Source organism: Lepus europaeus, chromosome 22, assembly GCF_033115175.1.
Source record: "Lepus europaeus isolate LE1 chromosome 22, mLepTim1.pri, whole genome shotgun sequence".
Taxonomy (NCBI): domain Eukaryota; kingdom Metazoa; phylum Chordata; class Mammalia; order Lagomorpha; family Leporidae; genus Lepus; species Lepus europaeus.
The window spans coordinates 11691077-11812972 of record NC_084848.1 but is presented as its reverse complement, the minus strand read 5'-3'; the positions used below and the strand labels follow the sequence as shown (position 1 = coordinate 11812972).

The 121896-nt window shown below is 49.9% G+C and overlaps 2 protein-coding genes and 1 long non-coding RNA gene across 11 annotated transcripts; 1 reads left to right on the top strand and 2 right to left on the bottom strand.

The window, feature by feature from the left end:
* Positions 1 to 955: 955 nt before the first annotated feature.
* Positions 956 to 15568, top strand: PSMC1 (proteasome 26S subunit, ATPase 1). The gene is made up of 11 exons (XM_062181157.1): positions 956 to 1017; positions 3857 to 3910; positions 7603 to 7699; positions 9389 to 9513; positions 9684 to 9869; positions 10110 to 10238; positions 10934 to 11030; positions 12699 to 12888; positions 13540 to 13691; positions 14082 to 14236; positions 15249 to 15568. The coding sequence occupies exons 1-11, from the start codon at positions 1015 to 1017 to the stop codon at positions 15381 to 15383; spliced, it is 1323 nt and encodes a 440-aa protein (XP_062037141.1). The 5' UTR covers positions 956 to 1014; the 3' UTR covers positions 15384 to 15568.
* On the bottom strand, positions 10221 to 71720 carry NRDE2 (NRDE-2, necessary for RNA interference, domain containing). 9 transcript variants are annotated; one of them, XM_062181152.1, is made up of 17 exons: positions 71580 to 71720; positions 55556 to 55664; positions 53323 to 53547; positions 49840 to 49989; positions 43753 to 44203; positions 42560 to 42965; positions 40849 to 40982; positions 37819 to 37939; positions 32728 to 32903; positions 30467 to 30853; positions 28862 to 29796; positions 27366 to 27504; positions 20472 to 20543; positions 20028 to 20148; positions 17276 to 17348; positions 16911 to 16968; positions 10221 to 10686 (listed from the first exon to the last, which is right to left on the bottom strand). In XM_062181152.1, exons 1-17 carry the CDS (start codon positions 71641 to 71643, stop codon positions 10519 to 10521), a joined length of 3789 nt encoding a protein of 1262 aa, XP_062037136.1. In that variant the 5' UTR covers positions 71644 to 71720; the 3' UTR covers positions 10221 to 10518. The 9 variants fall into 9 exon arrangements, 5 of the variants coding, with proteins under 5 accessions (XP_062037136.1, XP_062037137.1, XP_062037140.1 ...); XM_062181153.1 differs by lacking the exon at positions 10221 to 10686 and adding an exon at positions 16040 to 16189; XR_009864794.1 differs by lacking the exon at positions 10221 to 10686 and adding an exon at positions 16150 to 16189 and having other exon boundaries at positions 16911 to 17191.
* An 8117-nt stretch (positions 71721 to 79837) lies between these two features.
* On the bottom strand, positions 79838 to 106480 carry LOC133751414 (uncharacterized). Its single transcript, XR_009864816.1, has 3 exons — positions 106443 to 106480; positions 103835 to 103947; positions 79838 to 79933 (listed from the first exon to the last, which is right to left on the bottom strand). It is a non-coding gene; the product is annotated as an uncharacterized LOC133751414 (long non-coding RNA).
* Positions 106481 to 121896: the final 15416 nt, after the last annotated feature.

The following is a 121896-nucleotide window of genomic DNA, read 5'->3' as shown; positions in this document are numbered from 1 at the left end:
AAATCTACCTGCAACTATGCACACCCATGGGTATTTGCATCCGATGCTGTATTTGAGTCCCTGCATAAAGGAAGCCTAGGCAAATCACCAAAATAAATATACAAGAATAACTGATGTGCCTACTGACCATTTCTGTCCCCGCCCCGCCCCGGCCCGCCCCTCCCTAAGGCGGAAGGCTTCCTGACGATCAGTCCCTGAGCCCCCCCCCCCCCAGGGGAACCCAGGAAACTGGCGAAGCGTGGATAGCACTGAGTGGAGTTTGTCTGCGCGGTAAACCGGCCGGGGCGCAGGCAGGGCCGGGGGCTGCAGAGTGCTGAGCGGGCTCGCCCCCCGCGCCCGCCCCGGTCACAGCCGCAGCCCTGGGTCGTGTAGGGGTCGCGGTCCTGGCCCCGTCCCCCCGCGGAGCTCGCCAGAGCCCAGACCTTCCCCCACGCCGCTGCGGGACGACAGCAGGAGGGGTGTGCGCAGCGGAGCGCCGGTTCATCCCCGGCTGCAGGGCGGCGGGACGGGCGTTCGGGGCCCGCGCCCGGCGGTTCGCCCACCCTGCTGCTGTCCCGGGGGCTGTAAGACGACAGACTTCCCCAGCGAGGGCTCAAGAGGCAGACTCCTACCACGACCATGGTAAGAAACAGGCCGACAAAGAAATCATCGCAGACGCGCGGCTCAATTCGGAGCCCACACGGCGAAGCCCCGCGTCGGTGTCAGCCTCGCGAGGCCAAACGCCATTCCGGCTTCGGAGCAACACTCTTCCCGGTCACCATGTGTGCCTAATTTAAATACGTTATGTTTCCCCCAGTGTAAAATTTTTTTTTTCAAGTAAAATATTTATGAGGTTCACATCAGGATTAAAAATTACTCCGCCCCAATCCGCTCGCACAAGCCCGCCGAGCGCAATGTCGTCCGCGCGGCTTTTGGCTCCTCCCGGCTCCCGTAGCGCTCCTCACAACTTCCGCTTCCGGCGGCCCCGGAGCTGGATGCACTTCCGGCAGCCGTGGCTGGAGCGGCCGAGTCAAGATGGTGAGTGACTAAGGGTTTCGGTTGGTGGTCGTGGTGCGTTGGGGTTGGAGCGGCCAGACGGGCGCGACTGAGACGTCCGCCGAGGCGCTCGCGCCGGCTCCTCCCGGCTCCTGCCGTCCGGGCAGCTCGGCCAGCGGAGGCTTCCGAGAACGGCGCCCAGGTCCCCCGCGGGCTGGGGCCGACCAGGGCGTCTGGCTCGAGGCCCGGAGCCGGAGCTCTGCGCGGAGGGTGCCCCGGCGCCTGCGGGGCGGGAGCGGGCTCTGCCGCGCGGCTCAGCGGGACAGGTGCCCGGAGTGAGGGGCCGTGCGCCGAGGGAGGGCGCTGGGGCCGCGCTTTTGTGACAGGCGGAGCTCCGAGAGCCAGGGCTCGTGGTGCGAGCTGGCACGGCGCCTTACCTCGCCGAGCACTCGCCGAGCGCCGGCCCACTGCCCACCCTTCCCCGCCCGCGGCCGGCCCCTGGTCCGGGCGCCGATTGTCCAGGGGCTGACGGGCCGGATGAGGCTCTGCCCTCGAGGAGCCTGCGTCCTCGGGGAGAAGGCAGGGGTGGGTTACGCCGGGCAGCGGGACAGGGCCGGGCGGCCGTTGCCGTGTGACAATTTCACAGGCGCCGAGACAGGGTGGGCGGTGTCTCCGCGAAGGTTCCATTGCCCAGGCACCCGTGGAAACCCTGGGGGCCTGGCAGCGGGCCAGACAAGAGGAAGCCTTCCTGGGGGCTTGGCCATCTATTCCTCACGGCGGTGCCTGGACCTGGTGGTTTGCTGAGCAGGAAACGGGGACAGGAGGTGGCCGTGAGGCTGCTCTGCGGCCCTGGAGAGACCCCCGGGGCCGGGGTTCCTTGTCTGTTAATGAGGGGTCCTGCCAGCCGGTCTCGGAGCGCTTGTAAGAAATACACGGGTGGCTGAGGTCGGCCCCCTGCTGGGCGTGTATTTAGGCCTCCGTAATCGGTCCGCTGCTTGTATGCACGGATCCCCACAGTGGCCCAGACACGCGGGACCGTGGGCCCCTCAGGGAAACCTCCTCGCCCGGGATGGCCTTGCAGGAGCTTGAGAAAGGAAGCGACCCTGGGAGGCGTGGCTGCTGCCGCCGGCGGCCCGACTAAGGGGCTTGGACCCAGCCGGCAAGTGCTAGGGGGCAAGGGAGAGTTCTGGAGGAGAGGTAAAGGGACAGGTGTTTGTTGTGGAAGTAGCAGCTGCTGATGGGAGAATCCAAACCAGGATCTCCACGAGGCGGCTGCCGCCCAGTTAAGAGATGAGGGCGCAGACAAACAGGTGGAGGTGCTGGGTAGAGGTGGCGCAGAGAGGCTGTGAGGGCCGGCAGGGCCTCTCTCCCCACACCGCCCTCTGAGGCCCTGGCTCTGCCTGTCTCACGGCAGTCCTGTACCACCAGCTGGTGTAGGGGCACACAGGCGCTGGTGGCGCACCCACTTTGCAGTTAGACACCAGCGCCTCGGAGGGGACCTGCCCCGGCTCCCAAGTCTGAATTCAAACCCGATTCCTAGAATTCGCTGCCCGGCTCTCCAGCTTGTTGCAATGCCTCATCTCTGAAGTGGGGGTCAGGAACCCTCCCTGGGAGCAGTGTATGGGATTAGCGAGCCAGCGAAGGGAAAATGGGAGAGTCGGGCAGTGGGCACCCCACCATTAGGAGCCGCTGGCCACGAGCACGTTTCCCTGGGTAAGCAGGTGTAAAAGGCCTGAGCATAATGAATTCTGCCCAGGATCTGAGCCCTTAATCACCTTCTTCAGAATAAAGCACAGTTTTACGCGTCTCGAGTATCAGGAACTGTATTCAGTGGTCAGCTGTGGTAGGGAACCAGGCTACAGACTTGTTTTCTGTAGTAAGGAAACTGCCAGTGATGTGTTGAGAGGTGCCCATGTGGAACTGATTTACGGGGCTGAGTGGGCCCCTTAGTGTGTTAAGTGTTATTAACTCACGCTTACAGTGCCACCACACCTCAGACACACTGTGTTCCGCACTGACCTGTAACTGAAGAGTCTGTTTTAAACCAGAAATCTCTCGGCTTAAATGAGCTTAAGTTCTTTAAATATTTATTTATTTATTTATTTTTATTTATTTGAAAGGCAGAGTTACAGAGAGGCAGAGGCGGGGCAGGGGGCGGGCCACAACCGCTGGAGCTGAGCCGATCCAAAGCCAGGAGCCAGGAGCTTCTTCCGGGTCTCCCATGTGGGTACAGGGGCCCAAGGACTTGGGACATCTTCTACTGTTTTCCCAGGCCATAGCAGAGAGCTAGATCAGAAGTGGAGCAGCTGGGACTCGAACCAGTGTCCATTTGGGATGCTGGCATTGCAGATGGCAGCTTTACCTGCTATGCCACAGTGCCAGCCCCAAGCTTAAATGCTTAACAGTTAAAGTGATTCAACAGAAAACTTCTAGACTGGGGAGCCTGACCTGCCCAAGAGCCCCAGGCTCTAGGGCTGTGGGGGCAGATAAGTTGCTGGATCTTGATGTGACCTCAGTAAGGAATAAAGGACTGTTGAATGTGTAAACTGATTTAGCTTTCATAGCTTGATTTCCTGAAACACTCTTGTGGGCTCAGTCTCATTCTTTAGAGAACATTGAGCTCTAAGCTTCCCTCGGAGAGGGGTGACCTCGGAGCGTGGCCTCATGACTTGTGTCTGCTTGGAGCAGAGCTGTCCTTGAGTGCGAGATGCAGGGAGCTGCAGGTGTGCCCGCGGTCTACACAGCCTGTCCGTGCACACGCTGCCTGCCGGTTACACCCTGGGTTCAGCAGTACTGAGGGGGCGTGTCCATGCGTTAGATCACAGGTTTTGAGGTAACCGTATTTTGAGTTACATCTGTGGTTTATCCCTTTTCCTGCCAGGGTCAGAGTCAGAGCGGCGGTCACGGGCCTGGAGGTGGCAAGAAGGATGACAAGGTAAGCGAGCAGCCGGACGCGCACTGTGATATGGGCAACCTGTGGGGCATGACGCGAGGCCCAGCTGAGCTTCTGTAGGGCTCGTGGGTTTGGGGTTTGTTTTGTTTTGTTTTTGTTTTTTGTTTTTTGTTTTGTTTGACAGGCAGAATTAGACAGTGAGAGAGAGAGAGACAGAGAAAGGTCTTCCTTCCATTGGTTCACCCCCCAAGTGGCCGCTACGGCCAGCGCCGTGCTGATCCAAAGCCAGGAGCCAGGTCCCTCCTCCTGGTCTCCCAGGCGGGTGCAGGGCCCAAGCACTTGGGCCATCCTCCACTGCCCTCCCGGGCCACAGCAGAGAGCTGGCCTGGAAGAGGAGCAACCGGGACAGAATCCAGGGCCCCAGCTGGGACTAGAACCTGGGGTGCCGGTGCCACAGGCGGAGGATTAGCCTAGTGAGCCACGGCGCCAGCCAGGGCTGTGGATTTGAAAAGCAGGATGATCCAGCAGTTCTCGAACTGGCCTGGCCTGTGGGTGCAACACCGCCATGGTTTTGGAAAAGTTCTCATCTGTCAAACAGTGGTGGCTTTTAGACGTGTGAAAGTGACCTCTTGGAAGGTCAGTGCCCTGTGAGTGAGTTCAGGGCTTAATATCCCGAGGTGAAAAATTCTTCCGATTACTCACCTCCGACTTCACCAGGCCCCCGGAGTACTCTGTCATTTATGTAAAAGGTTTCAGTTACCTACTACAGCAGCTTGGGTTTGAACACTGCAGCGATGGGGGCGGGTGTTCAGAGTGGTGGTCAAGAGGTCACTTGGGATGCCCAGAGCCCATATGGAAGCACCTGGGTTAGAAACCTGGCTCCACTTTTTTTTTTTTTTTTTAATATTTATTTTATTTGAAAGGCAGAGTTGGAGAGACAAGATCTTCCATCTCGTTAATTGTTGCTCCCCCAAAAATGGCCTCGACAGCCAGAGCTGGGCCAGACCAAAGCCAGGAGCCAGGAACTTCTTCCAGGTCACCTGCATAGGTATGAGGGCCCAAGCACTTGGACCATTTTCTGCTGCTTTCCCAGGCACATTAGCAGGGAGCTCGGTGGGAAGTGGAGCAACTGGGACTCGAACCTGTGCCCATATGGGATAGCAGCAGTGTTACCTGCTACGCCACTGCATCAGCCCCTTGGCTCCACTTCTGATCCAGCTTTCTGCCGATGGCACACCCTGGGAGCCAACAGCTGATGGCTCAAGTCCTTGGGTCCCTGCCACCCTCACCAGAAACCTGGATTGAGTTTCAGACTACCGGCTTTGGCCTGGAGCAGCTCCGGCTGTTGCAGGCTTTTTTTTTTTTTTTGGACAGGCAGAGTGGACAGTGAGAGAGACAGAGAGAAAGGTCTCCCTTTGCCATTGGTTCACCCCTCAATGGCCACCAAGGCCAGCGCACCGCGCTGATCCGAAGGCAGGAGCCAGGTGCTTCTCCTGGTCTCCCATGGGGTGCAGGGCCCAAGCACTTGGGCTATCCTCCACTGCCCTCTGGGCCACAGCGCCTGTGGCGCCAGCACCCTGGGTTCTAGTCCCGGTTGGGGTGCCGGATTCTCTCCCGGTTGCTCCTCTTCCAGTCCAACTCTCTGCTGTGGCCCAGGAGGGCAGTAGAGGATGGCCCAAGTGCTTGGGCCCTGCACCCACATGGGAGACCAGGAGGAAGCACCTGGCTCCTGGCTTCGGATCGGCTCCAGCGCCGGCCGTAGCGGCCACTTGGGAGGTGAACCAATGGAAGGAAGACCTTTCTCTCTCTCTCTCTCTAACTCTGCCTGTCAAAAAAAAATTTTTTTTTTTTGAAATTTGCAAATAAAATTGCAAGGGCAGTTTTTAAAAGTTGACACATAGTAATTGTGATATTTACAGGATATAGTGTGACATTTCAGTACAGTGTGTAACAGTCACAGCAGGATAATTGATGTATCACCTCAGACTTTTTGTTTAGGAAACATTCACAGTCCTTCCTCGAAATTATGAAATACACTATTAATAGTTGCCAGCGGTACTGTAGACACTAGACGTTACTCTCTGGGGCAGGCACTGGGTGCAGTGTTAGTCCTGCTCCATTTCCAAGTCCAGTGCTCGGGCACACCCTGGGGCAGTACTATAGACACTAGACGTTACTCTCTGGGGCAGGCACTGGGTGCAGTGTTAGTCCTGCTCCATTTCCAAGTCCAGTGCTCGGGCACACCCTGGGGCAGTACTATAGACACTAGACGTTACTCTCTGGGGCAGGCACTGGGTGCAATGTTAGTCCTGCTCCATTTCCAAGTCCAGTGCTCGGGCACACCCTGGGGCAGTACTATAGACACTAGACGTTACTCTCTGGGGCAGGCACTGGGTGCAGTGTTAGTCCTGCTCCATTTCCAAGTCCAGTGCTCGGGCACACCCTGGGGCAGTACTATAGACACTAGACGTTACTCTCTGGGGCAGGCACTGGGTGCAGTGTTAGTCCTGCTCCATTTCCAAGTCCAGTGCTCGGGCACACCCTGGGAGGCAGCGGGGAAAGCTCCAGCGCCAGGGGCCTGCCACCCCTGTGGGAAGCTCAGATTGAGCTCTAGACCCCTGACTTCTGGGCCTGTCCCTGGCTATGGTGGGCCTCTGGCGAGTGAACCAGCTAATGGAATCTCCTTTCATATAAACAAAAAACAAGAATTTTTTTTAGAGGTACTCCTGTCCGCCTGCACCCCTGTACCAGTTAACTTCCTCTCCTCCCACCTGTCCCAGGTTCTGGTAGCCACTGCTCTACACTCTATGAGATCACCTGTTTTAGCTTTCCCATATAAATAAGATATTTGTCTTTCTTTGCCTGGCTGATTTCTTTTTTAAAGATATGTTTTATTTATTTGAAAATCAGAGTTACACAGATAGAGAAGGAGAAGCAGAGAGAGAGAGAGAGGTCTTCCATCTGCTGGTTCACTCCCCAATTGGCTGCAACAGCTAAAGCTGCGCCAGTCCGAAGCCAGGAGCCAGGAGCCAGGAACCTCATCCAGGTCTCCCATGCAGGTGCAGAGGCCCAAGGACTTGGGCCATCTGCTGCTGCTTTTCCAGGCCACAGCAGAGAGCTGGATCGGAAGTGGAGCAGCCGGGACTAGAACCAGTGCCCATATGGGACGCCTGCTAATATTCCAGTGTGTATATATACCACATTTTCTTTATCCGTCCATCAGCAGACAGCTAGATTGATGCCATGCCTTGGCTATCGTGAATAACTCCACAGGAACATGCTGGGTGTGGATGTTTCTGTAACAGATGATTTCGTTCCTTTGGTTAGATTTTTTGAGGAACCTCCATACTGTTTTCCACAGAGGCTGCACTAATGGATGTTCTTTCCCCTCTCTCCACATCTTTGCCATCACTGTTTTGTGTCTTTTTAGATAATATCCGTCATAGCTAGGAAGAGATGATAGCTCATGGTGGTTCTGATTGCACTCCGTGATGATTAGTGATGGTGAACGTGTTTCCCTAACCTGCTGGCCATTTGTGTATTGCCTTTGAGAAATGTCTGTTCAGGTTATTTGCTCATTTTCAGGTCAGATTGTTTGTTTTGAAGACAGTTTTTAAATATCATCCTAAAAGATAAGGAAAACCATACACCTGGAAATAGATGGTGGTGGTCAGAACATTGTGTTGTTAACATGATTTCTGTGTGATGTTTTTCCTGATGCCTGAAAACTCAAGGACAAGAAGAAGAAATATGAACCTCCTGTACCAACCAGAGTGGGGAAAAAGAAGAAGAAAACAAAGGGACCAGATGCTGCCAGCAAACTGCCACTGGGTAACAGACTGACCCGTCTTTCCAATTCCTTGGGCAACCATCTCTGCATGTAGCATCCAGTCTGAACAGAGAGACAGGGAATGAGGGGGAGGGGTGGAGGCCCTGCTGGGATTCCATTCTGCCTAACTGCTGTATGTGGCATTCCTCTGGCTATGACATGAAAATGATGCTTTATTTTAAAATACAGTATCATGTGTCTTAAATAGCCAGCTCGCTAGTGTATTAACAGTGGAGCTTTAGATTACAAAACCCAGATTAAACAGAAGCAACTCAGAAACACGCATTATTGCACAAAATGAAGTGCCTCCGTATTGGGTTCAGATCATGTGGTGCCTGCCTTCCTGTGAACACAGACCAAGTCTCCGCCCAGGGGACCTGACCTAGCCCTGCCGCACCGCCCCATCGGCCAGTCGGCCCCACCCCACGCCTTAGCACAGAGGGGCCCTTGCCCTTACTCTTCCCTCTGTGGGCCACCTTCTCATTCCTTCAGGCTTCAGCATGAAGGGTCCCCCCCCAAGGAGAAACTAACTTGCTCAGTCGAGCATGGAGGGGTCAGGGCTGGGCATTGTGGCCCCTGGTTAACGTGCTGCTTGGGACGACGCATCCCAGACTGGAGTGCCTGGTGGGAGTCCAGTGCCAGCTTCCTGCTAGTGTGCACCCTGGGAGGCAGCAGTGTTCAAGTCCTGGGGTCCCTGGCACCCACGAGGAAGACCTGGATGGGGTTCTGTGGCCTTGCCCAGACACGGTTGTTGCAGACAGTAAACTAAAAAATATTTGAAAACATGGAGTCACATGGTGATGGTGCCATTTCAGTTTGTGCAGATTAAGACAGATTCATACAAATGCTTATTTTCTGTCCAGGGAAAATGAAGTCAGACCCCATCTCTTGCCAGGTGGCCGCCCCGTTCTGCCTGACTCGGGTTTGACATTCCTCGAGGTTGGCACGAGTTACTTTTTGCTTTTATGACTTATTTTATTTGAAAGGCAGCATTACAGAGCAGGAGCGGGGAGTGAGATGAATCCTCCATCCACTGGTTCATTCCCCAAGTGGCTAGGCCTCCGCCTTTCAGTAAATCTCAGAGTGTTTCACTTTAAGAAATCCCATTAATTTTCTAAATAGCCAACTCCTCTGAAACCCCCCCCATATATATATATATACACACACACACACACACACGCATACATATATATATGAAATATACATGTATAAATAAAAATAATAAATGAAAATTCAGAACTATATTTAACCTTACAGCAGAAGAAGCTATTGAAGTCAAGTCAGGAAACTCAGAAACCATTAAAAAAAAAAGAGTGGTTGTAAATGTTAAATCCCTGTGGCGTGAAGTTTGAAAGAAGGGAACTATGGGAAATATCTGCCATCTGTGGGACAGAGAGGGTTAATGCCCCGCTACTTCAAGACTACAAAGGGAGGTGATGTACACGGCTGGCCCGTGGGCTCAGAAGTTCCTGCATCAGCCGTCCAGTGGCATCCTAGAGCTCGGCTTGTCTCGCCCCAGTTTTAAACGATGACTGCCCTAGCTCCATTCCATCCAGGCGCCTACTTCCTCAGAGGGTTACCAAGTCTTAAATTTTCCAGAAACTAAAATGAGCTTATTTTAAAAATTATAATATTTTTCTCCTTAATTACAAACTTCTGGCTCCAAGTATAATCAAACTTTGTAATTACAGTGACACCTCACACTCAGTGCCGGCTGAAACTACTGAAGTTAGAGAGGATTAAAGACTATCTTCTCATGGAAGAAGAATTCATCAGAAATCAGGAACAAATGAAACCATTGGAAGAAAAGCAGGAGGTAAGCTGGAAAGTGACCACTGGTTTGTTTTACAAATGCAGCTGTGGGGCCCTGGTGACACATCACCACCTGCCCTTTCAAAGCATCGCCTGCACTGCAGATTGTCAGCTGTCAGAACCATGTACTTTTTGGCTATGATCTGCTTTTTCTTCTGGGTCTTTCCTCCATAGGAGGAGAGATCAAAGGTGGATGACCTGAGAGGGACCCCGATGTCGGTGGGAACCCTGGAAGAGATCATCGATGACAACCACGCCATCGTGTCGACATCTGTGGGGTCGGAGCACTACGTCAGCATCCTTTCCTTCGTGGACAAAGATCTGCTGGAACCAGGCTGCTCCGTCCTGCTCAACCACAAGGTGCGCAGATGGTCTCTGGCAGGGCTTTCTCCTCCCACTGAAGCGCGACCGCCTGTGCCACACGGGCGCTGTCCACCCCGAATCCTCATGTTGCTGTGGTTAACACGTGTTCCCTGCTAGGTGCGCAGATGGTCTCTGGCAGGGCTTTCTCCTCCCACTGAAGCGCGACCGCCTGTGCCACACGGGCGCTGTCCACCCTGAACCCTCGTGTTGCTGTGGTTAACACGTCTTTCCTGCTAGGTGCATGCTGTGATCGGGGTGCTGATGGATGACACGGATCCCCTGGTCACAGTGATGAAGGTGGAAAAGGCCCCTCAGGAGACCTATGCTGATATTGGGGGGCTGGACAACCAGATCCAGGAGATTAAGGTAGGCCTGGGGTTCGGCCTCGTTCTCCGAGTGCTGTCCTCCTCTGGGTGCCTGGGAGTTGTGTTGCATGCTTCTTTACTGATCTGACCAATAACTGACTCAGAGCTTGGCAGCTGTGGCTATTTGATATTGAGTTAGGGAATGGAGGTAACAATAAATTGATAGTTCCTGTAGCATTAAGCTGCAGCCGATGCAGGAGCTGTCTCTGTGAGCAGTTTCCAGTGCTGGTGACTTCGAGTTTGATGGAACCGTAGTGTCTGGTGGCAGTGGCTGCACACCCTCACCTGGAGGCCCGGTCTGGAATGCCCCTGCAGATCCTGGGGGCCAGTGGGCAGTCATTCAGGATGGCTGTGGGGAAGTCACTGAGCTCCCCTGGGGACCCTTCGCGCAGCCGGGAAACAGCCATGTTGTCTCTAGGTGAGAACAGCAGTCCTGTGTATGGTTTTACCTGAAGAGGGTGAATTTTAGCTTTCAGTCTGAAGGGAAACTGAGTGAGCTCATGAAGAGGGGATGGGGCTGGGAGCTCAAGGAGGACCAGTGTCAGCACGCCCTTCCTGCTGATGGCCATCAAGTGTAGCATCTGTAAGAGCCAATGACTTTTTGGCTTATTTTTATTGAAATCAAGACACTCATGATGCTAATTAATGCTAATAATTTCAGCAAGGCATTTTTACCTGAGTGTGTGTTTTCTCTAGGAATCTGTGGAGCTTCCTCTGACCCACCCGGAATATTATGAAGAAATGGGAATCAAGCCCCCTAAGGGGGTCATTCTCTATGGTCCACCTGGCACAGGTATGCTGTTCGATCTTAGCAGTTACAGCTCCACACAGGGTACCTGCAGACCTGTCAAGTGAGGACACTACAGTCTGTTTCTGAACACTCCTGAGCACCCATTTTAAACACGTGGAGTGTGGCCAAACCTGGCAGCCAACTACTACTTAGAAACTGTTCCATGGTGTTCATTTTCCTGGCCCAGTGATACTGAATAAATATGTTGGGTGAATTAATATATGAACACATATGGGGTGCTTCAAAAAAGTACCTGGAAATTTTGCATTTTTTAAAGATTGATTTAGGTGAAAGGCAGTTACAAAGAGAGAGAGAGGTCTTCCATCTGCTGGTTCACACCCCAGATGGCCGCAGCTGCACCAATCTGAAGCCAGGAGCCTCCCCCAGGTCTCCCACATGGGTGCAGGGGCCTAAGGACTTGGGCCATCTTCACTGCTTTCCCAGGGCATAGCAGAGAGCCAGATCGGAAGTGGAGCAGCCAGGACTCGAGCCGGCGCCCACATGGGATGAAGGTACCACAGGCAGCAACCTTTCCTGCCACACCACAGCAATGGCCCCAGCATCATCTTTTAGTTCTGTTTTTTCTATGTACTTTTTGGAGCCCCTTCTCATTGCATTTGCTATGCAGTAAGTTGTCCTGAATGATTTGTGGAGTCCAGGAATTAGCGGTTCATCGCTATGCAAGCTCTAAAGGAAGAGCGCTGCTTGCTCAGAAGGATCTGTGCTGAGGATTGCCCACGCTGGAGGGACTGGGAGACAGCGTCCCCGGAGGGCTGGAGCTGGAAGAGCGCTCTCTAGTGGGCCCTCATCTTCCAGCTCGGGAAATGACATGTGGGGGCAGTGACTAACGCAAGGCCCAGGGGCTCTGAGAAGTGGGCTGATGACAGGGCTGGAACTGGAACGCAGGGCTCCTGACACGAGGTCAGGTGGCTTCTGCAGGGCACTGTCGGAGCAGCACCTTCGTGCCCTGGCCTTCTGGCTGTAGCAGCAGCTGGAGCTGCCTGCTTCCAGGCCGTAAGGTCCCACCCTTGTAGTCTACCGCCATCCTCAATAGAAGACTGGCCTGCACCTGAGAACATCACTCTTTGCACCTGCCACTCTGCCTGGCCCACCAAGGGACCATCCCTGCCACATGTTGACAAGCTTAGCTCCTGTCCTTGCCATTCTGTGAATCCTTCCACGCCACTCCCTAGCCAACCTCCTCCTCCTCCTCCTGTGGATCTGTGGTGGGCGGTTCTGCCCTCACTGCCTCTGTCCGAGGCAACTGCCCAGCCACTGCCCACGCTCTCACCGTCAGAGGCCAGACCACAGTTCTCAAAGTGGGTGCTGTCTGCTCTTGCTGGACCTGGAAACGGGAGGTCTTCCGTGAGACTGATGCGAGGAACTGCCGCCGCCTCAGGCGTGAGAGGAGTGTCCCAAATTTCTACAGTGCTCACTGTGCACTTCGTCAGGAGCTAGGCTGGCAACAGCTCACCTGGAAGTTAACTTCTGTGCCGGCACTGAAGCCCTGCAGCCTGGTACTCAGTTACAGGGACTAAGGGGCCCCACACCTTTTTCTCCATCACTGAGCCATGTGTGGTGCTCACTGGAGGTGGTGAGGACAGTTTCCCAGGTAACAAGTCACTTGAGATTGTTTTGTTTCATTGGTCTTTTACTTTGTATCTAAAACAGGTAAAACCTTATTGGCCAAAGCAGTGGCAAACCAAACCTCGGCCACTTTCCTGAGAGTGGTTGGCTCTGAGCTTATTCAGAAGTACCTAGGAGACGGGCCCAAGCTCGTCCGGGAACTGTTCCGCGTTGCTGAAGAACACGCACCGTCCATTGTGTTTATTGATGAAATTGATGCTATTGGGACAAAAAGGTAGATTTTCTTGTACCAGCTTTGTGTTTAGAGGCAAAAATCACAGCGCAGTCACTGGGCTTGCCTGTGTGGCCACGGTTCTGGCTGTGCCAGCCTCCTTGGATGCTCTAGGCGCCACTCTCCAAGGGGCCGAATAACAACTACCCAGGAGCTGTGGCTAGCTGGAGACTGGCCCACATGCAGTCAGGTTGGGGGATCAGCCAGCAAACATGGAGACAGAATGAATGACACAATTTCAGTGCAGAAACTGCTGGGAAGAGGTGTGGTTCTAACTTGGTTCCTTCCAGCCCTGGGCCATCTGCGTCACTAGAAGAAAATACCACAGACTGGGTAATTTCTTCAAGAACAGAAACTTCTCACGATTCTGGGGGAGGGAAGTCCCAGGTCAGGCACTGCTTCAGGGGCTGTAGGAACTGTTCCCGCTTCCAGAGGGAAGAGGCCCCGTGTCCTCTCTCAGTAGCGGAGTAAAGGACCAGGCAGTTCCCGGCACATTCCCCCCGTGAGATCCCCACGGCAAGGTTAAGGCCATGAACGGTCCCCCAGAGTGAGGACGGAGTAACACCTGGGCTGAGAACAGAACGCTGAGGTCTTTGCTGTACTTACCCTCCAGCAGGTCAGCTGGGTCTTCATTCTTTCTCTTATTTTCCAAAGATACGACTCAAATTCTGGCGGCGAGCGAGAAATTCAGAGAACGATGCTGGAACTGTTGAACCAGCTGGATGGATTTGATTCCAGAGGAGACGTGAAAGTTATTATGGCCACAAACCGAATAGAAACTTTGGATCCAGCACTTATCAGACCAGGTGAAATCTGGTTTTCTCTCATGTGTGTTAAGTGTGCTCTGTAAAATGAGCATTGAGCCAATACTATAATTTACCAAAAACAGGTCCCCCCTGAGGTCTGCGCAGTGTGGGCCTTTGAATTCCAGCCTTACATGTCCATCTTTCCTTTCCCATAATACTCCCTCTTTCAGGTTCAGGAATTGCTGCTTTTGCCTGAAAATATAAAACTCCTTTTTCCTGAAATGTGTCATTCAGGAAGTGCTAACTTCTCTTAAACATGGTGTGAAGTCCAGTGTACGAGTGCACAGACTATGCAATCAGTGTTCACTTTGCGAGGGGTGGCCATGGCCTCGCAGTGGTGGGCGGGGCCTGGGGCCTGGCCCAAGTGGGACCGCAGTTTTGTTCCCGCAGGCCGCATTGACAGGAAGATCGAGTTCCCGCTGCCTGATGAAAAGACCAAGAAGCGCATCTTCCAGATTCACACGAGCAGGATGACGCTGGCCGACGACGTAACTCTGGACGACTTGATCATGGCTAAGGACGACCTCTCGGGTGCTGACATCAAGGTGAGGGCCCAGAGACTGTAGGTGTTCAGGGCGGGGGAGGAGTCACACAGGTTTGCTGTTACATCCAGACAGTAGATAGCTCTGTGGGAGGCCATTTAATGCAAGTGAGTGGCTCTCTACCCTCTATGGCCACAAAGATGAGTCACTGGCGCTGAGCTTGCGGCGTCCTCCACTCAGCCTGAGGGACTCTGGGGTCCAGCTGCCCAGTCCCGGGTCAGGGTTAGAGGGTCTGCTGGAGGAGCACACCGCGGAGCTGCCATGGATTTGTCAGGCCTTCAGGATGGCACACGCAGTGCATTTCCAGGCTGAGCCCACAGCGTGCTGGCCTGGGTCCTAGAAAGCTGAATCCGTGTCTTGGTGAGTAAAATCTCAATCTTCCAAGTTCCAACAGTAGTGCAGTGAACACTCATAAGCCATGCCCGCCCCCCCCCCCCCAAGCATTTGAAGTACAAAACCGGATTCCAGGATCAGACACACCTCAGTGCCAGCACTGCACTCTTATCTGCATGGCCGTGGTTCTTGTTTTACAGGTAATTGAGAAACGCACCACTGGAGATATATGTAGGTTCTTAGGGTTAAATGAAATGGACATGCAAGGAAGTTCCAAAAGTTGGTAGAAAATGGAATTGAAATGTTTATTTTGTGCACAAAAATTTTCAAATGCAGTTTTTACATAATATGCATTTTCATGAACTTTTTGAAGACCCTTCACTTCAAACAATTTCCCATCAGTTGCCTTAAATTTCAGGCTGTCATTCCCTGTTTCCTAAGGATATCATTTCCGTTAACAAAGGTGGAGCTGTAAGAATCTACCAGCCAGCGAGGTCACCGCAGTTTAATAAGCCAAATTGAGAGCCCAGAGCTGGGATTCCTGAGCAGTCCATTTTCCTAGTCACATTTACTTCTGGCTTACTGCCTGAAGTGGCTTCATTAGAAACACCTTTTTCACATGCAAGTTCAAGTTTGAGTGTCTTGAACCATTCTGAGTTGCTTCACTTTCTGAACCCTGCAGGCAATCTGCACAGAAGCTGGTCTCATGGCCTTGAGAGAACGCAGAATGAAAGTAACAAATGAAGACTTCAAGAAATCGAAAGAGAATGTCCTTTATAAAAAACAAGAAGGCACCCCCGAGGGGCTCTACCTCTAGTGGACCACAGCTGCCTGGAGAACGGCTGGAGTTTCCCTACCCTCGGGAGGTACGGAGGGGGAGCTGCCCAGAGGAACCCACAGTCTAGCTGATTTCTATTAGCAAACAGCCTGTGTATCTGCGTGTGAGGTGGCCTTTGGTCACTGCTCACTCTGCATCCCAATAAAGTGTGCTCTTCCCACACAGTCCTGCCTCCGTGGCGTCTCCATATCCACCAGTGACCAGCAGCAAGGGGTGGGCAGAGCGGGGGAGGGTCAGCCTGGGGGAGCCTTGAAGTTATTTCCCAGCTCCCGCACTGGTGGGTGTGTAGACAGTATTGCAAAAAAAAAAAAAAAGTGCCAACTACCATCTGGGCCTTCAGCAAGCCACGGCAATGAAGACAACAGAGGAGTTAGGACCTCGGTCTGGATTAGGCTCTGGCTTAAGGGAATGCTGGGGCTGGTTTGATCTATCCAGATCACTGAAACTTTTTCCATGTCAGCAATAAGGCTGTTATGCTTTCTTAGTCATATAGTCACTGTCATTCCATTTTGAATTTCCTTCAAGAACGTTTCCTTTCTGTTTGTCACTGCTGTAATACTCCTGCTAAGCCTGAACTCAATTACGAGGCAAGATCAGGCAACAGAAGCAGAAACATCCGACAGATTCAGGACACCTCAGAAGTTTCCAGACTGAAGGAGACCAGAGACACAGCAGACCGTGTGCAACCTGTGATCCTGAGCCAGATCCTCTTCCTGCAGAGAACGTGACAGACAACCGGTGCTGGGCCTGGTGGCGGCACTGTATCCCTGCCGACTTCCTGTCATCTGTGTTGTGGTGATGTAGGAAACTGTCACCAGCTTGCTCTCAAATGATTCTGGAAACAGGTTCTCTGTAACATGCAACTGGCCATAGGCATAGATTCCCCTCTGTGTAGTCACAGGTCAGAATAGTCAAAGGAAAACTGCCATGTACTGAACATGCAGACTGTTTTTCCTTGTTATTATTCCTCAAACAGTAACAGTAATAACTAGTTACACTACTGAATACAGTGTGCATGGTGTATAGAGAGGACTGAGTACCCACAAGAGGCTGTGCATAGATTATATGCAAACAGTACTTGAGCATTTGGGGCCAGTGTTGTGGTGCAGTGGGTTAAACCGCCGCCTGTGACACCAGCATCCCATGGGGGTGCTGGTTCCAGTCTCAGCTGCTCTGCTTCCAATCCAGCTCTCTGCTGATGTGCTGAGAAAGCAGTGAAGGATGGCCTAAGTGCTTGGGCCCCTGCACCCACTTGGGAGACCTGGACGGAGTTCCTGGTTCCTAGCTCCTGGCCTGGCCTAGCCCAGCCCCGATTGTTACAACCATTTGGGGAATGAACTAACAGATGGATGATCTCTTGTTTCTCCTCACTTTCAAATAAATGAATCTTTAAAGGGAAAAAAAAAAGACTTGAGCAATCAAAAGTTGGAACCAGTCCCCGATGGAGAGTGAGGGACAACTGTTCTTGCAACTCTGAGATGGTTTTACAAAATGGAAATGCCATACCTGGCACATCAGGGTGTCCTTTGCCTCTGTCCACAGAGATCGCCTCCCCGTGTCGGTTCTACGAAAACAACCAAAGCCAGCGCCAGGATGGGGGAGGCAGCAAGGTCACAGGCTGCACTCGCCCCGCCCCAATGCTGACATGACCATTCCTACAGATGCACCAAGGCCAAGTGCTGGGCACGCAGGGGTGAAGCACCTGGGAAACAATCGGCCATCTCAGCAGAACTGCCTGGGAGCATACGCTCGTCTCCCCCTGCAGTGAGCACCTCCATCTTCAGTGTCTAAGAGCAAAGCAATGAGTATATGTGTGGTACAAGTAGCAGCTAGCGAGTGGGACTGCAACCCACACAGCTGCCTCCTCTTACCTGGGACACGGCACAGAAGGTGGTGGCAGCTCCTCCCCCAGGCACAGCCATCCTTGTCCCAGAGGTGCCAACACTGCTTGGTTCAGAAGAGAGAAGGCTGTAATAGACCCAAGCTGGGACAAACCCCTGGGGTCTGATGTGATGAGAACCTGTCCTGGGGGTCATTAGCATCCCTGCTGAAACTGTCTCTGTCCAAGTGCCTCGAATGAGCCCTTTACCCGCCTGGATGGCTGTTAGTCTCAGCAAGAGTCTGATCATCTGGCAGGTGTTCAAACGGTCTCCAACAACCTTTTAAAACCTCAACATCGGGGCTGGCACTGTGGTGTAGCAGGTAAAGCCGCCATCTGCATTGCCATCATCCCATATGGGTGCTGGTTCGAGTCCTGGTTGTTCCACTTGGATCCAGCTCTCTCCTATGGCCTGAGAAAGTAATGGCCCAAGTCCTTGGGCCCCTGCACCCACGTGGGGGACTTCAAAGAAGCTCCTGGCTCCTGGCTTTGGATTGGCACAGCTCCAGCCGTTTTGGCCATCTGGGGAGTGAACCAGAAGATGGAAGACCTCTCCGCCTCTGCCTCTCTGCCTTTCAAATAAATAAATAAATCTTAAAAAAAAAAAAAAAAAAAAAAATCCAGCCAGCATCACAGCTCAATAGGCTAATCCTCCGCCTGTGGCACCAGTACACCGGGTTCTAGTCCCAGTCGGGGCGCCAGATTCTGTCCCGGTTGCCCCTCTTCCAGTCCAGCTCTCTGCTGTGGCCCGGCAGTGCAGTAGAGGATGGCCCAAGTGCTTGGGCCCTGCACCCGCATGGGAGACCAGGAGAAGCTCCTGGCTTCAGATCAGCATGGTGCACCCGCTGCAGTGGCCATTGAGGGGTGAACCAATGGAAAAGGAAGACCTTTCTCTCTGTCGCTCTCTCACTGTCCACTCTGCCTGTCAAAAAAAAAAAAAAAAAAAAAAATCCACAGTACATGGCGCTGGTGTTGGGCCATAGCAGGTAAAACCACAGCCTGCCACGCCAGCAACCCTCAACCCTTATGTGTGCCGTTCATGTCCCAGCTACTCCACTTCCGATCCAGCTCCCTGCCAATGCTCCCGGGAAAGCAGCGGAAGATGGCCCAAGTGCTTGGACCCCTGCCACCCAAACAGCAGACCCGGATGAAGCTCCTGGCTTCAGCCCAGCCCAGCATTAGCTGTTGCAGCCATCTGAAGAGTGAACCAGTGGATGGAAGATCTCTGTCTCTCTGCAACTCCCTTTTTCTCTGTAACTCTGACTTCCAAAGTAAAATCACTAAAAATAAAAATAGTACCTCACCATCCTTTTCTCTAGGACAGCTCCACCCCCAGAGAAGCCTTCATTTTTAAAAAAAAGCCTCTTCCCAGGCAGCAGCAAGTACATGCTAGTAGGGCTGCAGAAGCTGCTTCGTCATATCTCTGGGGGCTCAGCGCCCGACCGTATAACCCACTGCACAGGTTGCCACGAGGGTCTGAGTGGACCAGTTACCCACAGGCCACTCCTGCTAAATTCAGAGCCAAACAAGAACTGACAAGTCGGATGGGGCCTGGTTCCCTCCCTCTGCCCCCATTGGGTCTGTGAGGGCCTGTGTGCTGGCCACCCTACACAGAAGGAGAGGACACTGGGAAGTCAACGCAAGAGGCCAGCCCTCCCCCTAGCTTCTCATTACAGCCCCCAGCCCCTGTGCCTCTCGGAAGGAGAATCCACCTCCGGGCCAAGGTCTCAACTGCCTCAAGTCCTCGTACCTCAAAAGGTACTGGAGAGCCCACAACCCAGCAGCTTCAGCCCCCAGCGCCTCCCTGGGTGCCGTCCATCAGTTTCCAGCTAAACACAACACTGGCTTTTCTGCAGGAGGTACCAAACAACTGGCAGTTCTCCAGAGAATTTGTTAAAAAGCCAGCGAGACGCTCTCACTTCAGGGCAGGAGCGCAGGGAGACAGAGGAGCAGTTCCTCCCAGCCATGGCAAATGACAAGGCACTGAGAGAAAACACACCTCTTCAGAAGCAGAAACTGGTCCAGTGTGGGTGTTTACACAGCCTTCCACTCGCAGCCCCTGGGGTACCCCGTAGCACGTCCCGCCGGCCACGAAGGCACTGACCACAGACCACACTCTGCTGTGGGACTGTGGCCACCAGCAGGCTTCCCGCAGAGCGACGTGGACTGCCCGGGCCTGCCTCCCACACCACTGTGCACGCAAGTCACCGGACACACCTGTCGGGGCGGATCCTGATTGAGCACAGCTGGGGCGGGCAGACAGCATGCACTGCTCCTCCCGGCGGCACTGCTGGTCCCCAGAGGTCAGCGTCACCAAGTGCGGCTCAGGGATCAATGAGAACTGTTCCACGCACCTGCCACAGGCCAGGACCCTCCAGTGCGCTGTTCTGAAGACAGAGGTAACACCTGCTCCTCTACACACAGCCTGGGGGAGAAGGGCCTCAGGCTGAGTGACTGGACCTGAAGTCCACGCACTTCAGAGAGGGCTTGCATGTCCACGCATGCTGGCCGAGGGGCCAGGCTGGCTGGGCAGAGGGCGAGCAGAAGGAACAGGCGTTCACACTCCTCGGCCAGGACAGGTTTAATGGTCACAGGCCTGGTTCTTCCACACGCACATACGTAGTCACATATATAATATGTAAACATAGGCTGTGCATCGCTTACACATCCCAAAACCTGAGGCCCTGCCACCCCAGGCGCACAGGACTGAGGCTGGCCCCGGCCCCGCCCACCGTGGGCCTAACCCTCCAGCAGCAGCTCGAGCTCCTCCAGCGGCAGGCGCACACGCAGCTCCTTCTCGGTCATCAGGTCCAGCACCTCCTGCATGGCATTGGGGAAGTGCTCCACAGCGTCCAGGTACAAGGCCTACCAGAGACAGACACGCTGTCAGCCGGCCTCGCCCGCCAGTGGGGAGAGGCCCACCCAGGAAGGCAGCAGGCCCCAGGGGAGCCTGCCCTCCAGCCCCTCGGCAGCCCAGGCTCCCCCCTTCACCCAGGCTCTGGCCTCGGGCGGGGCACATTCGGGAAGGACACCGTGACAGGCCTCCTCTTCCAACAGCAGACTCCCCGCGCACTGCCCCGCCAGCCTGCACGGTGCCAAGGTGGGAAAGCAGCCACATGCAGTGCCCCGGAAGCACCCGTGCAGGCAGGGGGCCCTCGGGGACCTGACGGTGCCGTGGTCGTCCTTACCTTTGCCCACGGGCACTTCTGAAGTGCTCTGTAGAACACACCTTTACTTCTGTCTGTATTTCCTAAGGAGACCTGAGGGGAGGAGGGGCACAATGTGAGCAGCACAGAGAGGGGCGGGCGACACAGCCAGCCTGACACGGACAGACAAGTCACGCCCAGCACTGCGCCGCCGCTGCAGGGACCGGGGACCCCGCAGGGCCGCCGCTGGGACCCTCCACGTCCTCTATTTCCTCCTCTCCTGCAAGCCACCTCGCCGCGGCCTCAGTCAGGAGCTTGGAGCGGGGCTGTGTGCAGGAGCTGAGCTCCCAACCCCACACGCGAGGCTTCACCAAGTTCATGGAAAAGAGGAATTAAAAGATACGGGTGTTTCAGTGCGAAAAAACAGGAGCCCACGCCTACTGCTTTTCAAAATGAATGTGCACTTCTGTGAACTCGGAAGATCTGCTTAAATGACTGGCATTTTCTGAAACAATCTCAGAGAAAGGGGGTCACCAGGGCCGTGAGCTAAAGTCCGAGTTCCCACGGGAAGCCTCAGGCTGAGGGTGCACAGAGGGCTCAGTTCAGCAGGTTCTCTCTAAACATGAAGCCCTTAGTGGCGACAGCTGGGACATCGCTCCCAGACTGAGAGAAGGGGACACGATCGGGGCCTCCCGCAAGCCCCTCCAGGGAGCTCCATGCAGGCTGCGTGCGGCTGCGTTCCATCTCTGTGCCGTCTCGCCCACTGCCCACACCTGCCATGCCCTTAGCACAGAGTTCCATGGACGCAGGCTCTTCTCAGACACGCGGCCGGGGCCACAGAAGGCAAAGGCGCCAGTCTACTGCCACGGGACTCCTCTACCTGCCAAGGATGGCCTCACTCCCTTTCAGTTTTTCCAGGTTTACTCACACAGCCACAGGAGCCACCACGGGCTGTCACCAACACCTGTGACAACCTTGCTTCAAGCAAAGCACGGTCTTCCCCAGCCGCTCGACTGCCCCCCCCCCCCCCCGACAGACTAGCTCTCTGCTGTGGCCCGGGAAGGCAGTGGAGGATGGCCCAAGTGCTTGGGCCCTGCACCCGCAAAGGAGACCAGGAGAAGCACCTGGCTCCTGGCTTCAGATCGGCACAGCACCAGCCATAATGGCCACTTGGGGAGTGAACCAACGGAAGGAAGACCTCTCTCTCTGTCTCCCTCTCCGTCTATAACTCTACCTGTCAAGTAAATAAAATAAAAAAAAAAAAAAAAAAAAAAAACTGTTAAAAAAGAACCAGGAAGCCAGTGTGGCAGCCCTCCCTTCCCACACCAACACCCTTCAGCGTCCTCTCCTAAAACACTCGCCCCACCCCCGAAGTCTCACTTTCCTTTTGGAAAGGAGGAAAAACTGCCACTGTGCCTTCTCCACCCGCACAGCTAATCCTGGACCCAACACAGCAGGTACACAGCGCCCACACTCCTGCCATCAGCCACCAGACAGGTTCACAATCAGGTGTGGGGCTCAACCCCAGGTGGCCACTCGCTTTCCCAAGCCTGATTCTGTGCTCTGAGCGTGGCCTTGTAGAGACCTCGGCCCTCTGACTACAGCAGAGCCTGGGCGGGAGAGGAGTCACTGGCTCTCCACCTGGCTCTCCTGCTCCCTCTTCCTCGTCTTCCACACGTCCTCATCTTGCCAACCCAGGCTTCTGCTAACACTCCTGTCAGGCATAACAACCTGCGGGGCCTCCTCCTCTCCTGGAGTCTCCGTGGCACTCCCTGGCCCCCAGCTCCACTTCCAGTAAACGACTCCTCGGCCAAGACGGGGGCATCTCAGGGCTCTGCCCAGGTCTGCACTCAGCCCATGAGGGAGCAGAGCTGGCCAAGGATGGTCTCGGTGAGGGGGCAGGGACTGTGATAGCCCAGAGGCCCAGGAGCCAAGTCCCACACGCGGCATTTCCAGAGTTCAGCCAACAAGCCGCTCGGGAACGCAGGCCCTGAGTCACCGGAGTCTCACTAGCAATTCTCTCCTACAGGAGTGGGGGGCAGCAGCAAATTCCTCTCTGGCCGGGGTCCCAACAGCCCAGCAAGTGTGCAAGCCCCGTCTAGACACGCATGCAAGCCGCATCTAGACACATGTGTGAGCAACATCTAGACATGCGTGTGACAAATCCCATCCAGGCACGCGTGCGAGCCCCCTGTGCAGTGCCCCTCACTGGCCAGCATTTCTGTGCCTTACTGTCTGACGTGCGCTGCCTCCACATGAGGGAAGCAACCACTCTGGGAAAATAAGGGAGACGGCGGAGTTTTCAGGCTTTCGCAAAATCTGATTTTTTTAAACCAATCTGAGCACTCTTAGCTTATACCAATTTAAATGATTTGACACAACTGATATGCAACCCTAACCAAAGAAAAATAAACCCACCTCTCTGACACTTCATGGGGGTGTTCCTGAGGCTGGCCTTTTGCTGCGGTGGCCCCAGGGCTGGGAGCTGACCAAGGGTCTTCCCCTTCCCACCCACTCTGGTAAAGTGACCCTAACTCTGCCACCTGTCAACAAGAAGGAAATTCACAACTTAAAATGCCACTGTTCCCTTTTTATTAAGACTTTCACCAGCCCCAGGAAGTCAACTGACTTCTCTATTAAAACTCCCTTCTCTGATGTAGGTGGATGACCAAATTAAAGAACTTAAGTATTCTGGTAATAGCTGCAATTCTGGTCAGAACAAGCTGTTTTGCCAAAAGTGTTAAGGTGCACACACAACAGCGTCTCTCCTAAAACAGGTTTAACCTGCAAAGTGCCAGCCTCAGTGGAAATGTTAACACTCTGTCCAACTCCTTCCTCCCTTCCCCGTACTCCCTACAGCCAATAGTCATGGGTGCAGGGGAAAGGCAAGCAAGCAAAGCAAGTGTGCCCGACGCATGTGTGTGCGACCACGGAAGGCACGAACACACAGTAAGCCAACGACCCTCCTCCAGGGACCTGAGTGCTCACGACGCCCCCAGCTCTTCCCCTGCCTCCGCCTGGCACGTGGGCCCCAATTTGATGTTTTCACTGTGTTCAACAAGGCATTCAGAGCCCACACAGATGCCTCAGGACAGCTCGTGAGTCACTGCTCTAATTAATCTGAGTTCCGACACCACTTTACAGAAATTCCTCCACCCAGATGTTTCTCCAAGTCAACAGGCTTTGTCGTCTATAACCCAACCAAACACGGGTCACGGAAGCTTCTGAGTGAAAACACTGGCACATCTGTGCCTTACCCTTAGTCCAACCGGGGAGGCCAGCAGATGTCAAGCTTGACCTTGACACACGCAAAGGCCTTTCCTCTGTGTAGAAAGGCTAGCAGGGACCGGTGCTGTGATGTAGTAGGCTAAGCCTCTGCCTGTGTTGCTGGCATCCCCCATGGGTGCTGGTTCAAGTCCTGGCTGCTCCTCTTCCCATCCAGCTCTCTGCTATGGCCTGGGAAAGCAGTGGAAGATGACCCAAGTGCTTGGGCCCCTGAATCCGCGTGGGAGACATGGAAGAAGCTCCTGGCTTCAGACAGGCACAGCTCCAGCTGTCATCGCCATTTGGGGAGTGAACCAGCAGAGGGAAGACCTTTCTCTCTGTCTCTCCCTAACTTTACCTCTCAAATAAATAAATTAAACAAACAAAAAAAGACTGGCAGAATATTTGTGCTGTCCATGCCAGGGAGGTTTCACTAAAACCCAGGTCTCCCAGCCCTGTGCCCCAAGCTGCCAACTCTGAAGAACAGGCTGTGGCGTCAGGGTGCCATGAGCACCGTACCAACCTAGGAACTTCTGTGGCATTGGAGTGCCACGAGCACCATACCGACTTAGGAACTTCTGTGGCGTCGGGGTGCCACAAGCGCTGTACCAACCTAGGAACTTCTGAGGGCCTCCATCTCACACCAGGAGCCAACAGAAATCTAAGCTCTGGTCTGAAGAATAAACGGTAGGGAGAGGCACATGTCTGTGGCAATTCATTTCTGATGCCGCGTCTGCCCCAGCACTGTGTCTGTACGGATCAACAGCTGTGCCCAGGGAACACGTCCGCGGTGACCGGGGCCTTCAGCACACTGCCCCAGAGTCCAAGGAAGCAACCAGATAAATTCTGGGATCTAAGACAGGAGTCCAGAGGAGGCCCACACCTCTCCTAGCTCTTAAATGTATTCTTTCTTTTCTTTTCTTTTCTTTTTTTTTAATATATAGCCACAGAAAACAAATACTTATTAGATAAGACTTGAAAATCAACACTAATCAGTTTTATGTACTTCTTGAGTACAGACTGAAATTTTCTTCTTTTTTTTTCTTTTTCTTTTTTTTTTTGACAGGCAGAGTGGACAGTGAGAGAGAGAGACAGAGAGAAAGGCCTTCCTTTTGCCGTTGGTTCACCCTCCAACGGCCACCACGCTGGGGCCGGCACACACGCACCGCGCCGATCCGAAGCCAGGAGCCAGGTGCTTCTCCTGGTCTCCCATGGGGTGCAGAGCCCAAGAACTTGGGCCATCCTGCACTGCACTCCGGGCCACAGTAGAGAGCTGGACTGGAAGGGGAGCAACCAGGACAGAATCTGGCGCCCTGACTGGAACTAGAACCCAAGGTGCCGGCACTGCAGGCAGAGGATGAGCCTAGTGAGCCGTGGCACCGGCCTCTTCTTTTTTTAACTAAAGAACAGATACCTAGCAGGTAATACCATACAGCTTTAAAGTTTAGTTTTTAGAATACACAAGGGCTAAACAAGTGATTAAAAAATATTATGTAACTAATCCAACTGTATTCTGTTACATTCCGTCAGGGTGTTCTGTGGGTTAAACAGAAGAATAGAAAGTTCTGAGTCCTGGCTGTCTTTCCTTTACTGCACCACCAAGGTCTTATCTACCACACACTCTTCAGGGGTCTCGCCATCTTTTTACACCCCAGCTTCGCCTCATCTCAAATGGAAATGCTCAAATACTCTGGGTGAGAATTTACCCTACAGAAATAATCAAATACATAGACCAGACTTAGAAACAACAGCCATTCTTGGCTTCTGAAAAGTTTGACATTCACTAGAGGTCACCTAGAAGTGACTCAGCTGTCTCAAGCAAGCGAGAGTCCTCGAAGACTGTTTCTAGAACACTGGGCCGGCACTGTGGTGGGCTAAGCTGAACCTGCAACACTGGCATCCCACATGAGTGCTATTTCAAGTGCCAGCTACTCCACTTCCCATCCAGCTCCCTGCTAACGTGCCCGGGAAAAGCACTGGAAGATGACTCAAGTGACTGGGCCCCTGCCACCTGTGTGGGAGACCAGATGGAATTCCAGTCTCCAGCTGTCTCAAACATTTGACAGTGAACTAATGGAGAGAAGCTGTCTCTCTTCCTCCTCACCTTGTGAATAAATGAATAAATCTTATTAAAATTTTTAAAAAGAGTAACACCACACCACTTGGCAACAGATGTCATCACAGTAAATGAGGCCCAACCCACTTCCAGGTTTCTAATGCAAGGCCAAGACAACTCAGGCTTCACAAGACTCATCTGCACACTCAGATTAAATGTCGGCTCCCTGATCTGTCACCAAGGAGCTTCTAAGTGCTGATGCTGCTTTGGAAACGCCCACTTTTTTTTTTTGGACAGGCAGAGTGGATAGTGAGAGAGAGAGAGACAGAGAGAAAGGTCTTCCTTTTTGCCGTTGGTTCACCCTCCAATGGCCGCTGCGGCCAGCACATCCCATTGATCCGAAGCCAGGAGCCAGGTACTTCTCCTGGTCTCCCATGCGGGTGCAGGGCCCAAGCACTTGGGCCATCCTCCACTGCCTTCCCAGGCCATAGCAGAGAGCTGGCCTGGAAGAGGGGCAACCGGGATAGAATCCGGCGCTCCAACCGGGACTAGAACCCGGTGTGCCGGTGCTGCAAGGCGGAGGATTAGCCTGTTGAGCCACGGCACCGGCCGGAAACGCCCACTTTTAAAACCACATTCTAGACTGAATCCTGTTTTTTAATAAGGACCTGGAAATTCTTATGAGCAGAATGGCAAAGACTTTTGTCTCTTTCAAATGAAAGCTCTTAGACCATTTTCCAAGACGCTAACTCAATGAAGTCAACCCAGAGAACCCACATTAAGTTCTATTCCTTCTAGCAAGTATCTGGAGTAAACATGCAACTCACGACCCTCTCAAGACCTGGGAGACCTGACTTCAGTCCACCAGAGTCCCCGTAAGGGTGACCTAGGAGACCTGACTTCAGTCCACCAGAGTCCCCGTAAGGGTGACCTAGGAGACCTGACTTCAGTCCACCAGAGTCCCCATAAGGGTGACCCGGGAGACCTGATTCAGTCCACCAGAGTCCCCGTAAGGGTGACCTAGGAGACCTGATTCAGTCCACCAGAGTCCCCGTAAGGGTGACCTGGGAGACCTGATTCAGTCCACCAGAGTCCCCGTAAGGGTGACCTAGGAGACCTGATTCAGTCCACCAGAGTCCCCGTAAGGGCGAGCCAGCACCAGTAAGTGTGAGAGTCAAAATGAGTCCCTCCCAACACTGCCACGCGTGCCTACTGAGTGCGTGCATCTTATCACAGATGAGGAGTTCAGCACAGAAACACAAAGTCGCGGGGCTGGCATTATGGCGTACAGGTGGAGCTGCCACCTGCAACACCAGCATCCCACATGGGCACTGGTTCAAGTCCCGGCTGCTCCAGCTTCCAATCCAGCTCCCTGCTAGTGTGCCTGGGATGACAATGGAAGATGGTCTAAGTGCATGGGCCCCAGCACCCATGTGGGAGACTGGGAGGAAACTCCTGGCTCCTTGCTTCTGTGTGGTCCAGCCCTGGCCACTGTGGCCATTTGGGGAGCGAATGCGCAGATGGGAGGTTCTTTCCCTCTTTCCCCACAACTCTACCTTTCAAATAAATCTTAAAAAAAAAAAAAAAAAAAACACAAAATCTAAATATTTTCTTACCAAAAAGTTCAAATACATCCTCCACAGTAGGGGGCACTGGCTGCCATCATCACGCCGCAGCGCATTCTCGAACAGGGCCGTGATCCGGTGCGTCAGGCCAGTCTCGGGGATCGTGGAGTGGACCTCTCCACCACCTACCCTGCAAGGCAAAGGCTCGCGTCACCGGAGACGGCCTCTCCCCTGCACCACAGCAGCTAGGGCCGCTCTAGTGATGGCGGGCACCAGCACCAGCACCAGCTGGAGCAGACAGTGCGGGGCAGTGTCCGTGGGCAGTGGTGGGAAGCCAGTGCGCAGGGCGGGCGTGACGTGCCCTCGCCGGGGCCGGGGAAGGCAGCACCCAGCGTTCTGCAGCTGACACCACGCTGCATCCGTCTGAAGAGATCCCACACGCACCGCGCGCTCCTGCTGTCTAAGGAAGCCTTCCCGTTAGTCCGCAGAGCACAAATTCTGCTTCACAGGAAGGGAAGCACGGAGGGTCACACAGGGTGACTCAAATCCCAGTGGAGGAGAGCGAGCAAGCACATCAGGTGGAATACCACTGGCAGGGCGATTCTGCCTCATTTAGAAGGCCAGGGGAAGCAGCAGAAAGATTCTGGGAGGAACGATGCCCAAGCTAGCTGCTTCTCAAGACCGTCACTTAACAATCAGGTTAAGAAAAAATAACTATACCAAAAGGTGGCAATTAAAACATGACACCTGGGAAGGGCACTGTGGCACACGGCAGAGGAAGCTGCCACTTCAGATGCCCGCGCCCCATATCAGAGGGCCTGTTGGGAGACCGGGCACCTCCACTTCTGAGCCAGCCTCCAGCTAATGCATCCTGGAACACAGCTGCAGATGGCTCAAGTGCTGGGGCCCTGCTGCTCATGTTTTGGGTTCCTAGCTTCAGCCTGGCCTCGTTCTGACTATTGCCAGACATCTGGGGACTGAACCAGTGTATGGAAGTCATATCTTTCTCTCTCTCTCAGTGCCTTCCAAGTAGATGAAAATAAAGACATTAAACCATGATGTTGTTACCAGCAGCAACACTGACAGAAGCCAGCCTGGGATATGCAGTCTCTGTGCTAAGCGCTTTCCCCATGACCTTTCAGAGTGCCCAATGCGGCAGGCTCCGTATTCCCATTGGACAGAAGAGACTCTTTCAGAGGTGAGGGCTTGCTCACGGTCCCCCAGCCAGCAGGTGGCACGGCTGGCACTGCCTCCAGAGCCCCTGCTCTCAGCCAGTGTGCTTTCACCGCAGCCTCTTGGGTCACACACACACACACACCAGAAGCAACCCCCAGGATTCCCAAGAGTATGGCCGAAGCAGACAGCCGGAGGCACCTAAGGAGAGATGGTGCTACCTTGTACCCATCTGTTTCATCTTTCATAATGGTACTGCACAACACCTGGAGCACCCCAGCCAAAGCTCCAGCCCTGTGCAGCCTAGAGCTCTCTGTTCCTGAGGCCGTGCAAAGTGCTCAGGGACCCCCAGGTCTGTGGGACTCTGTAATTACCTCTGGACCGTCTCTACCAGCCTTCGCCTCGTCTTCTCAGCTTCAATTGCAAACAGCCAAGGCTCCAAGGGTTTGGCAGACCTGGTGATTGCAGCGAAGAACCTTCTAGTCTTGCTGGCACTGTGGGACTTATTTTGCACCTGCACATATGACCTCCAAAGAACCTGGTTGCCAGGATACAGCTGTAAAGCCTCTGAGAGTGCCTCTCGCAGAGGAGCCAGAGGGTAAACGCTGACTCGCATGTGGAACTGCAGCAGACTCGTGTGCATCAGGGTGACCGCTTCCAGGGCTCCGCTCAGACTCGGGGAGCCCGCTCTGTCCTCCAGGCCAGAGCCTTCCGGGAAAACACACTCTTTCAGTTTGGCAAACACCTGCTCGTATACCCGCACGGCAGCGTCAATCCCTACAGTCAAATACTGGAAGAGCATAAAGCACCTGACCAAGCTGATCAGGCAACTGACAGAAGGGACAGGCGCTGGAGTGGGGCCACAGCTCTCACTCAGGCTGTCCTGCAGCGCGTGCTCATAAGCCTTCCGGGCCTTCAGAATGTGCACAGCCAACACCTGCCCCGTGTAGGGCGCGTAGGGACTGCTCTCGGTCAGTCGGGTTAATACGTGGACAGCTCGGGCCGTGGCGGACCCCGTGGAGTCTGGTGACAGCTCCGTCTCCACCTCCAGTTGGGCATAGAGCAGGCTAAGCTCACAGAGTTCATGGTCCTTCAGGTCTCTGCTTCCCACCAAGCTGAGCGCCGTATCGAAAACTTTCCTGGAGTCCTCGGTGTTGCCAAGCAACCACTCCAGATGCGCATACTGCTTCCAGAGGCAAAAGTTGTTGCGGTTTTCTGGCTCCTTAAGGAGATTCTTGGCTAGTTTTTTGCAGTTTTTCCCCTGTGATTTTAATCTCTTCTTATTTTTAGTGTGAAGACACCAAATGACCTATTGGAAGAAAGAAAAAAAGGACAACTCCAGGGGCTGTGGAGCTCTAAAGCTGCCAGTTAGAAAGCGCTGAGGACAGAAAAGGCAACTGCACTTCCTCATCACACACCTGCTGAACACCAGCGCTCTGAGAAGGATCAGGGCCCAAGAGCAATACACCCGGACTTCTATCTGGAATCTCCCTAAACGACGTTCTTCTCCGACCAGACTTTATAAAAGACACTATTCTGATTCAACCTGGTGTGTGTAAGCTACAGTTCAAGCTTGGGAACATTGGGCATTAAGAGTCAATACTGACGGCGACCAGCAGAGGGCAGAACAGTCGATGCAGACTAATTTCCAGCAGAGAGACAGTGAGGGAAGTAAGTAGCTTATTTTATCTATGTTAATAAGCCCCTAAACCCTCTAACCCTGCTTTAGCTTAAGCTTCTTCTTAACACTAACTGCTCATATAATCACAAGCATCTGCTAATACCAGACTCAACACAACAGACGGCCCCAGAGCCCGGGGAACAGGCTCCACTTTCCTCCCCGAGTCCCCCCTGAGGACGACCAACTCCCAGCCCCCACCCCGGAGTCACCAGAGGAAGAACTCCCAGACCTCTCCCCCTCCTTCAGAAACACCACCGTGACCCCACAAGGCCCCGGCACAGGCAGGCACTGCGGTTACCTTGGCAATCTCGTACTGCAGCCAGGAGAAGCAGAGCTGAGACTTTTCCTTGCCTGAAAACAAAGGCATCACGAGGTGGAAGATGTTGCGGATGAAGTCCTCGCCCTCTCGACCGTGACCCCTGGTCCACCGCCGACAGCCCAGCGGGTCCATCCGGCCAACGCTGCTGACACCAGAAAACAAAGGGCTGAAGGACGTCAAGGGCTTTTCATCATAAAGCCCGTTCTCAAAGATGCTGTTCTCGTCCAGAGCCAGGTAAAGGCAGGAGGCGGGAGGCGTGAAGCCAGAAGGCACACCCAGGACCTGCAGAAAGGCCTCCACAAGTCGGAACTGAAGATCGGGACTGCAGAGTCTGATGAGAGACTGTCCAACGTCATCAAACAGCACCTGCAACAGAGACGGAACCAGTGGCCCATTTAATGAGACAAAGCTTCCGACTGTTATATGGATGTAGGAATAATTCAACATCATTACATTTTAAGTAGGCAGACACTAAGTTTTCTGCAAAATTCGAGAAAGCAACATGGACAGCTGGAGATTAACTCCCAGCTGCCCTGCTGTGCCATTATCATTTTCACATATCCAGGCAGCACTGGGACAGAGGCAAGGTATCAGCAGGCTCAAGCCAAAGCCTTCAAAGTCTCCTGCTGGATTTGTAGAAAATCTAGACTCAGGTTCACTTCTGAAAGCACACGCAATTCTTTCATAGTTGCTTTGATAAATTATAACTGTGAAATCTTTTTAGAAGGGAAGATAAGAACGTAACAATCTACAGCTTCTTTGTATAAAACTGCTTCAGGATATGAAAAACAGGCTCCAAACAGATGAACAGGAGTAAGGTAAGAAACATCTACACGAGCAATGGACCAGGGTAAGAACAATTATTAGAGCGCAAGATGAACTCTAAGTGTTCACAGCTGGTTTCATGTAATAATGACAAGTAGACTACCCTCTGACTCAAGCCACTGCTGAACTGATTGGTCTCTGTAGCTCTCAGCAAAAGGAAATCAAAACATAAGCACAATAAATGAGACTGTCTGGGCTGAACTCACCAAACCATCAATTCACCACAAGGTTCTTCTCCCTTGGGCTTTGCCTGGACAAAGAGCTGAGTGACCAGAACTTGCCCCCAGCAGCAGTTTGCTCCCGAGCCCAGCTGACAACAGGCTGCCATGAGAACCAACCCACTGAAGGACAGCCAGGAACTCATAGAATCCCAAAACCAAAAGGAGATGCTGCTCTCTACACCTGCAGTTTCAGCCAGGAGAGGGGCTTCCCACGTAGACATCTCCCACAACACGCACTGCATGGGGCCTCCCCAAGGTCACCCCTCTTCCTCTGCCCCCCTTCTCTGTGTGTTGCTGCAGCCTGGCTACCCCATTCCCACTCCTCACACAGTCCAGCACCCTGGGGCCCTCAGCCTTGCCCTTGTACCAAATAAAGATTCCTTCAACATGCAAGAATGTTACTGGGACAAGCACTGCTCCAGGCTCGGTGATACTCGGCAGCAAACCAAGTTGCCTGCCTGCAGAGCATGGCTGCCATGAAAGCCTCTGGATTCCTGTGTCATACGTGAAGGGGATCACATGTACAGCAAGTCATATGCCAAGTAATCGTCAGATTCTAGTGAAACTGTGTCAATTCAAGGTACCAAAACAGCATTTCTTCCTTCATTTTAGTGCAAAACCTCTAGAGCTGCTGGCCACTAAACACAAAGCAGCATGTACATGTACCAGATCTTACAGTGACCGTGAGCAAGACCACGCAGGCCACCTGCCTGCACCCAACACCAGGTATCTTTCTGCACGACAGGCTGTGCCTGACTGTCCCACAACGGACTCTGTATCCTGTCGCTGATCCTCGAGTCAAATCTAGCAGCTGTCTTTACGGATCCAAAAACGGGTTAGGGGAAGGAGACACAGGTAAAGATCTAGGATAATGATCATGTTTTTAGAACCTGAGCCCATGGGTTTCCAGATGAAAAATTAACAACCTGCCAGGTGATCTGCCGCGGGGTGACCACGAGAGCCTGCCCTCCTGCTGGGGCAGCGCCTGCTCAGGTGCCTGCACACTCCGTCGGCAGCCAGCCACACTCTGTGCTGACACAGGGCAGCACCAAGTTTCCCCAGACACCAGCAGGAGCAGGCCAGCCTCTCCTAAGCCTGCCACGTGCTCGGAGAGCCCCAGCCACCTGCGTCCCGACAGCCAGACACAACGGGAGTGGGAGGACGGCAAAGAGCTCCAGGGTGGAGCGTACGTGCCTGTCTCTCAGGGTCCTCACAGTCGTCCTCTGTCTGCTTCTTGCTCTTATCAGGGCGCCAGGGCCGCCAATGCCTGTGGTCTCGGGAACGCTCCGCAGCAAGCCAGATTCGCCACCTGGGCAGAGTCTTATCCTTTATCTCCTGGTCGTCCTCTTCCGGCTCATCCTCCTCCTCATCTAGACAAGAAGGAAACTTCTAGTTCACCTGAGCGGCCAAACACCCACCATCGCTACCCAACCTGCCTGCTAGGCCAGCCACCGCACGTGCACCCGGGGGCCAAGAAGAGTCTGAGCCATGCCAGCCCTTCCAGGGCACTCGGCGGCACTCAAGGTCTCTCCCATCATCAGCCGGGGTCCCATGAGAAACAGGCAGGTGAGGAGATGGAATCCGGCGATTTTTAATGCTACCACAGGAATTATGATGGGAACGAAACATTCTAGAACAGCACCATCCAACAGAACTTTCTACAATGATGACAATGCTCCACACCTACGCTAAGACAGTAGCCACCAGCCACAGCAGACCTACTGGGCACCTGAAATGTAGCTAGTCAAGGAGCTGAATTTTTTTTTAAAGATTTTATTTATCTGAAAGAGTTACACAGAGAGGCAGAGAGAGAGAGGTCTTTCATATACTGGTTTACTCCTCAGATGGCCACATGGCCAGAGCTGAGCTAATCCAAAGCCAGGAGCCAGGTGCTTCCTCCAAGTCTCCCCCGTGGGTGTGGGGGCCCATGCACTTGAGCCATCCTCTGCTGCTTTCCCAGGTGCACCAAAAGGCGAGCTGGACCAGATGTGGAGCAGCAGGGACTCAAACCAGTGCCATTATGGGATGTGGGCACTGCAGACCAGGGCTTTAACCTCTGCGCCACAGTGCTGGCCCCAAGGAGCTGAATTCTTTAAAATTTTATTTTAAATAACCACATGTAGTTAGAAGTATTGTATTATTTAGAAAGCTAAATGATATTTAATGTCAGCACTGATAGAGATTTCCTTAAGACATCAGAATTTTCAGTGGCCTTATAGTTAATTAAGACCTAGGCTCACTTGAAATTGCTTTTTTAAAAAGTCTCTCCTCTAACTCTGCCTTTCAAATAAATAAAATTAATCTTTAAAAAAATAAAAATAAGAAGCTGGCATTGTGGCGCAGCAGGTTAAGCTGCTGCCTGCGATACCAGCATCCCATGAGTCTGGTTCGAATTGGCTGCTCCACTTCCAATCCAGCTCCATGCTAATGTGCCTAGGAAAGCAGCAGAAGATGGCCTGAGGGCTTGAACCCTTGCCAGCCATGTGGGATCTGTGGAGTTCCAAGCTCCTGACTTGGGCCTGGCCCAGACCTGGCCTTTGTGGCATTTGGGGAGTGAGCCAGTGGATGGAAGCTCGCTGTCTCTCCCTCTAACTCAGCCTTTCAAAAGGAAAAAAAGAAGTCAACTGACAATATACTCTGTGCAGAACAGAAGAGAAAAATTGAGTCATCTGTGAAGTGTAATATTAAGAAACCAACCAATGAGGTATGTAACGTAGTACAGCCACACAGAAACAGTTTGGCAGTCTCACATAAAACTAAACACGCACTTATCCTAACTGCACTCTCGCGCACAGCCCCAGAAATACGAAAACCTATGTTCAAGCAAAAACCTATACACTAATGCCCATAGTAACTTTGTTCATACTGCCAGCATCTTTACTTGTAACAGCCCAAAACTGGAAATGGCTCAAATGTTCTACAGCAGGTAGACAACCGTACAAGCGTACATCTATACCATGAAACACTAGTCAGCAATCAGAATGTCCACCCACCGATACACTGACAACCTGCATGTCTCTAAGGAGGATTATGCTCAGACAGACACTCAGACAGTCACAGAGGGCAGGTTATCTGGCACAGCAGTTCAGACACTTCTTGGAATACCCACATCCCACACGGGAGTGCCTGGGTCTGAATTCCAGCTCCACTCCCCACCCCAGCGTCCTGCTAATGCAGCCCCTGGGAAGTAGTAGGTGACGGTTCAAGCAGCTGAGCCCTGGCCACCCACATGGGACACCTGCGCTGAGTTCCCAGGTCCCTAGCATCTGGGGAATAAACCAACAAATGTGAAGTCCTGTCTCTCTCTGCCTCTCAAGAACCAAATAACGTTTAAATAATTATTAAAAAAAAAATTACATAGAAAACAAGTGTTGCCAAGATATGGGAACCCTGTGCATTAATGGTGGGCTGTGATGGAAAATGGCAGTTCCTCAAAAAAATTCATTAAACGTAGAGGGACAGGCATTGTGGCACAGTGGGTTAAGCCGTCACTTTGATGCCAGCACCTCCTATCAGACTGCATTTCAAGTCTCAGCTGCAACACTTCCAGATGAGCTCACTGCTGACGTACCTGGGAAAGCAGCAGAGGATGGCCCAAGTGCTTGGGTCCCTGTAGCCCACATGGGAGACCTGGACGGTGCTCCTGGCTCCTGGCCACAGCCCAATGAATGACGGCATTTGGAAAGTGAACCAGCAAATGAGAGCTATCTAACAAACAATGTTTAAATGAAGTATATAAAATTGACACTTTCTTACAACCAGAACTGGCTTTTTTAAAAAGTTACATACTGCATGAGTCCACTTGTTCTTTTATGAAATAATGTAATCATAGATTAGCAGCGGTGGGGGCTGTTTAAAAACGAAAGCTCCACGCATGAGACAACTGCTCAGGACTACACACGCATCCCCCCAGTGAGTGCATGAGAAACTGGGGACATGCGACAACCTCTGCAGACTGCACCAAGGCCAGCTCCCTGGCTGAGAAATCACACCACAGGTGGCACTGGGTGACCTGCACGGAGGGTACACATCACCTCTCCAGTGTTTTTAACCTCTTATGATTCAGAAACATTTCAAAATAAACAAAAACTCCAAGTAATTTATGCATAATGCATATGCTAACATTTCAGACCCAATATGGTATTAGACATGCAAATACACATAACAGGGATCAGAGAGAAAGTTCAAGCACTGGCTGCTCCACTTCTGATCCAGCTCTCTGCTATGGCCTGGGAAAGCAGCAGAAGATGGCCCAAGTCCTTGAGCCCCTGCACCCACGTGGGAGATGTGGAAGATGCTCCTGGCTTCGGATTGACACAGCTCTGGTCATTGCAACCATCTGGGGAGTGGACCAGCGGATGGGAGTCCCCTCCCCGCGCCTCTCCTTCTCTGTGTTAACTTTGACTTTCAAATAAATAAATAAATATTTTAAAAAAAGAGAGAGAACTTAAAAATAAAAGCAAGAGCCGGCGCCGTGGCTCAACAGGCTAATCCTCTGCCTTGCAGCGCTGGCACACTGGGTTCTAGTCCCTGTCGGGGCGCCAGATTCTATCCCGGTTGCCCCTCTTCCAGGCCAGCTCTCTGCTATGGCCCGGGAAGGCAGTGGAGGATGGCCCAAGTGCTTGGGCCCTGCACCCGCATGGGAGACCAGAAGAAGCACCTGGCTCCTGGCTTCGGATCAGCGAGATGCGCCGGCCACAGCGGCCATTGGAGGGTGAACCAACGGCAAAAAGGAAGACCTTTCTCTCTGTCTCTCTCTCACTATCCACCTGTCAAAAAAAAAAAAAAAAGAAAGAAAACAGCCTAAAAACACAGAGCCAGGTTGAGTCAGCCCCAGAGGAAGAGGAGTTACTCCAGGACTTCAGTCTCTGGTCCTCGCTCAGCGTCTGCAGACTTGTGGTCAGGTGCAGCAGAGCTCCACTGCACCATGCAGGCGGCTTCTCTGCACACACAGGTCAAGTCCAAGTTCCCGAGAAACCTGAGCAGTGCAGTCTCCCACAACCCTGAGCGGTGCATGATCACCAGTAGGTGCTGCCCGGAGCAAAAGTAACCCAGAACACCTGAAGGGCCTATTCCTGGCCTTCGTGGTAGAACCGCCACCTGACCAGAGCTTGGAGCTGCCACACAGACAGTGCCAAATCCAAAGCTGTCACTCTGCAGATGAAGAAACCAAAGCCCAGAAAGGTCTGGGAAGCACAGGCCAAGCCACAGCAGGGGCCACCTACATGTTGTCCTCACCCACCCCACCCCCAACACCTGCCCGGAAGCAGAGAGCCAGATGTGCTACAGCAGTCTGAGAGCGGCAAAGTCATGGCCATGAACATGTGGCCCCCAGCCCCCAGCACGTGGAAAGCTGCTCCTTGAAACTGAGAGGTGCTGCAAGTGTAAAATACACACTCAAGTTCAAATAGTATGAAAAATAATGCAAAATCTCATAATTTTTAAATACTGATTGCCAGGTCTCAAATCAGCACCCACATGGGATGCATGTGTCGCGGGAAGAGGCTTAACCCACTACGTCACAGCACCAGCCCCTACCTGTTACTTTCCACTCTCTAATGTGGGTCCTAGATGATTTAAAATCACCTTTGTGGCTCCTACTACAGTCTACCAAACAACTCAGTGTTACAGCATGCATCTGGGAAGCACTTTGGGGTCATGCAGAGTGACAGCTACACAAATGCTAGGAAATAATTTCATAATTCTCCTAAAAAAGTCAAGTGCTTTCCACAGGATCTGTTGGTCAGTACGATGCCAAGACACCGTCTTAAACGTCCAGGAGAAAGAATGAGAGGAGGGGTGGGGAGCAGCAACATCACCTCTTCAGGAGCAACCTCCAGCACAGGTGGGGAACCTCTTGTCTGCCCACGGCCTCTGAAAATGTGTAACATCATTCATGGGCTGTGGAAAATCAGTAACTTAAAGATTAGCCTGCTGGAGATCTCCTGCATTTTGAATGCTGCCTGTGGTTGCCTTGGCAGGGCCAGACCAGTGATTGCGAAGGCCCAATGGGACCTGCAGGTGGATATTCCCCACTCCTGCGCCGAATGACCGGAGACGCCCATCCCCGGAGGTAATGTCCTGCAGGAGGGGACGCAGCCGGCTCTACCGCCTCCGGGGGGGAGAAACAATCGATTCTCGCAGGACTCACATTTAATGTACAGTTGATGTTCTGTGCTTTATAAAAAGTTCTTAAGACACTAACAGCTTAGAAACAATCACAAAGAGGTAAAAACAAATCCTGGAAGAGAAAACCACTCCCATCTTCACTGAGAGGTGACTCACCTGGGTTGATGACCACCCAGCCACCGCGCTCCTGCTGGTGCATCCACGCTCTCCAGCCCCGGGCTCCCTTCTCCCCAGCCCGGGGCTCTCCACTATCCCAGAAGGGCTCAAAGAATTCCACCTGTTCAGGTTCAGAAAAGAGCAGTTAGGCCTACCTTGAACAAAACTGCTGAGTCACTAGGCAAAATAAGTGCTAGTGGGCGAAATGGGAGCTTAGGGTCCTGAAATGTCCATCATCAGCCTTTGAAGTAGATCTGTGACACACACCCCCAAAACAATTATCTAGTGCAGTAGGCAACACCCAGAGAGCCCCCCATTACCCTCCCTGCCTGGTGGCATTCAAATGACATTCTACTGACTTCTGACAGAATAAGGCCACAGTGATGGACTGATGCTTCCAAGATGAGGTTATACAAAGACCAGCCAAGGTGCAGAGAGGCAAGAAGGGACTGCAGCTGGGGCCAGTGTTGTGGCGTAGCGGATACAGCTGCCACTTGCGCTGGCATCCCACATGGGTGCCAGTTCATGTGTCCTGGCTGCTCCACTTCCGATCCAGCTCCCTGATAATGGCCTGGGAAAAGCACTGGAAGATGGCCCAAGTATTTGGGCCCTGCAACCACATGGGAGACCTGGAAGAAGCTCCTGGCTTTGGCCTGCCTCAGCCCTAGCCACTGCGGCCATTTGAGGAGTGAACTCTGACTTTCAAATAAATAAATCTTTAAAAAAAGAAGGGGGGGAGGTTTCTGGTTCTGATCCTGTCAGGCCAGCCTAACCAGGGACAGCGGCACTGCCAGTTTCCCAAACACCACTGGACCCCCTGCACGGTAACTGAAGTCATGCTGCTCCCAAGCCCTTATGAGGGGAAGGTGCCACAAAGTTCCAATGGGACAGACCATGAGCCCTTGAGGAAACAACCTCGGAAGTATAATCCTAACACCTGGCACAGAGCTCAGCACACGGTAGGGACTCAATAAAAGTTGTCGGCACAGAGTCCTAAAGGCAGGTGTCCAGTGAGTGAAACGGTCTGCATTGTGAGGCTGCCCAGGGAGCTCCTCCTTCATTCGCCTGGGCACTGGGTCTGCCCAGGAAGAGCGGGTGAGCACAGCAGTGAAGCAGGGACAGGGCTGTATCACCAACTGACAAGCAGACTTTCAACGTGAGCCAACATCCCACTCAACCAAAGCTTTTGTAAGAGATCCTTTGAAGAAGATAAGCAGGTTTCCAATAGGCACACCATGTACTGGGAGCCACAAGGAATTCCAGCCTGAGTCCAGGCAGCACCACCCATGCCCGGTAGAGCGCCATCTGCAGGAGAGTCAGGGCAGGGCACGAGCCTCCCATGTGGGCCTTACTCCGTGCACACAGCAGCCTCAGGAAGGGGACCTGGAAGACTACAGCCCCTCCTCACAGGTCTTGCTCTAAGAACCGTGATGGAAGAAAATGCCCTCAAGAAGAGAAGTGTCTTAAGAAAAAAAAGATGTGATAAGTGGTTATAACCAATTTGTTTATCCCACAGACACAGACCAGCAATATTAAACTCCACTGTTTATGCTGTGCTACCAAGCTTGCAGCAACAATGTCTCTCAGTTAGAAAGGCCACAGGGAACCCTGTTCTGAAAGAAGCCTTGTTCAGGTAAATGCCTTGGAAGCAGGAACCCACATGCCATTAGCATTTCAAATCTCAAGACCATGCTCGGTCTCTCGACCTTTCAAAGCCGACAGAGGTGTCAGGCATGGGCAGTAGCCTCATAGTCATCAGTAGCTGCTCTCATCACAGTCTGTAAAGGCGTGGCGTAGGACAGCTCTGGATCCTGACCCACAGTGCTCTTTGATGTCGGCTAAGAATCACTTCTATAGTACAATATATCCTTAAGATATCAAAGCATGTCTTTAAGTTACCTTAACTACCTTACTAATAATCAGTTATACCAATATTAACAGGTGTAATTCTTTTTTTTTTTTTAAGTCTTTTTTTTTTTTTTTTTATTCTGACAGGCAGCGTGGACAGTGAGAGAGAGAGACAGAGAGAAAGGTCTTCCTTTTGCCGTTGGTTCACCCCCCGCCCCCAGTGGCCGCTGCGGCTGGTGCGCTGTGGCCGGCACACCGCGCCGATCCGAAGCCAGGAGCCAGGTGCTTCTCCTGGTCTCCCATGGGGTGCAGGGCCCAAGCACTTGGGCCATCCTCCACTGCACTCCCGGGACACAGCAGAGAGCTGGACAGGAAGAGGAGCAACTGGGACAGAATCCGGTGCCCCGACCAGGACTAGAACCCGGTGTGCCGGCGCCACAGGCAGAGGATTAGCCTATTTAGCTATGGCGCCGGCCTTAACAGGTATAATTCTTTCACATAATTTTGTTCAGAGGCAGCATAATCAAAATGGTCTGTACTAGCAATTCATGAAAACTCCACAGGAAGGTGAGCTCAGTCTTTCCAGACAGACTTTAAAAAAAAAAAAAAAAAAAGATATATCTATTTAGTTGAGAGGCAGAGTTACAGAGAGGCAGAGGCAGAAAGAGAAGTCTTCCATCTTCTTGTTCACGCCCCAAATAGTCACAATGGCCAGAATTGGGCTGATCCGAAGCTAGGAGCCTCTTCCAGGTCTCCCACGTGAGTGCAGGAGTCCAAGCACTTGAGCCATCCTCCACTGCTTTCCCAGGCCATAGCAGAGCTGGATCAGAAGTGGAGCAGCCGGGTCTTGCACCAGCACCCATTTGGGATGCCAGCGCTTCAGGCCAAGGCATCAACTAATCAATAAAATGTCACAATTGCTCCCCTGACTGCTGGCAATAATTAGCATTTAAACTACAGCCATAGTAAGAGACATCAGTGTGTCTTTATACTTACAGGGCAAAGAGGAATTTACTTTCATCTCTATATATTTCACTGCTTTTATTAAGCCATTTTCCTTGGATTACAGGAATATTTCTAAGAATTCATCCTCAGTTGAACTGGAAAAGGGTATTTCTAAAAATATCAAGGAGGCAGGGAGAGAAAGAGAGAGAGAGAGAACATGCAAGCGGAACGTGGTACCTGCACTTTGGTCGGCAGATCTCTCACGCTGTCGGGTTTGAAGAAAGTGAAGTCAATCATGGCCTGGAACAAAGCGACGGCCTTCTCCGAGTGGCCAGCCTGCCGCAGAAAGTGGCACTGCTGAAGAAAGAGCGCTGCACCAGGGAGAACAGGGAGAGCACAGGTCAGAGTCCCGCTGATCCCACGCGAGGGCAGGACCCCAACTGCTCAAGCACGCGATGCGAGGCCGAGACCACCTCCGGCCTGCCGTGACTGCCAAAGCTGTGACACATACACGCCCTGATGTAAAAGCAGTCACAACAGTGCTACAGTTCAAGTAAAGGAATTCTATGTCTGAAACCATCAGACAAATAAAAGCCGCACAGTAAATACAGCAAGTCAAGGGGTGGTCTGAATATTGGCTACCAAATTCTCAAAGCTCACTATTACCCACAAAATTACAGGACGAGAATGACGTTATAGATTTCTAGCAGAGAGCAAAGATCTTCCTCAAGGCATCACTAGATGGCATTATGCACCAGCTACCTTCACCACACGTTCAGAGTCTGCTGTGACTAAACAAGGCTCCAGGTCTGACATTCTCAGTTCACCTGCAGTGCAGCATAATTCCATTTGCTAAATAGCAATAAGCGGGATGGTTTTTGATCCGGTGGTTAAAATGCCCACATCCCGCATCAGAGTGCCAGGGTTCAACTCCTGGCTCTGCTCCTGACTCCAGCTTCCTGCCAACGCAGACCCTGAGAGGCAGCGGTGATGGCTCAAGCACCTGGGTTCCTGACACCAGCAGGGAGCCTGGGTTGCGTTCCCAGTCCTTGGCTTTGGACTTGGCTCAGCCTCAGCTGTCTCAAGCATTTGGGGAATGAACCAGCAGAGGGGAATTCTAATAAAAACTTTTTTTAAATAAACAGCATTAATCAAATGGTGTCATGGGAGACTCCCTCTGTCACTGTGGTGATGCTATTTCTAGGGCAAAAGATCTGTTACTTCTAGATGCCAACACTACCACTCATTAGCAGGAGCGTCAATGAAGTAAATGCCTGAGCTGCACTCACCAGAGACCTTTTCACTTAATGGGCACACCATTAAAGCACTACTGTCCCAGAGGGAGACACTGGAGCTCAAACAGGTTAGGAACCTGCCCCTGGTCATGCCACAGCCAAATACGGGATGCACACAGGATTCAAGTTCAAGAGTGATATTCTCCAGCTCCTGCATACCAAGCAAACTCCTAACCTCAATTCTACCAAGATTTATATTCCAGGCTCCTTCGGGACACCAAATGCATTAATGGCGTAACACCAACAATGTTTATCTGTGCAGTGATGGCTGTCAAGGGGGGCCTGCGAGCACATTCCCATCTGAGACGGCAACTGGGTGACCAGCACAGGAGTCCCACAGATGAGGCCGTCCAGAGCCAAAGCAGCCAAACGGCCTGACCACGTTTACTTGGTTAAACAGCAGGAGAGTTTGAATTTGTTGTCAGTGACATTTCCTTAACCCTCCTGGGGTGGGTTAACACACACCAGGAGAGCACTGGGAGGATTGCTAATCCATAGTAATCAACAAGATTAGAATACTTAAAAAAAAAAAAAAAAGTGTGTTGTATCACATGAGCTGGACTTTTCAAACGTGAAGCACACATAAACCCTCATTTTCAATGGGGTCACAGGCGCGTCCCCCTCCCAGCCCATGGATCTCGCGGCCTCCTTACCAAACATCGCCTCTTCCGTGCCAGGCAGCGCGGGGTGAGACAAGACGCTGCCGTCCTTCACAGCCGACAAAGTACTCAAGCACTTTCCATACAGGTTGTGAATCTTTGATACTGAGAAGGTGCTAAACTGGCTCTGGCAAAATAAAAGGTATTTCTGCCAAAGGGCTGTATTATTAGGGTGTAAAAAAATCAGTTTCTGCCACTCTTTGAGCAGAGCGGAGGGCTCCCAGAACTCGGCACACAGCTGCAGCTTGGCGAGCTTCAGCTCCACGCTGCTCGGGTTGCTCTCGACGGCCCGCTCCAGGACGGCCAGCTTCTTCTCCAGGAGCAGCCTCAGGGACTTCTTCCGCGTCTCCCGCTCGCCGTCCTCGATGGCGTACAGACCAGGACACCGCATGACCTCATCCTCGACAACAAAAACACCGGCTTACCAATGCAGTTTCCACAGTGCCTGCAGACTTACACGCAGCCCCAGTGGCTTCCCCACCCTCCAGGGAACTGTACTCAGACCTTCTCCGCAGCAATGTGTTTATTACAACGGCTTTTAGTGAAGCTTGGCGCCCAGGGTATCTACGCCACCTAGTGTATTTCATCTTGTGTTTATTTCACCTGACCCACCTGCCTACGAGCTGCCATTTTAAACTTGGCTTTATGTACCGATAACGGACACACAATCCTTGAAACACTTTCCTGAAGGGCTAACCTTACCAATGACTCGACCAAACAAACGTAGGACAAATAGGGCTAAGTGTACGAGTGGGTCACAAGGCGGGACTCAGACGACTCTGTGTGGTACTGGAGGAAGCGAGTGCCCAGCTCTAACCAGGCCACGTCCTGAGCAGCCTCCTCTCAGCTCTGTGCAGTCTGTCCTTTGGGAAGACCTCTCCTTGCCAGGGGAGCCTACTCTTCCTTAAAGATTCTGTTCCTACGTCACATGCTCTTGGCAGCCCCCTCTCTTCCTCCCCAGCAGTGAGCCAACCCCTCACTCTACTCCCAAATGACACCCAGCACGGACCACCCAGGCTGTGTTTATTCGTCACATCAGGCTTCCTCACGGGCTGTGAGCAGCTCAGGGCTGTATTCCAATCATCTCTGTCCACCCGGGGCGAGGGTTCCTCACGGCAGCTCAAGAGGTGCTGCCTAGAAGCGGGAATGGAATCCTAAGAGACCAGATCCAAGACAGCCATGCTTACCTGGAAAGCAACGAATGCCATCCACAGCTGAGTATCACAAGGATTCTCCCGAACTTTCCTGTTAAACTCCTCGACCTTGGCCTTGAGAGCAGCACTCTCTCTGTCTGCCTGTGAGTCAGGCTGCTTTGACTCTTGCTCGGAAGGACCCTGTCCTTGTAACCACTGTGTGGTTGACTGATCATAAACCCCTAAAGGATTCAGCCAGGCTGCAACAGGAGCAGTCACATCATCCGAGTCCTTCACTGGGATAAAGGGGCCTGGCTCCGCCGAGGGAGATGCAGTTTCACTGGTAATGGCGACGCTATCGATGTTCATCAGTCCCACACTCTTCTTTGTAAAATAGCGTTCGACATGCTTACGGGTCCGCTTCTTTCCTGTGGAAGCCCCTTCCCAAGAAATACACTGTTTCTTGGGGTTTATGCCAAGGCAGGAATCTCCTTTCCTCCTGTATCTTGTATTACAAAAAAAAAAAAAAAAAAAAAAAGTTACCGAAAGAATGAATATCTGCACTGCCTCTGGATGAGCAAAGGCTCATGGACCCAAACCCTTGGTGACGTGAGCTGACCGCACATCTTCCTTTCAAATTGTGTCTATTCAGAGACCACGAGGATTGGCTGCCTGCCCTCACTGCTTCCTCTAACGCTTCGACTCTTCCTCAACATCTCCGGAACTGAAACCAAGCCAACCTTTAGGTGAACAGCGTATACTCCCCTGGAGCAATGCAGCTAAGGCACCCCGCATGCAGTCTGTCATCGCATCAGCCAGCAGAAACCACCCTCCCCTGGGCCGCCCTGTTTCTGGAGGATGCTAAGACGTTGGAACCTAGGGGTCCCGTATCTACTGTCCACAGCTCACTCTCAAATGCTCCAGGAAAAGATGGTGGATGGACAGATGTGCAACAAAGCAAGCTCAGCAGGGTGCCAGTGGCAGAACGCAGAGGTGGTACTGTGAAATTCTGCCAGCTCCTGCTGTACATCTGCAAGTTCTCAGAATACAGTGCTGTGGGTAGAAACGCAGGGGAGTGCTGCCTCCATCCTCTGTAACCGCCACAACGCCCCGCCTCCCTTCACCCCAGGCAGCACGGCCTCCTGGCTGCTGCGCGGTCCGCCAGCACCTCTCCCTCAGTCCGTCAGGCTGGGCTCCTCTTACACATCACACAAAGGCTCTCCACCCCTTTCTAGCCTCACTCCCAATTCCTCCTAGGGCACCTCATAATAATCCCTCTCCATCCACCTAAGTCAAAAACCGCTCTAGCAAAGGGAGGGCAAGGGAAAACTGTGCTAACAGAACTCTAGATGCAGTTGGCATTCCTTAAGGAAGAAGCTTCAACACAGCGGGTTTTGGTCTCCTTAATTAACACTATTTCAATAGCATTTCCTCATCCATATCACTAACAACGCGCAAGATTTTAGATGTTCAAGTCTCTTTAAAAATGTTTACTGAGTTCTCTGACTTAAAACTGATAGAAAAATCTTATTTTCCTACATTATTAGTTACTTTCAGACATGAATTTGAGTACATACATAGGTACATTTGAGTACATTATAGGTACACACACATCCTTTTGTTTGTTTCTTTTTAAGATTTATTTATTTGAAAGTCAGAGTTACACACACACACACACAGAGAGAGAGAGAGAGAGAGAGAGAGAGAGGTCTTCCATCTGCTGGTTCACTCCCCAATTAGCCACAATGGCCGGAGATGCGCCAATCCAAAGCCAGGAGCCAGGAGCTTCTTCAGGTCTCCCACACGGCTGCAGGGGCCCAAGGACTTGGGCCATCTTCTACTACTTTCCTAGGCCATAGCAAAGAGCTGGATCGGAAGTTGAGCAGCCAAAAGTCTCGAACCAGCACCCATATGGGATGCTGGACCTGCAGGCAGTGGCTTAACCCACTATACCACAGTGCTGGCCCACCCCCACATCCTTTTTAAAAACAGTTGTTGAGGCCAGAGTTGTGGCATAGCAGGTAAAGACTGCCTGTGACACTGGCATCCCCTAGGCACAGGTCTGAGACCTGACTGCTCCATTTCTGATCCAGCTCCCTGCTATGGCCTGGGGAAAGCACCAGAGGATGTCCCAAGTGCTTGGGCCCCTGCTACCCATGTGGGAGACCCGGAAGATGCTCCTGGCTTCAGACCAGCCCAGCTCCAGCCATTGTGGCCATTTGGGGAGTGAACCAGAGGACGAAGATCTCTAATTCTGCCTTTCAAATAAATACATAAATCTTTAGGAAAAGAACAATTGTTGTCAGTCTTGGGCTTCTCCCACCACTTGTAAGCATTTCCCTATACCATTAGTCTCAGAAAACACCATTTGATGGACTTCAAACTGTTCCATCGGATGGATGTGCCATAACTTATTTAACCATTTTCCCTATTGTTGGACATTTAGATTGTATTCAATTTATCATTTACCATATAATCTTAATAACTGGAAAGGACTAGGATGTATCATAATGCAATATTTCCCCAAATGAAGGCACTGTTTCTCATCAAATAATCAGCTAGCCTTCACTGGATTAACTCCAGAGGACAGGAACCCCTACTTTGGCAGTTAAGTAATGGCATACATACATTTATTTAAATGAATGCAGCCATAGGCACCTGACCAAAACAAAAAAATAAAAAAACACTGAAGGGTTATGGGACAAGAGAAAGAGGGGGGAGTATGGGTAAATGGAGCTACTGTTCTGCCCCACCTCTCCTCGGTGGGCTTGAGCCCAGGAGCAGAGAGAACTGGGCACCATAAATCTTTCTTTGAGAGCCCTCACAGTGCCAGACTGCCTGGCTCCAAATTCTAGCTCCCACACTGAAGGCTGAGTGGCTTTGATCTAGTCCTTAAATCTGTGCTTCAGTTTCATCTGTAAACTGGAGCTAACAGCTCCTATGTCACACAATTGCTGGGGTGATCAACAGTGTATTAATATAAGGACTTTGGAACAATGTCTACTACACAGTAAGAGCTAGATAAGTCTAAATTATCATTTTATAAAACTTGGCTCCTTGGGGGCTGGTGCTGTGGCAGAGCAGATAAAGCCTCTGCCAGCAGAGCCAGCATCCCATATGGGTGCCGATTCAAGTCCTGGCTGCTCTACTTCCAATCCAGCTCCTTGCTAATGTGCCTGGAGAAGCAGAAGAAAACCACCCAAGACCTTGGGCCCCTGCACCCACGTGGCTTTGGATTGGCCCAGCTCTGGCCGTTGTGGCCATTTGGGAAGTGAACAAGCGGATGAAAGACCTCTCTCTCTCTCTGCCTCTAACTGCCTTTCAAATAAATAAATCTTAAAAACAAAACAACAACAAACACTTGGCTCCTCAATGGAAGCCAACTGTTTTATCTGTTTTATTTATATAATGATCTATTTCAAAAATGGAAAGAAGACTGAGCTGAAGTGCCAAGCAATTTTCTGAGGGTGATCTGACTCTGCAACATTCACACTATCAGAAACTAGCCCCTGTTGACCACACTTCTCCAATACACACCACGTCACTGTCACTGCTGGAGGCCCACACTAGCATGAGATACGCTTTTATACAAAGCCAAAGCCGGGCCCTGAAACTTCTACCTGCTAATCTTACAAGTCACAAAGCACTCTGTCACTCTGCCTTTCCAAGGACAGTCCAACAAGGCTTAAACACATCCTCACATCTGGCACCCCAGGGTCCTGCCACCCTCCTGAGCCCTCGGTTTATCAGTGTCCCTCGTGAAGTGTGAAAGCTCAGTCCCTGACACAACGTCTGCACTGTCCTCGACCACCTCCCAGTGCCATGGGCTAAAGACCATGCTAGGCCTGGACACAATAGTGATACAGCTATTAACACAGATGGACCTCACCCCAACGCACTAAGTTACCGGGACGCACAGCCATGCCACGCTCTGTAACAGCACGATCTCTGCGGTTTAATACAGTTGTCTCTAAGTGCACTCTTGTAAGGCCTCAGCCATTCATTAGCAGAAGCTTAGAAGCCATTCTTTGTTAATTTTTTTTTCTTTCTGACCTACTAATAATAACCCTTAATATCTGCACACCAATTTCCAACTCCTTACCAAATATCTCTGACATCTGAGGATACAGCAGGCAAGAATCAGTCCTCTCAACTTACAATGGAGAAACAAGACTCAGGTTCTGGGGAACCTGCCTGGGATTACAGCGCTAAGAAGCTGCAAAGTCCCAGCAAGAACCCGAGTCCTCTGCTCCAGGTCTAGACGATGCCTTTCCACACCACCTGTCTCAGCTGTTCTTGTGGAGCATGAAAGAACATGTGAGGGCAGAGAAACAGGTTCAAGTCCCAAGCCTGCTACTTCCTGGCTGCGAGACCCCGAGCAGTAAGCTATTTAACTCTGAGATCCCTCTTCCTTACTGTAAAGCCAGAGTGCTGTGCTCATGCTCACGGAGCAGCTGTGAGGATCAGACAGCGTGATGGCAGGGAAAGAATGAGCACGGGACCACGATATGCCTGCACACCCCAGCCGAGTTTGCTGGCTTCCCCATCTTTCACTGGGCACCCCCCATATCTGTGGCACTGGACAGTGGTGGCACAGGAGTACTGAACAAGTTAAGAATATATGAAGGGGCCAGCGCTGTGGCGCAGTGGGTTGATCCTCCACCTGCAGTGCCAGCATCCCATTGGGCTGCCGGTTCCAGTCCCAGCTGCTCTTCTTCTTCTTCTTCTTTTTTTTTGAAAGGCAGAGTGGATAGTGTGTGTGTGTGTGTGTGTGTGTGTGTGTGTGAGAGAGAGAGAGAGAGAGAGAGAGAGAGAGAGAGAAAGGTCTTCCTTTCTGCCGTTAGTTCACCCTCCAATGGCCGCTGAGGCCGGCGCATCTCAACTGATCCAAAGCCAGGAGCCAGGGGCTTCTCCTGGTCTCCCATCCGGGTGCAGGGCCCAAGGACTTGGGCCATCCTCCACTGCCTTCCCGGGCCATAGCAGAGAGCTGGCCTGGAAGAGGGGCAACCGGGATAGAATCTGGCACTCCAACCGGGACTAGAACCCGGTGTGCTGGCACCGCAAGGCAGAGGATTAGCCTGTTAAGCCACGGCGCCGTCCTGCTCTTTTTCTGATCCAGCTCTCTGCTATGGCCCAAGTCCTTGGGCCCTGCACCCGTGTGGGAGACCTGGAAGAAGCTCCTGGCTCCTGGCTTCGGATGGGCACAGCTCAGGCCATTGTGGCCATTTGGGGAGTAGCAGAATGAAGACCTCTCTCTCTGCCTCTCCTTCTTCTCTCTCTGTGTGTAACTGACTTTCAAATAAATAAATCTTTTTTAAAAAAGTAAAAAAAATTTTGTTTAAAACTTTCAGTTATTTGAAAGGCAGAATGATGGGCACACAGACACTGTGTGTGTTAGAAACAGACTAAGAGAATTTCCCATGCACTGACTCACTCCCAAATGGCTACAACAGCCAGCACTGGGCCAGGCTGAAGCGGAACTCAACCCAAGGGTCTAAGGTGGGTGGCAAGGACCCAGGTAGTTTAGCCATCCCCTGCTGCCTCCGAGGGCACCATAAGCAGGAAGGTAGAACAGGGAGTGCAGCCACACTCCATCACGAGACGTTGGTGTTGTAAGCATATCTTAACCACTAGGCCAAACCCCTGACCCTCAAATATTTTTGACTGACAGATCAGAAAACTTCAAACACATTACTGAAGCAAATACCTTCACTTATTTTTATAATTATCTGATCACGTGTGCTATAAACATTTTTGAAAAAGTCATTACCATTAAATCTCATTTGTTAAGGACACACGTGGAAGGCAGTTAAATAAAAGGCCCCCATCACTTTGTAAAACAGCATACAGATTAGACATTTCTATCACAATGAATTAATCTAAAAATACCTTGTAATAGTTAAATCAACAAATGTTGAATGTGTGCCATGCCAGGCACTAGGCCAAGCACTAGCACTAAGGCCTCCCATGCCCTCAGGTGTAAGCTCTCATTTCCCAACACGACATGAGAACTGTGCCTCAAAAACTCAGTAATCCATGAAGCCCAACAGAACCTACCCACGAGAGACAGGCAGGCAGTCAGTGCTGAGAGTTCTGAGGAGAAAGAACGTCACCAGCGAAATGAGGGGACGTGACGGATACCTTGCTATATCGCCGCGGTAGAGAGACTTATACTCCCAGTTGGCAGGATCAGGCTTCTTATCTGTTCTGAAGGTTTCTCCACTCACAGCCTGGACATCCTCAAGCCAAACAAGGCGACGTCCAGTCTCCGCAGCAGAGTTACTTCCTGGACTGTGGGACACGAGAGAGTGAAGAAAGAAAAGGGACACATACTTCAGAAACCTCTCAGTGAGACATGTGGCATTTTCAGAAATACGCAAGCTGAACGTTCACACCACTCATGCAGGGAACACCTAAGCCCGCAGAATGCGCACCTGCCAGAGAGAGGGGAAGGCAACTCTGGCTCTGGGAAGAGTTTTCCAAAGCAGGCAGAGCCCATCACCACAAGTGACACTTTGCACAAGGGATTTTTCTAAGACACACTCCTGCTCCGAGGCACCAGCGTGCTAAGCAGAGGGAACTACCACACCTTCAAAGGTGAAAAACCACTGACCCCAAGGTCGGCCATCTTTCCTTCACCTAACTCACCTCAAAGTGCTCATTTTATTCCAACTGAAAACCAAGAGCCACTGCTCTGAATGGTTCAGGCTCCTGCGTAAGCTGAGCTGGTCCCAGTCTCACTGTGAGTCTGGGCTCTGTGCCCCATGTTTTGCCACACCTGGCTAGCATGCAGGAAGGGAACGGGCTGCATCCACGGCAGGTTGAGACCCACTCCACAGACACACAGGGAACCGCCTGCCTAGGAGTCATGTGAGAGGAAGAGCATTTTCCGGCATCCAGCATCTTTCTTCCTCTAAAGAAAATCAGTTTCCAATGTTGCTGACACAAGAAGCTGCCAAGGCCACAAGAACAGCTCTGCACCGTCGTTCAATCCTTGCTTTTTAGCTCAGCCCAGATACAAAGATCCCCAGGCTTCCAAATCATTCTGGCAGCAAGTACAAGGCAATGGCAGTTCAGGGACCCAAAGCAGTTACTAATAAGTACGTCAGGCAGTGAGCCTCAGGCTACAACACACGGTGATTTTAACACGCTCACCTTCAGAACAACTGTGGAGGGTTTTCTGTCCACCAAACCTTAGGGCCCCATGAAAGGTGGGAGGGAGAGCCCACTAGAAACACAACGATGGGACCAGCATTGTGGCACAGCAGGTTAGGCATCCACCTGCAGTGCCAGCATCCCATATGGGCGCCAGTTCAAGACCCAACTGTTCTACTCCCGATCCAGCTCCCTAATGCACCTGGAAAAGCAGCGGAAGGTGGCCCAAGTGTTTGGGCCCCTGCACCCACGTGGGAGACCTGGAAGAAGCTCCTGGTTCCTGGCTTCAGCCTGGTCCAGCCCTCGCTGTTGCAGCCTTTGTGGAGTGAACCAGCAGATAAAAGACCCCTCTCTCTCTTCTCCTCTTTGTAACTGTCTTCCAAACCCCCCCCCCCCAAAAAAAAAGAAAAATAAAGGCAACACAATAATGCATTCCAGAAAGAACTATAAAGGCAACTGTGAAAGAAAATAAAATGTGGGCCAGCTGCAGACCACCCCCGGGGTGGCTCTGGCTCTGGGGTCAGGTAACAGTGCTGGGCTGTACGAGAGAAAGCCTCTGCCACACCCAAGGGTGAAGAAAAGCTCAGCCTAAGAAGCGAAGGGAAGTCAGCAGCTTCAGTCTCCAGGAAGCTGTCCCTGTGGTGTGCCCACCTCCTCCCCTGGGAACGCACCGCCCTGATGTGCCCACCTCCTCCCCTGGGAACGCACTGCCCTGACAGCACCAAAAGCCTCTCACGCAAGCGACTCCCTCAGTCCCTGTTTGGGGAAAAACAAGCGATTCTTCCAAAGCACCTTCCAGAAAGACTGTACAGTTAACAGCAAGAAAGTGAAGGAGCAACACTTAAAAATGCTATCTGGGCCACAAAACAAGCAAGAGGCTGTCAAAAGCCCCTCTGATCAGTTAAAGCGCAGGCTGCAATGAATTTTTTTCACGTTCTAATGGCAGTTCCTTTGTGGTCTGGGGAAATCCTTTAAAATCAAGTTCCTCAGGTAGAAAAAAGGACAAGTAACTGAAAGCTGAGTTTTCAGAAGATATAATTAAAGGAGCTTACTTGAAGACACACTAAGATAAATATTCATAATCTAGACATCCATTCATTCTTCAACAAAAACCCACAGAATACCACTTGAGGAGGCCTTGTGCAAGTGCTGGGCCACCGTGCTGAGTTAGCTAAGCCTGGCTCCTGTCCTCACATCCAGACACACATGGAATATTCACGGAACACACCCGGACATTCAGCCCAGTTGGACCCTTCCTCACTCCTTGGCTTTTTCTTCCTAAGGGCAAGCTTGCGTTGTGGGTATAGCACCCATGGTATACAGAGGTTCATGACCTGGCTTCCCGGAGCCACAGAGGCCTGCAACCGTCCCCACCGATGACGAAGACTTCCAGAAGACAGCAGTGCGTGCCTCTCTGGTTCCAGACTTGTCCCACACAGAGCTCTCCCTGACATCCATGGGACTTCCAAGCACATAACAAAGGAAACAATCTCTGAAGAGCTGCAAAAGTCTCAATGGCACTGATATTTTTAAAGTATGCCCTGGAAAAGTACTTGAATTTTCTCTCTTGTAAACCATATGAGCAAATAAAGTGAAATGAGCAGTGATCCAGGAGGTTTCACCACACACCACTCACTTGACGTGGAGGCAAAGCACTTGTCTATGCAGAGGCTGGTCAACAAGGCAGAGGGAGAGCTAGACTGAACACCTAAGCTGTGACCACTGTGTCCACTGACTTCAACATGCAACATGGACAGCAGAGTGACACATGGGAGAGACACAGACCCCAAGGAAAGAGTCTAAGCACCTTGGTCACGAGCTGTTCTACATCTTCAACACAGTGGTCCTGAACCATTATGCAACCAGAGGAGGAGAAGGGGGTGCTGAAACTGTGGCGCAGCAGGTAAAGCTGCCGCCCACAGTGCCTGCATCCCATATGGGTGCTGGTTCGAGTCCCGGCTGCTCCATTTCTGATCCAGCTCTCTGCTATGGCTGGGAAAGCAGTGGAAGAGGAGGAGAAGGGAAGCAAGGACTACCTCAGTGCTGCACTAACCTCTTCCAGCAAGAAGGTGTGCACACACACGGGCGCTGACAGGAGTGCTGAGTGGAAGACACACCAGAGATGCGAGACTTTCCTCTAGCTCTCTGACCAGGTGAAGGCCAGCAGCCCTCAGACACAGAAGCCCCAACCCCTTAACGCGTGACCCATCCACCTACCAAGTGGTACAGCTCCCGTCTCTGAAAACCCCCCAGACTTCTGATCTGAATCAGGTACCAACATAACCATTACGTTAGTAACATTTCACAGATACAGTCGTGTCCCTAATTTTTCCTTTTCTTCAGAAGCTGCCGTAGTGCTAGAGCCCTCTTGTGCCGGAATGGCTGAATAATCAAACACCTATCCTGGAGCAGCAATCACGGGAGAACGTCCAAGATTTACGCGTCACAGCGCCCAAGACTCCAACCCACCCTGGTTTCTCGGAGGCCCTCCTGCTGCCCCTGGAGGGCCCGTCCTCGGCAGAATCAGTGTTCGGCTCAGACTCACTGCTGCCAGACTGCCTGCGCCTTCTCTTTGTCTTCCTGTGATGCTGATGCTTCCTCTTCTTCTTCCTCTCTTTCTTCTTTTTTCTGCTCGTTTGGATGAGCTTCTGGTCGGTGTCACTTTCATCTGCAGGTTCTGATTTCAAAGAACTCCTGATTGAGAAAATCGACTTTAGTATTGTTTTTACAAGAGACACTCAGAAAATAACATGTAAGAAAGTAAACATGCTATAGGGAACGCTAAACTCTCACAGATTTACCGTTTGCCTACATGTGATATGGTGCCACCCAGAACTACGGTTCACCTTAGACTTAACAATTAGAACTAAGGGCACAACAAATGAAGAAATTCTGATTTTAATAGTTTCTAAATACATACTTTAATATGTACATGAGAGTACTTAAGAAGTCTGCAAAAATGGAACTAAAAAATAAATCTGGGGCTGGTACGAGGGCACAACAGGCTACGCTGCCACTCGGGATGCCCGCATTCCCCATCAGAGTGCCAGTCTGATTTCCAGCCCCTCTGCTTCCAAGCCCGCTTCCTGCTAGTGCCGTCTGGGAGGCAGCAGACAATAGGTCAAGTACCTGAGACCCTGCCACCCATGTAGGAGACCTAGTTGGAGCTTTGGGCTCCTGGCTTTGGCCTGGCCATCCTGGCTGTTGCAGACTTTTGGGGAATAAACCAGTGGATGGAAGATCAATATCTCTATTTCTAGCTCATGAACTTTCTCAAGATTTTGTATTCAACTTTAGGTGAAAGTAACTTACCAGCTGTTTTATCAAATATATTATTAGAAACAATTTTTTAAAACTAATTTATTTGAAAGGCAGAGTTATAGCGGTCAGGAGGATGGGGGAAGATCTTCTATCTGCTGGTTCACTCCCCAAATGGCCACAGCAGTGGGGACTGGGCCAGGCCAAAGCCAGGAGCCTAGAACTCTATCGGGTCTCCCATATGAATGGCAAAAGCCCAAGTATTTGGACCATCTTCCACTGCTTTCCCAGTTGCATTAGCAGGGAGGTGGATCGGAAGTGGAGAAGTCAGGACTCAAACCAGAGCTCATATGGAATACCAGCATCACATCGCAGGTAGAGGCTTAACCTGGTGTGCCACAATGGCAGCCCATCAGATACAGTATTTTTAAAGTAACCTCATAAAAGACTTATGTTCAATGCCATACATTATAGGCTAACATGTCCTTAGTGTAGCAGAAAGTTTTAATTATGGTCCCTGTCTTGAAAGCTGACAATGAGCACTTCTTCCTCATTACTGAAGTATCTGCAAACGTCCTCTTGGGCATCAACTAGTCTCCATTTCCAAAGGTTTCATGAACATTTCCGGTACAGGGTTTCACAGGATTTTCACCTATTTAGTCTATATCCGCGAGAGACTTTTTTTTTTTGACAGGCAGAGTGATAGTGAGAGAGAGAGAAACAGAGAGAAAGGTCTTCCTTTGCCATTGGTTCACCTTCCAATGGCCGCTGCGGCCGGCACATCTTGCTGATCCGAAGCCAGGAGCCAGGTGCTTCTCCTGGTCTCCCATGCGGGTGCAGGGCCCAAGCACTTGGGCCATCCTCCACTGCCTTCCCGGGCCACAGCAGAGAGCTGGCCTGGAAGAGGGGCAACCGGGATAGAATCCGGCACCCCAACCGGGACTAGAACCCGGTGTGCTGGCACCGCAAGGCGGAGGATTAGCCTGTTAAGCTACGGCGCCGGCCTGAGACATTTCTTAATTCCATGATTTACAAAAAATTCTTTCACAGCTGGGTGCAGATTATGCTTCCCCTGATGTGTTCATAGATCTTACCCCACATTATACAAGCTCCTTCTATTTCTACAGGAAAAAAAAAAAAAAAGCCAACTAAAGAAATACCTGAATTACAATATTCTAAGGGTCACTCACACAGTTAGTAAAGTTACTCACGAAGCACAATGAGGCCAATTCCCTCATGGCCTACTTAAAGGCACTAACTGTGACAGGTCCTCACGAGTGCAATGCAAAGGGACAGAGGCATGATGGGTAGAATGAGGTCTGGGAAAATGAAGTCAGATGAAGAGCTGATGGAGCTCTGCTAGCACAGGGTCTCTCAGGGGTGTCACCTCAGCCACTCTGGAGACAGGGATCCGGTGAATACCAACACCTGGTGAGAAGGCTACCTTGGCAGTGGTGCCCCTTCAGAAACCAGGGCCGTGGGCTCCTCAGTTTGGTGGCTCAGCGACGGCAGGCTTCCAACACAAAAGCTAGGGTTGCTCAGCCAGTCTAATTCTGCACATGCAAAAGGAACAAGAGATCAATGAAATTAGCTCAGTGTGACTTCTAAAGCAAGAAATCCATCCATCTTAGCAGGTGACATTCTAATTCACGGCCAATGTCAGTCGCTTTATTTATGAGACAGACAGTACACGTGTCAGAGCACCCCTACCTGCTGGTTCACTCCATAAATGCTCAAGAAGGTCAGGGTTGGGCTGGGACCAAGTAGGGAGCTAGAAACTCAACTCGCGTCTCCAATGTGAGTGACAGGAACCCAATTATTTGAGCCATCACCACTGCCTCCCAGAATCTGCTTTAGTAAGAAGGTGGAGGCAGGAGCCAGTATCAGGTACTGACCCAGGTACTACATGATGGGACACTGGCATTTTAACTGCCAGACTAAGCATTCGCCGCAGGGGACATTTTGAACGGCCCACAAAAGCCCAGTGGAATCCATGAAATCTGTGTTTCACAGAGCATGGCCCGTTTTAACACACTGTAAAATATTTAAGAGTGAAATCGTTTTGTGGTAAATCAGGCTGCAGCTTAAGCAAAAGTCATTCTAACAAGCACAGCCCAAAAGGCAACAAGGCTTTACATATTCCCCTGACACGGGCTCATGAGCACGAATGTTCCAAAGCATTCCGTTCCAATGACTTCAAATCTGATTCAGATAATTCCTAAGTTAAAAAGTCAAACCATGCATAAAAGCCGCTGTGACAGAAGATTAGGATCTTTTAAAAAATATCCCAGGGGTCAGTGCTATGGCACAGCGGGTTAGCCACATCCTGGGATGCTGGTATCCATGTGAGCACTGGGGGTACCACTTCTTACCCAGCTTCCTGCTAACACACCTGGGAAGCAGTGGAGGACAGCCCGAGTGCTTGGGCCCCTGCCACCCATGTGGGAGACCTGGATGAAACTCCTGGCTCTTGGCTTCGGCCTAGCCTAACCCTGGCCATTGTGACCATGTGGAGAGTGAACTCTGTCTCTCCTCTGTCACTCCGTCTTTCAAAGAAATAAACAATAATACATCTGATTTTAGTTAAACAGAATCCTGGAGAAAGTTGTCAGATTAAAGATGCTTTATTAAACAAATTGCAGAGTCCTTTTCAAAAATTACTTTATCCTCATATAATTTACAGTGCTTGACAGAATCAAATATGCTTAGACAACTGTGTCGATAATAAGCAAAATGCAACATATTACAGGGAAGACCAGCAAGATACCAAACGCCTAGGGTTTAAGAGAGAGGATCTAACTGCTGACAGATATTTGGTTCTTGTGGGTTGGCAAACAGACTGTGGCTGGAACTTGCCTGGACACTGGTACTGTGTCACATACACAGCTCTGAAGGAAGAAAGGTGGAACCAAGAAGCCACTTCAGAACCACTGCTTAATAAATGGGCAGCTACCTGGGATAACTGCAGCAGGTACAACCTTTCCAAGGAACTGAACACAAAAGAACATAATGAATTAGCACTGAATGCTTTTTGCTAAAATACAACTCTATTTCTTCCTCACTAGTGAAAATACTTCAATTCTACCCTGGATAGAGGAAAGAAAGACTTTCACGAGTAGGCTTAAACTTTAAAATCAATTCTGAATTATAATTGGATAAGATATCCAAGTTCTACATTCATTCCTCATTCTGCTGTCACAAAATAGCACGAACTCAGAGGTAAGTGAGATATCTAGATATCTAGAGATAACTTAAAAACAACATTTCTAGGGACAACTGTGTAAGTAAATTACCATAAATATAAGGGAAGATGTTTGTTCCTTTCAAAAGAATAAACCAACCTCCTCATTCTGATCAAAACCCTATTTTCTGACAAAGAGTCTAAGAATACAAACTTATTTGTGCAAAAGCAGCAGCAAGTGAGACAGTGACTACGAGCAAAGTGCAGCCTGCTATGGGAGGGCACCTGCGGTTAACCTGAAAAGGCTCAAGAACTCCAACAGCGTGGAAGAAACTACCAAACCTCAACGCTGCAACAGCACAGGGCGCTTCTAACACAGGCTCTGGAGTCAGCAGAGCTGGAGCTCAAATTAACTGTGCGACAAAACACTGGACCTCACGGAGGTTTTTGTTTTTCATTCAGGATTTTTTCCTGCAAGACTCAGGTACTATTGCAGGTGCTGGGAATACACAAGAACAAGACAAACCCAACACTATGCTCACAGAGCTGAGAGACTGGCAGCCACTTGGATGCAATGTGGCAACAATCAAGATAAAGAACAAGTCCAGGGTCTAACAAAGCCATGACTAGGTCCCCTAATTCACCAAGGCATGGATCAGGAAACCTGCTGGGAGAACAACTCCGCTAAAATCCCACGACTGAGGAGGAAAGCAATCATGCTGCTAGGACACACACAGGCAGAGAGCACTGGCCTGCGCAAAGGCCCGAAACACAGAAAGCCTGACACTCGGGGAGACAGCAGTGACTGTGGCTGGGCCACTGGGGCTGAGATGCAGAAGGTGCCCATGGAGCTAGTCAGATGGAGCCCTAAACTCCTCAGAGACTTTGGGTTTACACTGAAAGGAAAGGGCAGTTGGTCCAAGAGTTCTGAATAAGAGTGACAAAGTCAGTCATCACGCTCAAAACACCAGTAGCAAAGCCGTGTTCAAGGGCATGTAATTTGAAGTCAGACTGCCTGTGGCTCTGTGACTTAAAGGCAAGCCATATGACCCCCAGCAAACTACCTACCTGCTCCATACCTCCATTGCTCCTCTGTAAAAATGCAAGGAGCAGAACCAATGTCATTCAACTGATACAAAGACTCAATGAGTTAATAATTGCAAATCACTTAGCCCAGTGAATGGAATACAATGTTTTAATTTATCTTTTTTGATTTCAAAACAATTTTTTACATTTATTTATTTATTTGAAAGAAAGTTACAGAGAGAAAGGGAGAGAAGGAGAAAGAGACCTTTCATCCACTGGTTTGCTACCCAAATGGCTGCAACAGCCAAGGCTGGGCCAGGCCAAAGCCAGGTCTCTCATGTGAGTGAGGGGCCCAAACACTTGGGCCATCTTTTGCTTTCCTAGGTACATTAGCAGAGAGCTAGATCAGAAGTGGAACAGCTGGGACACAAACCCAGTGCCCATACGGGATGCTGGCATTGCAGGCTGTAACCCACTACACCACAACGTTGACCCCCTTTAAAGTTCTTGCTACAGGGACCAGCACTGTGGCATAACAGGTAAAGTTACTGCCTGCAGTGCCAACATCCCACATGGGCACTGGTTCCAGTCCCAGCTGCTCCACTTCTGATCCAGCTCTCTGCTATGACCTAGGAAAGCAGCAGAAGATGAACCAAGCCCTTGGGCCCCTGCACCCACATAGGAGACCCGGAAGAATTTCCTGACTCCTGGCTTCAGATAAGCCCAGCTCTGGCCACTGCGGCCATTTGGAGAGTGAACCAGCAAATGGAAGATCTCTCTCTCTCTGCCTCTGCCTCCCTGTAACTCTGCCTTTGAAATAAATAAATAAATGTTTATTAAAAAAAAAAAAAAAACATACTTGCTACAGTGTGGAGAGAGCTCCAGGAGTAAAGATAGGGCTAAAGACAAGGATATCATTTTGGGAGGCTGTTATAATCCAGGGTATGACAATGATTACGGGGTGGTACTGAGAGCAGAGAGAACCTAATGAACCTCAGAGCTGTTGGTAAGGACCAGACAGAGAACTCAAACTGGGGACCTGGGAGGCAGGGCTCGTGTCTAAGTTTTGGTTTGGGTTAACAGTGGTGCCATTTTCTGATACAGAGAGAAAGAAAAGTAGCGTCAGGGAGGAAAATTGGGCTTATTTTCTCCCCCCAAATATGGGAATGCACCTGCTTCATGTTATTACAAAGGTAAATGAACTGATAGGCCACCTTCCATTCCAACCCTGTCCAAATAGTTGACTCCCAAGCAACACTGTTTTAGGCACACAATCATAACAGTCTGACGGCAGAAAAAATATCCCAGCACTTAAGAGCTCTCACCACAATGAATGCACTATACCTGTCTGGCAATACCACAGGTCAACAGTGAGGTGTTCTGGGTTTTTTTGTTTATTTGTTTGTTTTGTTTTGTTTTTGACAGGCAGAGTTAGACAGTGAGAGAGAGAGAGAGACAGAGAGAAAGAGAGAAAGGTCTTCCTTTTGCCTTTGGTTCACCCTCCAATGGCCGCCACATCGCGCTGATCCAAAGCCAGGAGCCAGGTGCTTCTCCTGGTCTCCCATGCGGGTGCAGGGCCCAAGCACTTGGGCCATCCTCCACTGCACTCCCGGGCCATAGCAGAGAGCTGGCCTGGAAGAGGGGCAACTGGGACAGAATCCGGAGCCCCGACTGGGACTAGAACCCGGTGTGCTGGCGCCGCAAGCGGAGGATTAGCCTATTGAGCCACGGCGCCAGTCAACAGTGAGCTTTTAAATGTTCCTGATTGTTGAGGCCAGTGCTGTGGCATGGCGGGTAAAGCTGCCACCTGCATGGCGATATCCCATATGGGTGCTGGTTTGAGTCTGGACTGCTCCACTTCTGATCCAGCTAGCTCCCTGCTATGGCCTGGGAAAGCAGAAAATGGCCCAAGTGCTTGGGCCTCTACACCCATGTGGGAGACCTGGAGGAAGCTCCGGGCTTTGGATCAGCACAGCTCCAGGCACTGCGGCCATTTGGGGAATAAACCAGCAGATGGAAGACCTCTCTCGGCCTCTGCCTCTCAAATAAATAAATCTTAAAAAAAAAAAAAGCATTGCTGAATGTGTAGCCCCTGCAGATTCCTTATCGAATGAGAGAATGGGATGCCTGCTTAAGTCCTGGCCTAACCCCCAACGGTGCAGTGAGAGCAGGGTCCTTCTCATTCTCCCTTTAGGTGTTGCCGGACTCTCCTGTCCAGGAGTTCAGTGTTTTCTTAATTGAAATTCTGCACCCACTACCACTATCAGTTTTTTTTAAAATAACTTTTTACATTTACTAGAGGAAACACAGAGAGAATCTCAATCTAGGAGCCTAGACGGAGACAGGACCAACATGGGTCAGGACAGAGATAGGGAGGATGAGAGACCCCTTCTTTCTGTACCCCCTACTCGAACCAAGACTCCCCCCTCCAGAGGACTCCTCCACGAGAGAAAAGGTGGAGGCTTCTCCCCGGAACCTCCTCGAGAAAAATGGGCAGGAGGACAAGGCACTCCCCCTAAGTGGGAAGAATATCACCACATAAATCAGGATTTCCCTGTGATAGTGGACGCGCAGGGCAACCGGGGATGGACCCCCCTGGACCATAAATTGTTGAAGGAATTACAACAATCAGTACAATTACATGGACCACATGCTCACTTTACTAAAGCAGTCCTAGATAACATAGGCACCAATGGACTAGTCCCAGAGGACTGGAGGAACCTAGCTAAGGCAGTGCTTGGTGGGGGAGACATCCTCCTCTGGTCCACCGCTTACAGAGAGCTCGCGAGGGCTCAGGCCCATGCTAACGCTAGGAACAGTCAGCCAGGCTGAACAAGGATATGCTAAATGGGGAAGGAGCTTTTAATGACAAACAGGCTCAGGCTGGTTGCCCCAATGAGGTTTTGATGCAAGTGAGAGAACTAGCCTGGAGGGCATGAAGGCCATTCCAAGGAACGGGCTAGGACAAAGATGTTTTAAGTGTGGAAAAGATCACATGAAAAGGGAATGCACAGAACAGACAATCGGGACACCAACCAGCACTGTGCCCTCTGCGGTAAAGGCAACCATTGGGCAAATGAGTGCTATTCTAAGCAAGATAAGGCAGGCAATTCGTTTCTATCGCCCACCAGATCAAGTGGCCAGAATAGTACACTCCAAAAATGGGTGGCGGGCCCCCACACCCAGGAGCCCGAAAATTCAATGGGTGAAAGGACAAACCATGGGAGGAGTAGGACCGTCTCAAAAGGACCGGCAAGCATTTACTGCACAGAGCTACGAGCCACCAACTGTTTAGTATTAACACCTCAAATAGGAATCCAGGCAATAAATGTGGAACCTCGGGAGCCCATGGACGAAATCAACGGTTTAGGCGTTACCATAGGAAGGGCTACAAACTCATTAACGGGGCTTATTCAGTTGCCTTGCTCAAAGCTCAAAGTAATGTTCCAATCTACTAAGGGGATAGTGCAGCTGTTGCCATTGCAGCCCATTGCTCAGCTGCTAATAATAAGCCCTGTAAAGGATACTAGAGGTAATCAAGGAAAGCATTTTGCAGCCCTCACTATGACTCTTGACTATGGACTCTTATTATCAAAGGAAAGGCAATCAAGGGGCTGTTAGAGAACGGGGGCAGATGTTAGTATTATCTCCAAACAAGACTGGCCTCCTTCATGGCCCCTCCAGGAAGGAGATAACACCTTGGTAGGATTAGGCACCGCTGTTGTCCTCCAGAAGCACGCAAGTGCTAGATTGGAAAGATCAAGAAGGCACCACAGGCAAAGTACAACCTTACGTGTGTGCTATCCCTGTAACTTTATGGGGGAAGGATGTCTTAGAGCAATTTCATTTGCAGACCTGTTGGCAGCTGCAAGAAGACACCCTAGAAAGAGCGTTTACCATGCTAACCTCATGCTTGCAGACGGCGGGGTTACAAATTGCACCAGAGAAGATTCAAAAGGGCCCCATCAGTACCTAGGACTAAGGTTAACACCAACCACTATGGCTCCTTTAGATTTTGTTATATCCACCACAGGACTTAAGACCTTAAATGACTTCCAAAAATTATGTGGTAACTTAAATTGGATACGGCCTTATTGTAAATTAACCACTGATGAAATGAGCCCATTGCTTTTAACATTTTGGAAGGCGATTCACAGCTTGCCTCACCTCGTATGCTGACCCCAGGGGCAGTTGCAATCTTACAGAAGGTTGAAGAACGCCTTAATCACACAGATGCAAAGACGCCAGAGCAGTTTGCATGTGTCGGTGGACACGTTCTCTGGAATTGTGTCAACCACGGCTCTTAACAAAGAAGGAACTCAACAGGTTATTCAACACTGTCTACAGTCCTTTGCCACTTGGGGGGTGCCCAAAATTATCAAAACAGATAACGGGCTGGTGTACACTTCGGCCCGTTTATGCCGAATTCTTTTAAGAATGTAGCAAAAACACGTTACAGGTGTGCCCTACAATCCCCAAGGGCAGGCAATAATTGAACACTCACCTGTACTTAAAAACTTTAATAAACAAAAAGGGGGAATAGAATATGTGGTAGCTAATTGCGATGCATTGGCTATAGCTCTATACTAGCTTTTTGAATAGGAAAAAGTGTGGCAAAACTTAAGTTCATGGGGTGTTTAGTGATGTACTTGCAGTATTGTTTGAAGAATTGTTTTGTCTTAAGGAAAAGATGTTGCACGTGATTTGTACTGCAGCAAATTGGCAAAGTGACCTGAGTTGGTTATATTTGAAGGTATTTTGAAAGTTATGTTCAAGGCTAAACTTAAGCTTTGTGTAATGTAAATAAGAATGTTTTTGTATTAGTTTTTTCCTTTGTAAATGGCATTAACATTGTTACTTGAGGTCTTGCTTAATCACTTTTGTTGTCCTGAGGACTTGAATTTCAAATTTCCTTACAATTTTCATACAAAAATCATAAGTATCTGTAGTGGTCCGACAGGCTATGCTTGCTATGTATCGCTCTGACCCTCAACAACAGATATGGCTTAGCATGATGAAGCGATAGACAGGCACGACTCTGCGCCATAAATAAAAAAGGGGGAGCTGTGGGGAACTGCAGGCTGGCCACCTGTGAGAACCTCCTCATCTACATGGTTTGCAGCAATCGGTCGACCACAAGTCCTACGAAAACAGCCAGGTGAAGCACATGAAACAGAATGGACTCTGCATAAACAACTAGGAAGAACCAGGTGAAACAGATGAACTCTCGACCTGAGGCTATACTCGCCCTTTCATCTGATTGGACGATATCAGCATAAAGGGACATTGGGATCTGTGAGGGCTGGCGCGGCCCCTCTTTTCTCCTCTCCCCGCTTTCCTTCTCTCCCCACAAGTAAAAGGTTCTTGAGAACCGATAAAAAAAAAAAAACTTTTTACAGCATAAGGAAAAAGTACAGTGCTTCTATTTATAATAGCACAAAACTGGAAACAGTCCAAATGTCCTTAACAGGGGACTGGTTGAATAAAGTATGCAATATTCACAAGATGGAGTTCTGAGCGCCAGTAAAAAGAATGTGCAAGACCCTGTACTGCGCTCTGAGGGTGATCTCCATATTTGAAGTAAGATACAGAATAGCAGACATTTCTAGCCAGCACCAGGAGAGTAATGGTTAGAGCAGGGGTGGGAACCTTTCTTTCTGCCAAGGGCCTTGTGGATACTGAAAACACTATTTGCAGGCCATACAAAATTATCAACTTAAAAATCAGCCTGGGTGGCTGGCGCCATGGCTCAATAGGCTAATCCTCCGCCTACGGTGCCGGCACACCGGGTTCTAGTCCCGGTTGGGGCGCCGGATTCTATCCCGGTTGCCCCTCTTCCAGGCCAGCTCTCTGCTATGGTCCAGGAGTGCAGTGGAGGATGGCCCAAGTGCTTGGGCCCTGCACCCGTGTGGGAGACCAGGAGAAGCACCTGGCTCCTGGCTTCAGATCAGCGTGGCAGCCATTGGAGGGTGAACCAACGGCAAAGGAAGACCTTTCTCTCTGTCTCTCTCACTATCCACTCTGCCTGTCAAAAAAAAAAAAATCAGCCTGGGGCTGGTGCTGTGGCATAGGGTGTAAAGGCTGCCGCCTGCAGTGCTGGCATCCCACATGGGTGCCAGTTCGAATCCTGGCTGCTCCATTTCTGACCCAGCTCCCTGCTATGGCCTGGGAAAGCAGAAGATGGTCCAAGTCCTTGGGCTCCTGCACACACGTGGGAGACCCAGAGGAAGCTCCTGGATCCTGGCACAGCTCTGGCCGTTGTGGTCATCTGGGGAGTGCACCAGCAGATAGAAGACCTCTCTCTCTGCCTGTGCCTCTCTATAACTCTGCCCTTCAAATAAATAAATCTTTTGAAAAAATTAGGCTGCCTTAGATTTATTGCATCTCAAGTCCTGACTGTGGCTACCTTGGCAGGGCCCAACCCAATGATTTCGTGAACCTTATATGCAGGCCAGAAGTTCCCCACACCTCTTAGTTACAGGAACAGAGATGAAGTCTGCTTGGTTTTTCCCTGAATATAACTTATTTATATTTTTAATTTTAGAACTACATAAATATTTTACATCATTATAAAACAAGATCTAAAAGGGAAAAGCAATCTCTAAAACCTCAAAACAAATGAAACCAAATATACCAAACTGTACATCAAATTAGTGAGCATACCAATATATTAAGTGATCTTAAAACATAGTGATTAAAAAACAAACAATGATTTGAGGGGCTGGCACTGTTGCATAGTAGGTTAAGCCTCCACCTGCAGAGACAGCATCCCATATGGGCTCCAGTTCATGTCCTGGCTACTATACTTCTGATCCAGCTCTCTGCTATGGCCTGGGAAAGCAATGAAAGATGGCCCAAGTGCTTGGGCCCCCGCACCCGTGTGGGAGACCTGGAAGAAGCTCCTGGCTCCTAGCTTTGGATTGGTGCAGCTCTGGCCATTGTGGCCAATTGGGGAGTGACTGAACAGATGGAAGATTTTCTCGCTCTCTGTCTCTGTAACTCTACCTCTCTAATAAGTAAATAATCTTAAAAAAAAAAAAAAAGATTTGACTGTATATCCATTATGGGATATGCCCTAAGAACAGAATTTCAAAAATCTATTATTCATCTTAGTTATTATTTTATTTAATAATTATTAAAAATTATTACATTAGTAGTAATATTAATACTGTTATTTTGAACACTTAATCATGTTACAGCACTAGGAATAGATTTTCAGCATAAAGAAAGTTAAATCAATGAAGTAAAAACTTCACAATCTTAAATTTGACTTGGAAATATCAGTGTGAATGCATAATATATTTTTTTCTTCCTGGTCTATCTACTGAAAAAGTATAGAGGTAATGACAACCCTGTAGCAATGATACCCCCAAAAGCCAGCCTGTGGTTTTAACATACCTATTCTATTTTACACAAAAAGAAATCAGGGGTCCATGGAGAAAAGGCTGAGTTCGGGCCTGAAGCAATAAATCCTGGGCATCTCTGACAGAAAGCAAGGAAACTGCCAATGATGGGGTCACACCCAAAGGACACCAGCACCAACTTGATTAGGCTCCCAATAGCCAAAGATGGAACAATCTGAGGACGAGGAAGATACTAGCCACACCAGACTGAAATACAGATACGGAGGTGAGCATTCAGCCCACCAGTTAAGACGCCTACATCCTACCCTGGAGTGGCCAAGTTCAACTCCCAGCTCTGGCTCCTGAGGCTAGCTTCCTGCTAATGCAGGCACTGGAAGCAACTATGATTCAAGAAAGAGGGTTCCTGCTACCCATGGAGGAGACCTGGATTGAGTTTCCAGCTCCCAACCAATGCTGGCTTTTAAGGAGTGAGTCAGCATAAGGAAGCATGCATTCTCCCTGTCTCTCTCTCAAAAAAAAAGTTTAAAACATTACAAAAATGTAGTAGGAATTGCAGCACAGCAGGTTAAGCCAACACCTGGGATACCCACATCCCACATGGGAGTGAGTGCCTTTTGGGTTCCAGCTCCTCAGCCGGCACCGCAGCTCACTAGGCTAATCCTCCGGCTGCGGTGCTGGCACCCAGGGTTCTAGTCCCGGTCGGGGCGCAGGTACTAGTCCCGGTTGCCCCTCTTCCAGGCCAGCTCTCTGCTGTGGCCCGGGAGTGCAGTGGAGGATGGCCCAAGTGCTTGGGCCCTGCACCCGCTTGGGAGACCAGGAGGAAGCGCCTGGCTTCTGGCTTCGAATCGGTGCAACGCGCCGGCCGCAATATGCCAGCATAGCAGCCACTTGGAGGGTGAGCCAACAGAGAAGGAGGACCTTTCTGTCTCTCTCTCTCTCTCACTGTCTAACTCTGCCTGTCCAAAAAAAAAAAAAAAAAAAAAAAAAATTAGCCAGTGTCGTGGCGCAATAGGCTAATCCTCTGCCTGCAGTGCCAGCACCCCGGGTTCTAGTCCCGGTTGGGGCACCAGTTCTGTCCCAGTTGCTCCTCTTCCAGTCCAGCTCTCTGCTGTGGCCCAGGAGCGCAGTGGAGGATGGCCCAGGTCCTTGGGCCCTGCACCCGCATGGGAGACCAGAAGCACCTGGCTCCTGGCTTCAGATCAGCACGGTGCGCTGGCCACAGCAGCCATTGGGGGGGGGGGGGGGTGAAGCAATGGAAAAGGAAGACCTTTCTCTCTGCCTGTCAAAAAAACAAAAAAAAGACTGGCGCCGCGGCTCACTAGGCTAATCCTCCGCTTGCGGCGCCGGCACACCGGGTTCTAGTCCCGGTCGGGGCACCGGATTCTGTCCCGGTTGCACCTCTTCCAGGCCAGCTCTCTGCTGTGGCCCGGGAGTGCAGTGGAGGATGGCCCAAGTGCTTGGGCCCTGCACCCCATGGGAGACCAGGAGAAGCGCCTGGCTCCTGCCATCGGATCAGCGCGGTGCGCCAGCCGCAGCGCGCCAACCGCGGCGGCCATTGGAGGGTGAACCAACAGCAAAAGGAAGACCTTTCTCTCTGTCTCTCTCTCACTGTCCACTCTGCCTGTCAAAAAAAAAAAAAATTTTTTTTAAATAAATAAACCAATTCCTCAAGGTAGCAGATGACAGCCCAAGAACGTGGGCTCTTGCCACCCACATGGGAGACCCAGAGGGAATTCCTGGCTCCCAGCTTTAGCCTGGCCAGCCCTGGGCTGTTGCAGCCATTTGGACCAGAAGACCTCTCATCCTGTCTGCCTTTCAAATAAACAAATAAACCTGTTTTAAAAATCTTAGGTACTTAGGGGGCTGGCACCATGGCTCAATTGGCTAATCCTCCACCTGCAGAGCCAGCATCCCGTATGGGCGCAGGGTTCTAGTCCCAGTTGCTCCTCTTCCAGCCCAGCTCTGCTGTGGCCTGGGAGGGCAGTGAAGGATGGCGCAGGTGCTTGGGCCCCTGCAACCACATGGGAGACCAGGAAGAAACACCTGGCTCCTGGCTGTGGATTGGCACAGCGCTGGCTGTGGCGGCCATTTCGGGGTGAACCAACAGAAGGAAGACCTTTCTCTCTGTCTAACTTTATCTGTCAAATTGAGGAAAAAAAAAAAATCTTAGGAACTTAAAAAACAAATAGCAAAAAAATTACAATAAATAAATGTATTCTAAAAATTCATAAATGGGGGTGGGAGGGCAGCATGGTGGAAAGAATCACCATGTTCCTAAAGTTGCAATTATGAAATGCAGTAAGTTTGTAACTGTAAAGCTGCACAGTTCTGCATATATTCCTACAGACTTACTTCTAAGGGTACAGTTTAAAAACTTGCCATGGGACCCCAAATCCCCTTGAGCTGAGAGACAAAAATACCATCTTAAGCGATAAAGTGATCATATGGATAGGATTAAGTGTTAAGAATGATCACATAGATAGGATTAAGTGTTAAAGTGATCATATAAATAGGATTAAGTGTTTGGTAATAATAATAGACAGAGGGGCCAGCAATGTGGCACAATGGGATAAGCCTCTGCCTGCAGCGCCAACATCCCATATGGGAACCAGTTCAAGTCTCAGTTGCTCCTCTTCCAATCCAGCTCTGTGCTATGGCCTGGGAAAGCAGAGGAAGATGGTCCAAGTGCTTGGGCCCCTGCACCCGCACAAGATGAAGATCTATCAATTTCTACCTCTAACTCTTTCAAATAAATAAATAAATCTTTTTTAAAAGAGACTAGTTTTTTATTTTATTTTTTTAATTTTTGACAGGCAGAGTGGACAGTGAGAGAGAGAGACAGAGAGAAAGGTCTTCCTTTTGCCGTTGGTTCACCCTCCAATGGCCGCCGCGGTAGCGCGCTGCGGCCGGCGCACCGCGCTGTTCCGATGGCAGGAGCCAGGCGCTTCTCCTGGTCTCCCATGGGGTGCAGGGCCCAAGCACTTGGGCCATCCTCCACTGCACTCCCGGGCCACAGCAGAGAGCTGGCCTGGAAGAGGAGCAACCGGGACAGGATCGGTGCCCCGACCGGGACTAGAACCCGGTGTGCCGGCGCCGCAAGGCGGAGGATTAGCCTAGTGAGCCGTGGCGCCAGCCAAAAGAGACTAGTTTAAAAAAAAAAAAAAAAAGTATCTACACACACATTATCTTGCATATTGGACATGCAGAAAATGTGCAATAAATACTGGTTCAAATAAATGACAAGAATAACATTCCCCTAGAAACTTCAGTTTCTCCTTCCCAAAACAGGATAGACCCCAGGCCAATTACTAAAGGCCACTATCCCCCTCACTACCGTCCTGACCATACGTCTCCCAGTGGCCCCAGGCCAATATAATGTCCACCATCCTGACCCTACATCCCCCGGCTCCCCCATGCCACTGTAATGTCCACCATCCCAACCCTACGTCCCCCGGCTCCCCCATGACACTGTAATGTCCACCGTCCCAACCCTACGTCCCCCGGCTCCCCCATGACACTGTAATGTCCACAGTCCCAACCCTACGTCCCCCGGCTCCCCCATGCCACTGTAATGTCCACTGCCCCGACCCTACGTCCCCTGGTGCCCCCATGCCACTATGATGTCCACTGTCCCGACTGTACGTCCCATGGTGCCCCCATGCCACTGTAATGTCCAGACAAACTGGACACTCTGCAGTTCTCTAGAGTCTTGAGAGCCTTGGAATGTCCTTTTACTGTTTCTGCCCAAAATTCTATCCTCCTGATGGCTTGTCTCAAAACTTAGTTCCTCCATAAAGCCTTCTCTGAACCTTCTATTCTAAGCCATTATTCATGTAGTTCACCTGTGATATCTGTAACATCTTACCTTGTACCGTTACTTTTCAGGTAGACATATATATTTTATGTAACACATAATTAAGGACTAACTCTCCCTCTCTCTAACTCTTTCAAATAAAGAAATTTTTTTAAAAAGATCAACTATTTGCCCATCCAGCAAATAGTTACTGAACACTTATTTTTTAAAGATTTATTTATTTACTTGAAAGGCAGTTACAGTGGAGAGGGAGCAGTCTTCCATCCACTGGTTCACTCCACTAAAGGCTGCAACAGGGGCAGTGGAAGATGACCCAAGTGTCTGGACCCACGTGGGAGACCCAAAACAAGCTCCTGGCTTTGGGTCAGCCAGCTCTGGTCGTTGCAGCCATTTGGGGAGTGAAACAGCGGATGGAAGACCAACCTCTCTCTCTCTCACCCTCTCTCTCCCTGTTGTTTTGCCCCTCAAACAATTAAAAAAAAAAAAAAAAAAAAAAAGACTGCAACAGCCAGGGCTGGGCCAGGCTGAACTCAGGAGCTTCTTCCAGGTCTCCCACATGGATGCCAGGGTCCCAAGTACTTGGACCACCTTCCACTGCTATCCAGGTGCATTAGCAGGGAGATGTATCAACAGTGGAGCAGCCCGGACCTAAACCAACCTAAACCGGCACCCACTTGGGATGCCATCGCCGTAGGCGGCAGCGTAATCCACTAAGCCACAGCACGCGCTCCTAACTCCTACTATGCTTTGAACCAAGTAGGCAACAATGAGTAAACACTGTCCTTGAACTCTCGGAGGTTCCGACCCAGTAAGAGAAAACCACAATCACATCAATCACAGAAGAACTTCCTCAGGATTATGAGAAATGTCACACACGGTGGAGTACCGGCACTGTGAGGACAGAAGCAGAGGTCACAGCTAAGTCTAAGCCTGAGGACACCGCGGGGACGAGCATCCTCACACGGCCAACCCCAGCCAGGCTTGCTGCGGCCACTAACCCAAAGCCCACGGGAGCAGCAGATTCTTTTTTTTTTTTTTTTGACAGGCAGAGTGGACAGTGAGAGCAGACTCTTGTAACAAACAGCTGAGCCCCAGCAAACACAGCCACGTAGCTTCACTTACAGGCGGCACACACCCTGATACAAGGCGTTAAGCTCTGTCGAGTTCTTCCACTTTCTGAGCTCAGCGTGGCTCAGGGCCTGTCCAACTCTAGAATCAGGAATAAAAGCCAACTGAGATCTTTAAACCCGCTGTAATGCTGTCTTTTGAGGGGGGTCAGACATTCGCCAGTGAGGTGAATTCACCGCGCGGCCTCCATTGCTGACAGCGCGCCTGAAGCTCACATACTCACTGCCGTAAGCCGGGCGCACGGCAGACCGCAAGACACAAACTCTGGCCTGGTGCTGCCCGCAGCTGGAAACTGATTAGGATTTGGGTCCCAATGCCTCACCAAAGGACCAGAGCCCAGTGAGGACTCCGGAAGTTAAAAACGGGCAGCGGAAAATTCGAGGGCACTTCAAACACTGTGAGGAAAACGGGAATTAAAAGTTCTGTGCCCACAGCCTCTGGCAAAGCCCATGCACGGTGTGTTCCTGAGTCGCATCCTCGTGGCCTCTTTGAAGACTGTCGTTTGCGCGCGTATGCATGGATTTCAACATTTTCTGCGCCCAAACAAGCTTGCCGTTTAGTTCCATTCGCCACAAACTTTCTGAAGGGCCCTCGGCTGGTATTTGCAGCAGGCGTCTCCCTGACAGGTGGAGAGTTCCCCTTGTAACGACTAAGTCGCTCAGGCGCGGAGAAAGAACGGACGCCGGCAACACGGGAACGTCTTAGCCCCAGCCCCAAGGCCGCGCCTCCGTTTTCCTTCCCCCTTCCACAACCCCACCACCCGAGCCCCAGGAGAACACCTTTGCGTTCCAAAACCGGAACGAAGCCTAGCGCCCTTCCCAGAACGCTTTGCAGCGCCGCGGAGAACTCTGGGATATAAACGGATAAACAATCCCAAGGCCAAAGCCCAGACCGGGCCCGTGAAACTGCCGCTTGGACCCACCGAGAACCTCCACCGATCCTTCTGCGAGCTTACCTTTCCGGGAGCTCCCACCATCGGGGGCCTCACTCACGCCCGCAAAGGCCGGGAACAGCGCCATCAACGCAGCTTTCTCCGCCCTTCCCCTCTACAGAAATGGCGGCGGCAGCCAAGCGCCGGTTTGAAGCCTCCGCCGTCGCGGTGTATGCTGGGAAGCGTGGTTTTCCTAGTGCGGGCCGGGGCTTGACCTCAGACCAGGCGGAGTGGGCGGAGGGCTAGGGGGCGGGGCATGGGCGTGGCCAGAGGGAGGGGCGGGGCAGGGCGGCTTCCTAGCGGCTGCGGCCTCAGGTGTCTGAATACTGGAATCGCGGAGAGCAGGAGATCGCGCTGTTACGAGCCGGAGTCCTCGGGGTTCCGATTCCACCGTGAAGTCACAGCGTGGCTTGCCAAGTCAGTTTAATATAACGTTCTAGAGGCCGGCGCTGTGGCCTAGTGGGCTAAAGCCTTCACCTGCAGCACTGGCGTCCCACACGGGCGCCGGTTCTGGTCCCAGCTGCTCCTCTTCCGATCCCGCTCTCTGGCCAGGGAAAGCAGAAGAAGACGGCCCAGGTATTTGGGGCCCTGCACCTGCACCTGCACCTGCGTGGGAGATCCGGAAGAAGCTCCGGCCGTTGCGGCCATCTGGGAACTGAACCAGCGAATGGAAGCCCTCTCTCTGTCTCTCCTTCTCACTGTCTGTAATTCTACCTCTCAAATACATAAATAAAAATCTTTTAAAAATAAAGATTAAATGCTTTAAGCTTTGCTTTCCTCATCCTGGAGGAAGACAACGCACGAGCGTTGTGTCTGGCCCATGAAAACTCAAGCTGGCAACTGTGTGAGTTCAACTGCAGAGTCCAGTCAAAGCCACGCAAGACGGCCAAGCTCCGATGGGGTTGCCCGTTCTAACACCCCGGAAAGGCCCGATGGGGGTCAAAGCTCTCTTTTAGGAAATACCTTTGCCTGCTCAGGGAGTAAGTCTGAATCAAGCCTCCCACCAGATCTATAGGGGCTAAAGGACAACTTACAAGATTTCACACCACATGGAAGCAGTCAGCCAAACTCAGAATGGGGGAAATTACAGACAACTAATAAACGAGTTTCTCTGAGGAATTGGATGACATTGAGAGGGCAAGACAAATCACCAAATGCAACATATGGCCTCATTGTGATTCACTGTGTGTGTTTTAAGATTGATTTGAAAGGCAGAGTGACAGACACAAATCTTCTATCCACTGGTTCACTTCCCAAATGGCCACACCGGCTGGGGCGGGGCCAAGCCAAAGCCAGGAGCCCAGAACTCCAACTGGGTCTCCCACATAGTGGCAGGGGCCCAAGTACTTGGGCCATCTTCTGCTATAAGCAGGGAACTGGATTGGAAGAGGAGCAGCCAGGACACAAACTGGCGCCCATATGGGATGTTGGTGCTGCAGGTGGAGGCTTAGCCTACTATGCCATAGCACCAGCCCTAGGGCCATCTTCTGCCTTCCCAGGTGCATTAGCAGGGAGCTGGATTGGAAGTGGAGCAGCTGAGACACAGATGGGAGGCAGTTTAACCCCCTGCACCACCAAATGATTCTTATTAATTCTGTTAGATAAACTGTTAGATTAATACGCTGAGGTTATTTTTTCAAGTTCTTGCATAGTAAAGATACAAACTGAAGCATCTGCAAGTAAAGAGACAGAAAAATGAAGATTTGTGTGTGTGTGTGTGGATCTCAAGGAGTTTAAAGATCTTTAGAGTTAAACAGGAAATTAGAAATCAGAGGTGCAAATCAACGAAAAAAACAGGTAGACCTGGGAAGCTGCAGACCTGCAGAGACCGAGGTTGTGTGAGCGCTTCAAGCTTTGAAGTCCCTGATCAACAGTCACAAAACGGGGGGACGTGTGACAGCAGGGACGGCAGGGCCACACGCCCGCAGCTGTAGGCCTCAGGCTCTGCCGGCATGGCCCTGAGTTACCTCAGCTAAGCAGAACGGCATCTGCCTGCCTCAGCCGATCCCGTCAGGGCACGGGGATGCCAACAGCGTTCCCCAGTGCCTCTTGCCTTTCCACCCCAGAACAAGAATTAATAGGGAATTAAACCCTCAAAAATAATGCTTCTGTAGTAAGAAGTCTGGGCGTATTAGGTATTTTGTGTACTCGCCAATGTGTAAGAAAATTTGGCTTCAGTGACCCTCTCCCGTGAGCAGTTTAAAGTGTGCACTTGCGTAACTGACAAGATTTAAGTTAGTGGAGTCTGAGCAGTTTCAGGACACCTAAGAGACTCTAAAGGTTGCCATATTTGTAAGTGTGATTGATTAGATTTGTAAGGATTAAAACTAGAAGAAAATTGATGTTATCGTAACTAAAGCACCTGAGAGGGAAATAAAATGTATTAAATGTATATGAAATAGATAAATGCTGAACAGAGGTCAGGAAACCTCTCCCTAAAGAGCCACGTAATATTTTAAGGCTTATCTATTTATTAGAAAGAGAGAGAGATCTCCCATCCACCGGTTCCTTCCCCAAATGCCTGCAGCAGCTGAGGCTAGCCTGGGCCAAAGCCAGGAGCCAGGAACTCCATGTGAGTCTCCCACGTGACAGGAACCCAAGCCCTTGGCCCGTTATCTGCTGCCACCCTGGCACATTAGCCAGAAGCTGGATTGGAAGTGCAGAGTAACCAAGACTGAAACTGGACACTCCAGTATGGAATGCATGTATCCCAGACTGCAGCCTAACCCACCGCATCACAACACCCGCCTTATTTTTTTTTTAATAAGCAGATTAATCTTTATGGGCCAGATGATCTGTCAAAGAAACACTCACTCAATGTTCCAAGATGTGATAGCCCAGAGCTGGTGTAGAAGCAGAGGAAAGCTGCCTGAAGAAAGAGAAGGGTAAAACTTTTATAGAATATTCCCAAAACTGGGTCCACTCGTATAACACAGGAAGCCAATCACTCGCACCGGGCGGTAGAAGAAAGCAGGTGTTTCTTGCAAAGCACAGAGCACGAAGCAGGGCAGTGATGACCTAACTGCTGGGATCCTTGACGAGTTAGGGGTGAAGGTTCCTATTGGGATGAGGGATCAGAGTACTGAGCTCGTGTGCAGATCCCTGGTTGGTCTACAGTGCTCCTGACCCTTTGATATATTGGTGGCAATATTGTATTCTTTAAGGAATTTTGATGGTAGAAAACTGGGCTCTGGTCAGAGGTGGCGGTTACTTCTTATTCAGGACCTGGACTTCCTGGAAAAGAATTCCTTAAAGACCAGACCAAATATCAAGATGTCCACCTATGGTGAGATCGATGATCTCAGGTGCCTTGTGATCGGAAACCTGAAGGGCAGCTGTGCCACTCCCTCAATTTATTTTTTAAAATTATTTATTTTAAAGCAGAGTATCAGAGAGAGAGAGAGAAACACCTTTGGAAGAACCTTCCATCCACTGGTTCACTCCCCAAATGACCACAACAAGCCAGGAGCCAGGAACTCCATCCTGATCTCCCACATGGGTGGCAGGGACCCAAACACTTGGGTCATCCTCTGCTGCCTTCTCAGACACAAAAGCACAGAGCTGGATTGGAAGCGGAGTATCCAGGACTCCAACTGGCGCTTTGATATGGATGTCCACGTCACAGGGGGCGGCTCATTCACCACAAGGCGGCCCCCATTAGCTCAATTCAGTGTGTTAATTTCAGTAAAAGCATAGCAAGGAAGTGTTAACCCTAGAGGGGGATGCTGGGAGACCATGGGAGACTTGGACCTGATAGCACCTAGCATCTGCATCAAAGGCACAGTGCAGGGGCTGGGTTTCAACACCAATGTGAGTAGAGGAGGAGGGTCCCAGGGGCTCCGGAACTCTAATTCCAGTTGTCTCTGGAGCTCAGCTTTGTTCTTAGGCTCAGGTGCTAGGAAACAGTCCAATATGCTTATAATACATTTCCCATTTCAGTAAACTAATTCAAGGTGATTTTCTGTCACTTGGAACCTAGAGTTTCTAAAAAGCAGAGTGAATGAGTGAATGAAGGCATAAGTGAGGCTATTTCCACAGCCAGCATCACCATCCAGGGCCTGCAGGTGTGCCAATTAGCTTGCATGATGTATGAAGTTTTAAACTGGTCTACCCAGAACATCTGAAAGCAACTCCTTTCATCTTCAGAGGGAGAGACTCTGCACACACCACGAACTCAGGCGAACTGGAGAAACAGGTCTCAAGGAATTTTCGGGGGAGTCCCTATGAAGTAAAACAAAGAAAAGAGTCCTGTGAAAACCCAAGGTATCAGCAAGGACCTAGAAGAGCCTGAGCCGATTCATTGGCTCCACCTGCTGTTTTGTTTTGGGGTGTGTGTGGAGAAGGAAGGGGACAGGATTTCACTGGAAATACCCTAATATGTGCACACAGTTTGAACTTTAAAATTCAGACATGGCCTTTTCAAAGTACACATTTTTCATGAGCTTTTTAAAGGCCCTTCATATGCACAGATTTAAAGCATTTTTTCACCAAAATAAATGTAGCTTTTACTGGAACACACCCATATTTGTTCCTAACTCACAATTTACATACTCAAGAATATGTCTCAGATACGTAAGGTTTTGAGAAGTCATGTAGAAATCAGAGCAGGATGTCACCAACAGCACTTGGTAATGATATTACAAAATGGAATAATTATTAGATGGGACTCCACTTGGGTTTACCATTCTATAAGTATTACACACCCAAAATTGTGGGTCTACTTTCTTTCTAGTTAAATCAAGAAATACACCAGAGGGCTGGCGCTGTGGCGCAGCGGGTTAAAGCCTAGACTGCAGCGCCAGCATCCCATATGGGCATGGGTTCCACTTCTGATCCAGCTCCCTGCTAATGTGCCTGGGGAAAGCAGTGGAGGATGACCCAAGTGCTCAGGCCCCGGCTTCCATGTGGGAGACCCAGAAGAAGCTCCCAGCTCCTGACTTCAGATTGGCTGCTCAGCTTCAGCTGTTGCGGCCATTTGAGAAGTGAATCAGCAGATGGAAAACTTTTCTCTGTGTTTTTACCTCTCTCTATAACTCTGTCTTTCAAATAAATAAAATAAATCTTTAAAAAAAAAGAAAGAAAGAAAAAGAAATGCAGCAGAGAGCAGGCACTGTAGCACAGCAGGTGAAGCCCAGCATCCCATATAAGTGTGCCGGGTTCAAATCCCTGCTGCTCTGCGCTTCCCATCCAGCTCCCTGCCAATGCATCCTAGGATGCAGCAATGATGGCCCAAGAGCTTGGATTCCCAGCATTCATGTGGAAGACCCGGATGGAGTTCTTAGCTCCTGGCCTCAGCCTGGCCCAGTCTTTGGGGGTGAACCAGTAGAAGAGTCTCTCTCTCTCTCTCCCCCTTCCTTCCTCCCTCCCTCCCTCCTTCCATCATTCAGCCTTTCAAGTAAATGAAAAATAAATGGGGGCCGGCTCAGTGGCTCACTTGGTTAATCCTCCGCCTGCAGCGCTGGCATCCCATATGGGCGCTGGGTTCTAGTCCCAGTTGCTCCTCTTCCAGTCCAGCTCTGTGTGGCCCGGGAGGGCAGTGGAGGATGGCCCAAGTGCTGGGCCCTCGCACCCGCGTGGGAGACCAGGAAAAAGCACCTGACTCCTGGCTTCGGATCGGCGTAGTTCCGGCCATAGCGGCCATTTGGGGAGTGAACCAATAGAAGAAAGACCTTTCTCTCTGTCTCTCTCTCTCTCTCACTGTCTATAACTCTACCTGACAAATAAATAAAATAAAATAATAAAAAAAGAAAAATAAATATTTTTAAAAAACACACCAGAGCAGCCAGCACTGTGGCACAGCTGGTAAAACTGCCACCTGCAGTGCCAGTATCCCATATGGGTGCCAGTTCAAGTCCTGGCTGCTCCATTGCCAATCCAGCTCTCAGCTATGGCCTGGGGAAGCAATAGAAAATGGCTCAAGTCCTTGGGCCCCTGCACCCGCATGGGAGACCTGGAAGAAGCTTCAGGCTCTTGGCTTTGGATCGGCCCAGCTCTGGCCATTGCAGCCTTCTGGGGAGTGAACCAGTGGATGGAAGGCCTCTCTCTCTCTCTCTCTCTCTCTCTCTCTCTCTCTCTCTCTCTTTCTCTGCCTCTCCTTTCTCTGTTAACTCTGACTTCAAATAAATAAATAAATAAATAAATCTTTAAAAAAGAAAAAACACCAAAAGGAGAAAAAGAGTTGTCACTCAAAGCAAACTTAATTTGCCACAGATAAGGAGGCCGAGGAGAATCATTTCTAAGGCTGTAGCTCCTGAGCGAGGGGAAGTGAATATGCAGACAGGAAGTTCTTGGAGGGGCAGGTGCAAGCTCACGGAGGTGTAGCTCAGAAACATGCACCCACATAGGTTGCATTCTTACAATGCAACCTAAACTCCTCCTGGGGTGGAGATCTTAGCATTAAAACGAAGTGAGGGATGGTGGCTCTGGACACTTTGTCATATGTTTGCGGGAGCTGACCTTGCAGTAGGGTCTGGACCAGTTTAGGGTGGCTGCAGATCGCCTCTCTCCCCAGACCGTAACTAAAAACCTGGTAAACAACTGTGGAGAGCATCAGAAACTTTAGCGTCTTGAGGCAGAAATGGGTCCAAAAAAGACTTTTGAGTTCTCAGGGCATTTGCTGGTGCCATAAGGAGGCTGTGTATTCAGGCTGAGGATATCTCATCTGAGCCTAGGACAAATAAAGATTTACTTTATTTATTTGAAAGGCAGAGTTAGAGAGAAGGGGAGAGACAGAGAGAAAGAGAGAGAGAAAGATCTTCAATCTGCTGGTTTGCTCCCCCAAATGGCCACAACAGCAGGGGCTGGGTCAGGCTGATGCCAGGAGCATGGAACTTCTTCCAGTTCTCCCACATGGGTGCAAGGACCCAGGGCCTTGGGCCATCTTCTGCTGCTTTCCCAGGTGCTTTAGCAGGGAATTGGATTGACATAGATGACCTTTGGAGCAACTGGGACTGGAACCGGCATCCATATGGGATGCCAGCCTTGCAGGTGGCAGCTTAACTTGCTGTGCTGCGATACCGGCCCCTGGACAAAAGGTTTAAAAGGTTAAATGAATATTCCTGAGTAGCTCACTCTTTCTTCCCAAAATTACCTGAGTTTTCAGCTTATGTTGGGATGACAGCTCTCCTAAAGTGATGTGTGTTGTTTGTAAGTTATATCGATCATGAAAAAGATCAATGAAACAGCATATACCTTTCTCAAATAATTTTGAAGAGAGAAAATAGTTAAATCCCCACTATTCAGGCTAGTTTTCTTTGACTAGAAAAGTGATATTTTAAGAACTGGCTTAGTCCCAGTCTCCTTTTAAGACCTTCTTTGTCGTGTCAGCTTGTATCTCTGCAACTATTCAATGTTCTTCCAGCTTGTAGGTGTTTCTCTTTTAAGTGTGACTGTAGGAGCTGGCTAGTTTATCCCCCCCACCCCGCCTTTTATTCCCATCTGCACCTCTCATTTCATGGCCTCCTCTCATTCCTCTAAAGAGCAGACGTGTGGCGCAGTGGGTGAAGCTGTCACTTGGGACACCTGCATCCTGAATCCGAGCGCTGGCTTGAGAACAAGCAACTCCAAGCTACCGGCTTCCTGCTAATGCACCCGGGAGGCAGCAGATGATGGAGCAAGTTCCTGCCACCTACAGGGGAGACCTGGAAGGGATTCCTGGCCTGGCCCAGCCCTGGTTGCTGCAGGGATTTGGGAGTGAACCAGCAGGTAAATGAATGAAAATCTCTCCCTCTCTCCCTCTCTCCCTCCCTCCTCTCTCCCTTTCTCCCTCTCTCCCTCTCTGTCACTCTGCTTTTAAGTAAATAAATAGATCTTTTGTAAAAAGAGCAGACGTATGAATTTTTTCACATAAAGTTTCCAGGTATAGGTGAAAGTATCTGACTTAATGTCCACTTTTGCGTACCTAATTAGGAATACGTACAGGAACTATCCTCTCCTACCTGGCTAAACAGGATGCAGGAAATCTTTCAATGCATGAAAGTAGAAGGAAGATGGGGAATTATCACTCCTCTTTCCATTACCCTCCCTTGGGCCTTTTCTTTCTTTCATGTTTTTCCATTATCGTAGGGTAAATGTTTCATCACAGTTATAACTCTCCTCTTAGTGTTGTATGTGAGCATTTCTGTTGCATTCCAAACCTCATAGACATGTATTAAACATGTGACATGTCATCCAATCACAATGGGACTTCATGGTTCCTTATGGCTAGGTATTTAGCAAACCTCACTTCCTGTGTCATCTCATCCATGTTATCCATGGACTCACCCAAACAGGAAGTTGCTGGACAGGCTGGTCAGTCACAGGATCTCAGGTGGTAGCTTGTCCATCGGTAGCAGGACGGGTGTTTGTAAAGACGAGCGGCAGCTACTAGAGCACAAGGACTGAACACGAGGAAAGGTCAGCTGAGGAGAGCGAGGCGACACTTTCTGAAAGGACAATACAACCTCAAAGAGTCAAAGCAAAGCCACACAAAACGCTGACCCAGCAAAGGTCCACACTGTGTCCAACATCACGTACAGCAATTCCGACCGGAAGAGTCAAGTGCAGAGGTCATCTATGTTAAGTGCGGAGGTCATCTAGGTCAAAAGACAAGATGACAACAAACGTAAAGCTCTCCATTGGCTTTATGTGTGATTCTGGAATAGGACAACACTTCATTTCATAAAATAGTGTAACTGTTCTAACGAGCTGGGCTGTGGAATTTGGTGGTAGGGACAGAAAAGTGCTGGAGAAAGCAGAAGCAAAAACCAAATTGGTCATTTCAAAGGTACTCTCCTTGTCAGGCAGGAGCAGGGAGACAGAAGGATAGAAAAGCAACTGATTAACACCAGGCTACTTAAGGTTACCTTTTCCATAAGGAGGAAAGCAGAGCAAATTTCATTATCATGTGTGGGAAACTGGCCTGTTTGGGAATCTTGGCTGTTATTTCCCTCCTGCTTTCTTTTTCTTTTCATTAAGATCTATTTGAAAGTCAGAGTTACACAGAGGCAGAGGCAGAGAGAGGTTTACTCCCTAAATGGCCACAACAGCCAGGAGCTTCTGGGTCTCCCGTGCCCATGCAGGTGCCCAAGCACTTGGCCCATCTTCCACTGCCTTCCCAGGCCATAGCAAGGAGCTGTCTCAGAAGATGAACAGTTGGGACTTGAACCAGTGAGCATATGGGATGCCGGCACTGCAGGCAATAAGAAAAAGACAGATCTTCGATCCTCTGATTCACTCCCCAAATGCCTGCAAGAACCAGGGCTGGGCCAGACTGAAGCCAAGAGCCAGGAACCCAATCCAGGCCTCTCATACGGGTGGCAGGCATCCAAGTACTTGAGTCATCATAGCTGCCTCACAGGGTGTGTATTGGCAAGAAGCTAAATCGGAATTGGCGATTCAGGACTTGATCCTAGTACTCTGATATGGGGTGCAGGCATCTCAAACAGTAATGTAACAGCTGTGCCAAGGCCTGGCCCTATAACCATAATTTTAAATGCTCAGCTCCCATCCTGATTTTAAATACCACAACTTCTGTTTATTATTTAAGCTTACTGTTAATACTAATGAAATGACTTATTTTGCCATTCATCTAGTGTCTATGTTTTATGTGTGGCTATTATCTCAGTGATCCCAAAGTCTTCTAGGAGTACTAGCTGCATAAACATTGCTTCTGTTATCCACACCAGGAAATGCTTGATTCCTTTCTGCCTTTTTATTAACGTAGGGCGCTCATTTGTGCTCAGAAGGGAAACTCTCAGGGCCTAACCAGGTGACTCGGATCTCCCCGTCCCCTCCACTCCCACATTCTGTTGTGTGAAATTGAACCTTCACCTTTCCCCAGTTCCCTCCCCTTCCAAGTCTCTGTACTGATTCCCAGCACTCACACAATGCAAATATTCCTGTCTCCTTTAGCGATCCCACTTCTTTCATCACCGCTGGAACAATGAACTCCCTCAGTTTGTACATAACACCTGCTACATGTATGCAGGTTTTTCTGTGAAGATGAGCATAGCTTTCATTCTATCCTCAAAGGGCCCATGACCCTCTCCTCTTCAAAAGAGTAGAAGTGGTCCGCCGTGTTGACCGGTACGATCATTACACTACACCTGTAACGTTCAAGCAGCCTCCTGCCGTGTCTCCTGTCTCCTTCCAGTCCATTCTATACAGCAGTGCCGCTCTCTGTATCCATCACTTGCATACAAAGTTTGACTGCTCCACTCCTCCCGGGCTGGCATCATGGCACCACCACATCACTCTGATTCCTGTTTGCCGCTTTCCTACCGGGAATGGCTCCCCTGGCCTTCTCTCCATTCCCGACCACACCCAGCACTTCAAGGCTGAACCAAAGACCAGGAATGGATGGCCTGGTTTTGATGACTGAATAACTTAGGGGGATGAGGGTCTGAGGCTCTTGAGAGTTGGAAACGTCTGTTTGGCAGTTGTCTGCACAGAAGTTCAGAAACTTGGAAAAGAAGGAGCTCTCCAAGCTCTCCAATGCTTTAACCTTGAAAGATGAGAGCTCTCCAAGGTTTAAAAAAAAAAAAAAAAGGCAGAAAGCAGTCAAGTGCACATTCTCTCATTCTCAATTTCTAGGTGTTCCATCCGCACTCAGCAAAGAGTAGCACTTGAAACTCACAGAGTGAATATGGAATGTTACACTGGAAATCAGGGGCTGGTGCTGTGATATAGTGGGTAAAGCTGCCACTTGCAGTACCAGAATCTCATATGGGCACCAGTTCATATCCTGGTTGCTCTACTTCTGCTCTCTGCTATGGCCTGAGAAAGTAGTGGAAGATGGCCTCAGTACTTGGACCCCTGTACCCATGTGGGAGACCCGGAAGAAGCTCCTGGCTCCTGGCCATTTTGGAAGTGAATCAGAGGATGGAAGATCTCTCTCTCTCTGTCTCTCCCTCTTGCTCTGCAACTCTGCATTTCAAATAAATATATAAACCATTAAAAAGGAGAAAATCAAACATACAAATAATTTTTAAAATTTATGAGAGGCAGTAAGAGACAGATCAACAGGCAGAGAGATCTTCCATCTGCCGGCTCACAGCCCAAATGCCCACAATGGCCACGACTGAGAGGGCCAGAGCCAGGAGCTGGAACTCAGTCTAGATCTCCCCTATGGGCAGCAGGGACCCAATCATTGGAACCATCGTCCATTACCTCCCAGGGTCTCTATTAGCAGGAAGCTAGAATCAGGAGTCAAGAGCAGGTAAAATGTCTACCCCGTAGTGTCAAAATCTGTCCACAAAAGGTGTTGAACAAAGTACTTTGTCAAAAATAGGTGAATCATTGCCCTAGTTCTTACGGTGAAAATTGTTATTTAGGGAAGCACTGTCATTGCCAAGCTGCTTTCAGCAGTGCACTGAGAGTCAGGTGACAAATGTAATAGGTGCCCATAAAGTACACATCTTTCTGTTAACATTTTTCATTGATATGATCACAAAGTAAATCTAAAGTGGAAACAAAATACATTTCAAATTAATAACTGGCAAAGAATCATCTCAGGTATTTGCTTAACGGCCATTAGAATCCGTACCTGGCCCCAGGCATGATGTTGGAAGAAAGAATTCCTGTCTTCTTGCTGACACATTCTACACGGAGAGCGTAAACGTGTCCACAGCTAAGGTAGGTGTCCACTGTGCTGGTCAGTATTAATATTGCATTTGGGCTGAACAGAGGACACACAGCAGGGGCTGATCCACGCTGCATAACCGTGCTAGCCCTGTTATTTATGCAGGTCCACTTAGCTGCTCCTGATACAGAAGACCCACCAGGAAGAGGTGGCTCAGCAGGCAGGTTTGTGCTTCATGTCCACAGTGCTCAGTGGGAGAAGGTTCTGGCAAGCGAGTGCTGTCTTCACCTGCAGCCAATAATGGAGAATCCCCCAGGGCAGGAACATCTCCAGCTACCACTGACTCAGACCCACCTTGTTGATCTGCTCAGACTCCAATCTGCGGTAATTCTACATGACTGAATTTCCCCCAGGACTTGGCCATGCCCTTTTGCCTGCCACCCTCAAGGAGCCCTTTTAAAACCTTTCAATTAAGCTCTTTAGAGCTCCAAAAAGCAAACTCTGGAGACTTCCTCCACACCGTTATTCCCAAAGGGATGCACCTATAGTGTTCTGCCCACATTCAGACTGCACAACCAACTGTGCCCACGGCGAGGGGAGGGTTTCACCACAGGAGAGCCCTCGGTACTCCCTGCTGCTCTCCTTTCATGCTAGGAGAAACTGAGGTATAGAAACCCCGAGCCTGGGCCCAGGACTGCCCGTGGGCCCTGGCCTGGCTTCTCCCGGCCGCGGAGACACCATGCGTCCCAGTCCTTTCAGCCTGGGGTGACAAGAAGGAAAAAAACTATCTGAAATGTCCTAAATTGAATTACAGGGGCTAGAGGATGGAGAGGGGGAAGTTAACCAGTTAACAGCTATGGGGCGAACTCAGCAGAAGACAGCATGACATTCCCGCATGTGTGTGGAAAGCTGAGCTCAAATCAGAGCTGACCACCAGGGCCACTGCATCCCGTTTCTGTGCAGCCCTGACCGATCCAGCAGCTGCCATCACTCCTCCTCGCAGCCTGTCTGCCTGTCCCGGAGCTCTGCCCACTCCCCACGCCCCCGCCTCTCTTACCTCCTAGTCAATTTAGATTCAGTGTGAACCTCTTCCCTCCCCCATGTTTTTGTGACAAAAATACTCTCAGCTCTAGAGCTAATGGACATCTTTCCAACCACTGACTAGCCTTGCTCCCGGATGTGTGGGAAGCTGTCCCAGGGCTTGGTCCTTTTCCTGACTAGCATCTGCAATGACTCAATAGAACTGAGAGGGCGCTGTCAGCCTCCAGCATTTCAGATGAACGGGAGCTCGGGGTAGAGCTGGCTTTTCAGGAGGTGCAACTCCAGGAGTTCTGAACCCTGGGGCTTTGGAGTCTGACTGGAAAGACATTGTCCGAATATACTGGAATTTTCCCCATATACAAATTGATTTTCTATCCTTGTCAAACCTGTCCATCCTTGAAAGTGGGCTACTTTGATGCCCCTCCACAGTGACCCGGTTGAGTGCTCAGGGACCCCAATCCATGAGGCTCCACTGGAAAGTTTAGTCAGCACTGGCAAAGAAGGGAAAGAAAGGGTCAGAGTTCAGTGGTTTTATGAATGCAGCCAGTGGTCAGAACCTTGGACTTGAAACCTGGCCTGGGTGCCTGTGTCTTCAGGGAAGGCTTGAAGGTGGCTCAGCAGAGCAGTTGCCTGCCCTGCCCAACCAATGAAAGCTCCTTCACCCTTTCCAGCCTTCCTCACTGGTTTCGGCAGCTGGGCCTTTGTCAGCAACCAAGGGAGAGGCACTGGGCTGAGCCGACTCGTTTAGGACGAGTGACTCCTTCTGGAGGAGAGAGCCCGTTCACTCAGACACTGGAGCAATGATGTGCTGACTGACAGATGTGATCACTTTTCACTGCAGGTAGGAAACTGTTCCATAAGCCATGCTAATAGGATTCCTGGTTTCTGAAGGGCCTTGGAAACTAGTAATTTTCAAACAGGCAGCACAGCCCGTTCAGCGAACTTTCCGCCCTGGGTAAATTCCCTCTCCCGTGGCTCCTCACGGGAGCAAGGAGTGGATTCCTGGAAGGGGGCACTTGGAGCTGCACGGGTGTTTTCCTCCTGTGCTTTGTCTGAAAATGCACCTGAGCAAATCACACTTGGGGTATTTCATGGGCGTGCACAGACATACTCTACAACTCTCACCTGCTCTGGGAGTTGGCATTAAATGAGACCCACCAACCAATCTGCTTAGCAGTGAAAGGGAGTATCACGTTCCCAGTCATGGCATCGCTCAGTAACTCCTCCCTCCATGCACATCATGTCTGAAGGGAACATGAAGACAGACCAAATGCAGAGAGCCTCTGCCTCAAGCTGTCTGAGACCACCAAGTGTTGTCTAAGGTAGATAATGGTTTTTGCAAAAATAAGGTCCTCTGATAGGAAAAACTCCTTTTGAATGTCAATATTTGACTCTTTCAGGTTTATTATTTAAAAATTTTATCAATTGGTTTTGACTTTTGAGTTTAAAGTCGCAGCCACAATCTGTGGGTCAACAGTGTCTCTTGCTGAAGCTTCTGGTATTTTGTTGTGAAGGACCCTTATGGGGGAGAGGGACAAGAAACTAGGCCTGGGCAGATATCAGGGGCTTCTTAAGAGGTTAGATGTTCCCCAGGGTCCAGTGGGCACGTTCTCTGGGAAGGAAAAGTCTATCCCCTTTAGAGAACCTCTAGGCATGCCCAGAGCAGAGCTGCCACTCCCCCTTCGAAGAGTCTCAGTACTCTCCTCAGCATTCTCTTCAGCTGGTTCCCTCAGTACTCTCCTCAGCATTCTCTTCAGCTGGTTCCCTCAGTACTCTCCTCAGCATTCTCTTCAGCTGGTTCTCTCAGCACTCTCCTCAGCCTTCTCCGGTATGCTAATTATCCCTCTATATAACCTGTGTGAAACTGCCGCTCAGGGCTCCTCACCGCCTTAGGTGGGGGCCCGTTTGCGCAAACGTACAATAAATACCTCATGCTTTTTGCATCAACTGGTCTGGAGTCTGGATTTTTGGGCGTCCTCTCGAGCAAGTGGGCATCTCTACAACTGAGAGGTCCAACATTTTGGCACCCAACGTGGGGCTCGAGGTCGCCCTCAGACCCATTCTCTGCAGGACCAGTTGGAGGTATAATTAAGTGTTTTCTGTCTGTTGTTCTTTGTCTTGAGTATTCTGACTGGATTCTGACTGAAGTATTCTGACTGGCCAGTATCTGACCTGACTCTGTGGGACCAGTGGGGGAGGCAGGCGTGCCCTGCAACCCCTGGTCCGTTCGGGACCAGTGGGGGAGGCAGGCGTGCCCAGCAACCCCTGGCCCGTGCCCCGGAGGACGCTCCGGGATGAGAGGGGAAACCCTCGGTCTGTTCCCCCGGAAGACGCACCCGGGGTGGTCTGGAGGTGGGTCGGAGACCAAGTCTCCCTCCTTCCCGGGGAGGGCTGGTCAGGTAGCCGCTCCCAAAATTAGCGCAAGCCATGGGGTTTGTCTTACTTATTGTATATGTTTGTGCATTGGCTGTTCTTTTTGTTTGGGCTAAAATCCTTGCACACATGGGTCAACAAATAACCACCCCTTTAAGTCTCACTCTAGATCACTGGAAGGACGTTCGAGAACGCGCGCGCCACCTCTCATTGGAGGTTAAAAGGAAACAATGGGCAAAATTCTGTTCCTCAGAATGGCCGGCTTTCGAGGTCGGCTGGCCAAGGAACGGCACTTTTAACCTCGATATTATTTTACAGATTAAGGCACGGGTCTTTCAGCCAGGATCAAATGGACACCCTGATCAGGTGCCCTACATTACTACGTGGGAGGATCTTTCACGTAATCCCCCTCCCTGGATAGAACCCTTCTCCTTCCCGACGGAGCCCATACGGACCCCGTTACCCCCTCCTCCTATCCCGGTTGTGCCAACCTCCTCCCTATACCCTCTGAAGGAGATTCGAGATCCAAAACCTGACAAGCCACCTGTTCTTCCGGCTGATCAGGACTTTCTGCGCTTTGACTCTCCCCCACCCTATCTTCCCGGCCAGCCTGCTCCCCCGCAGGAACTTCCACAACAACCAGAGTGGGATGTGCAACCTTCTGCACCACCCCTTGATTCCACGAGGGCAGGGGAAGAAGTCTCAGCGCCTCCCCCGCCCTCCAGCCGCCTGCGCCTCCGTCAGGGGCAGGCAGGGGGCTCGGGAAGCGTCTGGAATTCGCAGGCTTTTCCTCTTCGCTCGGTGGCTGGCCAGATGCAGTACTGGCCATTTTCTGCTTCCGATCTTTATAATTGGAAAACCCATAACCCCTCTTTCTCTCAGGACCCCCAGGCTCTGACTGGGCTGATTGAGTCAATTTTATTGACTCATCAGCCCACCTGGGATGATTGTCAGCAGCTCCTGCAGACCCTCCTCACTACTGAGGAAAAGCAGCGTGTCTACCTTGAGGCACGGAAAAACGTCCCTGGAGCAGATGGCCGACCGACCCTACTGCTAAATGAAATCGAGGAGGCGTTTCCCTCAACCCGTCCTGATTGGGACTACACCACCGTTGCTGGTAGGGAGCGACTTCGTCTTTACCACCAGATTCTCCTTGCAGGTCTCAGAGGGGCTGGAAAGCGCCCCACCAATTTGGCCAAGGTATGTGCAGTAGTACAGGGGGCTGAGGAAACGCCGGCAGGCTTCCTAGAAAGATTAATGGAAGCCTACCGTATTGTACAAGATTTAATGAAGGAGGCAGAAAAGATTTATAACAAAAGGGAGATCCGAGAGGAGAAGGAGGAAAGAATCTGCAAGGAGCAGGAGGAAAGGGAAGACAAAAGAGACAAAAGACGTAATCAAGAGCTTAGTAGAATTTTGGCCACCGTAGTGCAGGATACAGAAAGGAGTAGACCAGGACAGAATAGGGACTTGGGAGACAAACGAAAGCCTCGGATGGAAAGAGATCAATGTGCCTATTGTAAAGAAAGAGGACACTGGGTCAAAGACTGCCCGAAGAAAACACAGGGACCAAAGAGGAGACCAGTTCCAATCCTGTCCCTGGAAGAAGACGACTAGGTGAGTCAGGGCCAGGAGCCCCCCCCCTGAGCCCAGGATAACCCTTGAAGAGGGGGGCAGACCGGTAACCTTCCTGATTGACACGGGAGCCCAGCACTCGGTACTGACTTCAGAAAAAGGGCCTTTAAGCTCACAGATTTTCCTCAGGCCTGGGCAGAGACTGCGGGAATAGGGCTGGCCGTCAACCGGCCTCCCTTGATCATAGATCTGAAGCCCATGGCCATTCCCGTATCAGTTCGTCAATATCCGATGGGCAAGGAAGCTAAGGAAGGTATCCGGCCACATATCCGGAGACTGTTACACCTAGGCATTTTAAAACCTTGTCGTTCACCTTGGAACACCCCCCTACAACTAGTAAAGAAGCCTGGTACGGGTGACTACCGCCCGGTACAGGACTTGCGGGAGGTTAACAGGAGAACGGAGGATATGCATCCCACAGTGCCCAACCCCTACAATCTGCTAAGTACCTTGCCTCCGACCCACGTATGGTACACTGTGTTAAATCTAAAAGATGCATTCTTTTGTTTAAGACTGAGCCCTCAGAGCCAATCCATCTTTGCTTTTGAGTGGAAAGACCCAGAGACCGGGTTTTCAGGACAACTCACCTGGACAAGGTTGCCCCAAGGATTTAAAAACTCGCCTACCTTGTTTGACGAAGCTCTGCACCTAGATTTGGCCGACTTCCGAGTCAACCATCCGGACCTGGTCCTCCTGCAATATGTGGACGACCTCCTCCTTGCCGCTGAAACTGAGCAGAGCTGCCACTCTCCTCAGCATTCTCCTCAGCAATTCATTGCCCCGGGCACCAACGAGGAGACGACCTCGTAGCAAGGGGAAACAGGATGGCAGACGAGGCCGCTAGGGCGGCAGCCCTGAGCCAACAGGTGCTCCCGTTAAAGACAATTGAGCCCACCCAAGTATCGAGGGAACCACCTTTCCTCTATTCGGACCAAGACTTAGATACGATTCAGCGGCTCGGTGCAGAGTATGATGAACAAATAAGGGTTTGGAGGCTCGGAGAGAAAATAGTCTTGCCACACCAATTGGCTAAAGAAATAATTACCAGCCTCCATCAATGGACTCATTTGGGATACAAAAAGCTAAAAGCAGCCTTACAGGAAGATAGGCAGTCTTACTACATCCCCGGATTTGACTCTTTAGCCCAGCAGGTGACTGAATCCTGTGTTCCGTGTGCCAAGGTAAATGCCAGACACCTCAAGCTCCCGGAGGGAGCTAGGGTAAGAGGAGACCGACCAGGAATCAACTGGGAGGTCGATTTCACTGAGATAAGGCCGGGCAGTTATGGGAATAAGTATCTTCTAGTTTTTGTAGACACCTTCTCCGGATGGACTGAGGCATTCCCCACAAAACGGGAAACCGCCCAGGTGGTCGTCAAGAAGATCATAGAGGAGATCTTCCCCCGGTTCGGCTTGCCTAAGGTAATTGGGTCCGACAATGGCCCAGCGTTTGTCTCCCAGGTAAGTCAGTTGGTGGCCAAAGCATTAGGCATAAATTGGAAATTGCACTGTGCCTATAGACCCCAAAGTTCAGGACAGGTAGAAAGAATGAACAGAATAATTAAAGAGACCTTGACCAAATTAGCGTTGGAGACTGGTGTTAAAGACTGGGTCCAACTCCTCCCTATGGTGTTGTTCCGGGTCCGAAACACGCCCTCTCATTGCGGGCTGACACCATACGAAATCCTTTATGGAGGGCCCCCACCAGTAGCAGGCTTGCTTGACCTTGCCAGTGACTCCGTTGCCGATGCCCTTAAGTTACAGGCCCGGTTGAGAGCACTCCAGATCATCCAGAACCAGGTCTGGAAACCTCTTGCAGCAGCCTACCAACCCAAGACGACAACCATTCCACATCCTTTCCAAATCGGTGATGCTGTGTATGTTTGAAGGCACCAATCTAAGACTCTAGAGCCCCGGTGGAAAGGCCCCTTCACTGTGCTGTTGACAACTCCCACCGCTCTCAAGGTCGACGGAATCGCTGCTTGGGTCCACGCCCCACACGTGAAGCAAGCACCACCTCCCCAGGGCCCCGAGGATCCGGATAGACCAGCCAAATGGAAGCTCCAGCGCACTCAGAACCCACTCAAGCTAAGACTTTCAAAAACTGTTTAATATTTATGATGTTCCTGGCCTTTCCCCATTGTTTTTCCAATCCCCATGTTCCGCAATTGTTAACGTGGAACCTAACCCAGTCCAGTAAGAACAGAGTTTCCTCCCTCCAGTGAGGCAGGTTCTCCCCAGGCCGGTTCAATAGATTTTAAGATTAAAATCTTTGCAAAAAGAAAAGGAGGGAATGAAGGACCCTTATGGGGGAGAGGGACAAGAAACTAGGCCTGGGCAGATATCAGGGGCTTCTTAAGAGGTTAGATGTTCCCCAGGGTCCAGCGGGCACGTTCTCTGGGAAGGAAAAGTCTATCCCCTTTAGAGAACCTCTAGGCATGCCCAGAGCAGAGCTGCCACTCCCCCTTCGAAGAGTCTCAGTACTCTCCTCAGCATTCTCTTCAGCTGGTTCCCTCAGTACTCTCCTCAGCATTCTCTTCAGCTGGTTCCCTCAGTACTCTCCTCAGCATTCTCTTCAGCTGGTTCTCTCAGCACTCTCCTCAGCCTTCTCCGGTATGCTAATTATCCCTCTATATAACCTGTGTGAAACTGCCGCTCAGGGCTCCTCACCGCCTTAGGTGGGGGCCCGTTTGCGCAAACGTACAATAAATACCTCATGCTTTTTGCATCAACTGGTCTGGAGTCTGGATTTTTGGGCGTCCTCTCGAGCAAGTGGGCATCTCTACAACTGAGAGGTCCAACAGTTGTTGCTATGGTTTTTTAAACATTCCTACCCCACCATAGGCCATCTGCTAGTCTGGTGTTTTAACTGACCCATAACTGTACATCATGATGGGCTCCAGTGTGACTTTTCAATATACATATATTCAGTGTGGAATGATACCCATCACCTCAAACAGGAAGTCTGGTTTTGAGTGGGTCACAGCTATTTCTTCTGATGGAGGCAGGGAGGTGGTAATAGCCAGAGGAACTGCCCTGCCCAGCCTGCTACAGCTGCTGACCCATGTGACAGCCCAGTCAGCACCTCCAAAATCCTCTTCCACCTACTGCTCAAATTTCCCTCCCCTTCTGTTTAAGTGGAAACCACAAGGTCTATGATGCTGCAACGTTACAACCAGTGCCAATTATAAATATCCAACATGGCTGCAGTCTGCATCCTTGTGATGACTTTTACTTCATTATAATTACCATGGCTGATGCTCCCACTCCCATCATGCACCTGACACCATGACACTTCCGAGATATCCAGAAACAGCACAGAAGTGGCCGGAACTCAAGCCCCATCCCTAACTCCACCCTTTGAACATCTGATTGAGTCCTGTCCAGACAGCAGCCCCTATGGCTCCAGATCCTAGAGGACTGCTTGAACCTTGCTGATGGCCGCTCCTTCTCTCTGGAGCTTGCCCGTGCTCATTCCTTGAGTGTGTACTTTTGCTTCAAAGGAATCTCACTTTCCTGCTTGCATTTATCTAGGTCTCTTTCTTGAATTCTTTCTTGCATGGAGACCAAGAACCTATGGGGGTAGGGAATGTCTGGCCTCAGGCTTTGTAAGACCTTTGAAAACATTTGGTCTGGCCCTGTCAATTCAAAATTCAATACATATATAGCAGGCTAATTTTTCAAGTTCATAATTTTGTATGGCCCATGAATGATGTTATAAGTAACTAAATGGGGGCTGCACTGTGGCATAGTGAATAAAGCTGCTGCCTGCAGTGCTTGCATCCCATGTGGGCGCTGGTTTGAGTCCCAGCTGCTCCACTTGCAATCCAGCTCCCTGCTAAGTGCTAAGTGCATTGGGAAAGTAGTGGAAGATGACCCAAGTGCTTGGGTCTGTACACTCACGTAGGAGATCTGGAAGAAGCTCCTGGCTCCTGACTAAAGATCAGTCCAGCTCTGGCTGTTGCAACCATTTGGGGACTGAACCAATGGATGGAAGATACTTCTCTTTCTGTAACTCTGCCTCTCAAATAAATAAATCTTTTTTAAAAAAAAATCTAAATGGTCCTTGGCAAGAAAAAAGTGCACCACCCCTGAGAGCCAGGAGCCACCACACAACACTGTCTACATGGCCTGCCACCTGCCACCTGTCCTGAAGAGGCAGCAAATGCAAAATTATATGACTGGGAAAATCTAAGCTCAACACTTCAAGAGGCAGTTCTGGTGATTTTGTTTTTATTTAAGAGTTCCCATCTACCAGTTTATTCCCAAAATGCCAACAAAAGCCAGGAGTGAGGAACTCAGTCCAGGTTTTCCCATGTGGGTGGTGGAACCCAAGTACCTGAGCCATCACCTGCTGCCTCCCAGGGTCTGCATGGACAAAGAGCTCAGGAGAGGAACTCAGGGGCTCTGATGTGGGCTGTTGGCACCCTAACCAGCAGCTTAACTTCTAGGCCAAACTCTCACCTCCCACTTTGCTTTTAAGGAAATGAGGACACTGAGTTGTTAAATAAGAGATAATGACCCAGCTTGACCTTGCTCTGGAGAGCAGACTTTAGATTTCTGTACAGAATCCATGCATAGAATTTGCCAAGCAGTATTATTACAAGTAATTTGTGCCATCGATTCAGTTTGCTGATACACAAACTCAGTAGAGGCTGAGACCCCTGTAGAAAGAATTGTGACTCCACACAAACTTCCTCTGCAGCTGTCACAATTTAAAATGTTTTCCTGGCCGGCGCCGTGGCTTAACAGGCTAATCCTCCGCCTTGCGGCGCCGGCACACCGGGTTCTAGTCCCGGTCGGGGCACCGATCCTGTCCCGGTTGCCCCTCTTCCAGGCCAGCTCTCTGCTGTGGCCCGGGAGTGCAGTGGAGGATGGCCCAAGTGCTTGGGCCCTGCACCCCATGGGAGACCAGGAGAAGCACCTGGCTCCTGCCATCGGATCAGTGCGGTGCGCCGGCCGCAGCGCGCTACCGCGGCGGCCATTGGAGGGTGAACCAACGGCAAAAAGAAGACCTTTCTCTCTATCTCTCTCTCTCACTGTCCACTCTGCCTGTCAAAAATTAAAAAAAAAAATGTTTTCCTTATTGCTAGGAAAATGAAAGTATGCTAGAGAGCTGTCCCCAGAGCCTGGAGGAAGGTTAGCTGAAAATCTGGTAGTAGGCTTCTAGGAATCTCTTAGAACTTAAAATGACACAATCTGTAGTATCACCATGACCATTCTGAGTCATTCTTATAGGAGGAGTGAAGCCACCCTCAACTGTGGGTCCCCAACTCCACAACATCAGAGAAATTTGCAAATTGAAGCAAAAGCAAGCAGAAGTTTGAAACCAGAGAGAACTGGACTCATATCACTCTACCACTTGCAGGCTGTGCACAATCCTGTAAGGGTGGGAATGATAAGATAATGTGGCACTCAGTACTGGGCCTTGTGAGAGAGACTAGTTCACTCCCCAAACACTTGTAATTGTTGGGCACCAAGAACTTAATCCAGGTCTCCCACATTAGTGGCAGGCCCACTGCTACCTGAGCCACCACTGCTGCCTCCCAGGGTCTGTGTTAGAAGGAGACAAAGTCGGGCCTCAAACTCAGGCACCGCAAATACTCAGCAATATGTGGTCAGCTGAATTACAGTGAAGATCACACTTTCTTGAAAGGCTTACATTATTAACTTTTCTGAATAAAGGGCACACCATTTGTCAGCCAAACCTCCCTTATGGCAGATCTAACGTTCTAGGCACTAAGATAGCTTCTAAGGTACCTATGACACCTGTGCTATCACAGAAGGCCACTTGGTCATCAGTCACAAAATGTAGCGAGTGGGCCACTGCACCAGGTTTGCCAACAGTGCAAGTGTGGAAAGCTGATTTCTGGGCCACACAGAAGGCAGGCTGTATGATCAGGACTGACCAGGCTGAGCTGCAGTATCAAAGCTGAAACACTCAGGTCTGTTTCTCCCTCCTGCAAAACCTGCCTTGGTTTGCAAGTCGTCCAGGGAACTGCCAAGCAGGGACACCTGGGGATTCAGGCTGTTTCTGTCTTGTGGCTCCACCAAGTGGAGACAAGGCCTCTCGCCGTTACTGCAGCCTGGGAAGGAGAGGGAGGGGCTCCTGTCAGGTCTGCTCACTGATTAGGGCCAGAACTGCCAGGGTCTGGAAACTGCGGTTCTCACAGCAGGGTGTGATGTACAGTGGTACTTGAAGCCGCAGGATAAATCAGTACTATCTCTTGGCTGATCTGGGGAAGGGAGTATCTTTTGAATTAGCATATAAAATATATGACTTCTAAACACAAAATGCATCATGTTTCAAGGAAATTTATACAGCTTTGTGCAGGCAAAATCAGACTACTCCTGCAGGCCAACAGCGGTCAGCCCCGCTCAGCGTCCTGGGTTGTCAGGGACACTTTGATGGGAAACTTAGAGCAGGTACCTGCCTGGTTAAGTTTCCTCTTCCTCAGGACATAGCCTGCAGCTCACCTGGTCCTCCAGGACTTACATAACAATCATGTTACACTGTATCTGAAAAAGTGTCACAGTGCTATTGAAATACCATGTACATGGTCCTAAGATACATTTAACTCCTATGCAGGACAAGTATTAGATTATAAATACTATGATATAAATCAAATATCATTACGTATGACAACAGGTAACATACAGAGATCGCTGCTAAGCAGAATTCTTATGGGCAAGTTAAACACAGTAGGTGGAATTCATGAAAAATAAACCAAGGAACTGCTTTTAGAGTTTTGTGATAACTTTTTTCCATGCAGCATGCTATAGAGAAAGGTACACAGATCCAGGAAGCAGGACAGCTGGCACTTTTGATAAAACCTGTTTTGTTCTATTTTCTCCCATTTTTCATCTATAAAGAGATTGGATTGGGTTAGTACAGGGAAGTCTAGAATTCTAAATTGTTTTTTTTCTCACCCTTTGCTCTTATCATTTCTGTGGGCATGATTTTCTGAATGCATGTAACATAAGATAATTAGCACCTAAACCTTTTCCTGTACATTCTGACAATGACTAATTCAGCTACTTGAAATATATTCACTTCCTTAAAAATTCTCAGCATATTGACTGGTAGAAATCAGTAAATTAGCCAGTGTCTTAAAAATCAAAGGTGGAAGAATGATTGCAGGTTAAACGAGATTAGAAATCACCATTGGATGCAATGAATAGTCCAGGATTTTTTGCCATGAAGAGCACTAACTGGGACAATTGGCAACATTTGAATGAGGACCTCTGGCTACACAGTATTAGATATCAGTGTTGTATCCATTCCTGATTCTGATCATTGTGCTAGGATTAGATTATATAATAGAATGACCTTGTTTCCAGAATTATACACTGCAATATCTAGGGACCAAGGTGCCTCACATCTGCCATGGAGAGAGCACGCACGTGCACCGAGGTGGCAAACGTTAACATTTGGGAAATTGGGATGAAAGGTCCCTGGGAACTTTGTACCATTCTTGTAACTTTTCTGTGAATCTGAAGTTGTGTCAAAATAAAAAATTAAAAGAAAAAAGATGAGCATCTGAATGACAACTTGTTTGATGGTTGCATATAGTACTTCATTGGAAACCAGATGTAGAAAGATTAATGGGAAGTGCAAGATTGTACCAGAAAAGAGCCCTCTCTATTCATTTACATTGTTTTGGAATAAAAAAAAAAACTATATAATAGACACAACAAACCACATTGTATATGGTATTAAAGGATGGACCTGGTAAACACAGTGGTCTAGGAATTCTTATTTAATAAATACTGTTATAATCTCATTCTGTTTGTAGCTTCTTTTCTTTCACATTCTGTTGTGGTAAATCTTTACCTATAGCTGGTTTTACAGCTTAAAGTCTCTTCATAGACAACTCACAGGAAGAGTTTCATTCAGAATATATGTGGAAACTTACCCAAGGGCTGGCGTTGTGGCACAGTGGTTAAGCTACTGCTTGTTATGTGGGCATCCCATATAAGCACCAGTTTGAGTCCTGGCTGCTCCACTCCCGACCTATCCCTCTGATAATGGCCTGGGAAAGCAGCAGAAGACGCCCAAGTACTTGGGCCCCTGCCACCCACATGGGTGATTCAGATGCTCAGCATGTACTGATTTAGCACTTACTGTATGCCAGATGTGGCTCTAGGTATTGAAGGTGCAGGACAACACAGGTGTAACAAAAAACAACGTGAATAAAATCATGGTGTCTGCCTTCATGCAGGTTACAGCCCAATCCTGAGCACTCAGGTGCAAGGCTATGTGTAAGTTTTTGCAAACTTGGTACCTCCTAAGGACTTTGCAACAGAACCATAGTAATGTTCACTGATGATCCTGATGATGTGTGCACTGCCTGTGGAACTCTTTATGCTATGATTAGATCATTTTATCATTTAAGATGGACCTCATCTAGCAAGAAAAATCGATCATATAAGATTCCTAAAAGTCACTTGGAACCTGTTCCTTTTGGGGCATCTCAATACCCTTGTCTTACTTAAATATAAAAATTGCAACAAATTCCCAGGTGAAGGAAGGAACTGTGAACTACTGTAAACATACTTCAATGTCCAGTTATTCCACTGTTGATTCACGTACAGAAAACATTCTCAAATGACAGCTTTTGTTCTGTGTGCTCTGCAACACACATTTGACACAGATTCATAGCTGTCATATACACACATCGGGTGACAGGGTTCCTCTTCATTAATCTCCCTGTAATGAAAGTTAGAAAATACTGCTGTGGTAGGTGACACTGCTGCCTGTGACACTGGCTTCTCAAATAAGCGCTGGATCTAGTCCTGGCTGTTCCACTCCTGATCCAGCTCCCTGCTAGTGGCCTCAGAAGGCAGCAGAATATGGCCCAATTGGTTGGCTCCTGCTATCCATGTGGGAGACCTGATGGAGTTCCAGGCTCCTGGCTTTGGCCTGGCCCAGTCCCAGCAGTTGCAGCCATTTGGGGAGTGAACCAGCAGATGGAAGATTTCTCTCACTCAGCATTTCAAATAAATTAAAAAAAAAAAAAACTTAAAAAAAAATGTGTTGGGGTTGGCACTGTGGCGTAGCTGGTAAGGCCACTGCCTGCGGTGCCGGCATCCCCTATGGGTGCCGGTTTGAGGCCCAGCTGCTCCACTTCTGATCCAGCTCTCTGCTATGGCCTGGGAAAGCAGTAAAGGATGGCTCAAGTCCTTGGGCCCCTGCCCCACGTGGAAGGCCCAGAGGAGGCTCCTGGCTCCTGGCTTCAGATCTGCTCAGCTCCAGCTGTTGCAGCCAATTGGAGAGTGAACCAGAGGATGGAAGACCTCTCTCTCTCTCTCGTTGCCTCTCCTTCTCTCTGTGTGTAACTCTGACTTTCAAGTAAAATAAACAAATTTTTTTAAAAAAGTGTTGAGTAGGAAAGATAAATCAGAGAAAAATTGAGAGAAACAGCAAATCAAAACTGAATAATCATATGCAGGAAATGATGCAGGTGGCAGGAATTTTTAAAAATATAATTTCCTCGGGCCAGTGTTGTGGCATAGCAGTATCCCATATAGGCGCAGGTTAATGTCCCAGCTGCTTCACTTCTGATCCACCTCCCTGCTAATGGCCTGGGAAAAGCAGCAGAAGATGGTCCAAGTGCTTGGGCCCCTGCACCCATGTGGGGACCTAAAGGAGCTCCTGGCTCCTGGCTTCAGTCTGGCCTAGCTCCAGCTGTCGCAGCCATTTGGAGAGTGAACCAGCAAAGATGAAAGGTCTCTCTGTTTCTCTCTCTCTAACTCTTCCAAATAAACAAATAAATCTTTTTTTAAAAAATGTAATTTCTATTTCTAAGGAATTTGTGATATAATTGGAATGATGAAACATACCTAAACAATGTAAGAATATTAGTATAGGGGAGAAAGCAGTTGATGTGTTATAAAAAGTATACTAGTACTCTTGAAGGTGATTGCTTCTGGGTGCCACTAGGTTTTTTTTTTTTTGTTTTTTGTTTTTTGTTTTTTTACAGGCAGAGTTAGACAGTGAGAGAGAGAGAGACAAAGAAAGATCTTCCTTCTGTTGGTTCACCCCTCAAATGGCCACCACGGCCGGCGCACTGTGCCGATCTGAAGCCAGGAGCCAGGTGCTTCTTCCTGGTCTCCCATGCGGGTACAGGGACCCAAGCACTTGGGCCATCCTCCACTGCCCTCCCGGGCCACAGCAGAGAGCTGGACTGGAAGAGGAGCAACCGGGACAGAATCTGGCACCCCGATCGGGACTAGAACCCAGGGTGCTGGCGCCGCAGGTGGACGATTAGCCTAGTGAGCTGTGGCACCAGCCGCCACTAGGTTTGAAGGGCTTTTTGATACACTCAGACTTCAATTTTAGTTTTTCTGTCAACAATGTGAAAATTTCCACACTTGAAAGAGGACAGAAAAATCACTCCCCAGTGCTATGAAACCATTACACATCCTAAAACAGGCACTAGCCCAAGAACATTTTTTTTACCATCTTTTTTTTTTTTTAAATACTTATTTGAAAGGCAGAGTTAGAGATCGATCTTCCATTCATTGATTTACCACCACCACCACCCCCAAGAGGCCACAATGGCTGGAGCTGGGCCAGGCCAAAACCAGGAGCCAGGAACTTTTGGGTCTCCTATGTGGGTGCAGGAGCCCAAGCACTTGGGCCATTTTCCACTGCTTTCCAAAGCACATTAGCAGGGAGCTAGACTGGAAGTGGAGCAGCTGGATTTGAATCGGTGCCCATATGGGATGCCACCATCACTGGCAGTGGCTTAAACTGATAAGCTATAGAACCGGCCCACCAAGAAAGGTATTTTCACCCACAGATGCCTTGCTTGAAAAATTCCAGCTCACATTTAAGAAATGTGCCCAATGGGAGCTTCTGGAAGCATAAAGGTATATCTCCAGTCCAGTATTGCTGCTACTTCCTTATTTTTTTTTAAAGATTTTTATTTATTTATTTATATAAAGTCAGAGTTAACAGAGAAAGGAGAGGCAGAGAGAGAAAGAGAGAAGAGAGAGAGAGAGAGAGAGAGAGAGAGAGAGAGAGAGAGAGAGAGAGGCCTTCCATCTAACGGTTCACTCCCCAGTTGGCCACAATGGCCAGAGCTGCGCCAATCCGAAGCCAGGAACCAGGAGCCAGGAGCCAGGAGCTTCTTCCGGGTCTCCCATGTGAGTACAGGGGCCCAAGTTGGGCCATCTTCTACTGATTTCCCAGGCCACAGCAGAGAGCTGGATTGGAAGTGGAGCAGCTGGGACTCGAACTGGCACCCATATGGGATGCCAGTGCTTCAAGCCAGGGTGTTAACCCACCACGCCACAGTGCCGGCCCCTGCTACTTCCTTCTGTTTATGAGACATCCCAGCAACAAGCCAAGCTCAACTGGCATCTATTCCCCTGCTCTCACACCATAACAGTCCCCACAGATTCCTGTGATATGTGGGGATCTCTCCCCACCAGCAGGCAAGAAATCAGTTCTGACAAGCTGGGTATCTCTAATTCATTTCATTTCTGACACTGTCCACGTGGAGATCCCACAAATTTGGGGTTCAGTTTCCAAGAATATCCCCCCTGTAGGTGCCAGCCACAAACTCCAGGTTATTTTATCTGTGCTGAAGCAACAAGCTATAAAAGAGGGTTCCCAATACCCATTGATGGGTTTTGATTAATGTGACTGAATGGCTCAGAGTACTCAGGGAAACGCTTACCAGTTACTGGTTTATTATGAAGAATATTATGGGACACAAAGAGACGCAAAGGGCAAGGAAGGGCAGAAGTAGTGCAGAGCTTCCATGTTCTCTCTGGGCAAGGCACTCTCAAGAAACCTCCATGGGCCCAGCTCTGTAGCATGGCAGGTAAAGCCGCCGCCTCCAGTGCTGGCATTCCATATGGGTGCCGGTTCTAGTCCTGGCTGCTCCACTTCCGATCCAGCCTTCTGCTATGGCCTGGGAAAGCAGTTGAAGATGGCCCAAGTTCTTGGGCCCCTGCACTCGCGTGGGAGACCTGGAGGAAGCTCCTGGCTCCTGGCTTGAGATTGGCACAGCTCTGGCCATTGTGGCCAACTGGGGAGTGAACCAACAGATAGCAGATGGAAGATCCTCTCTCTCTCTCTCTCTGCCTCTCCTTCTCTATGTAACTCTTTCAAATAAATAAATAAATCTTAAAAAAAAAAAATGAAAGAAAGAAACCTCTGTACCCTCTACTTTGGGTTTTAATAGAGGTTTCACCACTTGGATCAACTTAACCTTCAGTCATTCCCCCTGCCCAGAGTCTGCGGAGTAAGGCTGCCAGCCAATAGGTGAACTCGTTAGCACAGAAAAAGATGCTGTCACTTTGGAGATTCCAAAGACTTTAGGAATATGTAAGAAAAAGGGGCCAAAAACCAACTTTGTATTTCACAGTATCACAGTACACGTTCTCTGTTTTGCCTCTGAGTTTCCTTAAAGTGAGGCAATACACTTTATGTAGTCATGTATTTTGCTTACTGGTATCTTAAATCTTTTTTTTAAAGAATTATTTTATATATTTGAAAGACAGTTACAGAGAGAGGTAGAGCCAGAGAGAGAGAGGGCTTCCATTCTGCTGGTTCACTCCCCAAATGACTGCAACGGCCAGAGCTGAGCTGATCCGAAACCAGGAGCCAGGAGCTTCTTCTAGGTCTCCCACGCGGGTGCAGGGGCCCAAGGACTTGGGCCATCTTCTACTGCTTTTCCAGGCCATAGCAGAGAGCTGGATCGGAAGAAGAGCAGCCAGGACACCAACCAGCGCCCATATGGGATGCCGGCACTGCAGGCTGGGGCTTTAACCCACTGCACCACAGCACTGGCCCTGGTACCTTAAATCTTTAATATTGATATATTTATTTGAAAGACAGATGACACACAGAAAGAGATCCTCTATCCACTGGTTCACTCTCCAAGTGCCTCCAATAGCCAGGACTAGGCCAGAACCAAAGCCAGGAGCCAGGAGCTCTACCCAAGTCTCCCATGTGGATGGCAAGAACCCAACTACTTGGCGATCCCCTGCTGCCTTCCGAGGTGCTTAGCAGGACTTGAACTGCTCCAATGAGATGTGATGCAGGTGTCCCAAGCAACAGCTTAACCTAACCACAACACCTGCCCCTTAATTCTTTCCTACAGAAAAAGATCTAGAAGACATATGAAGAGAGAAAAATTGAAGGTCCAGAAATTCAGTCCAGCTATAGTGATACCTGTTGCTTTTTTGTTCTCTACTTTAGAGTACAAAAATACAGAGTGTCTTCTCCTCTAGACTCACTGCTAACATCTTCAGACTATAATGAACTCTTGGACCAACTACCAGACAGTAATTAAGTTCAACTTCCAGTTCTGTTATCATGGGTGAACCCAAACAAGTTACTTATCTTTTTATTTACTTATTTATTGAATGATTGTTATCTAAGTCCAAATTTCCTTATTTGTTAGAAGGAGCAAATTACAGGATTTTTATGAGCAATGCATGTGGCACTGCAAGTGAATACATTGCATGGCACACTCCACGTGCTCAGTGGTTGCTATTATCCTTATTATCTTCAATAATCTGTCTACAGTCTCTCCCTGTAGAATTCACCTCTTACTTTGCTACCAAGTTATTATTCTTAAATCAATCTTGATTTTGGGGCCACTGCCTGCCGTGCTGGCATCCCATATGGGTGCCTGTTCAAGTCCCAGCTGCTCTACTTCCAATCCAGTTCTCTGCTGTGGCCTGGGAAAGCAGTGAAGGATGGCCCAAGTCCTTGAGCCCCTGCATCCAAGTGGGAGACCTGGAGGAAGCTCCAGGCTCCTGGCTTCAGATGGGTTCAACTTCAGCCGTTGCAGCCATTTGTGGAGTAAACCAGTGGATGGAGGACCTCTCTCTCTCTCTCTCTCTCTCTCTTACTCTGCCTTTCAAATAAATATATAAATATTTTTAAAAAGTCAATCTTGATTTTGTCAGTCTCTTCTGAGTTCCATGCTTACAGGATGCCTCACCTTCTGCCTGGAAGGTGTAGCCACCACTCACTATCTTAACAAAACTGACACAGCCTCATCTTTCATGACGTCATAACAGACTGGACCGCTTCCCTTCTCCCTACACTCTGCTCTTTCCAGTCTCTGCCTGTGTTCCTGGCACTCCCTCTCTGTGGAATGCCTTCCCTGTACATCCATATAGGGTGCTGATCCTCCCAGCTGGGTGCCACCTCCTCCACAAAGCTTGTTTGGATCCCTCCAGCACAGTGTACTCTCTGGACTCTTGAAATACTTATTTTCTTTCACCTTGGAGAACTGTTACTTAGGTTCACATTGTCTACTGCCCAACCTAAAATATTAAGTCTTTTAAAAGCCAATGTCCAAATTTGTTTCATTTTACATCCTCATGTCTCCCTAGTATAGGACCACATTCACAAATGTTGACAAATATTTATAGAATGATTAATAAAATATCCATAATAAAAGCAGCACATGGCAACAGAAGATCAAAGTGCTGAAGGAGCCTGCCAAAGGGAGGATTTATCTTGGCTGACATCACATTTAAAGTGAAGTTCAAGGTCCTTAGAACTGTGTTAGGTTCAAGATGATGAGAACAGGAATAAAGGATGCAGGGAGGGAGAGCACAAAGATTGAAGTAGAACTCACATAGCTGAAATCTAGATGATGCAAAGGGTGGTCGGTTAGAGGACCCTGAAGATCTCCTAAAGACTTGATCCTAGCAGCCACAGGAAGCTGAAGTTTTTGGACAGGGACATGATGACCAAGACATGGGAAACTGCTCCGGTTTCAAAGTCTGTGTCCCTCCAAAACTTGTTTATTATAACTTAGACCCCTGGGTGCTGGGGCCTTCTGGGAATGAGTCATGGGACTCTGCTCTCGGGAAGGGGTTAACACCCTTATAAAGAGGCTCCAGAGAGCTGCCTGGCCCCGTCACTCCTGCCACTGAGGACATACAACTGTGCCCTTCGGTCGTCTGCGGATGCAGCCTGGGGGTGCCGTCCTGGAAGCAAAGTGAGCCTTCACCAGACACAGAATCCACCAATGCCTAGATCCAGAACTGTGAGAAACATTTCTGCTGTTTAAGTGAACCAGGCGGAGGTACCTGTTGGTGGCAGGGACAGACTTGTGATGGTTATGAAGGCAGCCAGGTGTGGCACTGAGAAAGTCCAGGTGAAAGAAGGCAAAGGGGAAGCTGGTGGGAAGATAACCGCCAGGGCAGTGGGAAGGGGCGGACTCCACAGGGCGACATGGGGGTCTATGAACTGGGGCAGGGGAAGGGGCGGACTCCACAGGGCAACACGGGGGTCTATGACCTGGGGCAGTGGGAAGGGGCAGACTCCACAGAGCGACACGGGGTCTATGACCTGGGGCAGAAAAACAAGACGTCCTGAGGCAGGCACTGTGGTGCGGGTTAAGCCACCCCCGGGATTCCAACATCCGTGTCAGAGTGCCTGTGGTCCAGCCCTCCCTCCACTCCAGGGCTAACTTCCTGCTAATGCACACCCCGGGAGGCAGCAGGTGACGTGTCACCTACGTGGGAGACCTGGCTGGGGTTCCTGGCTCCTGGCTTCAGCCTGGCCCAGTCCTGGCTAATGCAAGCATTTAGGAAGCGAACTGGCAGATGGATGCTCTGTCTCCTACACTCTTTCAAATAAGTCAATAAACATATTTAAAAAGAAAAACAACATGCTTATTTTCACTAACCTCTGAATGAAATGTAGCATGTTTATGATTACAAATACGTGCACCAAATCACGGAGGCAGTAGGCTTCATCAGACTGATAAGAGATTCAGGTTGTGAAAAGAACCAGTGGAATCTGAAGTAGGAAAAAGTTCGGTAAAGCCTTGGTTAGAGACACAGGTCACAATTAAATAATGTTCTCATTATCTTCATGGACAGTTCTTATGGGTAAGGAGTCCAGGAAGTATTCTTACATTTAATTGGAAAATATCACAATTAAATACATTTTGAATACATTGAAAACAAAAGCTGGGGTAGAAGTTTGGTGCAGTGATTAAGTGACCATGTCCAATGCCCACATGCCATAGTGGGGTACCTGGGTTCAAGTTCCAGCTCTAGCTTCCTTCTACTGTGTGCCCTGGAAGGCAGCAGGCCATGGCTCAAGTTGTTGGGCCCCCACGACCCTCATGGAAGACATGGGTGGAGCTCTGGCTCCTGGCTTTGGCCTGGCCCAGCCCTGGTTGTCACAGGCATTTAGGGAATGAACCAGTAGATGAAGATCTGTCTCTCTGACTTCCAAATACATTTTTAAAAATTATTAAAATAAGAAAAACAAACAAACAACCATGTGTGGGGACTGAGAGCTGGAAGAGCATTCAAGATGAATAAAACAGTAAGTCTGACCATGGAAAGGCTGAATTTCAGGTGCTGACCCAGCTCCTCCTGCACAGAGCATCCCTTTTCTTGTGCACAGTAGCCTCCAGCTGCAGGGAACCCAAAGTGTCTCCCTGTAGCAGGAGTCTGCATTCCCACTCTGTTCACCCTCCCCTCTCAAAGCACTGAAAACAATCCAGGGACAACCAACTGTCCAGGTTGGCCCGGGACAGAGGGCCTTTCCAGGACACATTCAATACTGGAACCAGGAAAAACCAAGACAAACTGATGAGCTGGTTACCCTAAAAACCCTTCAAATCTGGCAATGTACGTATGCTAATAAGGCTATATTAATACTATCTACACCAAGGAAAAAACTCTGCTATTTAATTTTGGATCTGAGTTTGTTCATCTGTTCTTCCCACAAGGTAGAAACTCTTCCTTTCCCAAGGTAAGAGGGTAACAGAATTAGTAAGCGTGGGTCATTCTGTTTACAGAGAGCACTTTACACAGCACTGGCACATACATGCATCTAGCAACCCTCACAAGAACTCTGGGAGACAGATCGGTCTTGCTATCACAGAAGAAAAACACAAGGCTCTGCCAAATGTGTGCTCGCTCTACCTCGCACAGCAAGCACCTCAGCTGCCAGAGAACACTGAAATACTGCGTGTTCCAGAGGCAGGGGTGCTGGATGCTACACTGGACATGATGCAAAGCTGCAAGTTTCTTTCTTTTGCCACGTCCCTGACCTCAGTGCTCAGTGTATTGATACACAACAAAATGGAGCGTTAGTTTCTGGCAGAGGAACCTCAAGGTAAAGCCATGGCTGAATTATGGGAAAAGGCAAAAAAGCCAATAATCGAATGCTCAAAACCAGTAAGATTATGTAAGAGCAGCAATAATTTGCATGGCCAAATGGGTGCGAGTGGTACAGACACCGTGCTCCTTGGTGGTGGTGAAGGTGCCACCTAGGGCACTGGGTGGTCCATACTGGAGTCCCTGGGTTTGAGTCGCCGCTCTGCTCCCAATTTCGGCCTCGTGCTAATGTGCACAGGGGGAGGTAGAGGGGGACGGGCGGTTCCAGTACTTGGCTCTCCGCGACCCGTACAGGAGACCAGGGAGTTCCCAGCTCCCGGTTTTGCCTGGCCCAGCACCAGCTGTTGCTGGCACTCGTGGTGTGAAGCTGCAGATGGGAGATCTGTGCCCCTCAAACAAAAATAAAAAACAACATCTCTGCTCCTGGATGCAGCATGTAACCTGAAAATCTGCACTGCAGTGAGCACGCCTGTAAGTATCAGCACAGAAAGACACACACCCCTGAGTGCGCCTGGATTAACCAATCCAGGAATCCTGGATGGGGGTGGGCACGGAGAGAGCCGGATAAACCAGGGCGGCCAATCACGACGCAGGGGAGGGACGGTTCAAAGCCCTGTCGCCATGGCAACGCCCACACCAAGCCGGCCCCACCACGCCGCTTCGGGGATCCACAACCCCCGGAATTTCTGCACCTGGGCAGCCCGGCTGCAGCCAAGCAAGACACCACCACCTGCTAACCGAAGTCCCCACGGCCTCTTCCGCTTCCCCCCCCTCTAATCATCCAAGGAACATCACCTACAGTTCTTCCACCCATAGCCACCGCAGGAAGGGGGAGTCCCGAACACCCACGACCCCGTGTGATAAGGACAGGCGGTCCCCCCCCCCCCGGCTTCTCCCGCGGGGGCGGACCCAGGCGAGCGAGAACCGGATCCACACACGGCGATAACCCGTGCCTAAAAAAGGCAAACAGGCCGATACGATCACAACGACCCCGGCGCGGCTGACAGGCTTCGGCCCTGCAGGCCGCTGCCTCCGGAACCGACAAATCCCGTCCGGCTCAGCCCATTTACAGTTCGCGGAGGGGACAAAAAAAAGGGAACTCAGGCCGCACCGGGGTGCGGGCGGGACCGCGCTGCGTGAGCGAGCAGCATGACGTACTCGGGAGAGCTTTCCAGAGGCGCCCCGGCGGCAGAGCTCACTTCAGCCCGCGGCGCGCCCGGGAAGGCGGGACCCCCTCCGACCGCCTTCCTCGGGTGGCGGCCCTCGCCGCCCGCCGCCACATCTCTGCGTCCCGAGGGAAAACAAAACCACACCCCGCTCAGGAAAAAGAGCCCCCCCCACACACAAAACTTCTGTCGCAGAGCCAAAAACGGCGCCGTGAAAACCACCGCCCGCGCTGCCACTACTAAAGATGGCAGCCGCCGGCGCCGCCGCTCCCTTCTGAGGGCCGCGGGCCGCCCCGTCAGCCGCGACCGTTCACGCGGAGCCCTCCACGCCCGCCGCGCCTTGACGCATTGCAGGTGCGGCGCAGCCAATCAGGAGGCTCGACTCTTTCCGGTCAACCACTGCAGGGTCGCTCTGGCCTATCAGAGCGTCCCTGTGAAACTCAATGAGGCGAGACGCCTCAGCAGCGCCAACTAAGCAGCGAGCTACAGAGCGCGTTTGGGGGCGGCGTGTGCGGCCGGCCTGCAGTGTGCTCCTCCGCCGGGAGATATAGTGCCCCGGCCCGCGCCGCGCCCCGCCCGCCCCGCCCGCCCCGCCCGCCGGGCCTCCTGCGCGTCCGCGGACCCGGGGCCTTAGGGGGCCTCGGCCCTGGACGGGTGGCGGCCCCTCCGAGGGGCAGAATTCCCGTGCTGGGGGCTGTGCCACCTGGGAGCGCCCCTCGCACGCTCCCTGGCTCTTTGCCGTTTGTCCTGGACACTGGAGAAATTGGGACACCTGCCCTGATGCCAAAGCCCTGACCCCATCGGCCAGCGAGCCGACCTCTCCTGTTTTAGGGGCGCAAGGCCCAACAGCCCGAGAAGGGCCCGTGTCCATTTCCCCTTTGTGGTTTTCTTGTCTCCTGTTAGCTCAGTCGAAGCAGAATGGGGCCCGGGACAGAAGTCCCGCGTGGGAAGCCCCGCGTGGGAAGCCCCTTGTTACTGCTCTGTGTCCTCTGAGCCCTCAGTACCCGGCAGATCCCACGGACAGCCTGAAGTCACCGCAGTTTGGCCACAGAGCACAGAGCGGGTCTATGGAGGTGTCGGTGGCCCAAGCCTGTTCCTATGTTCCTGTATCTCCCCCCATTTATGGCAGCCACTGGGGACGCCAGGTTCTGGGCGGCAGCAGGTGGTGGCTCAAGTCCTTGGATCCGTGCCCGCCACGTGGGAGACCTGGATTGAGTTCCAGGCTCCCAGCTTTGTCCCCCCCCCCGCCCCCCCCCGCCTTCTCCCCATGGCTGCTACAGGAGTGAAGTGGACAGGCGATCTCTGTCTCTCCATGTATCTGCCACTCAAAAAATGATTTTAAAAAAATTTTAGAGGTGGGTGCTTTGTGCACCCACAAAGCAGGTTAAGACACTGCTTGGGATGCCCACAACCCAGGTTGGAGAGCTGGGGTTCGTCCAAGTCTTGGCTAGGGTGCCCGTTCCAGCTTCCTGCTAGTGCACACCTTGGGAGGCAGCAGACGGTGACTCAAGTCCTTGGATCCCTGCCGCGGACCTGGGCGATGTGGATGGAGTTTTGAGTTCCTGGCTTCATCCCTGGCTTTTGAGGGCGTTTGGGGAGTCAATCAGCAGATGGACGTTCCCTCTCTGTGTATCTCTATTGCTCTGCCTTTCAAGTGAGATAAAATAAATAAATAAACATGAGGGGGGGGGGGCGAATCTCATCTTCTCGAGCTGAGGCTGTAGGCGGAAGATGGGGCGAACATTTGGGGAACTTGATTGTATAACTGACGGAAGATTAGGAACAAAGAGAACCGTTTTCTCTGAACACAGTTTTCAGGCAGTGTCCTACAGAGGAAGTTACAGGGAAGAAATGATACTTGGGTATTGTCAGTGCTATGAGAATCTAAAGCAGAAAATTAAGTCTCATAGATTTCATGAAACTGCCATTTCATGTAACTCCAAAGCGTCTATGGCCAAAAGGTCTTGGATGATCTAATATTTGTGATTCAGGTCTTCTATATCCTCATCCTGTTTCTTAGGCTGTGTTATTAATGGTCTTTCTTGAAGTTTCAGAACCAGTATTTGGTGACTGCACCTGTAAAAAGCTGTTCTTTGATCTATCGCTGTAGTTGCTAGCTGCTGTTTTTGCTGCTTCTTAAACTTTTACTCAAAGTCTTGCTCAAAATGGAGAGATATTTTTCTGTCTGTAGGCAGCTAACAGTCATCCCCAAAGATCTTTGCCGCGTGAGCAAATATCTTGGAACTTCCAAATGAGCATCTCTGCATAAAAATAGCAGCCCAGGGCTGGTGTTTGGCCTGGCGGGTATGACACAGATTCTGACACCCCTGCTTCACATGGGAGTACCTGAGTTCAACAGCCAACTCCAGCTGCCCACCAACACAGAGCCTGGGAGATAGCAGCGAAAACTCAAGTACCGGGCTCCCTCAAGCCGTGAGGCAGACCTGGGAGCTTCCAGCTCCCAGCCCAGCCCAGCCCGGCCCAGCCACACACTTTGTGGGCATTCAGGGAATGAACCAGAGGATGGGGAACTCCCTCTCTTTCCCTTTCTCTCATAAACAAATTCCTGCTCCAAATGAACAATATATCATACTTATTTTGTAATGTATATGGTATGGGAAATATGTACTGTGACTGTATCAAGTGATGATGTGAATCACCATGTAAAAAAAGAGAGAGATAACGGTGCCAGACAAACGGGGAATTCTTGGGTGAGTCCCTTTGTTCTTGGAGCCTCAGTATTGCAGGATGCAGGCTGGGAGGACTGAGTTAGAGGGTTTTCAGATTTCCTTGCGGCTCTGATACCGGATTCTGCTGTGAAGAAGTTGGAGCTTAGCTGGTGCGTGTCTTTGTATTGAGGCTGATAGTTTCGTTCACAGTGCTTTAGGCTTTTTAGATCCCTCTTACCCTGGTTTTCGAGTTTGTTCAATCTTCATACTCCTGAAGGGGGAATCCCCATTTCCAAATAAGCTAGCTTTGCTACAAAGCCTATCTAAGGTTCATCTAAACGTGAACAGGTGTGCCACCAAACATTCCCTGGGGCATATTACTGCAATCCTACTACCTACAAAACCTCTTCATTTTTGGAGGTCAGAAATTAGCTCACTAAATTGTGAGTTCCTTAAGGTCAGGCTGATATAATTCATTCTTGTACTCACTATTTTTAGTAAACTTCTTTTAACATTTTAGAAACTCAACAAGTTTTTTTTTTTTTTTAAGATGTATTTATTCATTTGAAAATCAGAATTACAGACACAGAGAGGGAGGGACAGAGAGATCTTCCATCTACTGGTTCACTCCCCAAATGGCTGCAATGGCCATGTCTGGGCCAGGCTGAAGTCAGGAGCCAGGAGCTTTAACCCAGTCTCCCACAAAGGTACAGGGGCCTAAATACTTGGGCCATCTTCTGCTGCTTTACCAGGCACATTAGCAGGGAGCTGGATCTGAAGTGGAGCAGCCGGGACTCAAACTGGTGCCCTTGTGGGATGCAGGTGTTGCAGGCCAAGGCTTTAACCCGCTGCATCACAGCACTGGCCCCTAGTAGTTTCCTCTTTCAGTGCCACAATTTCTTCTCCATTTGAGTTGCCTCCATTTTTTATTTTTAAAATAAGGAAATATCAGCCGGCGCCGTGGCTTAATAGGCTAATCCTCTGCCTTGCGGCGCCGGCACACCGAGTTCTAGTCCCGGTCAGGGCGCCGGATTCTGTCCCGGTTGCCCCTCTTCCAGGCCAGCTCTCTGCTATGGCCCGGGAAGGCAGTGGACGAAGGCCCAGGTGCTTGGGCCCTGCACCCGCATGGGAGACCAGGAGAAGCGCCTGGCTCCTGCCTTCGGATCAGCATGATGCGCCGGCCGCAGTGGCCATTGGAGGGTGAACCAACGGCAGAAAGGAAGACCTTTCTCTCTGTCTCTCTCTCACTATCCACTCTGCCTGTTAAAAAAGAAAAAAAAAAAAAGGAAATATCATCCTTATAGGATGTTCATAAGCCTTAAATGTCAGGCCTTCCCTCCAACCTCTCCTTTGTATATATTCTATTACATTTTTTGAAGAATACAAAGATTTAGAAGAACTGTTTTTTTTAAAAAAAAGCGTGACTCACTCAGACAAAATTGCTCACTTTCCCTGTCTATTGTTGCCTTTCTGGTCTTTGAGAAGAGATAATGTCCTCTCCCCAGCTATTGGTCTCTAAAAAAAAAATGGGGGGAGAATAAATGTCAGAATCCGTCAGTCCACGTGGGCAAATACGGCCTCATCCTTTCTAAGTATCGTAGACAATTCAACAAAGTAAGAATTCTGTATGGATTTTCATTTTAAACTTTTTTAAAAAGCTGTAACTTTTTAAAAGTTTATATTTTTGAAAATTTTATATATTTGAAAAGTTTACATATTTGAGAGGCAGAATTACACAGAGAGAGGGAGAGACAGGGTGAGAGATCTTCCATCAAGTTCACTCTCCAAATGGCCACAATGGCCAGAGCTGGACCAAGCCAAAAACAGGAGCTTCTTCTGGGCCTCCCATGTGAAGAACAGGGGCCCAAGCACTTGGACCACTTTCTGCTGCTTTCCAAGGTGCATTAGCAGGGAGCTGGATCAGTGTGTCTCTCTCTCTCACTGTCCACTCTGCCTGTCAAAAAAAAAAAAAAAAAAAAGAAGTGGAGCACCTGGGACATGAACCAGGTGCCATATGGGATGCCAACATTGCACGCGGTGGCTTAACCCGCTATGCCACAGCGTCAGCCCCTATATAATTCTTCTGAGTCAAGTTCACCATGACTTCGGCTCCACATCTCCAAGAGTCTTCTGACTGCTAGGGGATGCCACACACATTTCTTCATAAAATCCACAGACAAAATATTGAGAATCATGAAATTCCAAATTCGAGAGAAACCAGGAAACCTCCGAATGGCTCAACTTCTCCACTTTACAGCTAAGAAAACTGAGTTCTGAGAAGAGGCTAGTTAGAAACAGAGCAGGTGCTAGGGTCATCCTAGACTGGCCTTTCCCTTGATCTTTGAAAGCACTTTAGTCAAACAGCAGTCGTAACCAGGGGAGTGGAGGCCTGTTATCACCGAGAGGGCTCCAAGAGGCTATGGAAAATCTTGAGCTGACTTTGCTTTGGACTTTGGCTTTCCACTTCGGGACTGGCAGTGCTGAATTGTTCCCCACGCTGCCCCTTATCTGTACTGCTTGCTTAAAATCTTCGACCTTCGTCTAAATTGCTGACACTTCCCTGTTGTTAAGCGTGATCATAATTCTTTCCCTCTGTCTTCCTAGGCAGGAGGTTTTCCCTTTCATTCCTAGAAGAGCTTGGAGAAGCTTAGTTTTGAGATGGGTAACTAATGAATGAAGGAACACAATTATAATTCATCAATTCTAAAGTATTGCATAGGCATTGCAAAGTGCTCCTAAAGACTAATCGTGGTGATAGCTTCGTTTCTCGGGATGCAGTATGTAGGCTGGCTTCTGGTCATTTGCTGCTTCTAAACATTGTGGTTCAATCAGGTATGCAGGACTAGTTTAAAGCAGTGTGCTCTTTCACAGAAAGAAAAACGTGTCCCGTGACTCCAGCAGCACCGTAACACCCTAACGGAGCTGCCTGCCTTTGGAAATGTGCACAGCAAAACGAGTTGAGAAAGGAAAGGCTGAGTGGAGCCCAGGGAATCACGGTACAGAACACAGGTTGAAATGTGTGCTCAAGAAACAAAGTATCGGGCCGGCACCGTGGCTCACTTGGCTAATCCTCTGCCTGCGGCGCCGGAATCCCATATGGGCCCTGGGTTCTAGCCCCGGATGCTCCTCTTCCAGTCCAGCTCTCTGCTGTGGCCCGGGAAGGCAGTGGAGGATGGCCCAAGTGCTTGGGCCCCTGCACCCGCATGAGAGACCAGGAAGAAGCACCTGGCTCCTGGCTTCGGATCAGTGTAGCTCCGGCCGTGGCGGCCACTTGGGGGGTGAACCAGCAGAAGGAAGGCCTTTCTCTCTGTCTCTCCCTCTCACTGTCTATAACTCTATCTGTCAAATAAATAAATAAATATTAAAAACAAAAAGAAACAAAGTATCTCCTAACACAACGGTTCTTCCCCCTTCCTTGGGACTCAACAATGAGAAGTGCCTCTATAAGACTCGCTGTGTCAACAGACCATTTACCATATGTTTTGCTCTATGTTTTGTCTATATTTTGCTCTTAGTTTTTTTTTTTAAAGATGTATTCATTTATTTGAAAGGCAGAGTTATGGGGTTGGGGAGAGAGATATATTCTATCTGATGGTTTACTTCCCAACTGGCTGCAATAGCCAGGGCTGGGCCAGGGTGAGGCCAAGAGCCAGGAGCTTATTCAGGGTCTCCCGTGTAGGTGCAGGGGCTTAAGCATTTGGGCCATCTTCTGCTGCTTTCCCAGGCACGTTAGCAGGGGGCTGGATCGGAAGTGGAGCCGGCGGTGTCACAAGTAATGGCTAAACCTGCTGCGCCACAGTGCCGGATCCTCTAATTCAGTTTTGAGGTCATTTCCTAGGTTTCCAACTTTATGAGAAACAGGTGCAGCTCTGCAGCTTTTTGTGGCTGGAAGAGCTGGAGCAGTGAAACATGAAACTATAAATCAGTTCTCTGAGTCACAGACACTGATGACTCGGCATTCCGTAGGCGTGGTGGAGGGAGCGAGGCTGCTGCCGGCTTGTTACCCCAGGCCCCAGCCTGTTGGGGGCGCTGAGTGGTGCAGACCTGGTGGGATCTTTCATACTGCTCAGTGGTTAGACTCAAAGAGACTCCTGACTTTGGTTCTGCATTCATTTCTCTCTCTCTTTCTTTCTTTCTTTGACAGGCAGAGTGGACAGTGAGAGAGAGAGACAGAGAGAAAGGTCTTCCTTTTTGCCGTTGGTTCACCCTCCAATGGCCTCTGTGGCCAGCGCACCGCGCTGATCCGAAGCCAGGAGCCAGGAGCTTCTCCTGGTCTCCCATGCGGGTGCAGGGCCCAAGCACTTGGGCCATCCTCCACTGCACTCCCAGGCCATAGCAGAGAGCTGGCCCGGAAGAGGAGCAACCAGCACAGAATCTGGCGCCCCGACCGGGACTAGAACCCGGGGTGCCGGCACCGCAGGCGGAGGATTAGCCTGTTGAGCCACGGTGCCGGCTTCTGAATTCATTTCTGACCTACTCTTTGCCATAGTTTGTAGACTGATATTTTAAAAATTACAAGCTACCATGCTTTGTATTTGGGGCTTTAGTGTGTTCAAATGAATTAAACATTTTTTTTTCTCTGATGCAACCCTCACACAAAGCCCCTGAGGTATGTTATTATTGTACCCACTTTACAGATGGAATTGTTGAGTCTTCTTGGCAATGTGGTCAAGGGACAACCACTTAACCTAGCAAATGCCATTCTGCAATATTGTCCTCTCCTTGGGAAATAGTCATAATGGTTTTCTTGGCCAAAACAATACAAATAGCAAAGCCTTGAGTAAACTCTCATTGAAATGAGATGAAATTTTGGTTTGTAGAGGGGAATGTGAGAAGGGGCAGGCACAGCGGCACTTGGGCTGCTCAGCTTGACAGCCTTCCCGGGGCAAACCCTTTCAGGGATGGCTGATTCCATCAGGTGCTGGGAGCTGGAGCTGCTTTGTTAGCCAACGACTCAGCGTCTCTACTCAGAATGAAGAAAACTCAAGAAGCAGAGTTTTTTGTTCAGCTGCAGCTTTGCTCTGGCCACATTTTTCTGTTACAAGGAGCAGGGAATGGATGTGGTTATTCTGAAAGCGTAAAGAGAGGCCAAGGATGACTGAGCAGCCCTCGAGTATGCTGGCTTGGGGTACAGGTCGGCGTCAAAGCAGGGACAGTCTGGCATGTTCCTGGGGAGCTGTGGCCCACTTCAAATCCAGGAAGATTGGAAAGGGCTTTCCCTTTTTCATTTTGGAAAATACACTCATAACATCCTCTCTCGTCCATGGTTGAACCGTGAGCACATGATTTGATTAAATTAGCACTATCTCAGATTAGTGTTTGGTGAATCAGATACTAGACTGAATTCAAGAGTTTGAGAATATTCTGCTACTATCTAGTTGGGGAGATAAATGAGAAAACAATAGGCAGAAATAAGAGAAGTTCATTTGCAGCTGTGAAAATCCCGAGAGTTTGAAAGATATGCTACTTAAACTGGGGGTGAAGGACTCATAGGAATTAGACAACTAGTGACAATGAGAACAGGCATTTGGATACTGAGAATGGCATGGAAAAGGCAAAAAATGGGAGGGCACAATATTCAGAGGACAGAGAGTAAGCTATGTTGTCTAAAGCAAAGGATTCACATTCATAGAATAAGGAAGGATGCTAGTACTGCAAAGTAGATTGACAAACTGTTGAAGGGTATTGAGTGCTGGGCACCATGCGTTATCTCCTGTAGATGCTGGGGAACCACTGAAAATCTTTTTATATTGTTAAAGACTTTTGGGGCTGGTGCTGTGGCATAGCAGGTAAAGCTGCTACCTGCGGTGCCGGCATCCCATATGGATGCCGGTTTGAATCCTGGCTGCTCCACTTCTGATACATCTCTCTGCTATGGCCTGGGAAAGCAGTGGAAGATATCCCGAGTCCTTAGGTCCCTGCACCTGCGTGGAAGACCCGGAAGAAGCTCGGGGCTCCTGGCTTCAGATCAGTGCAGCTCAGGCCGTTGAGGCCATTTGCGAGTGAACCAGCAGATGGAAGACACCCCCCACCCCCGCCTCTGCCTCTGCCTCTCTGTAACTCTGCCTTTTAAGCAAATAAACACATCTTTAAAAAAATAAAAGTAAAGAAAAATAGAAAAGCATTTTTAAAAAGATTTATTTATTTTAAAGAGAGAATCACACACACACGTGCGCACACGGCAGGTGGGGGGATCTTCTATCCATTGATTCACTTCTCAAATTTCTGCAACAGCCAGGGCTGGGCCAGGCCAAAGTCAGGAGCCTGGAACCCCACCCAGGTCTCCCATGTGGGTAGCAGAGGCCCAACTACTTCGGCCATCCTCCAATGCCTTCCTAGGCACATGAGCAGGGAGCTGGATCAGAAATGAAGCAGCCGGGCCTTGAACCAGAGCTCATTTGTTATGCTGGCTCCATAGGCAGTGGTGCCTGTGCCCACTACGGCCAAAATGCTGGCCACAGTGCAGTGTCTTAAACCTGGGAATGACATTAAGAAACTAACCTGGTGGCCGCATATTGGGTGGATCAAAAGGGCACAAGGGAATTGGAATAAACAAAGAATCATTGATGTGGTATTAAACACTTGGATTTCATCGGCATTCCTGATCCAGACAAACATGGATGTTTCATTCCTTTTGAAAAAAATCCCCAGAACGGTTTTGTCCAACAGAGCTTTCAGCAATGGTGAAAATGTTCTATGCTGTCTAGTATGGTTCTCACTAGCTATACGGGCCTACTGGCTTCTTGAGATGTGGCTAGCAAAACTGAGTAACTCAATTTTTAATTTTAAAAAATTTTGATTTAAGGCCGGCGCCGTGGCTCAACAGGCTAATCCTCCGCTTGCGGCGCCAGCACACCGGGTTCTAGTCCCGGTTGGGGCGCCGGATTCTATCCCGGTTGCCCCTCTTCCAGGCCAGCTCTCTGCTATGGCCCGGGAGTGCAGTGGAGGATGGCCCAAGTGCTTGGGCCCTGCATCCCATGGGAGACCAGGAGAAGCACCTGGCTCCTGGCTTCGGATCAGCGAGATGCGCCGGCCGCAGAGGCCATTGGAGAGTGAACCAACGGCAAAAAGGAAGACCTTTCTCTCTGTCTCTCTCTCTCTCTCACTATCCATTCTGCCTGTCAAAAAAAAAAAATTTTTTTTTTTATTTCAATAGCCACATGTGGTTAGCGGCTACTCTTATTGGACAACGCAGCTCTAGAAGTCAGGAAAAAGTCTATTCATTACAACTGAAAACCAAACCACACAGTTGCCATAGTAGATCTTAATTTGATTGGAATTGGTAAGGCCGAGCCACAACTGGTGAGGTCTAATCCGCAATCAGCATCAATTTATCTGATTGATCCATACAGTTCAGTTTTCTGTGTATCAAGACCTCAGTGAAATTACTGATTTGTGCCATTCACAGGCAAACTGTGTCACTCCAAAACCAGCCATTCAGCTTACCGCTGTGGCCACATACCCCTTAACTCTGAAACCGTGAAGTCTTGTAAGCTGACACATTCATCTTGTTGCATGGCTAAGTCAGAGCTGCTCGCTGGTTTGTCTCCTGTTCTAGCACATATGGTGGAAATGAGAAGTTGTCGGTTAACGTTTGGTTGCTGATTAAAGTAGTTTTGTGCTAGGATTTTGGATTAATGAGGACAACTTAAGAAATTTCTAAAATAGTATGACTTTAGAAGACTTCGCTCAGTAGGTCAGCTGTACTTTTTCTTTAAAAACGAACCTGAATTGAGTGTTAACAACTAAAGTACAAAACTATGCTCTTACCCCACTGGGTGTTTTACTATAGGAATTCACATATTCAGTCCCTATGTCTATGCAGCCTTTGGGTGCCTTATGGCTTAAGCTCAGATGGTTACAGCACAAAGCTAATGAGATCCAGGCGTGAGTCATGAGTCCATTCCCATTAATGGCCAATTATTTTGCTCTGTTCTGGTTCTGTATCCCTGACCACAGCTCATTGTGTTGCATATTCATGACCTTGGCCACAAGGGTGGCCCAGCCAGAGAGGGAAGAGTGCAAATCCATCACCACAGCTACTAGCAAAACAATCAGTAGCCCTGTGCATGGAGGGCAAGATGTGTCCTCTACTGCACAAAGTAAAGTATGAAAAAACACTAGCGAGGCACACAGAGCTAGGTGAATGGCACACACTGATGACCACTGCGAGCTGGGACATACAGCATTCTGTAACATACCGCTACATGGTCACCCTGGTTGTACCTCACATGCAACACTGCAGAGATACCCTATATGCAACCGTGATCATGTTTTTCTCATGGTGAGTAGTCATGGCCCAACATTTACTTATCATGTTCTTTTTAAAATTTTTTTTATTTTTATTTATTTATTTTTTTGACAGGCAGAGTGGACAGTGAGAGAGAGAGACAGAGAGAAAGGTCTTCCTTTGCCATCGATTCACCCTCCAATGGCTGCTGCGGCCAGCGCGCTGTGGCCGGCGCACCGCACTGATCCGAAGCCAGGAGCCAGGTGCTTCTCCTGGTCTCCCATGCGGGTGCAGGGCCCAAGCACTTGGGCCATCCTCCACTGCACTCCCGGGCCATAGCAGAGAGCTGTCCTGGAAGAGTGGCAAGTGGGACAGAATCTGGAGCCCCGACTGGGACTAGAACCTGGGGTGCCGGCGCCGCAGGCGGAGGATTAGCCTATTGAGCCGTAGCGCTGGCTACTTCTCATGTTCTTATGGTAGCATATTTTCCAATTGAAATGTAAGTAAGAATGCTTCCTGTACTCCTTACCCATGAGAACTGTCCATGAAGATAATGAGAACAACCACAAAAGATATTAGCAAAATTCCAAATGGAAAAATAATGAGGCATTTGTTTATTCATAGAGATGTTAAAGGTTTTATGATAAGCCTACATGCAATTTAATAAAGCGTACTTCTATGAGGATATACAAACAGCAAGAAACTGGGGATGATTAGTGAGGCAGCGAATCCCAGAGCGTGGACATTGATCAGTGTACCGAGGGACCACAGGCAGAAGAGGGGGTTGGTGTTAGTGGAGGGATAGGAAACAAGTTTTGTTTGTTTGTTTTTCCTACAAGATAGCTCAGGATAGGTGCATCAGTTTGAAACTGCAAATTCCTTAAGGAAACTCTTCTTCACTGATAATCTGACCATGAAGACATACTGACTACAATTGCATGCTCTGAATGCATTTAGGATGGTTATTTACCATCTAACTAACTCATATTCTCTCTCTCTCTCTCTCTCTCTCTCATACACACACACACACGCACGCATTTTCTTAAAAGAATGAAAAGGAGGCCTGCATTGTGGCACAGTGGATTAAGTCACCACCTGCAGTGCCTGCAACCCATATGGGCACTGGTTCAAATCCGGGCTGCTCCATTTCCAATCCAGCTCCTTGCTGATTTACCTGGGAAAGCAGCAGAGGATGGCCCAAGTCCTTGGGCCCCGGCATGCACATGGGAGATCCAGATGAAGCTCCTGGCTCCTGACTTCGACCTGGCCCAGCCCTGGCTGTTTTGGCCGTTTGGGGAGTAAACCGTGGATGGAAGATCCCTCTCTCTCTCTGCCTCTCGAATAAATAAAATAAATCTTAAAAAGAATGAAAAGAGATTTCACACGCACTCATATATATACTAATACACATATATTATTAGATTTGCTGTGTTCATGGTGTCTAGATGAATGTAGGTTACAACAGATAAATATTAATGGAACAGGACTGGGATGGGGAGCTATCAGTCACCTCCTTCACTGACAGTTTAGTCACCTGCTGAATGACTGACAGCAATTCTCTTTGCTGCTCTAGGCCTCAGAGGCAAAGTGAGCACTATCTGCCCCAGCTAGAATGCACCACGAAGCAAAGGTTTTGCTTTGGGTTTTCCTTGATTTCCTGTTCTTGGTGTGGGTGGTAAAACCATCACTAGGTTCTTGTGATATTATTTTAACTTTAAAAATAATTTTTAAAAAGAAATTATCAGCTTTGCTTTTTAAATTTTTATTTATTTGAGAGAGAAAGAGAACTACCATCCGTTGATTCATTTCCCAAATGTCTGCAACAGCTGCGGCCTGGCCAGGCCAAAGTTAGGAGCCAGGAACTCAATCCGGGTCTCCCATGTGGGTGGCAGGGACCCAGCTACTGAGTCATCACCATTGCCTCCCCGGGTGTGCATGGGCAGGAAGCTGGAATTGGGAACAGGGCTGGGACCTGAACCCAGACACTCCCATATGGGATGTGGGTAGACATGTCAAGCAACATCTTAGCTGCTATGCCAAACGCCTGCTCCTAAAAACCGAAATCTAGGGGCTAGTGCTGTGATGCAGTGGGTTAAATCCCTGGCCAGCAGTGCTGGTATTCCATATGGGCAGTGGTTCGAGTCCCGGCTGCTTTGCTGCTGATCCAGCTCTCTACTATGGCCTGGGAAGGATGATCCAAGTCCTCGGGCTCCTGTACCCGCATGGGAGACCCAGAGGGAGCTCCTGACTCCTGGCTTTGGATCGACTCAGCTCTGGCCTTTGCAGCCATTTGGGGAGTGAACCAGTGGATGGAAGACCGCTCTGTCTCTCTGGCTCTACCTCTCTCTGTAACTCTTTCAAATAAACTTTTAAAAATTCAAAAGAACCCACCAAATTCTTATCTCAATCTTTGCTGCTTTCCTCCAATTAAATGGAAAATAAACTATATTAAGTTGGAGGAGATGGTTATGGCATAATGCTTATGTGCTTATGCTGTCGGCTATAGAGTTTTGGGTTCCATCATTAAATGCGGCAAACCACTGAATTGCTTAGTGTTCCAGTGTCCTACGGGTGACACGGATCCCTGCCTCACAGGACGGGTCAAGGATGAAACAGTGCACTTGGCACAGGGCTTGGCATGGTCATTGTTCAGTAAATGTTATTTTAAAACCATTGCCATTTTTCCATTTGTCCTGAGCTGGATCAGAAATGGAGCAGCTGGGACTTGAACCGGTGCCCACACGGGATGCCGGCATCGCAGGTGGCGGCTTCACCCACTACACCACAGCACAGCCCCAATCGCAGTCACTTAAGCTATCACATTAATGTTGTAACTCATTTCTCTGATGCTGATCTCTTCGTAAATTAGGATGCTAATTCACTTAAAGGAGTCTATTTGATAACAAAGACCCCGTGACCAACTCTGCAGTCAGGAAAATGTGTTATGAAATAGACAAATCTCTAACACAGTACTTTTACAAGTTTCAGATACTGTTTCCCTGATGTATGATCTACTAGGAGGGCTGGTGAGCAAGTGCTAGCTCTGTTTTATGCTGCATCACTGACTCACGGGAAGCCCTGGGGCGAGTCACTTGGCCTTCTTATGTTTCAGTGTGTCAAACTAGCCATAAAACTGGGTAAAGCATGACCTCATTGTAAACCCCCAGACTTGAAAGCTAAGATGTGCTTTGATACCTTAAAGAGCTACCATAAGAGAGCTCTAGTTCGTAGAATATGAAGACTCAAAAAAATAAATTTTATTAGAATAGTTAAAAATAATTCTGAACCATACAGCTTTTAGCAAGTAAAATAATGAAAAAGTTTCCAAGTACTTTATTTGGGTGAAATAATGTTAAGTGACAGACAAACAATTTATTTTTTAGAGAATGCCTGACTTTCAAAATTATAGAATGTATGGGGCAGGCATTTAGCACGGTGGTTAAGACACCACGTGGGACGCCTACATCCCACAGCAGAGCGCATGCGTTCGAGACCTGCTCCACTTCCAATGCCAGCTTCCAGCTAACGCACACGCGGGGAGGCAACAGTGAGGGCTCAAGTAGTTGGGTCCCTGCTACCCATGAAGGCGACCTGGACTGAGCTCCCGGCTTTCGGCTTCAGCCCGGCCCAGCTCTTGCTATTGCAGGCAATTTGGGAGTGAACCAGCAGAAGGAAGATCTTAGTCTTTCAAAAAAAAATTTAACAAAATCATAAATTGCAGTAACTTAACCAAAATAATTATAAGGAATGGAAGACTACTAGAAACTAGCGCATCCTTAAAAATTAAACTCATTTGACTTTCCGAATTTAGAAATGCATATCACGTTTTAAAAATGTATTTAACTAACAACTACATGAAAAATCCAATAGATGGAATACAAATCCCCCTTGTAAACAAAGTAGTTTAATGATTTTGGCCATCTAGACTCACAGCTCACTGGATTATGATTATTTCTCATCATCTATTTCCTTGCTTCCAGTCCTCTCATCAATACGTGCTGTTGATTCGCACTCGGGTTTTCTCTGGTGAGCTCAGGGGTATCATTGGGGGTGGCGGCGGGCTAGGACCTTTGACACCTGCCGAGGTGTCCCAGGCTAGAGGCCTGAGCTCAGCCCAGGAGCCGGGACACGGCCCATCCTCTAAAAACTTCTTTCTGCGGAGTTTGTCAGGGCCAGAGGCAAACACGACGAAGCGAAGCCCTTTGCCACGCTCTCTGGAAGGGAACCGATAACCCGCTGCGGTTGCCCGGGCCCTGTAAACAAAGATCAAATTCTGTGGTCTGCCTTGGCAGGAGAAGAACCTGCAGCATGTCGCCCAGGCTTCCAGGAGCCCTGGGCTTCGACTTCACTACTGGAGTGCCCTTCGTCTGGTTTCCAGAAAAACGGCCCCAGCGAATTGATTTTAACGAAGATGATTCTTTTAAAAGCATCGAGACTGTAGGTTACTACTCAAGTCTAGTTCCACAAATCGGCCTGCGGGTCCGGCTGTAATCTAGGGGCGTCGTAGGTATTCTTTTTTCAGTCTATGGATTTAGGAATAAAAAGAT

Excerpts from the sequence above, each read along its gene's own strand:
- PSMC1 (XM_062181157.1), top strand. Across the intron at positions 9,514-9,683 it reads CATTGGAAGAAAAGCAGGAG|GAGGAGAGATCAAAGGTGGA; the intron begins GTAAGCTGGAAA and ends TTTCCTCCATAG. Across the intron at positions 11,031-12,698 it reads CTATGGTCCACCTGGCACAG|GTAAAACCTTATTGGCCAAA; the intron begins GTATGCTGTTCG and ends TATCTAAAACAG.
- NRDE2 (XM_062181152.1), bottom strand. The coding sequence starts at position 71,643 with ATGGCGCTGTTCCCGGCCTTTGCGGGCGTGAGTGAGGCCCCCGATGGT. Across the intron at positions 53,548-55,555 it reads GAAGGGGCACCACTGCCAAG|GAGTTCTTTGAAATCAGAAC; the intron begins GTAGCCTTCTCA and ends TTTCTCAATCAG. Across the intron at positions 17,349-20,027 it reads GCTCGAGCTGCTGCTGGAGG|TGTTGGCACCTCTGGGACAA; the intron begins GTTAGGCCCACG and ends TGAACCAAGCAG.